The sequence below is a fragment of the Sarcophilus harrisii genome, chromosome 1, assembly GCF_902635505.1.
Source record: "Sarcophilus harrisii chromosome 1, mSarHar1.11, whole genome shotgun sequence".
Classification (NCBI taxonomy): Eukaryota; Metazoa; Chordata; class Mammalia; order Dasyuromorphia; family Dasyuridae; genus Sarcophilus; species Sarcophilus harrisii.
The window spans coordinates 672,753,404-672,897,582 of NC_045426.1; the positions used below are offsets into that span (position 1 = coordinate 672,753,404).

Here is a 144,179-nt window from a genome sequence, read left to right on the forward strand (position 1 = left end):
ATGCCCATCAGTTGGAGAATGGCTGAATAAATTGTGGTATATGAATATTATGGAACATTACTGTTCTGTAAGAAATGACCAACAGGATGATTTCAGAAAGGCCTGGAGAGACTTACACGAACTGATGCCGAGTGAAATGAGCAGGACCAGGAGATCATTATATACTTCAACAACAATACTAGATGATGACCAGTTCTGATGGACCGGGCCATCCTCAGCAACAAGATCAACCAAATCATTTCCAATGGAGCAGTAATGAACTGAACCAGCTATGCCCAGAGAAAGAACTCTGGGAGATGATTAAAAACCATTACATTGAATTCCCAATCCCTATATTTATGCCCACCTGCATTTTTGATTTCCTTCACAAGCTAATTGTACAATATTTCAGAGTCTGATTCTTTTTGTACAGCAAAATAATGTTTTGGTCATGTATATTTATTGTGTATCTAATTTATATTTTAATGTATTTAACATCTACTGGTCATCCTGCCATCTAGGGGAGGGGGTGGGGGGTAAGAGATGAAAAATTGGAACAAGAGGTTTGGCAATTGTTAATGCTGTAAAGTTACCCATGCATATAACCTGTAAATAAAAGGATATTAAATAAAAAAAAAAAAGAAAGAAAACTTTTGAGCAGGGGGTGAGCTAATGAGATGTATTTAGGAACATAAATTTGTTTGATTTATGGAAGCTGTATTAGAAAAGGAAAGGGTGGAAACAGGGAGACTCTTGAGAGAATCCAAATGAGAGGTAATTAGAGTCTGAACTAGAATAGAAATTAAATAAGTGGAGAAGAGAGGATGGAAATTAGAGATACTGTGCAGCTGAGAAGACCTGACAGTTGGTTGGAAGTGGAAGAATGATAAAGAAGTCAAGGATGAATGGGTGACCAGAAAATCATTGATATTTTCTTTTTAAAATTTTTAATTTAATTTTTAAATATTCATTTTTACTTCCCAATTCTCTCCCTTCTTCCAGTCCCTTTCTCATTCAATAAGAAGGCAAACAATATAATACCTATTATCCATATCATTTTTCCAGATATGTATTATAATCTCCCAACTCTGCAGAGAAGTTTCCAGTACTCCATCATTGAAATCTTGTTCCCATTTTTCAGAGTCCAACTTCAATTGCACTTCCTCCATGCAGCCTTCTTTTATGATCCTAGGTATAAATGAGCAGCTTCTTCTGTAAACTCCCATTGTTTTCTGTTTACCACACTTTGTTAGGTGTGCCCTATAAGACAGTTCCAGAACTGCGCTTTGCTTCATGATTCAGATATGTTAGGAAATTTCTGATTGCCTTAGAGATCTCAAAGACTAACTCTGCAGAAGGCAGACATTAAGAATGAGTCAGAGACAGATCAGGAGAGGTAAAGCAAATACTTTTCAAATTGAGGACTGGCAATTATTCTTGGAGGCAGATATGTGGAGGGAAAGTCAGCCTCTCACTCCCAAAATCTGCACTTTCAACCCTAGAACCTGCTGAGTGCACTTCCTTGGGTCAGATCAGTCTCTTCCTCATTCACTGAGCTGAGGTGTTCTATCTTGCTTCCAGCTGGTATTACTTTTCCATCATGCATTCTTCAGTTTATTCAAATATGAATAGCTTTACTGACTTTTGCTTAATGTTTTGCTTAGACAAATGGGTGTATTCAAGCTACTATTCATGATGGTATTTTACATAACCAGAATTTAGTAGGGATGGGGGAGGTAGGCTGGCTAAATTAAATTATTACCTTTCTTTTTTTTTGAAGTGCAAAATGGATAATTTTTATTACAGTGAATTTATTTTTAAAAAGCTTTTTATTTTCAAAATACATGCATAGTTTTCAACATTCACCCTTGCAAAACCTTGTGTTCCAAATTTTTTCCCTCTCTCTTCCCTCCATTTCCTTCCCTAGATAACAAGCAATCCAATATATGCTAGACATGTGCAATTCTTCTATACCTATTACAATTATCTTGCTGCATAAAAAAATCAGATCAAAAAGGGGAAAAAAAGAGAAGGAAAACAAAACGCAAGCAAACAACAAAAAAGTAAAAATATGATGTTGTGGTCCACACTCAGTTCCCACAGTCCTCTCTCTGTATGCAAATAGCTCTCTCCATCACAAGACCATTGGAACTAGCCTGAATCACCTCGCTGTTAAAAAGAGCCACGTCCATCAGAATTGATCATCATGTAATACTGCTGTTGCTATGTACAATGTTCTGGTTCTACTCACTTCACTTAGCATCAGTTCTCTCCAAGCCGCTCCAAAATCATCTTGCTGATCATTTCTTATAGAAAATAATATTCAATAATATTCATTTTCAATGACTTATTCAGCCTTTCTCTAACTGGTGGGTATCCACTCAATTTCCAGTTCTTTGCCACTACAAAAAGGGCTGCTACAAACATTTTTGCACATGGGGTCCCTTTCCCTCCTTTATGGTTTCTTTGGGATAAAGACCAAGTAGAGACACTGCTGAATCAAAATAAATAAATAAATAAAAGCAGAGTTGGATAGCTCTTTAGGCACAGTTCTAAATTGCTCTCCAGCCTGGTTGAATCAGTTCACAACTCTACCAGCAATGTATTAGTGTCCCAGTTTTCCCACATCCCCTCCAACATTCATTCTTATCTTTTCCTGTCATCTTAGCCAATCTGAGAGATGTGTAGTGGTACTTAAGATTTGTCTTAATTTGCATTTCTCTGATCAATAGTGATTTAGAGCATTTTTTCACATGGCTAGAAATGGTTTAAATTTCTTCATCTGAAAACTGTTTATATCCTTCAATCATTTATCAATTGGAGAATGGCTTGAATTCTTATAAATATGAGTCAGTTCTCTATAGATTTCAGAAATGAGGGCTTTATTAGAACCCTTAGATGTATTCCCTTTCTTTTAAGAACAATTAAGGAAAATGTTCTTTATTTTGAACGTTGTTCTCCTAGACTTACATATATACGATGTGTGATATGAACTGATGATTCTTGCTCAATCCTCTTCTTGAAGATGAACAAGAGAAGAAACAAGAGCCCAGTTTTGTTCACCATCTTATTCCTAACAAAGGTGAAAATATAGTGTCTTTTGTAGGAGGTCAGACCCCTGATCAGATGTCTTTTATGTATGACTTTTATACATCGGATAACACACATTCACAAATCTTATATTCATATTTCTCTTGTGGCCCTTTTTTATATAGTTCTGAAAGAACTAAGTTTATAGAGACATTTCGAATTAGAAGGGATTTTAGAGAGCCTTAGTCCTTCTATTTTGAAGATGTGGAAACTGAGAGCTGAAGTGCCTTGCCAGTTCACAGAGCTAAATTGTAACATGCGCAAATTCAACGTGCTTTCTACTCCACGGTGGTCTCCCTCTCTCAATCTCCCCTTCTCTTTTACAAAAAATCACGTCTTCTCCCTCCCTCTCTATTCGCTCCCTCTTCTTCCCCCCACCCGCACCCCCCATGTCCCTTCCTCCCTTAGGGGTAGGGCCCTCCTTTGTCTTTTTAGAAGGTGGAGTCTTTTGGTGAGGAAGGCCCTGGATCTTAGGTCCCTCAAGGAGTCTGGGCAGGACTAAACATCTCATTACCCAGCCCCGGGTGGAGATACAGATTCGAGAGTCCAAATGTGGAGGGATACTCAGCATGAGGATTGGTCTGCCCACAGGAAAATAGACCAATGGAATACTAGTCCCACCCCCAACCTGTCCAGAGCCCAGCCTGTCAGTTTCTTAGAGCACTGGAGAGGCCAGGTAGGTTGAAGTGAGGGGAAGGGGTAGCATGGGGCTGGGGGGATAGGAGGGCTTGGGTGGGGTGGGGTGCGGTGATAGTATATAGGATTGATGAGGGCCGGGGTGGTGGTGGTGGTGAAATCGAAGGTGAGGAGGCCATTTGAGGGGCACCGGAAATCCTCCTTCCTCCCACTCCCCATATGTTCCTTCTGGACTCCTGGAGGCAGTTGTCATGGAAACAGCCCCTTAAAAAAAGATCCCCCAGAGATTCATCCCCCCTCCTCCGTCTTTGCTCTTGCTTCTCTTCTCCTGTCCCTTTCTCTCCTCTTTCATCCCGTCTCCCTTCTGCCTGTCTCTGGTACTCTGCGTTTTCTCCCTGTCTGTCTGCCTCTTAGCTCTAGCTTAGCTTATTCTTTCTTCCCAATTCCTCTCGCCTTCATCATTCATCCCTCTTTCCTTCTTTCACCTCCTCTCTCTCCCATCTCTTAATTATTTTTATCCCCCCACCATTTTCCTTTGGCTTGTCTCTCCGCCCCCTTCTCCATCTCTTCCTCAGTCTCCTCCGCGTTTACCCGGGGCCACTGGCCCTACCCCCTCCTGCGTCGTCCCCTCGCTAGCGGGCCCAGGCTGGGGCAGGGGGCGGGGTGGGGCGGGGCTCTCCTGTGGTCTCCTCGCCCCCAGCCCCCTCCCCTTCCTTGATCTCCTCCCTCTTCTCCCCATTCCCCTCCGTCCGTCGTCCAGGCCCTACTGCCGGGTCAGGCCCTCCCACGGGGACCCAGGTGTTCCAGCTGCTCCAGGCTGAAGGTGACTGAGAGATGGGCTTGGGGGGGGGGGGGGGGAGCGCCGAGCGAGCGAAGCAGGTGGAGGGGGAGGGTTTGAGAGGCGGGGACTTCGGCGGTCGCGCTGGGCTCTTTGTCTCCATTAACTCCTTCATGGAAGCCCCCCTTCATCCCTTCCTTCCGCCAGCAGGTGTCTGGAATCAAGGTGTGTGTTTTGGGGGTGTGTGGAAGGACAATAGACAGATCTTCCCTTGTTTCCCCCCCCCCACTCCCCACCCCCCGCTCCTCTCGGCATCACACCCAGACTCAGTCGTCACTAATGGAGCTGAAGATAGGACCAAGGCGGCTCCCCCTTCCCTAAACTCTCCATCTGCTTGAATTTCCAGGGGTTCCTGATCCCTTGCCCCTTCCTCAGGCCTAGTTGGAAACTCGGTTTCCCGTAGTCTTCTCAGGGCTTGGATGTGTCGAGGCTGAACACTGAGACAGCAATAGCATTTGTACTGGGGAGGGAAAGCCTTTTTTATCCCTCACATACTAGCTGAGGAGGGGGAAGAGGAGTAGGGATCTCGAGTTTGTGAGTGGGACTGGAGAAGGATGTGACTGGGTCTCTGGAAACACTGGGTGGCTGGGGACAGGGTGCCTGGATCCCAGGTGGTGTGGCCAGAACTCTCCTGGCACTTCAGGGGTTGGTAGGCAAGATGGTGCTAATCTCTCTCTAAGCTGTGGGGGGTGGTGGAGGGGGAGGGATCCCATCTGCCATCTAATTCCCTCAGAACCTGCTGGGTGTCAAGAGGCTGGTTGCTATAGGACACACAGGAGAGCTGGGAAACGCCTACAGTGTCCCCAGCTGGTGGGGGAGGCAGGTATCTGAAGAGAATACAAAAGAAGTGTGAGGATCGTGGGGGGCTGAGAATGAGGAACTGGACAGTTGGGTGCTGGAAAAGGCAGAAGAAACAAGTGGGAGGAGGTGCTGGTAGGCCTGCAAGGCAGGCTGGGATATGTCATTCTCTATCTGTTGCAGGATGAATACTGGAGCTAAAGCTAAAACCGGGGGAAGGGGCCCCCCAGCTGCCCGCCTGCCCAGCTCCACAGTGCCAGGGTCTCTCGGGACTCCTAAAAGATCAGGGGCAGTGCCACCACGCGTCGCTGCTGAACCCAGAGCTGTGGTGAAGAGGCCTTCCGGGGAGCCAATGGGACGAGTGGCACCTGTCCCCAAAGTGGCCACAGCCCTATCTGGGCCCTCAAGAACCAGCAAGACAGGCCACAGTGTTTCTAGCACAGGTACAGGGGCCCCAGATCTTGTTTCTTGATCCCCAGCCCTAAGTCTCAAGACCTTAAACTTGTCCCTTGCTTGACTCTTTTGCTCCTGCTCTCTGACAATGGCATTGAACTCTACTCTCAGCTCCTGCTTCTACACTATAGTGCCTCCCTCTTCTATTCCTTCATTTCTCTTCTCTAAATGTCAGAGATAGTAAAGGGAGAAGAATTTGGGGGCAACAGACTGGCTGGCTCAAGCTTCCTGAGGTGCCCTCCAAGGCCCTGGTCCTAGAGGATGGCCTCCCTGATTCACTCTCTATCCCCCTCTAAAAGTGTGTTTAAGGTGTTATGGGAGGACAGAGGAGATCAGGATTGAACTGACCTGGAGCTTCTCCCTGTAGTGCCCAGGCAGCCTTTGGTGAGGAAAGCAGAACCAGCTCCAGGTGCAGGCCAAGCTTCCAGGTACGACTTCCCCGAGAATGTCCTCCTCGGGTGGGTATGACCCATTTCCAGATGGATCCACTCTAGATATGACTGAGCACTAGACATAATACCTACATGTGATCCTTTCTCTGGTGATTTCCCTCCATGACCCTTCCCCAGGTAAGACCAGCTGGCCCCTTCTTTGGTATTTCTCCTCTCTGGGCTGATCCCTTCTCCGGACCTGGCACCCACTCTCTCTATAGGACCCTTCCCCCAAACTGGTCCCACTTTATATATGGACCCTTTCCTTTCCCCAGATATGCTGGGTCCTCGGCCCTCCCCAGGTATAGCTCTTCTCAGGGGTGAGCATGTCACAGGAAACATTTATTTTACAACCTTAGATGCAAGTGGATACAACACATCAGCTTGTGTTCAGGGAAGGGGGCTTGCCCTAGAAAACTCTGGGGAACCCAAGTTAGCTCTCTCTGTATGACCTAGGCTTTCTTCTCTCACCTAAGACCAGGGCCTGAGAGCTCCAGGGTGTCCACTCCAGCCAAGCCAGTCCGCTCTGCCCCGGCGGCATCTGGAGCCAAGTCTAAGACACCTCCAGCTTCCGCCTCCACAGGGCGGAACGTTGTGGCCCCAGGAGAGGCCAGGAGAGGTAAGGGGATGGGGGACAGCAATGGCGCGGAGTCAGAGGATGGCGACACTCAGCAGTGAAGGATCCCCTTAGGGAAGGGATCTATGGGGACAGCGCACCAGGGAAGGAGGACCCTCCCCCCTCCACAGCCCATCCTAATTTGCCACTAGGTGCAGGTAAAGGGCAGGAGAGCCAAGAGACTCTCCTGGAAGTCTTTACTCTCTCCCATTTCTTCCAGATACCACTCGACCAGCTCAGGGAACGCAAAGCTCAAGGGCTGGGCTCCCTGGGTCACGGTTGGTTGGAACCTCAGAACCCGAGCCAGGGTCTCCGCGAACTCCCCTCAAATCCAGGGCCAAGTCCTCACCCCTGCCCAAAGCCACAGCCCCCAGAAGAACGCCCAAGAGCCCCGGGGACCCTGTCTCCAGCCCAGCCTCTGCGGCCAGGAGGAAGTCCAGTGAAGGCTCTTCCGGGCTTCCTTCTCGCCTCCCAGGGCCCACTCGTCGGAGCCTGGACAGCGCCTCTGCTGCCTCCTGGGCCCAGCCCTCTCTTCAGGCCCCGCCCCCGACCTGCCCAGTCCTCAGATCCAAGGGTCCCTCCTTTTCCTCCACGCCCCCTTCTAGGAGAAAAGACAAGCAGGCTTCACCCCTAGTCACACCCCCTATACAAGCTCCTCCCCTTCCATTGCCCACCCCCCCTCTACAAAACGATTCTCCGCCCACATCTCCCCAGCAGGCCACACCCGCTAAACAAGCCCCACCCTCTCCCTTAGCCACACCCACAAAACAAGCCCCACCCTCTCTAACCACATCTTCTAAACAAGCTTTTCCTTCTCCCTTGGACACATCCCCTCCACAAGTCAATTCCACGCTGTCCACATCTCCCCAGCAGGCCACACCCGCTAAACAAGCCCCACCCTCTCCCTTGGCCACACCCACAAAACAAGCCCCACCCTCTCCCTTGGTCACACCCACAAAACAAGCCCCACCCTCTCTAACCACATCTTCTAAACAAGCTCTTCCTTCTCCCTTGGACATATCCCCTCCACAAGTCAATTCCACGCCGTCCACATCTCCCCAGCAGGCCCCACCCTCTCCCTTAGCCACACCCGCTAAACAAGCCCCACCCTCTCCCTTAGCCACACCCGCTAAACAAGCCCCACCCTCTCCCTTAGCCACACCCGCTAAACAAGCCCCTCCCTCTCCCTTGCTTATACCCCCTCCTCAAGTCAATTCCACGCTGTCCACATCTCCCCAGCAGGCCCCACCCTCTCCCTTAGCCACGTCCACTAAACAAGTTCCTCCCTCTCCTTTAGCCACACTCACCAAACAAGCCCCTCCCTCTCCCTTAGCCTCACCCTCTAAACAAGCTCTTCCCTGCCCCTTGGCCACACCTCCTCCACAAACCAATTCGTCTCTGTCCACATCTCAGGGGATCTCCCCCTCTCCTTTAGCCACAGCCATTAAACAAGACCCGCCTTCTCCCTTAACCACACCCACTAAACTTGCTCCTCCCTCTCCCTTAGCCACACCTTCTCCACAAATCAATTCTGTGTCCACATCTTCCCAACAGGGCCTACCCTCTCCCTTGGCCACACCTTTCATACAAGCTCCTCCACTTTCCTTGGCTACACCCTTTCTACAAACCAATTCTCTTTCCACATCTCTCCAGCAGGTCCCATCTTCTCCTTTAGCCACATCCACTAAACAAGCCCCTCCTCCCTTAGCCACACCCTCTAAACAAGCTCCTCCCTCTCCCTTAGCTATGCCTCCACAAACCAATTCTCTTTCCACATATCCAGAGAAAGTTTCATCCTCTCCTTTAGCCACATCCACTCAAGCCCCACCCTCTCCCTTAGCCACACCCCCTAAACAAGCTCCTCTCTCTCCCTTGTCTACACCCCCCCTACAAACTAATTCTCCGTTTGCATCTCCTCAGCAGGCCCCACCCTCTCCCTTGGCCACACCCCTTCCACAAGCCAATTCCCCTCTGTCTACATCTCCCCAGCAAGATTCACCCTTTCCTCCAGCCATGAGTTCTTCCTCAGCCACATCACTTCCTCAGGCTCCTCCCTCTCTGACCACAGCCCCTCAAAAGGCCCCACTTTCTCCTTCCTTAGCCACATGCTCCCTTCAGACCTCTCCAGCTATACTTCCTCCACAGGCTGCTCCCTCTTCTCTGGCCACCCCTATCCAGGCTGCTCTCACTCCTACCAATTCCACTCTGCAGAAGTCGCTCTCTCCTTTAGCCACACCCTCAGAACAAAGAGCTGACTCTCTACTGGCCACGCCTCTTATTCAGGCTCCACCCTCCCCCTTGTCCCCACCCATTCCCCCTCGGGCCACACCTCAGGATCCATCCTTGTCATTAGCTACGCCTCCTCACCAGGCCCCTTCTCAAAAACTCTCCATTTTAGCCACACCTGCTCTACAGACCCCTCCCATTCCCTCAGACCCACCTTCCCACTTGTCCTCTCCTTTTCCTTTGGCCTCCCCCCCTCCCCAAGCTCTTCCCTTCTCTCCAGCCTCCCCCCCTCTACAGGATCTTCCCTCTCCCATAGCCACACACTCTCAACAAGCTCCATCCTTTCACTTGGTTCCGCCCTCCCCACCCTTGGTCACCCCACCTCTTCAGGCCCCTCCCTTGCACCTGGCCACACCTTCTCAGGCGCCATCTTGGGACACAGCCCCTTTGCAGCCTCTCTCTGTTCCTCTGGTCTTGCCTCCTCCTCAGACCACGCCCTCTCCTCTGGCCACGCCCCCTGTGCAGGCCCCTCCCTCTCCCCAACACATACTTTTGGTGCAAACTCCTCCCTCTCCCCTGCCCATACCTCTTGTGTCGCCCTCATCCTCTTTGCTGGTCACCGCCCCTGTGCCGGCCCAGCCCCACCTGCAGAATCCTCCTCCTGGGGAATTGTCCCTTCCAGAGTCTGTCCTGTCTTTGGGAGCCTTGGGTGGGGAGCTGTCCAGAAGCCCTTCCAGTACTCTGAGTGGCCCGGATCTTGCTGGACACAGCAGTAGTGCCACAAGTACGCCCGAGGAACTTCGAGCCTACGACAGCGGCCCTGAGATAGGGGCCCCAGCTTCGCCCCCACCCGATCCTGAGCTTGAACTTGCTGCCTGCCATCCTGCTGCCTGGAGCCGGCCAGGGGTCCCAAACAGGAGCCCCTGTACCACCACCCCTCGACTTACCCATGGGGTCCCAGGTAACCCAACTAGGGGGCAGGACAGGGGCTGGAGGAAGAGGGCAGCTCTTTGAAGAAGGGATAGGTCTCAATCTTGTTCTTCCTTGCCATAGGTGAACCACTGTCCTGGTCTCCTTTGGCAGGGCCCCCTGATGGTCTGTCCACGATCTATGAGGCAGAAGCTCCGGAAACAGCATTTGGACCCCCATGCAGAGATGCACAAGAGGAGGAGGAAGAGGATGAGCAGGCGGTGGAGAAGATGCCTTCAGCACCTCGAGGTCCCAAGCCAGCTAGAGTGGGTGAGCTGCAGCTGGGAGCATTGCAGGCCAGCGTAGTACAGCAGCTGCTGAGCCGGACGCTGCTGCTGGCTGCAGAGGGACCAGGGGGAGCCAGGCAGGGACCTGGGGGTGGCCGCCCGGCTCTAAGTGATGCCGAGCTGGGCCGGTGGGCAGAACTGCTCTCACCTCTGGATGAATCCCGGGCGAGCATCACGTCCGTCACTAGCTTCTCCCCAGATGATGTTGCCTCACCACAGGGAGACTGGACTGTAGTGGAGGTGGAGACTTTCCACTGAGAAGCTCTTGTTCCATCCCATCCAAAGGACCATTGGGCCCTCTGAACTGAAGGCCCCAGGCTGTTGATACCTGCCTTTTGCCTGGTTCCGCAGCAGGGGGAACTAGGCAGAGGGATAGTCATGAGGATGTTCTAGCTTCCTAACATCCTTCCATCTGAGTCCTGAAAGGTCTTGTCCTGACCAGCTTCTTGATTCCCATGTATTGTATGTATGTATGTTGTAGATTGCCATTGCTGGTTTGCTCCTGTGACCTCTAGCTTCTGTAGGTGGTGTGCCTGTGTGTTTTCTAAGGCCTTTTTAGTCTGTAATAAAGCTGAGACAGTGGGGTTGTAGTTGCTGTTTTAGGGGGTTGGGCAGTAGGAAACTTGGATCTGGGGACTGCCTCCAAGTCCTGCCATTTCTTCTGCTGCTGATTTTGGTGAACAGGTGGAGAACAAGGCTTTAGGGGCAGTTTTCTCCCTTCTCCCTGGGGCTCAGGACCCCCAGGGAGGTGCCAGATGATTCTTTGGGGCAGGATTCCTGCCGGGGTGGGCACTTCGGCCTCCGAGGCAAGGGCCGGCTCACCCCATGCTGCCGACAGTGAGTGAGCAGGTTGGAGCTCTGGCTGAAGGATTTTCCACATACTCCACAGAGATGGGGCTTTTCTCCTGTGGAAAGGTAGTCCCGGGTTTGGTATAAATGGGGAGCTGGGCAAGGGTCATATGGAGGGGGATGGGGTTGAGGAAGGGGGACTATCGAGGCATCCTGGTGAAAACCAGTTGTCAGAACTGGGGAGTTATGGAAGTATATTGATGGGGAATCTAGTGGGGAGATGTAGAATTCAGGTAGCTACTTGGTAGGGAAAATGAAGACAATGGAGGGTAATGAAAGGGCTGGAGGAGCCATGAGGATGTATAGGGGGCCTGGCCAAAATATCTCCGAGGAGAGGAGACTGACAATGAGCTGGGCTCCCTTCCAACTTCCCTCCTGGAGTGGAAGGGCTGTTGCCGGGTGGGAGGGGATGGGGGCGGGGCAGACCTCCTGCGGTGTCCCCCAGACCTTTCTGTGGCCAGTCCTGCAGCCGGGCTGCTGGCTCCCCTTCCCTCCCTCCAGCCCCCCTTCCTCCTCCTCTTCCCAGGCCGCACCGGTGTGGGTGAGCGTGTGCTTCTTCATGTCGGATTTCTGGTGGAAGCGCTTGGTGCAGAAGGGGCAGGGGTGGGGCCGCGTGCCCGAATGGATAATCAGGTGTGTGGACAGGGTGGAGGAGCGCCGGAAGCTCTTCCCGCACACACCGCAGGGGAACAGTCTCTCCTGGGGGCAGGACGGGAGCCGTGGAAGGAGGGACCAGGCTGGGCTTCCTCCACACCATCCCGTCCCACTCGAGGGGCAAAACACAGGGCTGGGAAGGCAGTGGAGTAGCTTCTGTCCCTCCGCCCCCCCCCCCCCAAGTCCTCCTGGGTTACCTTGAATTGGTGAGGGGGCTGTGCTGTGGGTGGTGGCAGCAGTAGCTGTGGCTGCAGGCTTGGGGCAGTAACTGCTGTCGCAGGCTGGGGCTGGGGCTGGGGGCAGTGGCCATCCCAGGAGAAGCCGGCTGGCCCCTGGAGCCCTGGGGTTAGGTCAAATGAATCCAATCACTATGAGGTGCCTAGAAGGTGACTCCTCACAATCTGAGGCCTGAGCCCTAGGCCTCCAGCTTCCACCTCCCCTAGCCCAGAGGAGCTCTTACCAAAGAGGTCAGCCTCTGCCTGGGCAGAGGACCCCAGGGAGGAGCTAGCTTCAGGGTTGGGGGACAGGGGCCTCTCAGCCCATGGACCTCCAAGGCTCCCCACAGAGAGGGCTGGGTTCTCTGGAGTAAAGCCTATACAAGAAGAACTCATCATTCTTTGAGAACTGTGAGAAAACCCAGACATTCTAGTTCCTGACTCTGCTGATGTAAGGTGTCCTGGTTCCTAAGTCACCCCCACCCCAACCCTTGCCCCAAACATATCCAAGGCTCTTAAATTCAATTTGAATTGGCCATTTCTCCTGTCCTCACTTTCTCAGCTCCGTGGCCTTTCCCTCTCTCCACAACTTGGGCACCCTAGTACCCAGATCCTCCATGAGAGCCCTGCAGAATTCCAGAGCTGGGGGATCTTCAGAAAGGACAGGCCATACTTACCAATCAACTTTTTTCTTCCAGAGGTTCTTCTGTTTCTTACTAGGAAGGATCGAGGCATCTCAGGGGCTACCCCACTGGAGATGGGCGGTAGAAGAAAGCAGAGTAGGATTGACACCTCAACCCCCTTGAGTCCTCCCACTCTGGAGGTTTTAGTTTAGATCAGCTTGGATTCTGCGTAGCTATCAGACATTCAGATGTGCCTTGGAGGATGGGAACTAATGAAAGTGAAGCAACAGGGTACCTAGGGCCATTCCATCTTCTTCTCCCTCCCCAACCCCAACATCCTGGCACCAGTTTACTCTGATTTCTAAAAGGAAAGTGGCTATCTTAGGGGCCTGTCCTATCTTTTCACTGGCCCCTCCCCATATTCCTTACACACACAACCACTACCACCATCGAACACACTAATTGAGCTCCTGCAAACTGATTTCCTTCCCAGAAGGAATGACGATCCAGGTATCTTCCCTCATCAGAACTGAGCAGGAGCCAAGGCAGCCCCTTTCCTCCCTGCTCCTGCCATACCATCCTCTCTTCTTGGGCCTCAGGGATTATGGGTTTACCTTAAGCCCCCACAAAAAGAAAGGACAGATAGCTCAACCCAAAGGTCCTGGTCATCTCATCTACACCCACAGATGACCCCCCCCCTTACCTGCCACACTTTAAAGCTAATCTTACCTCCACATCAAAGCCTAGCTTCCAGCCTTATCTCCACAAAGTCTGTCCTGACCATTCCAACCTAGCCACAGGCTCGGACCTTCCTTTTCTCTAGACTCTTTGGAATCTGCTATAAGAATCCCAGAACCTCAGAGCTAGCAGAGATGTCAGAGGCCAACTAGTCCAACCCGTACATGAGCACAAACCTATTCTACAACTTCCCTTACAAGCGTTCATCCAATCTCTAACAAGAGGCAGCCCATTCCTCTTTCAGAGCTTTCTTTGCAGCTTTCACTCCAGTTCTGCCCTCTAACGGCAAATTCTGACATCTTCAGTGTTTGTCGCCAACACCATGGTCATTTCCCTTTGTGGTTTCTGTAGTTCCATTTCACCCACCAATTAATTCTCTTTGTAGATTAATAGATTTGTGCACAGCCTTCTTAATATACGAACTGCGCCCTCCCTCCCCCCGTTATGTTCTTTTTGGACAAGATATGCTTATCCATGGCTGAGAGATTCCTGTCCCAAATCCCAGCTCCCTAAGTCTCGATGATACCTATGAGGTTGTGCTAAGAGATCTTATGTTGCTAAGAGATAATTTTGACCTCATTCTCGATCTTTTTTCCTTATAGAAAGCACTATTCTTTGTGGCACAGTGGGGAGGGGGAAACTTAATTTATTCTTTGTGGCATAGTGGGGAGGGGGAAACTCAATTTAGAACCTAGAGAACCTATGCTTTTCTGCTTCCGTGTGATTGAGCAAGTCACTTTACTTCTTAGGACCCTAATGTTTTCATCAGTTGAATGAGGGCATTGAAAGAAATGATTCCTAGTATTACTTCCAAATTTAAAATACTATTACAAACTCCATATATCTTTTTATGGTTTGTATACAGGCATTTCTTCCTTCCTCTCACATTTCTGTTTAAAAACTTTGTTGCTCAGGTTACTGAGCCCCTCATCACAGCTATTTCCCCAGTCCTGTGAGATGCCCTGATCACAAGCCCATACTAAGTCTTGGAAGACTTCTAGTACAGTTTTCTGTGGAGGACTTAAGGAAAGACATGGATAAGAATTATACAAGATGGCGAGGAGGGTTCTCATCAGATCCACTGACATAGACTTCAGGTCCATGTCATATATTAAGTGTGGGACTGGGAAAGACCCAGATTTGAAGTCTTGACTCGATGTTACCTATGAACTTTGCCAAGTCATTTCACCTGAGCCTCGATTTCCTATCTGGAAAGTGGGGATAACATCAATACTTTCTATTTCACAAGGTTGGTTGGGAGATTCAATGATAATGTGTGTATATACATACACATATGTAATATTTTGTGTATTTTTAACATTCTACAAGAATATCAATTGCTATTTTTTTTTAGAAGTCTGAACCTACTAACAGATGAATTATCCATGCCCTTAAATTCTTGTTTCCTGCCCAGGACATCAGATTTATTAGGGACGCTTACCTTTCAGCTTTCATCTGAGGGGTTCATTCATTCCTATACAAATTAGAGGTGGATTCTTATTCCCTTACCTCTTATCTGGCCTATTGCTCCAGTCTTCTAAAACAGTCTCTTTTCAGTCTCTCTCCTTGGTATTTCATCTACAGGATCCCTCTCCCTAAAGTCTAGCTCTTGTCATATCACTCACCTTTAAAGCCTGCAGTATCTCCCTATCCACAGAGGAAAAATATGAGGTCCTCCGTGATGTTCCATATTTGCCTTTCTAGCCTTATCTCACATTGCTCTTCATGACTCGTTATATCAATCACTCTACTTCCACCCCATTACCCAAGATAACAAGATTCTTACTTGCTGCCTTTAGTTTTGCAATTTCCTTCCCACCTCTCCAATTAAAATTCTACTCCTCTTCCCAAACTACTTTGTCTTACCTCCTCCTGGAATTCCCACCCTTGGTGGGCTCAACTCTACAAACTTCCTCTGCTTATTTTTCCACGTGTCTTCTCCACTCAGTTAAATTGTCTGGAAGCTACTTCCAGAGAGGAAAGGAGCCTTATTCTCCATTGCTCTCCCGGTACATCATGTTTAGTGACTTTGATGACACCTACTCACACATAAGCACCCTCCTTACCCCACCCACACATCCTCCTTCACACCCACCCACACAGAGCACTAACATAGACATCTCCCTATTGCACACACATCTCTCCACAGCCCGTTACCACTGACTCCACCTCAGCCTCCAAGGGATCTCGTCTCACAAATCCTCTGTTCATTCTTGCCAATTTCATCCCTTCCCAGTCCTTTTAAGCCAGAATTTAAAGCTACAATGAAAGCTCCATATAGCAATCCAGCAATGGGATTAGGGTGAAGTGAAGAAAGGCTTTTCTTAGTTTGGGTGCCAACTCTTCTACATTGTGTCCAATTCTTAGGATGTTTTTTTTTTTTCTTTTTTTAAAAACTCCTCCCTCCACAGCCATATTCTGCCTGAAAGAGTATTCCCTAGTATTTCAGGGAAATGAAAGCAACCCTCAGTTTCTCTTGCTCCCTTCATGCTATCTGTTGTTAAATCAAAGACTGAGGAACGGAAAGAACCCCAAGCTTCTTGTTTAAGCCATGAGGCTCAGGCCTTCCTGGTCAGTCTTTATCTCACTTTGCTTAGGTTAGTCTCTTCCAACAAACTCCACCAACCTCCCCCTCCCCCAATATCCTGCCCACCAATTCTAAGACCGTGTAAATATGCTTTATTATTTGTCTTTCCAACCTTGTGTGGAGACACATGGGTTTGTACAGGCAGTGTGAGGATGGTGGTGGGCAGAGGGGGAGGTGGAGGCCATATACTTACACCTGACAAGACATTGCAGAGCAGGCCAGATACCTGCAGAGTACCAGTCATCCTCAACTACTTCTGGTCTCAGCACAGGGGACAGAGCCAGAGGGAAGGGATGTTGTGTATGTGTGAGAGAAAAGGGATGGAGTCAAGAGTGGGAAACCTGCCCCACAGGGGCTTTCCTATGAATTAAGTATAGATCAGACTATTTGCTTCTGATATCAGCTAAGGGGCAGGGGCAATAGGGTCAGGGTCAGGAGATAGCTTTGGGAGCACCAATGTGGTGGGCTGCCCTGGAGCCATAAGCCCTCAGTGATTGGGGGAGGACCAGAGTAACAAGGTGTGAGGAGAGAGAGATGGGGCAAATCCTCCTGCAAGGACAAAGAGTAACATTTAGGGTATAGTGTGTGTTTGAGGGGAGCATGCCCCCAGAGCAGCTTAAGTAGACACTTCATGGATTTTGGCACCTAAGTTCTCAAACTCAGCAAACAGAGCCCAAAGGGGAGGAATCAGGGATGAAATGGAAGACCAGAAGTCTTATTCTTCAGTGAATATGGCACTTCATCCTCCCATGGCCACAGGCACGAATTCTACAAGCAGGTTCCTAGGGCAGGGCCTACCAAGGAAACATTCCCACTCCTCTTTGCCCAAATTCTTTCCCTTCCTAGGTGGCTTCTGCTAGGTTGGTGAACCCTCTTGGAGTGAATATGGAGGATCTAGAGGGGCACAGATGGGTGCTGAATACTGATACTGCACTGCAGGGAGAGACAAACGGGATAAGACACTCGAGTGAAAATCCTCCCTCCCCCTCAGCCTTTCCGTCTGGGATCTGGTCACCATCTGGCTGTGAGGAAGCCCGGCAGCACCTTTAATGTTGGCAAAGAAAAGAGACACCAGGAAAATCTTAGAAAGCAAAGTGCTAAGTGTAGGGGAAGACTGCTCCGTGGGGGGGATGAGCAGGCTCTGGATGGTGAGGGAGCTCCAGGGTCTGGGACTAGGATGGTCAAAAGGTGCTCTTCGCTACCTCTAGCAGTGGCTAAAGCAGTTCCTCTCTCAGCTTGGGAGCCATGTGAGGATTCCTCCTTCCCACCTGTGGCCCAAAGAAACTCTCCTCAGCCCTCCGGACACAGCAGCTTACTTATCTGGGACTAGTGACAGGTGGGTGGGCGAGATGCTGATTAGCAGATGCTTCTAAACATTCCCTTAGATATTTGCTCCCCAGACTGGGATGACTTTGGTTTTAGCAGAAAAAGGGCCTGTTCCTCCAGGGGCACTGACCCAGGTACTGTCTTGGCTGATGACAAGAAGGGAGTGGTGGAGGAGAAACAATATGGTCAGAAAATGGAATTGGCACAAGGAGGAAGAGGCAGCTGCTAATGGAAGACGCAGCGCCCAAACTGACGAGGGATCTGCCCTAACCCCGTCTCCTATTCCAAGGCCAGTTTCCCCCCTCCCCTCCACCTCAGGGGCTACAAGGGAATGGCCTTGGAAGGAAGGAGCTAGGAGTGGAGAGCTTGGACATGCCAAGGCCAAGGAGCTCCGGAGGGAAGATACCACAAAAGGCCTGGCAAACAGAGGAAGTTGGGGGGCTTGTACATTCTGTATCTTCAAGGGTGTGAGCCAGCCTTTTGTGTCAGCCTCACTGGAGGAGGAGGCCGTAGCTCAGGGGCAGCTGGTGGTCTTTTACATCACAGAAAAGAGAATCCTATTCTTGCTTTGACACTAGGCTACGGCCCTGGGACTCCTATGGCCATAACCCATCTGCCAAGACCTGGTCTCTCTTTTTTTTTTTTCTCAGGAGGGAATCTTTTGCTCTTGATTCCTTTGTCAGGTCTGCTAATGGCTGAATCTCACCCTCTCCCCAATCTCCCCCATCAACCCCCAAATGTGGAGGTACAGAACTGGCAGGCAGGGACTTGGTTAATCTGAGGCACCTCTCCAAGGATGGGGTGGGGCAGGAAAGTCTATGCGTCCTTAGTTCTCAAGTCCCTGGAGAAAACAGACTAGTCCTGGGAATGGAGACGGAGAAGAGAGCAGTTGCCTCAGAGGCCAGTCCTGATCATTGGTCCTCTACGCCCCTCCTTGCCCCAGTGCCTGTGCTGCTCTCTTGGGAGGGAACGGCAGTGCTTTCTGGTCCTGGGCAGTCGGGGATGGGGGAGGAGAACAAAACAACCCTCTTGTAGATAAATAAATAACACTGGGAACAATCAGAAACTCAGAGACCACAGAAGTGTTCCAAGGCAGAGGGGAGCCTGCGACTCCCAGAGTCTCCCAGTCCCTGCCTTAGAGAGCCCCTGAAAGGAAGGAGGATGGTGGGAGATGGGAAGGGAGCCACAGAATGGAGCTGAGTTTAAATACAGTGAATCACAGGTGCCCCTGGGAGAGGGCAGTGTAGACAACACTCAAGGTAGATGTTCTGATGCACTCTGTGGAGGGGCAGGCACACCCAGATGTGCCCCACTCCCTCTTGTCCTGGTAGGGAGGGGACAGCCCCTCCAGGAAGAACGCTGAATGGAGGTTGGGGAGAGCCTGCCCTCCTACCCCCCAAACATGAGAGGTCTGGGCCCCAGATGGGGCGGGCCAAGGAGACAGTCATTCCTCAGTTACCCAGGCTCTGGCCATAGGAAGGGGCCAGCTCATCAGCTTCGCTGTCCGTGCTGCCCTCACTGTCCTTGGCAGGGCGGTCTAGTCGGCGGAAGAACCGGGCATCCCGGGGGGAGAGAGGATACAGGGCGTCCTGCAGCGCTGCCCCCACCCCCACCCCCAGGAGCTCCTCATCGGAGGAGGGCAGAGAGTCCTCATCCAAATGACGCACCAAATGGAGGCTGTCGAATGCCAAGGGGTCCTCAAATGGGGGCGGGCCCTTCAGTAGCCGAACCTGGGAGACGAGGGGAGAGGGAGACAAGATTGAGAAGGCAGTGGACAGGAGAGATCCAAACCCATATTAGCCGGGAAGACAAGTTGTGGCCAGGATGAGATGGGAGATAAAGGGGATGCTAAAGAGGACCAAGGGGGATGAGATGGAGGAAACAAAGGAGATGATCAAGGGATTAGGAAGGGAAATAGAAAAGGGAGTGAGCAAGACCTCCTGTGTGGCAGAGGGCCACCAAGAGAGGAGAGATGGCTCTTGGGTGGAGAACACAGAGTAGGAGGAGGTAGTGGGCCACTGTGGCCCCCTCCCCCCCAGCAAGAAGGCTGTTACTGGATTTGAAGGGAAAACGAGGGGCCAGATTGGGGAAGGAGTAATGGGGATCAGGCAGAGGGCTGGTAAGGTTCCGAGGAAAAGGTCTTCCACCTTAGCCCAGCCCTGATTCACCCAGACACCAGAGCCTGAGGGGGCGGCTCTGGGGGAGGGGCAGTTACCCTGGGCTCTGATACGGAGGGGTGGCCTGTGGGAGCCTACAAGTCCCAGCATGCAGTGCGTCGCCTCGGTCCAGCTGCCAGCCTGCCCAGGGTGAGAGACTCTGCTTGGATCAAGACAAGAGTTATGGGGCAGGGAGCTCCGGCCCTGATGTGGGACCCACAAGTGGGCCTGAGACACCAAGCACAGCCGGGGAGCCCATACTTGGGAGTCCTGCTTTCTCGACTTCCCTCCTTTTTTCCTGTGGGCCTAGACCCTCTAACTCAGACAGCTGGCACCTCTCCCTGCTCTTTAGGCACTAATTTTAGCAGGACCAGGGGCTCTGTAGGAGGCCAGCTCATAGAACGGGGATCTAGAGAGAGAACAGTTGGGAGATGTTTCCTTCTCTGTCTTGCTCTGTAGTTGAAGGCCCAATCCTGTGTCTGCTCTAAAGACAGTAGGAAACTCCTGAAACAATAGTAATAAATGATGGAAGATGACTCCTTTAAGCTTTCCAAAGAGCTTTCACCTCCATTATCTCAGGTGATCCTCATATTACTTCTGGAAAGCAGAGATTTTTACTCCATTTCACAGATTAGGAAAACTAGGGTAAGGAAAGAGGAAGGGCTTATTATGTGCCCATGGTCATCAGCTGAGACCACAAACCCAGTCTTGGGCCTATTAGGCCATGGCTCCTGGGCTGGCTGTTCTCTATGTGAGTCCTGCCGTGTGCCCCCAGATAGCTAGAGCACGTGTCAGGAACGCTCATCTCAGGGATGGTCTGATGTTCTCTGGTGGGCTACAATGGCACTCTGCTCCTTTCTTAGCACAGCATTGGATAAATTTGCCAGGCAGTCCAAGGCCCTGGGAATCTCTTCTCTGGGCACATTAGCTCGTGCCCTGGCATAAAGGTAGAAGGTTTGCCAGCATGCCCAAAGAGGGAGCAGATGATTTTCCTTCTTGGAATGCCAGCCGGCTGAGGAGCGACTAAAGAAGTCACAGCCTGGCCCAGCCTAGGACTCACCTCGGCCTTGAGTTCGTCAATCTGATCCTTGAGCTCACGGATGTACTGGGAGGAGTCGGAGTGGTTGAGCTGTCCTTGGATCATACCTTCTTCTCTCTGTAAGGCAAAAACATGCCCCCTCCCAGGTAACCGAGGAGAGGAACATGGGGACAAAGACTCTCCCCCCCCCCCCCAGCTCTCTTGTGGGTGGCGCCCTCTGACCCTCACCTGAATCTCCAGCTCTGCGATCCGCTGCCTCATCTCTGCCACAGCAGCCATGCTGTCTGCCTCCCTGAGCCTTACTGCCATCACCTCCTCCTTGCTCTGGAGGGGCAAAAGCAGCAGGAAAGCACAGGGAGCTGACTCGGGGGAGGGAAAGAGGAAGGAAGAGAGGGAGAGGGGTGGGATGGGAGCCCGGCAGCCTGGGCTGGACGGCAGGCCCTGGAAGATGGGGAAAGGCTGCAGAGCACAGCTTGGGGATGGGGGCTAGAGGGTGGGGGCCCACCTTACACTCAGCCTCAGCATGCTTGCGTTTGCTCTCACTCAGTTGGGTCTGCAGGCCTTTGTTCTGAGCCACGAGGTAATGGAGTTTTTCCTGCAGGCCTGCACTCTCTGCTTCTACACGGTTCAGCAAGTTTCGATGGATCTGGTCCTAGGAGGAGGGAAGTCACCGGCAAGTGACCAAGGGCTCAGGCAGTGCAGGGGGAGCTTAGAGCCAGACAACTAGGTGACCTCTGGCCTATAACTGACAAGGTCCGGGGGTGGCACAGCCCAGTGGGGTTCATGAGGTTAGGCAGATGGATGGCCTAAGCTTGGTAGTGGGGCAGAGGAGGGTGCAGTCCAGGGAAGACACGGTCCTTGCCCATTCCTCATTGTGGGGAGGCCCTCTGACCTGTGTCTCCAGCTCCACCACTCGCTGCCGCAGCTCCCTCCCTTCAGCCAGAGCATGGGCCTCTCGCAGCCGGACGGTCATCAGTTCATCCTGTAGGTCACTAAGGGCCAGCTTCCGGGGAGACTCCTTCCATCTCCCTCCCCGGGAGAGGTGGGCCTATCCAGGAGGGAGGAAAGGGTTTTAGAGGCAGAAGAGACCTCCAAAGGGAAGATCAGCCTCCTGGAATCTCCAGTCATCTTTTCGAGTGTGAAATGGCTTTTAATCAGCTTCTTTCAAATAAGACCAGAGTCCCATCTCAGAGTCTTCTCCCTGTCCTGGGACTGTGGTCCCAGGGAGATACAAACATTTGGGAAGGCATGATGGAGGTGGCTGAACCTGAAGGTCCTCCCTACAGGAGCTCTTCAGCCCTAAGAACTGTCATTTCTATAAAGCATTTACCTTATCTCACAATAGTCCTGCAAGAGAGTTAGTGCAAAGTCCATAGTATACTTTAAATAACTATATAAATGTGAATTATTTTGGCTGCTCCAGTCCTCAAGAATCTCATCAGTGAGGGGGCTTGCTCCTCCAGCTCACACCTTGCTACACAGCTTTATGATAATGAAGAGCTGAATTGCATCCAGAGGAGGGTGCTAAAAGGATGGTTGGACTGGAGATGATGCCATTGTTGGATCAGTTGAAGGAACTGAGATGCTGACTTGGAGAAGAGAAGTCATACAGGAGACACAACAGTGATCTTCAGTTATCTAAGGGGATGTCACCAGGGAAGAGGAATTGAATGTATTCTCCTCTATCCTAGAGGACGGATAGCAATGGAAGGAATATGATATAAGGAAAAACTTTCTAACAGAGTTGTCTATAAAGTGAAAGGGCTGCTTGTCTTGTTACTCGGTTTTACTTTTTCATCCAGCAAACACTTAGTAAATGTCCATTATGGACAAGGCGCTGTCTGAGGTTTTAGGAGTTTAAAGATAAAAGCAAAATTCTCCTTGCTCCCAAGAAACAGCATCCTGTGAGGGTGAATGGGTTCCCCATCCCAAGAATCCTTAGCTTGGAAGATGGCTGATTACTTGGAGAGGTTAGAGTTTCACAGTGCACAAGGGATTCCTGTTCATGCAAGGACTGACAAGATGACCACTGTGGTTCTGTGGTTCAACAGACACACAATTTGCAACCAAGTCTCCCCCCCAACTTTTTCTCTAACTAGCTAGATCCTGCAAGGGACTGCTCAGATGATACAGTCTTCAAGAAGCCTTCATCCTCCAGAAGAGCACTGGAAGAAGACTAATAGAGCTTGCAAGCCTTGTTAGCCTCAAGAAAACCAAAGTTCAAGAGAGGAAATGGTTTTGCCCACAACACAAGGAAGTGACAGAGACAGCACTTGAAGTCTTGGTTTTAAACTGCCAGTCCAGGACTGTGCAGTGCATCAAAGAGTGAGAGGGAAAGCCCTCCAGGGAAGCCTGGATTCACCTGCCAGCTGTCTGTGAGCTCCTGAACCTGCAATTTCAGCTCCCGAAGGGAGGCCACGGCCTCACTCTCCCGAAGTTTTAGGCCTTTTAGTTCTTCCTGTAGCCGGGCCACATTGTTCTCATCAGGAAGCGAGTTGTTCCTCTAGGAAGAGCAGAAGAGAGAACAGAGTCTGTGAAGGGAATCAAGCTTTTGTCCCCTTGCCCTCCTATTCCCTCCCTTTGGGGCCCCAGGGCTTGGTACCTGAAGAGAGCAGTAGGTGATCTTATCTAGCAGGGTCTAGCAGTTTCCTCGTCCTCACTACCAGGCTTGGTACCTTTGCTTCTCAAAGAGTTGTTTACCCGTCTTCTTCACTGCCAGGACCATACCTTTCCTAATCCCCACTAAGGCAAGAACCCATTGGTCCTTGTTTTCTAGAGGAAACAAATAATATTCCTGACTTCCATTCTTCACTCTTATAGCTAGGCTGGTGAATGGAGCCCTAGGACCTCTAGACTTCTGGGAAAGTCTGGCTTCCTAGGGCAAAACTACTGAAGAACTAGGAGGAGAGCCCCTTTGTGACTCAAAGTTTCCACTTTCCAGGCTTTCAGACTCCAGTCTAAGTTACTGTGATGAAAAATTGAAAAACGAAGTCAGATACATGAAGGGAAGGAGACAGAAGGAGGCAGTGAGGGAGAGATGATGTCGTAAAGAGGGCGGCAGAAAGAGAAGACCAGATCTCTCCTACCTTATAACCTTTCTGGAAAGATGCAAGTCTGTAGGCTTATCCCACTGTTGGCAACCCTCTGGATCTGATACCTAACCCTTCCCTCAGCCCCTATCAAATACTTAGAAGATGCAGGGATTATAAATTCCTCGAGCTTCTAGACAAGTCATATTGTCCCTCCAGATATAAGAGTCTCTACACAGCTTGGATCAATGAAATTCTTCCGAGCTCCCCTGAAAAGTAGGCTCTTCAATTGGGTGGAGCCATAACCAATATTATTTGCACAGTGCTTTACAGTGTATAGATCTGACCATGTCTTCTCTATTCAGTCAGTTTCAGTGGCTCTATGCAGCACCTCTAGATTCAATCAAAAATTCAGTTTGGATTTACAACTCCTTCATAATCTGATCCCTTCCTACCTTTCTGGTCTTTTTATGCCCTACTTCCCTCCATGTGCCCTACAAACCAGTGACACTGGGGCTTCATTTTTGCTATTCAAACAAGACACTCCCTCCATCTCTTCTGGACATTTTCTCCAGTTGGTCCCCATGCCTAGAATTCTCTTCCTCCTCATCTCTGCTTGGTGACTTCTTTGAAGTCCCAGCTATAATCCCACCCTCTACAAGAAACTTTCCCAATCCCCTTAATGCTATTACCTTCTCTCTTTTGATTATCTTCCAATTTATCCTGCCTGTGTCTTCTATGTACAAAGCTGTTAGTGGATTGTTTCCCCGCCATTAGACTGAGCTCTGAGGGCAACCTTTGCATCCTCAGTTCTTAGAAGATGCTAAATAAGTGCCTGTTGACAAAGTGCTTTTCCCACAATAACTTCATGAGGCATTTCAGTGGTGGAAACAAACAGGTTTAGGAAAGCCTCAACATGCCCAAGGTTACAAGCAAGTGATTGAACAAGACTTAGAAAGATCTCCTCACTTCAGGGTCAAATCTCTTTCCATTACCCTAGACAGCAAGAGTTTCCTCCAGAGAAGGAAATTCTTATGTTCAACTTAAATCTTCTACTTTGCAAATTACAAACCAAATCCTTTTTTCCTTGTCCAGATCTTAATAACAGTGGGGAACAGCTAGTCTCTACCCTTTTGTCAGAAGCCTTCTCTGGGTGCAGGGAACCCTAAAACATTAATAAATTACTAAGTAATAAATTACTTTTTATTGATTCTCAAATACCCTCTGACAAACTGGGATCCCTGAATATGCCTCATGGTCAGAAAGGCCTACATCTGGACACAGCACCCATCAGTCTGATTGAAACTGAGAATGATACATCAGATCACTGGACGAATGGCTATGGGCAGGATTCCAAAAACACTATTTTTAGAGTCTTAAGAGAAGGGCCCCAGCTTTTGGTGAGGGTGGGGAATAGGATGGTGGGGAGGTAGGATATCTCTAAGATTTTCCTTCCAAATGAACAGGGCACCTCTTAAGGGCTTTTTAGCAACTAGAGTTGGAGACCAAGGCAATGATCTAGGCAAACAGGGACTGATTTAATGTAGAGGCTGTGTAAAGATAAACTGATCTCTGAAATCTCCATTTTGTAGAGTGGAGTCAATATGAAACTAGCTGGGGTAGGAGCCACGAATTCGGGCTCCCTGCTTCTCTGCTGTCTGTGCTAGATAGGAAAACATCTCTAATGAGATACTCTCAGAAGCTGGGGCTGGAGTACAGAATTTTTGAAGTTGGCCCTACTGTTGTAAATACTACTCAAACTAGGCAGAGCAGAGTCAACTTTTGTGACCCACATTGCCCTTCACCTTCTTGAATGGCTGGCATATTCCAAACAGTGGTTGCCATATTCTCTTGGATTACTGAAGAGTTTGCACAAGACACTCTCAGGGGGTGTGTTCCCTACAAAGTTCTTTTCTATCTGAATGGAAGCCCTGAAATGAAAGCTGTGCCAAATCTGCTGCACAGTTCCCAGGAAGTAAGGATACAGAAAGAAAAGCAGTCTTAGAGACCAATCTGGCCCATGAAAAAATTATAATGATCAAATGACATTTATATAGCATTTTAAGGTATTCAGAGTACTTGGCACACATGGAGTCTCAATACAACTCTGTGAGGAAAGTCTTAGAGGGATTATTATCCTTATTACATCTTTGAAGCAAGTAAAGTGACCTGCACAGTCATCTGGTGAGTGTCAGCATGGTATCTGAACCCAGAAATGATGACAAGTGCAGCACTTGCTTTGATCCGTCACAGGGCAATTTCTAAGACAGCTCCGTTTCCTTAGTTGGAAGTGAATGCCTCTCTGACCTATCCCTACAGCAGAATTTCTGTCCTGCAGTCAGAGGATGCCCAGGGACACCCCACGTGTCTCTCCTCTCTCCATGTTGTGGACACAGAGAGTGACCGTAGTCCTGAGGCTGGCTTTGAGGTGGGACTCACAAGCACTGGCCTCATTTTGATGTTCTGTGTGTGTCTCGTGGACATACACATATGGTTTCTGTGTCCACAAGTTTCTGTGTATGTATGTGTACAGGTAGTTGGGATAGGGGAGGAGAAGGGAAGGAAAATGTGTCACTTGCCTCTGTCCCAAGCCAAGCTGATCTTGCTAACTTCCCAGCAGTAATGCAGAACACTTTTAAAAACTCTTTTTGTACACCTATCTAGAGAGATGAGCTTATGTAGGAATCAGGACATTTCACTTTTCCTTAGCTTTCCCTTTAAAATACTTTCAGTGATTTACAAGATCAGAGTGATAAAATCTTAAGCAGCAAAATTCTTTGATTCTGTGTGTAATAGGGCTGAGTTTGGATGGATAGATTATGTAGCTACATACTTTCTTTAAGTCCTTGTTAGAGTCTCTCCTTCTGCAAGAAACTCTTTCTAGTCCTGTTTAATTTTGATGGCTTCCTTCTGAGACTAGCCCTAATTTATCCTGTATATATCTTGTTTGTACATAGTTGTTGGGATGCCATCTCCCCTAACTGACTGGGAATTTCTTGAGATCAGGGAATGTCTTGCTTTTCTTTGAATCTCCAAAATTTAACATAGAGCCTAAAACATTGTAGGTGTTTCATAAGTGCTTGTCGACTGACTGATGACAAGTGCTTGGAGATCTTCAGATAACTTTGTGGAAGACAGTCCCAATGCCTTGTAGACTGTTCCTGTGGGCTGGTAATATGGTTCTTTAACCACCACAAATCCTCTGGTCTCTAGGCCTGAAGGCAAAATTAGATATTTGGTTTCTGGGTCATGTGCCCCGATTCTTCCACTTCAGGACTGAAAATAAGATCCAGGTATCTAGCCTTTCTCTCTTGAGCCCCCACCTCAGAGTTGGAAATAAGACCTGGGCACCAGCCTTCCATCCAGAACCTATCTCCCCAGTTCAGGGCATAGAATGGGGATTCAGACATCTGTTTTCTCTCATCTGTGCCAATTCCCTGCCTCAGGTCTGAGAAAAGGACTCAACTATCTGACCTCTCCATCTTCATACCCAGACACTCTAACTCCTGGCCCTTTCCTTTATTCCCCCTCATTACTTGGGTAGTGGTTCTCAGGGCTCTCGAGTGGCCCCTCTTCTTGCACTTAGATGCAGGAAGGAAATGGTGGGGGAGAGGCACGTGGAGATGTTGGTAGGAGAGCTCTGAGCTCATGTCTTTGAAGGTACCACAGACAACACCTTCACCAAGGTTTGCACAGTAGGACTGACCGCAGCGGAGAGGAAAGCCAGAATGATAAACAAGGTGGTGGTGGTTGGGGGAAGCACAATATAGGAAAATCCAGAGGTTCACTTTGAAGCCACAGAAGCTTATTATTTGGGCAGGTGAGTTTCTATCTCATTCCATCCTATCCCATCTCCTCCCCAGACTGACATTTTTGTTTGCTAGTTCCAAGGCACCCTTCTTCCTCAGAGGCCCCACCTTCTCCATGTCCAGGACTTTGTCCTGCATCTCTCGGAGGGCACTCAGGGTCTCTGTTTCACGCATTCGAGATTGCTCTAGTTCTGTCTCCAGATGGGCCACAAACTCTTCTGTTAAGCGAGGATTATCCTGCAGGAGACAAAGGTCAATGGGATAAGATATAAACCAGATGTAAGTTACATCCTAGAGGTGTGGAGAGATGAGGGAGACAAAGAGTTCTGCTGTTCTCTGCCTTGGTCAGCCCATATCTGCAGTGCTGGGTTCAATTCTGGGTATCACTTTTTTTTTTTTAAAGATAACACAAGATTTAGTAGCTTCTTCATTAAAGGATTGAAGCATTTGAAATATGATATTCCAGAGAGCAATGGAGTTAGGGTTACAGCCAAGAATCAACTACCCAGCAAAACTAAGTATAATCATTCATGGGAAAACTGGACTTTCAGTGAAATAGAGGATTTTCTTTTTTTTCTTTTCTATTATTATTATTATAGCTTTTTATTGACAAAACATATGCATGGGTAATTTTTCAACATTGACCCTTGCAAACACTTTTGTTCCAACTTTTCCCCTCCTTCCCTCCACCTCCTCCCCTAGATGGCAGGCAGTCTGGGTATCACTTTTAAGGAGAGATGCAAACAAACAAGAGTATGTAGAAAGAACGTTGGCCGAAATAATGAGGATATTGAATACTGGGCCATATGAAGAACGGTTGAATAAAACTGGGGATATCAGCCTGGAGGAGATAAGGTTTAGGAAAGGGCATGAGAGCTGTCTTCAAATACATAAGGGTGATCACAGGGAAGAAGAACAGAATTTGTTCCTCTTGACCCCAAAAGGCAGGAGTAGGAACAATAGGCAGAAGATGCAGACTGGGAACTTTTTGGCTCAAGAGAAAATTTCCTAATGCTTAAGGCTATCTTGAAGCTGCCTTGGGAGCTTTCTTTGGGTGAGCATGAAATGGAAGCTGATTCATTTCTTGTAGGGGCTAGTGCTCAAGTACATACAGGTTGTTCCCTAAAGTCCCTTCCATGTCAGAGGTCTTCAGGATTCTAGTTTTCAATCACGTCTCCTTTCAAAGTCACTAGGCTCTTCCTAGAACCAGTTAGTCCACCTTGAAACACAGATTTGATCATGCAATGCTAGTTATAACTTTTCTTTTCTCTTTTTTTCCCCCCACAAATGGTAGTTTTATTTAGGGGAAGAGGTTACAGACAAAATGGTGAGATACAACAGACACCAGGAATGGTAAATATGAAATAAGAGTTAGGAGAGCATAAAAAGGAGTTTTATGGAAAAGGCAAGTTCCCTAGAGAAAGGAAACATCCCATGAGATTGGGGCATGCCCTTAATTGGCAGGCTAAACCCTGAAAGGGATTTAGCACCCTAAAAGTGACTATAACTTCTGAACTCATGCCACTACCTTCTGTAGTCAGTTTCACTATAGTCTTTTCCAGAGACTAAAAAGGGAAAATGAAGCATTTGGTGGGAAGTACAGAATTATCATCACCTGGAGGAATAAGAAGAAGCAAAATACAATCCTTGCTCTCAGGAAGCTTATAATCTAAATGGGGAGATGACTGTCTGTATATATGCACATACACACACAGACATAAAATTTATACAAAACAAACATATAGGATAAATAGCAAATAATTAACAAGAGAGAAAACATTGGAACTGAGAGATTACAGGAGGTTTCCTGTATAAGGTGGGATTTTACTTGGACTTAAACCAATTAATGGGTAGTTATGAATAGAAGTGTTAAATATACACATCCCATAACCTGGGCATTATCTCTGAGCTCCCAGCCATCAAACACTGTCACAAGAAAAGAGCACCGAGACTTTGGAAGCAAGGATCCTTGGGTTCTCATTCTGGCTACACCCCAAATGGGCTGTGACCTCAGTAAAATAATTACCACTCTGAGTTTCAGTCTCATCTGTAAAATAAGATGTTGGACTAAATGCTTTCTTCCAGTTCTAACAGTCTGGGTTTGCTGAAGTCTTACTCTGAGAAACCGGGCCTGGGGATGGGCAAAGCTTAAGAAAAGTATCTGGGGTGAATGCATCTGGTCTCTATTTGGATATCTTTGGTGGTTACCCATGCCAAAAGGTCCTCATTCCGACATTCAAAAGTCCTTCATCATTTGTTCCAACACACTTGTCTAGCCTTATTTCATACTACTTTTTCCTTTCCCAACCAAACTGAACAAGCCTTCATTTGCCATTGTCCTCCTTCCTTTTACACTCTGTGTTTTTGCTGCCATTATTGCCCATGCCTAGAATTCTCCCTCTTCTTCTCACATCTACATCTCTTAAAATTCCTTCCTTCCTTCAAGGTTCAATTCAGATATTACTTTCTCTATGAAGCCTTTCCTGATCTTCCAATTAAAAGTCATCTTTCTCTCTTCAAATTTTTCATTGCATTTTTCCTGGACTTCTCCTTTGCACTTCTCTCTCTCTCTCTCTCTTGTATCAGGGTGATTTTTATATTTGCCTCCTGGAAGAAAGGCTGTATACCATCTATCTTTGAATTCTGAGGGATGAGCACGCACAACAATATAAGGAAATAAGAGCACCTGATCTGGTAAAATCCATTTATGTTGAGCCCTGCATTCAGCATTTAGATAAGTGCTTATCGGGGAATGGGCATCTCTTATTCACCAGTTAGTCCATGACATGTCAAAGAAAAAAATGTACATAGCATTAAACATTTTAATCTATGGTGAGGCTCAGTTTCCCAAGTTTAGAGAATAGTTCTTCAATAGCAGTGAATAAAGGGAGTGAATAGAGGACAGAAGTTAAGACTGTTAAGGTTTGTGGTCCTGGCTAAGCACTCTATATCCAACCAAGTATGAGATCTACTTAAATAAACAACAGTTTTCTAGATACGGTCTTGGGATCAAAAGTGACCTCTAAGGATCCTCATTCCAGGTGAGGCCTTGTGGTATCATAGTTATTCTCAACATTTCCTTCTCTTCTCTCCTCCTCCTACCTCAACTCTTTTATCCAGATTCTTGATTCCTGAAGTCCCAAATAGAATGGTCTGGAGGAGAAATCTACCACATAAGATAGAGGTCCTCTGTGGAAAATATGAGGGGAAATACCACATATTTGTGATATTTGTGGTATTGTGGTATCTGTGGAGGGGTTAGCAAGCTGTATTTGTGAAAAGAATACCCACACTAAGTTGACTACACATCTTTTAAAGTATTCTATTAGGAAGAGGAAAGTGGTATAGAGGACAGAGAGCTGGGTCTGGAGTCATAAAGATATGAATTCAAACTTAACCTTAGGCATTTATTAGCCATGAGACCCAGGGGCAAGTCATCTAATGCCACTGCCTCAATTTCCTTAATAAAAGCACTTACCACCCATAATTGTTGAAGACCTTATGAGATAATATTTGTCAACTTTAAAGTGCTATATAAATGCTGGCTATTATTATAATTATTGCTATTGGTACTGTTATTATTAAAACTGGGAAAGAAACTGGGTTTTGAGTCACTGCTATCTTGGTTTAGATTTAAAAGATAAAAACTTTCACTAAAAAAGAAAAGTTAAATCCTTTATCTTTCAAGAAAAGAGAGAAATTGTGAGTTCTAGAGAAACATGGAGAATCGTAGAAAATGAAGTCTCTTTTGACATAGAGATCAGGCTTTGCTCTCAGTGAGTATGTAGTAAGTCAGTACTCTGGAAAAAGAAGAATGATTTTTCAAGGATACAACCAGGGAAAAACACTCAAAGGAAGTTTCCAATAGTATGGGAAATAGAGTAGAAACATTTCTCAGCAGAGAAACTGAAATGTTAAAAGTTTCTATTTGTCAGAATTATGACCCAGTTCCTTGTGATCTTAAATCATTACAAAATTCAAACTCTGAACAATGAAAATGATTTCATCTCTTAAGCTTTTTTTCATACAACTATTATGAAAGGAAATTCAATATGTGAAAAGTATCTGAGTGACAAATCAAGAGACAGAAAAAGCCATTGATTAAAAAGGAATGTTTTACATTTATGGTTTTACTTAAGTGTTAAGGAAGCCTCTTTGAGGCAGGGGAAGAAAGACTAGCCAGTAAATGCAGCCCCTGTTCACTGGTCAAAGAGTTTCTCCAAGCACTGGCAGGTGCTGGAATCTGGAATCTGGAATCAAAGGACTCCTGATGGTCCAATGAAATGAGAGTTGAAGATAAGAAGGAGATGATTAGAGGATGATTAGAGGATGAAGGGGAAGATAATCAAGTATTTATTCATTTTCCCTACCCTCTTCCATTTTCCTAGGCAAGATCACCCCTCAGGGAGAATAAAAATATATTTATCTATTCATACCAATGTTTTAGATGAAGTGAAATCTGGAAAAGACTTTAGCTTAAAAAGGCCAAGATCCTTCACTGCATCCAGGGCCATCTCTAGTCATCTTGATTTATATCTGGCCACTAGATCCAGATAGCTCCAGAGGAAAGTGTAAGGTTGGTAACTTTGCACAACCCTTCCTTCCTCAAATCCAACTCATTTGCAAGTCATGACATCACCTTCCTTGAATCATGGTCCTCTTTAAGAACAAGGACAAACCATAACACTATCAATATTTGTACATCTGGAGAAGGAAATGGCAAATCACAACAATTGCCAAGAAAACTCCAAATGGGATCATGATGTGTTAGACACTATCAGACATTACTGAAGAATAACAGTTACAAAAAACCTATAAATCTGGACCATTTCATTGTCCAGAGTAGACAGGCCTATGTGGTATATCACATTAGAGGTCTCTGCGAAAATGGGATAGCATGAGGGTACTAGGCAACTTTTGGTAGACTAGGGCATTGAAAGGGGATGAGGGACAAAGTCTAAAGGCAGAATAAACCTAAGTGGTAATGAAGACAACTGAACAAAACACCTTTATTTATGAGGTACAACCTGATATACCAGATAAAGAATTCTCCAAGCACAACTTAATAACTATGAGACTACAGACAAATCAGAAACTTGGAGAAGCTTGATTTCCTCTTATATAAAAGGAGGAATAACAATACCTGCTATAGGGTTGCAGCGAGAATCAAATAATCATACACTCATACACACACACACACACACACTCTCTCTCTCTCTCTCTCTCTCTCTTTCTTTCTTTCTCATTCCCCACCCTTTCTCTCTTTCTCCTATTCCATCCCTATCCTCTTTATCTTTTTTTGTTTCTCCTTTCTGAAATTTCCCTCAGTTATTAGTTCCAATGATCTCCCTTTAAAATCTAATTTAACCCTTCTCCTCACATCTTCTGCTGCCTTAAATGACCTTAGAGGTCATCTAGTATTCCCCCATTTCCCCAATTGTATTGATGAAAAAGTTGAGACCCAGATAGATTCAAGTGAATTGTCTTGAGCCCTTTATGTTTCCCATCTCCTACCAATCTCTATTTCCAGGTCAAATCATCCTTGTTCCTAATTTAGCCTTTACTTATGAACATTCCTTTTCAGATGTTTTGTCTGGCCAGTGTACAGAGCAGCCCTCAGGCCTTTCCTGCTTATATTGGACCCTGATTCATGCTAAGTACTATAGAATAGAAGACAACAGGGTGCTCCTAACCTGCTACATTTTTACTGCAGGGTGAAAAAAAGCTAACAGATTTCTCCAACAGGGTGTCCTGTTAGCTCCAGAGTGAAGGCAGACATAACCACAAAATGGAGTGGGGGCAGGGTGGGGTGGGGATGGAGGAGCCGTTGCACTGCTGCTTCTGCAGCTGTTGACAGTTGATCAGATAAGAAACAAGTCTGAGGCTGGGGACCTGGACAGATGCTTCCCTGTGCCTATGGGGGACTCCAAGAAAGTTCCCTGAACTGAACAGGTTATAGTGGTGATGACTACTTTTCTTCCTAGGAGGCAGAGGCCCTAGACTCACCACAGATATCCTGTTTAAAAGACCCTACTTTTAATCTCAGTGGCTACTAAGGACAGAGGAGCCAAGAACACAAAGACTGGATATATAATTTTAATTAGCCTGGTCTAGTTGACCTAGATAATCTCTGACACACCTTTCAACTCAGATTCTAAAACTCTAGCCCTCTATGATTATGCATCTCCCAGAGCCCTAATTTTGTCCATCTCTCTGACCTGGCTGCCTCCATTTAAAGCTCTTCACAACTCTGCCTCTTCCTATCTTAATAGTCTTATCTTTTACTCCCTTCCATGTGCTCCCAAATCAGCCACAAAGACCTTCTTATACTCCTTAACATGATGGCATCTCCCAACTCCAAGCCTTCTCCTGGAACATTCTGCACCATCCTCTCTGCCTCATGGCGTCCCTGGCTTCCTTTAAAACTCATTTCAAATGTTACTTTCTGCTGAAGGCCTTGAATGATCCTCCCACCTCCACCCCCTCCCTTCTACTAGTAATTTCCCTCTGAGATTACCTTTTGTCTATTCTGTATGTACTGAGTGCATACATGGTTGTTTCACTTTGTCTTTCCCATTAGAATGCAAGCTCCTTGAGGGAAAGGGATTGCATTTTGGCCTTTCTTTGTATCTCCAGTGCTTACATATTATCTGGCACATAGTAATTGCTTAATAAATGTTTGATGACTGACAATTATCCACATCTATTCCTCAAAGGATCTTGCATCTTGGGAGAACCATATATTTCTGTCCTCCATCTCTGTCTCAGGCCTTTGCATATAGTGGCGAAGCATGCAGATCCATGCTCAGGTCTCATTTTATCCAAAGGTATGGCCATGAAGAGTCCTAAAATGATGTTCCTGGCCTGATGGGGAGAAAAGCTGAAACTGATTTTGTCTCCATCCAGGAGAATATTTCATTTGCTCTTGGCTCATAAAGAACCAAAGAACAGCTCTTTCCTAAGGCCAAAGATCCTGGGGTGCAAACCCTGGGGAAATGCATCTTCTCTCTAGTGAAAGCCATCGGTACCCTGCCAGGCAAGTCCAGCTCTTCTCTATGCTCCCTATGAGTAGGTTACTCAAATCAAATCAAATCAAATAGCAAATGAAATAACATGTAAAGTACTTGAGAAACCTTAAAGTGCTATTATCAGCTGTCATTAACTATTATTAGCTATTATTATGTAGCTGCTCCTTAGGAAAGGGGACTTAGAAACTAAAGTTTCAGTCCTTTCTCTTTCTCTGCCTTTCTTCATCTCTGTCTCTGTCATTCTCACATCCACATCCACACACACAGACCCACACAGACACATAAAAACACACATACAAAGTGGGGTCCTCAATATTTAGATGAGCTGGGGTGGATCTCTTATACCTACAATGGTGGAACCCATCTATATTTGCTAATTTTTTGTGTATCTTCTCCATGTACTCCAATAAATTCTCTACAGGGGATTAACCTAACAACTTGGGGGAGGGAGTGTCCTCCTTTGAGTCTCTTGCCATTTCATGGATTCCAATGGAGCAGGGAAACTAGTCATTATAGGATGATTTCAAATTGGAAGGGATTTCAGAAATTACATAGTCCAACCTCTCCATTTTAGATGAGGAAAGGAAGGTCCTGCTCTATTTAAGGAAATTACCCAAGGTCACATAGGCATTAAGTGGAAGAGCTGGGACTTCTGACTTCAAACCCAGTACTCTTTCCACTGCATCACACTGCCTTAGCTACCTTTCACTGTTGCCATATGCCTAGTCTCTTCCTTTTCTAGTCACACATCTCTCGACTGTAATCTATTAGCCTGTTTTGCCTATGCAAAACGTTATTAGTACATCATTAGTAATATGTTAGCCTACTTATCTCCACTATGCACCATTTTATTGCCATTGGTTGATGTTCAACTTCAATTCTTTGGAGACTAGAGAGTTCCATGATTCACGGCCCCATAGCGGCAGCAGAGGAATAAAAACGTTACAACGATGGGCCTTTGTTTCAGGGAGAAGCTTTGAACCATTATGAACACTGTACATTTTTCCAGAGGCATTCCAGATTGCTCCCCTCCTGTTGTCCAAATCTGGACCATTTATGGTTCATCCACAGAATTTGTCCAAGACAAATGTATTGATGGGTTAGCTCTCTGGATTGTCCACATAATTTTATATCATAGCCTGAACCATGGGCATTCTTCATCTACTTGAATTTTTCCTATATGGATCGAGCTGAAAACTCAAGTGACTGTGGCTTTCACTGAGGAAGCTCCCAAATATTTGGGAGTTTAATGAAATTAAAACAGTGTCATCTGCAACAAGAACATCTGGAGATTCTAATCAAATATAATGAACCACTTTTCCAAATGAACTCTGTGCTGGCTGTTGATAATGATTTCAAACACATTGGTGATTATGTTGCCTTATTTCATCCATCATTTGACATTAATCATCAGAAGTTTGAACAAAGTTCTAAAACCTGTTACATCTTTCAAGGAAGCTTGAATTAATTTGACACATGCACGGGAGCTACATTGTTGGAAGTGGAACCTTTGAGGTAACATTTTGTTGTACCAAATCAAACACTAAATTTTTTCAATTGTCAATTCTTGGTCATTTTCACTGTGTGTGTATGTGGGCACATTTGCTCAGTGATCACTTAAGTCAGCTATAAAGATGAAGCCTAGAAAATGTCATTGGTGGAAATCAAACTGCTCCCTTCTCAACTCTTCAAGAATTCTCTCAATGCTTTTGTAGATTTTTCTCCTATAGTTTTGTAGAACTGGTAACACAGGTGGAGTTAGCCACTATTTTCTCAGATGCCTTTTTTTGAGATAATATCCAATATTCTTTCCAATATTCTTATATCTATCCTTTTAGATAACTTGGGGATCAGGCTCTCAACACCTTCCAAACTGTGTTACCTTCTTCAGATACTCTTTGTATACAACACCAGTCTAGCTGTTCTCTCTCTTTCTGCCTTTTGTTTCTGGTGTCATTTCTGTTTCCTCATGTAGTAATTCAAGTAATTTAGGCACTGAAATATCAGTAAGTCAAATATAGCTTTACTACCATTAAAAAAGACTTAATAATAAAAATCTTAACAGATTTCTCCCCAATTTTCCCCATTCATTTTCTTCTTTTAAATTTCATTTAAATGTTTTCAGTATGATTGATTTCATTCAACTTTTTACCAAGCTTTCTGAAAACATGCCTTTCTTTTCACTGCATCTTCTTGTTTTGTGAAACAATATTACTCACAATTATTTCATCATCTTCCTCTGTATGAATTTATGAATGAGGTTAGATTTTTAAGTAGCCACTTCTCTGAGGCATAACCTTTCTTTGTTTGGCAAAAATATTAAGGTTTGCTGGCGGAAGAAACTTCTGGGAGGGAATTTGAGGGAACCTTTTGCTCCCCTTATTACTGTAGTAACTGATTTATATCAGTTAAACTTCTAAAGGAAATAGTGACAGCCAGTGTTGATGTCTGTTCTTTAATTTACTTTTCATTTTTCCATATCAATAGCCTATTTAGCAAAGTCAGATTAGACTTGACTCAATTATGTAATTTCTTCGGGTTTTTTTTTTTTCTTTCTTCTAACATGATGCTGATTTTGACCTGCTCTCTAATAAATTAATGGTCTGGCTGTACACACAGCTGACATGGGAATGGCTCCCACTTGTTTTTTTCTATCTGTTAAAATATAAACAATTCCATTTTTTGTGATGTTATCTGACACTTAGCATGTTCAGTATTTCCTGGCTCTCTTCTCAAAGAATATATTTGTGACATACTTTTATATGACTTCTGAATTATAATCCTTTGGCTGCTTTCATTTCTCATTTTCAAATATGCTTTCCAACACTTTTTCCCCCTATCTTCTCCATGCTCACTTTAACACTAAAATTATAAAGTATTAAAATACATGAAAATTAATTGAAAGGAAGCTCTTTTTTCTATTTCATCAATATCTTTACTATACATAAACTATAATTATTTTAATATCCTTTTGCAAATGTATATCTTGAATATAACATAGGGGATCAAATATCTCATGAAACGATGTTTCTTGTTAGTTTCATATGCATAGTAACTAACCTTTTTATTTGCCTATGGAGAGCCTATGAGCAGTCCTAACTGCCACTTTCTTTGTCTTTTGGATTCATTTTTTGCAAAAAAGTTAAAATTGAATTGATTCACTTAACCACTTAACTGTTAACTGTTAATATTATATGATACTATTATTTGGCATCTTCTCTCCTTTATACCACTTTGTCACGAAAATAGAAGGAGGCCACTTGGAACTGAGGGACATTTTAAATTTTTTCTTTGTTTCATGGATTGTCATGGCAAAAGGATTCATTACTGAGTGGCTAATCTGATGATAATAAGCCTCTCTGAACTTAGCCAGGTTGGCCCTTAGAAATTAGACAGTTGGTATTGAATGGCTTTCCAGAATGAGTAGAACTTTTCAGGCTGACACAGTCTTTGAATTAATGAATGAAAAATCATTTTTAAAAGTACTTTATCTGTCCAAAGCACTGTACTAATAAAGGAGATAATAAACAGAAAAGCTCATCTTCATTTATATTCTAATGGGGAAAAAAGAAATATAGAAAGTTCCAGCTACAAGTCAAATGGAAAGGACCCATGGTTCTTAGGGTGATGAGAAAGCAGATAAAATCATCTAATTTTGATGTAGAACCATTTGACAATGCCAAGAACTTTGGGGGTGAAACCTTCTGGTATGCAGAGGTTGTGAGTATTGAGGGGAGAGCAGGGACAGTGAATCTGTTTCCCAGATGATGACTGAGGGGGCTAAGGTGGGAAGAAGCAGAATCAGTGGTCTGGGGTCTCTTGTCTTTGGTTACTGTTTTCTTTTCTCAGGGATGGCTGTAGAGCTGGCCTATTCCTAAGGCTCTTGGGTTCAGGGTCCTGGGCTCTCTTCACTGGAGTCTGAGGTTCAACATGCTTGGAACATGCTGCCCCTTCTCTTCCCAGGGTGCTTCCTTGGGGCAGTTGTCAATAGCTGATGAGGATGGCTGGCCTCTGCTCCACAGAAATCACTTCCCCAGTAACCTTGGTAACATAGGGTTACCTCCATGTTGCTATAGGATTTGGGGGGGTTAAGAAGATAATTCTTGTGTGTGCTGTTCAGCTCACTATGAAAAAAATCTCCGTCATATAGCCCCTTGGATGCAAAAGGGTTTCCAAGAGTTCATTTGGGGATGATCATACTTTGCCTCATGTAGACTCAGGAAGGTTTCCTTGAGTTCGGGGGGAGGGAGAGAAAATCTAGTCAATTGTTGGCCATTTGTATGTGTGTGGGATGATAGCTTAGACTAGAGTTCCATGGCCTGTTAGCCCAGGTACAGGTTCCTTGCTAATAAGCTTATTGATAGCTAGCTAGCAAAGGCCAGAATTTATATCATGCTTCACAAATATTGTCATCTGCTCTTTTACTACAGCTTTAGGAGGTAGGCGCTACAACAATGCCCATTTTATAGGTGAGGAAGCTGAAGCAGACAGAGGTTAAAGGACTTGTCAGAGATCACACAGCCAGGAAGGGTCTGAGATGGGACTTGAACTGAGGTTTTCCTGATGCTAGGCTCAACACTATCCACTGAGTCACACAACCTGGGATGCTCATATGGAATGACCCCTGAAGAGCATCCAGGCGCACCTGTTCTCCATTGGAACTTGCTGTAGGGTCAGAGCACAGCTCTCAGGGGTGTCCAGGGGTGTTCAGGTGACTCTAAGACAAGTGTCCTCAGCTAAGTCAGTGTCTGTCCCCACTCTCCTCCCAGCTGCTCCAGCCCCCAATTCCTTTCACAAGGCTCAGGCCAAGCCTCTCATCTCAGAGAAGCAGAAATGGAGCCTGAGGGTAGAGGAGTGACTTGCCCAATCAACACAAGCATTTTGCTTTGTGAGGTTTGAAAAGGACTCTCTTAGAACAATTCCGTGAGGGGTGGAGTCAGCTCTTGTGAGCCTTATTTGACTAATGAGCAAACTGAGGCTGACAGAGGTACAGAGACTTGTTCGGTCCCATAGATAATAAGAGGCTGCAGATTTATGATGCTTTGCAGTTTGCAGGTGCTTGTATGTATGAGGATGCCGTCATCATCCCCATTCTGTGGATGAGGAAATTGAGGATGAGTTTGCCTGGTGCCCAGGATTACACAGCTAGTGAATATCTGAGTTAGGATTTGAATCTGGTCTTTGCTGACACCTACATCTCATTTTTGCATGCTTAGTTTCCACGTTATCCTAGACTTCATTAAGTCTAGGAACTCCTTAAAAGAAGGGATCGTCTTATGCCCATTTTGTCCCTTTGGAGTTCCCAGCCCTTAGCTCAATGCTTGGCCCACAGTTGGTACTTAATCAACGCTGTTGTCTGCCTGCCTGACCAAGCCCCTGCCTCCATGCACCTAGTAACTGGCAGATTGGGGATTTGAGCCCAAGCTATCTGACACCAAATTCAATATTTTTTCTCCTAGACTAGGATTCCTAACTCTGTGGTACTTCTGGATGACTTGTCTCAGGGTTTTCTTCCTGGATCTCTCTTCTTTTGGTGTATTAGGCTCAGACAGTCTAAATCTGTCACCCGTTCATGTTTGCAGAGCACAAACACCTTCGGGAGGCCAGCTTGCTAGGCTAAGTACCAGCATCCTCTTTGGCCCCTTTTCCTCCCTGCCCGGTATGGCACTCAGGACTTACCTGCTGCTCCTGGAGCTGCCGGATGGTGCTCTGAGCCTTTTGGAGGTTCTCAGTGGCTGAGCTGCACTGCTGCTTCACCACAGCTAACTCCCTTTTGATGACATAGTTCTCCTCGGCCTCTTGGGCTCTGGTGACCTGCCCCTAAAGGAGAAGGGACGACCAGTTATAGGGGGATTCTTCATGCTTCTGCCTCCCAGGCTCCCCCCTCCCAACTCTTGGTCCCCACCCCATGCCACACAAAGATGGAGTCTGGGTTCCAAGGGGACACGTGAGACAAAAGGCGTGCTGGACATGGCAGAGTGGTTAGGCTTCATGGTCAGGTGCTGGAAGATGGTGAAGGAAAAAAAAAAGAGAAGGAGAAAAGGTAGTGATTAAAAGCTTTGTGAGAAAGGAAAAAGTAAAGCATCAAACTGTCAGGAGTAGGAAAGAAGATGAGCCAAGTTTGCCAGGAACCCAGGATCCCGATAGCCTAACCTGACACTAAGGGTACTTCTATTGTTCCTTCAGATTCAAGGTCCTCTCAGGGACCTCAATGTACCCAGGGTTAAAAAATAAAGCAGCGTTTGGTAGCCTAATTGCTCTACTGACAGATGCTCCAAAGGACAGCAGACCTGTCCTGTTCCTGTTTAACTCTGTAACAGGAAGAATGCTGTTTTCCTGGGTCTTTGGGAGAATACAGGGAACTAAAGACTCAGTAAAGCAGCAGCAAAGCACTGCTGGTTTGTGGCAAGGCTTCTTATAGGGGTGCTACAAGAATCACATGAAATAATGCATGGGAAAGCACTTAAGCCACAGAGTATCAAAGTTGGAAGGGACTTAAAGATAGTTTAGTTCACCTTTCTCATTTTATAGATGATAAAACATAGATGGCATAGAGACTGGGTGACTAGGTTCATAAGGGTTAACCAGAGTAGATGTTTTCCAGGTTCACACAGCAGACCACGATTTTTCTTTTCTTTTTTTTAAAAGGCCACAACAAGTCATTATAAAGACTAGTGGGGTATGGAGAGGTTGTAGTCTGCATCAATATGAGGCTGAAACCACAGTTTTAGAAGTAGTAAGGAGGCAATGAAGTGTTTGCTAAATCCATCAAGACAACTAAGGCCTCAAGACATCTCAGGGACATAAACCAAGAGCTCAGTGACTTGCCCAAAATCACAAAGCAATTCAGTGAGCTGAGACTGGCACTGAGGTCTGAAGCAAGATCCAAAGCTCTTTCTACTATCCTAAATTGCCTTGATAATTCAATTTCACAGACATTTATTATGCATCTAAGTGCAAAGATTCTAAAGGGGTCACAAAATGAAGATATACTCCTAGTTTTTAAGGAAATTAAAATCTAGCAACAAATGAAGATACAGAGAAACTGGTCTAGAACTTTGGCTTCCAGGATTCTAGAATGCATAGAAATTATGTCAGATATGAGGTCAGTCACTTTCCTGCCCCAGTCTGGATCATCATTTCTTCCCTTATGTCTTGTATGGCAAATAAATGAATGTTTTAAGGGTTTAGAAATAGGAATGGGGGCAGCAGGTGAAGAAGCAGCTAGCAAGCCAAATCCATATATTTTATTGAATCCCTAGCTCTTGGGCAATTTACCTTATATGATAAAATTTATCCAAGATAACCTATTGAAGGAAACAAAAACATACTTCAAGAATGTTTTCTTGAAGACATTTTTTAATTGGATGGATGGGAAATTAAACTAGATAATTTCCAAAGGTCTGTTTTAAAGATTCCACTATTCTATAAGTCTATTATATGACCACAATGCTGCCATCCCCATAAAAAACAAAAACAAATGTGGACTTTTCCCACCCAAGCTCAATGTAGAACGTTTCTGGAAAAGATGGTTCAGTGAAACAGGTAGGTGAGTTAGATTAGAAGCCAAGCATTGGCATAAGATGCATTTCATATTTGTGTTGGGAGGACAAAGAGAAGATTGAAAAAACAGCGTGGTGGTTCAGGTATACACACACACACACACACACACACACACACACACACACATACACAGACATACACTCTTATCCTTCAGAGAAATCTTCTTTCTCTATCTCTCTCCTCCTTCCTATCCCATACACACTGCAATAAGGGAAAACCATCCTCTCTCCCTAGATACACATACTCACAATCACTACAGGAAAACTCTGAAAAATGCATCATCATGCATCCAATAATTCCACAAATGGCTACTTGTTTAGAGGTAGAGAGAAACTTATTACATGCACTGTGTGAAACCCACTTCTTCCCCCTATCCTTTATACAGGAACATTCCCCACCTCTTCCCCAAAGAGCAGCCCACATACACACAAGTTCAAGAAACAACTGCAACCACTGGAGAGGTAGGCATTGGCAGAAAAAGCATGGAGTGCAGATGGAAATCAGAGATGGGGAGGAAGAAAAAAAAAAAGTACTGTACCTGGATTAACCTATCAGCCAGAGCAGCACTCTCCTACCGAAACCCACAGGGAGGAGATCCCGAAAAGGGGAAGAGGTAGAGCAGAAGGGATGGGATATGGGGAAGGGGAGAGAAGAAAAACACGACAATAACCAGCAGTTACTAGCACAGTAGACTAGAGCTACAAGCAAGGTAGAAAGAACAGGCTGAGGGCCAGAGGCCACAGACAGGAATCCAGAAGACAGTCAAGGCCAATACTGCTTCAATCCCACAGAAATATACATGGGCTAATGATTGGGGAAGGGGAGAAGTGGTACCTGGAGCATTTGATGAAGTAGAAATAGTAGGCTATACTACTTTCCGGCCCAATCCCATCCCCTTCTTTTCCAGCATTATCATCTGTTCACAAATCAGTTTAAGAGGTTCTCTTAAACAGTTGCTATAGTAACAGAGGGAATTTTTTATTCTCTACATCAGTTTTTTTTTTTTTTTACTTTTAAAAAATATATTTGAGAGTTTTACTTTTTTTTTGTTCTCATGTATATATTTTTTAAAAAATCCTCACATATTACGACATATTTCTGGGCTATGTGACAAAGAAAACAGAATTTTAATGAAGTTGTTTGTCCCTAGCAAAATGACCAAAGAGGGAAAAGGTTTTCAGTTGTGTCCAGAGTAAGCCTGGGATGCAGGCTAAGAGAGAAAAGAAGATCATAGACCTATGTCTCCCTTCCACTATAGAGCCTCTCCTCCACCTTCCCTTTTAATGCCATCGAAGCTATGGAATTTGTCCCTCTGCTAGTAGCACCAAAGGGGCAGTAATACAGTTTAAATAAGCATTTATTCGATTGTCAAAGTTACATTGCTGGGCATATTGTCACCTAGTATGTGGCAATACAATTAAAACTAGCTATATCCCAAATTTAATTAAGATAGATGTTTTAGCATCATTCAGGGAAGCATTATTTCTGTGTGTGTGTGTGTGTGTGTTTATCTATGTTTAACTTTCTAGAACTATGTCTCTCTATATAGAGATTATGGCATTTACAGTAACAGTTACGGCATAAGCTACCCAAAGAGTTAATTACAATGCCACTCAAGCATCGTGAAATTATATCACAGTCTCATTTTATATTCCATTACAAATCATACCATCACTGACACTAAAAGATAGTAGGAACGCTGTCACAAACCAACATGAAGTGCTGCCCACAGGACATGGTTACTCAGACCCTAGGCCTTGGTCTTGCAGGACGAATGACAATATTCAGTTCAGGTTAATAACTGTCCACTCCACCACAAAGGTGGTCTCTGCAATGCAATAATAAAAGGAAATGGGATTCTCCAGGAATGGAACTGGGCAACCAGCCTCCAGACAGTTCAAAATGGGGAGGGTTCAGGTAAGTTAGGATGCCAGGTGAAGCTTTTGAGGACTGGGCTCCCTCTGGAAAAGAGAGTGCTCCTAGAAGCAGATAGGGATGCCCCTCACCTTCTCTAGTGTCTCAATCCGCTGCTTCAGGAGCCGGTTCTCTGTCCGTAGCCTCTATATGCCAAGAGAGGGATAAAAGAGAACATGTTAGAGTGGATCTCTTCTCCCAATCTCACCTTAATTTTCCTGTGGTTAATTTAAGTCATCATCTCATCCTCTTGTCCTGAATTTTGCATCTCCTTTTAAGTGCCTGACCTTAGATTTCAGTCAAAGATAATACTGGTCTAGTCCAAGGATTTTCGACCTTTCTGTGTGTCCTAGACCCCTTTAGCAGCCTGATTGGAGAAGCCTTTGGACTGCTCCTCAGAATGTTTTTAAATGAACAAAATTAAATATATAAGCTTATAAAAGAAACTAATTATATGGAAATATATTTATTAAAAGTTTTGGTTCCCCCCACACACACACACACACACATACTTCTAAATAGGCTCTTGGACTTCATATAAAGAAATCCCACATAACTTAAAAATATGTAATTAAATATAATTATTATAAATAAATATAGTTAAAATGGCTAAGTTTTTTTTTTTTCTGAAAAAACTTTCATTCAGGTTTGGTTTAGTTCAGAGATCAATCAAAAGAACACTCTTCATCTTTGTTATTCATATAAGCTGTCATCCGTTACTTAGATTGTATACCCTCCTCTTCCTTCAAGGCTTCTATGTTACCTGCTCTATGACACTGTTGCTGATTTCCTCAGTTGTCAGTCTCTCTCACTCTTCATTTTTCCTTGTATATTTGTCTGATACATGTTATAGTCTTCCAGAAGAATGGAAGAGCAGCTACTTGAAGGCAAATGACTCTATCCACTCCCTTAGATCTCCAGGGATTACAATTAATAATTGTAGATTGAATTTTTTATTTTACACTAAAATTCACAAAATTGACCCTTTCCTCACTCTTTCTGGGGTAGATGTCAAGGAGTTAATTGTACAATTAGGAGAATTTTAGGACTAAAAGGATCCCAAGAGACCATTATCTTGGTCTCTTGCCCAAAGCCCCATAGCTCAACCAGACTGCTTGACTCATCCTATTGCATTTTGCATTATACCAGTCTAGAGCCTTGAGTTTTAGATCCCTGTTCGTAGGTGTTCTAGTCCCAGTAGTGCCTTTCCATCCCCATTGGGAAGAGCCTAATGGAATAGAAAGAGCACCTTTTTCTTGAACTATCTGCCAATCACAAACTCTTCTTTTTTTTTTTAAAGTCACAAAAGAATTTTTTCATGCCAAAGTTGACGGACTAGTCTTCAAAGGAAGTCTAACAAATTAGAAATAGTTTGGGAGGGCTATATATATTGAAAATTTGGGGACTTAGGTAGCAATCTACAAGTACAACACTTTTGTGGTCTATTCAGAGTCTCATTATTTCAGAGACACATGAAGAACTTAGAAAAAGAATCAAGACCAACCTCAAGATAAAAAAGGATGGGTTATAAGACAAAAGAACTGAATTATTATCAATTCACAACCTTGTATCCTAATAGAAAGCTACATTGGCATTGATAAACCCAAACTAGGAATAATAAAATGTCATTTCTACTTGGCATGAAAATATATACCCACATCAACATATTAGTAAATATACTTTCCCATTCCCACTTTGCTCACTGAGATAAATATGTATTTACTGTGTAGACAAGGGAGGCAGGCCTTAACTTGAAAAGGGTTGCAGATAGGATTAAAAGGCTACCATCTATGACCCCCAAACAGTGTCCTCCCTCAGTAGGTTTACAATCCAGGACAAGTCCCACTTGTGGACCTTTGTCACAAGAAGAGAGCCTCAAAGGAGAAAGGAAGTCATAAGCTGGGAAGGTAAGAGAGGGGAAGGAGTCTGATTCTTCCTTTGCACCTAAGAGATAAAAGCAAAGATGTATAATGGTATAGACAGTAGACCTGGGATCAGTAATTCTGGCTTAATCCTTTACTGGCCAGGTGATTTTGAGCAAGTGACTTTTACTTCCATGCCTCAGTTTTCTCATCTGTAAAAGGGGGAATAATAAATATATCTATCAATTTGTTACACTTTTGAAGCACTTTCACACATAAATGCTCTCATTTGAGCCTCAAGGTATGCTTAAATTAGGTAGGGCAGGCCTCATCTCCATTTTACAGATGAGGAAAACTAAGGCTCATCTACAATAAATGATTTGATCAAAGACATGATTATTGAATACAAGGACACACACTATGTAAATCAGTTTTTTTGATTCCTAGTTCAGAGATTTTTCTTTTTAATTACCTATACCCCAAGGATTTTTATGTGGGCTAGAAAACTATCATATATGTTAGTGATTTTTAAAAGAATTTAAAAAGTGTTTTACAAATTCAAGTTATTACTATTGGTGATGGAACTGGAGTAGCTTTGTAAAGAATGAATGTATAATATATAAATGAGTGTGTTAAGATTCTTACAAGGTACTAAGACAGTGGAATTGATAGAGACAATAATTATCTAATTTAGCATGGTACTTAACAGTTCTTTAGTTCACTAATGTGAATATATATACAAAATGATGTATATATTTTCTTCCTTTTGGTAGAGAGGGACCATAAATGCAGAATGACATATATGGACAGATTCAGTTACTATGTTAGTCAGTTCTGTTGTAAGAGGTTGATGTTTGTGGCTCTTGTTACCAAAGAGAACTATGTGAAAGGAGACAGAGAAAAGAGGGTTAAGTGATTTGTCTAGGGACACAAAGCGAATGTATGAGGCCAGATTTGTATTCAGGAAAATAAGTCTTACTGACTTCAGATTTGGCACCTGCTCCACTTCCACTGCCCCATATCCTTTGCTTCAATTCAATTATGAATTATCAGGAGAAAGTGGAGAAGCTAACAACTCAAACCAAGAATAGTCAGAAAATTCTTAACATGTTATACCATCATTTAACATCCTATTGACAATTCTGTACAGTTTTGTTATCCATACCTGAAGTCTACAGATTATTACCAATTGTTAGTTAATTGTTGTTAGCCATTTACAAGAACTTTTCATTCTTAAAACCTATAAAAGTAAAAACTTATCTTATCTTCCTTTTTATCCTCCTTCTATCCTGTTCCTTTTATTTCTATTTTTCTCCTGCTATCCGTCTACTAGTTATCTTCCATCCCCCAATCATGGGTCAAATGAATCCCTTATAGAGAATTCAGATAATTAGCAATGATCATTCAGAGGCATCTAAGAAGCCACAGTGGACAAAAAGCTGGGCCTAATGTCAGAATAGATATGATTTCAAATCTGTCCTCAAGGAATTATTGCTAAGTCTTAGCTAGTCACTTTACTTCTGCTGTTTCCTCAACTCTAAAAGGGAGCAATAATAGTACTTCTTGGCTCATTATGAGAACCAAATCATACAATAGTCCTTTCTTTCTCTAAAATATAATGTTCTCAGTGAGCAGGTTTCTTGAGAGGCTTCTGGAGGCAGCCTTCATTTCAGTTCAGTGTAATCACCCCAAATGTAGCCAGGAGTTAAAGTCCAAATCTTTTATTGTCTCCTTCCTTGGGCCCGGTTAGCTTTCTTAGAGACCTATCTCTCTCCTTGGTTCCAAGAGCTCCTGCTGCTAGTCCTTTGCTCCTGCCAGCTTCAGCCTCCAGCCAGCACAAAGGTGGAAGATGGAATGAATCTGTCTCCGCTTCCAAGAGTGGGCTTGTGTCTTAGTGGGCTTGTCCTTTAGTGGGATCCTCCTTATAATATGCTCTCTTAAAGGTGTGAATCTTTTGGAACTCTAGTAAGTATTAAGTACATTAGTGAACTAGAGAACTGTTAAGTACCATGCTAAATTAGATAATTATTGTCTCTATCAATTCTACTGCCTTAGTACCTTGTAAGAATCTTAACATCTCCTACTTCCTTTTGAAATGTGTAAACAAATCAATGTATAAACTTTGAGAATATATATGTATATATATATTTTTACATTTATGTATGTAAATGTGTATGTACATGCATATACATATGTGGGTCTATCTACCTATTACAGCTAGTAAAAATCACCCACACCTTCCTTGGCAGCTACAAAGCTGGGATTTAAATCTGTAGTGTCCAAAGGGACATCTACCTAGAAAGCAGATTCCAAGACCTGTCTCTACTCTGCTAGAAAAAAAGTGGTTTGAGGAAAGTGAGTGGGCCTTAAATGTCTGCAACTGATGAAGGGTATTGCTGAGGAGTTGTTTTACAGACAGCTGACTAAGTGAGTAAACCGGAGAAGCTTTGCTTCATTACAAATGTTTTCTCAGGTGAAAACTTGGTTTTGATTCTCAGTTTTAAAAATCATTCCTTTTTCATTATTTCGTTATATGCCTTCATAATTTTTGATCTCTCTGTACCTTTTCATAGATGGAAGACACTGTAAGAACTGTTTGCTTAGCCTCTGCTTTTGCTCGAGGCAAAGGAAAGGACTTGTTTTGAAAGCTACAACTGGGCAGTTGGTCAAATATGACTTAGCAAAACATCATGTAAAAAAAGATTATTATATGAAGAAAAAACAATTAACAATTATATAATACTTTAGGGTTTACAAAGTGCTCTCATAAAATCCTTCCAAGAAATTGGTCAAGGAAGTTGTAAAGTATTCTCCATTTTATAGATGAGAAATCTAAGGCTCAGGGAGATGACTCTGTGACCATCCTCCTTTCCCTAATGCTTACTCCTTCCCAAATGTGAAGGATGGTGTGAATGAGGGCTGAGTTAGATCATTTTGAAAAGGCTCAAACAATCCATCTACCTGTTGTTAAGCAGAGTTTATTCCACCATTCCAAATAATATGGAGTCCTATTATGATCTCAGGAGATTTCAAAGCCTCCCTTCGTCACCAATTCTTGCTCATGGTTAAAATGACCTTTCTGCTTCAGTTTAGACTTATGTCCTGTTCACAAAATCCCAGAGATGAAAGAGACCTCAAAGGTCATCTCACCTATTCCCTTAACCTAATATTATTGAAATACAGTATATTTCAGTCATGTTGGACTCTTCATGCCTCATGTGGGAGGTTTTTTTTTCCTTTTTCCTTCTGTCATCTTTTTGTTTTCTGGGCAGAGATGCTGGAGTGGTTTGTCATTTCCTTCTAAAGTTCATTTTACAGATGAGGAAACTGAGGCAGACAGGGCTAAGTGACCTGCCCAGGGTCTCACAGCTTGGAAGGATCTCAGGTCAGCTTTGAATCAGGTCTTCCTGACCCTTGCCTGGGGCTCTACCCATCTGATGGCCTGACCCTTAGCCCAGGAGGAAACTCTTTTCTCCAGATGACAGGCCCCTCTTTGTATCTCCAGCACTGTGTTGGCACATGGGCTCTTAATAGAGAATGAACAAATGAAAGGTGAAGCCACAGCACAGAGAGCTGGGTTCAGCCCTGTTCTGGCCATTTACAAGCAGAGAAGCCTTAGGCAGTCACTGCTTCTCCCAGACTCCTTGAATCCAGCTGGGTGGGCTCCTTGCCCATCTCAAGGCCAGCCGAACCAGTTGAGCCATTTCTCCCTGGGGTCCTCAGTTTCCCCTTTTCCCAACAGGGAGAAGGTCACCTCATGACTTCCTATGTCAGGTGGGGTGAGAGGGTCAAGGAGAGAACATGGGGAGACACCCTGCAAGAGCCCTATAGCGCAGCCTCCTGCTCCGACTGGCACACTAGTGGAAGCCCCAGTGAGCAGAGCATTGTGACCAGCGGTCCTGACCCAGATTTGGAAGACACTGGCATATCTCTGGGGGAAAGCCTCTGGGTCAGCAGTCTCTCCTCCAGGGCCAGCGGGTTTCCTGACCTAAGCCCAGCCTGCTACTTGGTGACTTCCCTCCACTGATCCTTGGCTTGCACTCTGGAGCCAAGCAGAACCCGTCCAAAGTCATCATGCACATGAAAGCTCTTCAGCAACATGAAAACAACTGCCCCATTTCCCTCCTGACCTCTACACTCATTCCGTCCCTTCAGATGATTTTGGCGGGGGCTAGACTCTAGGTCATTCCTTGGCATTAGCTGGGCCTCCCTCTGGAGAGACTCCTCCCAATGGGGGCCGGCATCTCCCCTGCCCCGGATCCGTGCTTTATCCTTCCTCGATCTCCCCTCCCTATAAGAGAGGCCTGCCAGGACTCTGCCTAAGCCCCACTGGGCTCCAGAGACTTCTGACCCTGAAGTATGTTGGCGGTCCACATCTGAGCACAGCTGCTAAGTCATGGTCTACACAAGATACTGACACATCACCAAGAGGAAGGATGGCGAGCAAGCTCAGCCAGTGCCAGAAATACTTCTAACTCTAGGCACTCTTTTCTCTCCTCCCAAGGTGTGCTAATCACATGACTGTGATTGATCCCCAAAACAAAGAAGAATCAATGCGGTCAGTGGGGAGGGGCACTGTTAGATAAAGCTCAATTTGGGGTGAAAAGAAATAATCCTAGGAGTTAAGAACTTACTTTGATCTCTATCTGCTCCTCCATCTCTTTGTTTTTGATGGCAGCATATTCCTTCTCCAACCTATAATGAAGGGCAACTCCAGTTCAGTTCTAGTCAAGTGGCACCTCATTTCTTTCTGAGAAGCTCCTGGCCCACCCCAACTGCTCCCCAAGGATTGAGAGTCCCACACACTGACCTTTTCATCTTCTTGGGATTGTACTTGACCTGGTAGGCCTTGAGAATCAGCTTGTCAGGACAGCTATCAAACTGATGGGGTATCACCTTTTGGAAGTACTGTGGAGACACACCCAGTCACAGCTACCCCTCCCACCATGGAACCCTTCAGGATCCCTTTTGAGTCACCAGTCACCCCCCAACTCCTATCAATGCCTCCTATTTCCCTAGAGCAAGGAGTCTGCAATTTCAGCCTTTGGGCAGCTAAGAATAGCTTTTACATCTTTTTTTTAAACACAATAAAATTTTATTACAAACATAAAAGTCATTCTTTACTTGCTGGGACCACACAAAAACAAGTTACTACTCTAGAGGATTAATGGCAGATATCATCCTAATACTCCCCCTTTCCAGTTCCCCACATCTAAGGTGATCACTCTATCTAGTATTACCTGGATCAGGGCTCTGATTTAAGACACAATACAGATGAATCTTTCCTTCAAGAGATCAAGATCCATAAAGAACCCAAACAAATGATTGTCTAAGTTTGACAAGGAAAACAAATATAGGAGAAAGAATAAGGCTAGTCAGATTATACAAGGTTCCTATACCTCTCTCAAGTTTTCTTCAAATCTTAGGCCAAAATTTCCAAAATTTCACTAGGAGGACAAAGCAAATGGAGCGGGGGATGGAGGGAGGGAATAATGTAGGTGGATTGAGGAAAAAGGCTTTCACAGACACAAAAAGGAAGGCAAGAAGATAAGGCAAAAGGCTGGAGGTACCAAAGGATGGTATTGCACATACTATAGGCGCTCAAATGTCTAATTCAATTGAAGTGAAATTAAGCAAAGTAGAAATTTGAGATAGCACAGCCTTTGAAAAAAGCCTTGAAGCAAAGAGGAAGGGGCCTCATTTTAAAGAAGACTAGAATAAGGTGGGATTTGAGAAGGGGAAGCTTCCTCCCTCAGAGTCATCTAGTCTACTTTGAAAAGTCAGGGCACTGAAACCAAGAATCTTGGGGCCCAATCCAGCCCCCAACAAAGGGTTAAATGTTAGAAATAGCCCAGTACAGCTTAGGGTAGGCTGGCAACAGGAGGTGGGGGGGGGGGGGGGAGGAGGGGATTCAAGGAGATTGGCTCCTGATTTTCCACCACAAGCTGGCCTCTCTGGAGGAATACAACAGATCCCCCTGTGTCTGTGGACACAACTGCTGCCTTTGTGTATTCTTCCCTGAAACACCAGCTGGGAAACATTGCGGGGGGAGGGGGAATGAGAGATGGAAAATCACCCTCTTCCCCCAATAAAACTCTGTCCCAGGATTGTTTATTCTCTTCCTCCTGGATCTGACCTATTGGCTAGGCCATCCCAGACAGAAACCATGCCCAATGCCATGTCTATTTGATTATTCTAATATATCGTAAAGCACATTCTGCAGCATGTGGCTTAAGGGAACCCAAGCTGGAGGCAGACGACAGAACAATGTGTTCTACCCTCCTTTTCTATGCCCTCTGCATTCCCTTCTTGCCCTGTATGCCAAGAATGGTCTGACTAGCAAATTCACTTTCTCTTGCTCCTCCTTCAGATCCTTGTTCCTACCTCTGTCAAGAAGGCCTCTGAAGCCTTCAGATTTCTAGTTATATAAAAAAGGGGGGGAAGTAGGAAGCTTAGGGATGGATCCCAAGTCAGGTTCCTGCCTCATTTTAATAAATTTCTTAGGTATAAAATGTGTATCTCATCTGCAGAAGGCTCATAATCTTTCCCTCCTCCCACTCACTTGTGACATGCCCTCCATGTCCAGCTGCATCAGCTCCATCTGGTTCACCTGCAGCAGGGCCAGACCCACCCGGAACACAATTTCCAGTCCCTGCAATGGGAAAAAGTTGCCTGTTTTTACAATGAGGACCAGAGATGAAGGATCCACCTATTTCTAACCTCTCAATCCTAAATCTCTGCTATATTTGAAATGTCAACTAGGTGGAAGCAAGATAGGGGGTGGGGAAAAAGATGGTTCTAAGTTGGAAGAAGACAAGAAAAAGGAGTCAAAGATGGCAAGTATATCAAAGTTAAAGAAACCCAAGGCAAAAAGAGAAAATCGTGAATTAGTTAGCAAAGAAATTAAGCAAACCAGGCTGTTATTTTAGGGCCTACTGACACTGATCTGACTTCTCCCTTTCACCCAGTCCCACTGAACCTTAGCCCTCACCTCGTACATAAAGATGTCGAAGACTCGGGTGGCAATTGGCAAAGGAAAGGTTGTGAGGAAGAGTGTGAGGAACCAGGATGAAGCATACATGGAAGTATGGAAGCTCTGAGATCGAAAGTGAATGTTCAAGTCTGGAAGCTGCTCCTGCCAGAAAATAAAGAAGACACAGTGTTTCCCCAAGACAGAACTCTGATACAACCTACCCTGGCTTCAAATAGAGCTCAACCATCAGCTTTGGTGAAAATGTGTTCTAGCTATCTTCACTACAGAGGAAAGCTCATGTTCTAGTTAGTATCCAACTTCTTTAGGCTTCTCCATCAGTTCTTATTCTTTCTACCTAAAATCCTTTGGGAACCTCAATTTCATGTACCTTTTCCTGATGTTTTATGTTTAAATTTCCCCTTCTCTTCCCAAGATCTTTCCTTCCTTTCCTTTACATGATATATATGGGTCCTCTTGTCCCATTCCTTCCCTTAACCATAGATTTTCAGGAAATTAGATGTCTAAGAAGGAAAACTAAGGCATGGAGTAAGGCATGTAGAAATTGTATGGGTCCTTCAGGGTAGTTCTGATGGAGCTGGAAATAGAATCCAGTTGAGTGCTCCAATCATCTGTCCCTTCTGTCCTCCCTACTTGCCTCCTTTCCTCCTTGCATACTTTCTTCCAGAACTCAAAGCTTTCTGACTCCTGGGTTAACACCAAATTATACATTCAGCTTAGCACTTCTTGGCTAAATGACCTAAAAATCATGACATTCCTGAGAGAGAATTTTTCATAGAGAAGAAAATGGAAATCAACTTCAAAGGTCAGATATAACTGGACCACAGAAATCTCAGGCTCTGGGGTGTTCAGCTACCTGAAACAACAGAATCTTTCTATTTTCTCAGGAGCAGCTCTAACGCCAGTCCTTGGAAGGGTAAAAGTAAGAAAGACTATGCAAAGGCCTTCCCTTCTCTTTGTCACCTTATTCTCCTCAGTCCTATAGAATCTAATAGGCCCCTTCACCTTCATCTGGTTTCTTGAATGGGCCAACTTACACAGCTCTGTCTAGCAGCCATAAGCAGTGTGGGGGCTGCTATTTATAAACAAAGACGTCTGCCGGCTTGTCTTTAATAAGCAGAGGCGGGTAAACATTTTTCCCTGTTACACATAGAAGATAGAATGGAAGCAGGGAATGAGGACCATCTGAGGTCTGGGCCAGTATCTCCCTCTCTCTCTTTCACTGGCTTTCTGTTTCTTTCTTTCTCTTCACATGTTTTAACCTTGTTTTCTAAAGATACAGAATAAAGAAACATCACTAGACATTTTCTTAATCAACTTCCCTTTCAAAAAGACTTTGGAAATCAAGGTTGGGCAAAGTTAGAATCCCTCCTAAAAGAGGAAGAAGAAAAAGCTCAAAGCAATAGAGAGGGGTATACTTCTCAGTAAGGTACCTCCTCAAAGTAACTTACTTCAGAAAAGCTGTTTTTTACAGTATATTGCCAAGAAGAGGAGATAATGTTAAGGATGTAGAAAAAATTAGTTCTGAACACCAAACCTTATGATAGGTTTAGGATAACATTTCTCAGTAAAATAAATGAATTTTTGCCACCAAAGGGCTGAAGCATTGTTTTTCTTGCAACTTGACAGAAGGAGGAATAGAGGAGGAAAAGGGAGACAGAATAGAGAAAGTGCAGTTAACTTGTAGGTAAGGTTTCTTTTTATGATGAAGCCAGGCCACACAATCTGACATGGATAATTTAGAATTTCAAGTACTTCTTCTTCATATTAAATTCTATAGTCTTAAAGAACTTCCAGAAACAAGGACAGGAAGTCCTAAGAGCCAGGAAAGCAGGGAAAGCTTCAGTTCCTCCTGGATTTTCATCAGTCTGACTCTCATATCTGGCTCTTCTTCATGGGATACCAGGGTAGGTTGTTCTTGGGTTGGTGAAGGATTCAGCTAAAAGAGCTCGAGGTAACCATCCAAACATCAGAATCAGGGATTTGACCTTTAGCAAAAGATAAATTACCTCAACTTATACCCCAGACCTCACCTGTAACATGTACTCAAACTGGTATATACAGAGCCCTAGCTCAGCCATGCTGGGCTTAAAAAGTTCCCGTAGACGATATTCCTGCATCAACCGCACAAATACACAGAACGCCTCCTCCTCAGGCATCTGGGATAAAAAGGACAAAGACACTGTTAAACAGGTTCCAGAAAAGATTATAGGTCTCTCATGAATAAGGATGATGTCCCATACTTGTCATAATCTGCATAGGGATAGAGAAGAGTTCTAGGTGATATCCCCTGTGACTAGTCAGGCTATGTACTGAGTAACCAAAAGGGAGATATGGGACTATGACTTCCTATGTTTTTCCTTCCAAATTTCAGAGTATTTATTTTTTTTCCACCTTTTTCGTTCCCTGTCCTACTGCTAGCCCATCTTTCTCACCTAGAAGAGTTTCCCATGGCCCAATGGTGCTGATGTTTCCTTCAGATCCTTCCCTCAATACAGCCTCCAAAATGCCCATCCTAAGTTACCTTCAAGCCCCTGGAAGAGGATGAAGAAAGAATGATGGCTATTGGGTATTCCTGCCCTCTGTCCTTCCCCTAGATTGCACAAGTCAGAAAATTCTCACACAGGGACCAGCTCAGTGCTACATTGTGTCCCAACCCACTACTGATGTGCAGCCTGTGTTTCCATCAAAGAATGTAGCCGTGGTCAACTAGGGAAGCTCTGTGGGCCCACCACACCATCAGGGCTATAAGCCTTGGTGTAACACAAAGCTCCCACCACTGACCCCAGGGAAGCCAAACACCTGACTAGAAAGACCCCAGAAGTGCCTGGGGTGAGAGCCCCCAACAAGGCTCAGAGGGGAGAGCAGAGCCATCCCTGCTGGGGGCATGGAGCCAGGCCACTCACCTGCATCAGGAGCAGGCCGACGATGAAGGCGCTGCCCTGACAGTAGCCCACCTCTCGGTCGACTAGGGAGTAGGCCTAGGAGAGAAGAGCAGAACGATAACTCGCCCTGGCCAGGTGCTCAGTGAAGTGCAGAGGTCAGCCTGGGCTCAAAAAAATCAGGACAGGGAGAGAGGGACCCCATGAGGCCTCTGGATATTTCTGGGAAGAAAGGGTGCCCAAGGAGACGGGACAGTCGGCGCCCTTTACCTTCATGACGTTGAAGAGGACCTCCTGGCCCAGACTGTCCTGCCCCTTGAAGAACTCATGCTCGGGGTAGGTCCGGGCGATGTCCCGGCGGATCAGTTTCTCACAAGGAGACGACATTTTGAGTAGTTCAGAGTACTGGTTCTTCACTGGCATGTCGGTGGCACTGCAGAGAAGCTGCCACACAATGGCACGGAAGTGGTGAGGGATGCCTTTCCGGATCAGCTCCTGGGGAGCAGAGGACCCAAGGTGATGGGACAGGCCGCCACGGGATCTTTGGTCCTCTCTCGGGTTAGCAAGGGAAAGGCACTTCAGGCTCAGAAGCTCAGGTTGGAAACAGTGGGGTATGGAGGGGGAAAAACCTCAAATAGGCAAAAAGTCATTCTGGGTTAGGGTCCCCACTAACTTTTCCCTGCTCCACTTAATACCACAGATCACAATGCCAGATTTTTTTCTTCTGGACTGCACAACAACCTTATCAAGGTAGGGAGCTCTTGTAAGGCCCTTCTTCCATCCCTACAAGGCAGCACTTTCTCCACAGTGCTTATCACAAAGCGGGTCCTTAATCGCAGGAGGGACTGAGTGTCCTGGGACACTGAAAGGAGAGTTGCTTTGCCCAGGGTCAAAAAGCCAGCATATGGCAGAGGTGCAATGTGACTCCAGGTATCCCCAAATCTGAGGCTCATTCTCTGTCCACTAAGCCAGGCTGTTTCTCCTAAAACAAGGCTTTTTGCATGTGTGACTTCCCCAACCACAGAGTAGACTCTAAATTCTCAAAAGACTCAATCAAGACCTCTCATGATCTGACCCTAGCCTATCATTCTAGGTTTATCTCTTACTAGAATCACAGAGTTTCAGCACCAGAAGGGCCCTCATAGGTCATCTAGCAAACCCTTATTCATGGATGAAGCCACTGTACAAGGTCATCCAATTTCTGCTCATATTACTTCCAGTGGGAAGGTGGGGCAACTCTAGTTGATGGAAAATTCTCACATTAAGCTAATTTTTTTTTTTTTTTTGGCCTTCTCCCCCACTGATCTTAGATTTGCTCACTAAACAAGTTTTATCCTCCTTTCAGGAGAGTTCTTCAAATATATAAATACCTTTGTCAATACCTCTCCACCAAACAGTCTCTTCTAAAAGCTAGGTTCTTCACTAGATCCTTACATAAATACAATTTTAAGCATTCTCACCTTTCTGGCTACTTTCCTTGACTTGAAAAGCTGTCACGTGGAAGAGGGATTAGGCTTGTTCTGCTTGGTCCAAGAGGACAGAACTAGGAACAATGGGTGGAAGTTACTAAATTACTGTCAAGAAAACCTTCCTAATGATCTTGGCTGTCCAGAAGTGGAATGGGCTGCCTCAGTAGCTAGTAGGCTACCCTTCAAACAGAGGCAAGTGGCCCACTGTCTATTTTGGAGACTCTTTTGGGTATGAGTTGTATTAGATGGCCACTAGGGTCTCTTCTAACTTGGAAATTCTGATTCTAATGTTTTAGACATCATGTTTTCAGTCACTTAAATTGTGGTATTCAAAACTAAAAACAATAATTTAGAAGTGGATTATCATTTCCTTTGTTTTAGATCTTGTATTTCTATTAATGTAGCTTCAGATTGCATTAGTCTTTTGTACCTTATGCCACACTGCTATATTCTAGATACTGAACTTGCAGTTAACTAAAAACACCCAAGTCTTTTTCACATGAACTGATATTCATAAATCTTGTACTTGAACAAATGATTTTTGGAAAAAAAATACAACACCTAAGTATAGGACTTAATTATTCCTAATGAATTTTATTTTGTTATTTGACTCACAGAATTATGATCAGGCAAGACTTTTCTGATCCTCATTCTGTTAGCCCAGATATTAGGTTTTTCTTTCTTTCTTCATGTCATATGCAAATCTGGTAAGCATGCTATCTATGACTTCAACTAAGCTGCTGATAAAAATATAGACCAGAACAAGGTAGAGGGCAGAGCCTTGTGGCATACCATTAATGATATCTCCCTCCAGATTGATATTGAATGAATATTTTTTAACTATGTAAGGGACTACTCCTACAGAAATCAGGGACTACTCCTAATTTCTGATTCATCCCTCCTGATTTCTCTGCAGTTGTATATACTGTTGACCATCCTCAACTTTTGGATGGATCTTCAGGATAATACTTTCTCCCGATTCTCCTTCTATTTGCCTCAGCAGTCCTTTATAATCTCTTTTTTGCTAGTTCTGCATCCATTCAATGCCCCTTAATTGTGGGGATACTCCAAGGCTTTGTCCTGGGACCTCTCCTACTTTCTGTACTTTCTCAACAACCTTTTCAGCTCTTAAGAGTTTAATTATCAATTCCATGCAGATAACTCAGATCTATATATTCAGAATAGTCCCAGTTACTTTCCCGAACTCTTACAATACAAACTGCTGAATGAACATTTCAAACTGAATACTACAGAAATACCCTTTTCCCTTTAAAAATGTTTTGAATTTTTATTCTGAACTTAACAAATCCCAAACAAAATGAGTATTTCTATAAACATAATCATGTAAACATACAATAAAAATATATAAATATAATAAAATTTATATAAAATAAAATATATAAATACAATATAAACAAATATAATAAAGAGTACTCCAGGAGACTGCAGATCTCCATGGTGTATAGTTTGTTTTTCTTTTAAGTATATAATACATTTTGTAGCTTTCAAAGCTGCCCTGTCTATGCTTACTTTTGGGTTTCTCTCTGTTCTCTGAATTAAAAAAACAAAACAAAACAAACAAAAACATACTTCAGTAGGTTTCTTTTCTTTTTTCCTAACCCTTCCCTTTTTTCCCTTATCCTCCCATGTTTACCTCATACTGATAAAGAAAAATTATAGTAACAAATATGCACAGTCAGCAAAACAAATTCCTATGCTGACTATCAAGATACTTATTTTATTCTGCAGCTTGAGTTCATCTTCTCTTTATCTCAGAGATGTATGACATAATTTATCCTCAGTCCTCTAGAATTATAATTCACAGCTATTTCAAACTCAACAGAACCAAAATAGAAGTGATTGTTTTCCCCACAAACTTTCTCTTCTATTGAATAGCTATCATTTTTTCAGTCTCCCAGACTTACAACCTTCACTCATCATTTTCTGTCATTTCTAATATCCAATCAGTTGCCAAATCTTATTATTTCTGCTTTAATAGCATCTTTTAAATCCGACTCCTTCTCTCTACTCACAATTACCTCTATGATTCAGGCCATCATTATTCTTCACATGAATTGTTGTATGGGCCTCCTCACTCTTCCTACCTTATGGCTCCGCATTCCAATTTGTCCTCCACACAACTGACAAAATGATTTTCCTTAAATGTACATGTGACCATATTATATTAAACTTAAACTCAAACTCCAGTGGCTCCTAATACAAAATTAAATATAAGTTCTTCTGAATTTTAAATCCTTTTACAAGTTGACTCCAACTATTCATTCTGGGATTATTATGTATTATTACTATTTCTCCTCCTATTTCTATGGTGTAATCAAATTGGTCTTCTCTCTCCCTTCAAACACGGCACTCCATTTTCTATCTTTCTTCATGCCTTTGTACCCCAAAGCCAGGAATGCAATTCTATCTTCCTTATCCCTCATAAAATTGAAGCCAATTTTGATTCCCTCAATTGCTAGTGGCCTCCCTCCCTAACTACTGTGTATTTATTTTGTATTTTTTCTCCATTATTTATATACAAACATATTATCTCCTGTAATAGAATATTATTTCTTTGGAAGGATCATTTCATTTTTTTTTTTTTTTTTTGGTCTTTGTATTGTTGGTACCTAGCACAGTTCTTGGTACACAGTACATACTTAATAAATTCCTGTTAGTTAATTTGTCACTCTAATAATACTCTCAAAAAAGTAGTAAGGATACTGTGTTATGATTTATTCTTAGTTTTTGGTTCTTAGTACTTAGAGCTTAGTGGTCATGAAACTGCTACTAAGAATCTTATTCTCATCAGAATTGACTCAAAGAGGGAATGACACACATATTCAATATGGGTATAGATATCTATCTTATCTTGAAGGAAAGTAGGGTGGAAAGGGAATAAGAAAAGAGAAAAGGGTGATATAAGGGAGGGCATATTGGGGGAGGGGATGGTCACAATCAAAATGCTTTTAAAGAGGGACAGGATGAAGAAGAGAGAACAGAATAAATAAGGAGATACAGTTAGCAAAAGTAATTGTGAAAATAATTTTGAAGCAAGTTTCTCTGATGAAGGCCTCATTTCTCAAACATATCAGGAACTAAGTCAAATTTATAAAAAAAAACAAAAACCAAAAAAAACAAGCGCTGTTTCCCAATAGATAAATGATCAAAAGATATTAATAATTTTCAGAACTAATCAAACTACTTAGTCATATGAAAAAATGTTCTAATACCCTACTGACTGGAGAAAAGCATTCTGAGGTACTATCTCATACTTATTAGATTGGTTAATGGGCCAAAAGGGGAAAATGACGTTGGAGAGAATGTGGACAAAAATGAGACAGTAATGTATTTTTGTTGGAATTGTGAACTGATGCAGCCATTCTGTAAAGCAGTTTGGAACTATACCCTTTGACCTAAAAATACCACCACTAGGTGGCATCCCAAAAGAGATTAAAAGATGTGCATAAAAATATTTATAGTAGCTCTTTTCTCAAGGAAAAGACTTAGAAATTGAGGGGATGCCCATCATTTGGGGAATGGCTCAATAAATTGTGTGATTATGATGCAATACTATTATTCCATGGGAAATGATGAGTAGGATGCTCTCAAAAAAATCTGAAAAGTCCTCATGAGCTCATGTAAAATAGAGTGTATTGTACAAAAAATAATAGCAATGTTGTAGAATGATCATCTGCAAATGATTTTACTATTCCTAGTAATATAGTGATCCAAGACTACTCTAAAGGACTTATAATGAAAAGTGCTATCCATACCCGGAGAGAGAAATGATTCTGAGTACAGATTGTGCATACTTTTTATTTTTACTTTATTTTTCTTAAGGATTTTCTTTTTTACTTTTATAGAAATGTTTTGCATGACTTCACATGTGCCTTCTGGGAGAAGAGGAAGGAAGAGAATCTGGAACTCAAAGTTTTAAGAACAAATATTAAAAATTGTTTTACATGTAACTGGAAAAAATAAAATAGCAATTAAAAAAAAAAAAACTTCCACTAAATAACATTATGGAATTTGTCTGGTCTTGATGTTATGTTGATTTTTTTATAGTTTGTGGAATCTTCTCCTTTCCTCTTAAAAATGGTACGGTGATGTCTTTTTTTTTTTTTTTTTTTTAATTATACTCAACTCTAAACCTAACTTTAACTCTAACTCTAACCCTAACCCAACTAAACTGCCAAATATTCAAACTCTACTGCACAGAATGTGATTCCATTGGGCTGGCCACCTTGTTCTAATGCTATATGTATTCTTGTCAAAAAGACTATTTCATGGAGAACTCACATGGGATAAGCACTCACAAGTGGTCAGAAAAAGTGATATAAGGACACTTTCAAATTTAAGATTTAGATTGATTGTAAATCATGGATTCTGGCCTTGGACAACCTAGCATGGTATGCCCTCATTAGAGAAAATGCTGTGCTCTATGAGCAAAGCAGAATTGAATTAGCTCAAAAGAAATACAAGATGTGCAAAGTTAAAAAAAAATTTTTTTTTAAAGATGAGCAAAGTTAGAGAATCCACTCCAAATGTTCATACTTGTGTCCAATTGTGGCAGAGCATTCCAAGCTCATATTAGTCTGATCAGCCATAGTCAGATCCATAGTTGGACATTTTGCCCTTCTTAAAGAACAAAGGACAACAACCAACCAAAATAACTAAATTAAAAAAAAACAAAAAACAAGCGGGTAACATTTCCCCATCTCTAGTTTTATAGTCTTCTCTTCCATTTTCTCCAAGTCCAGTTTCTTAGAGATAACAATAAATAATTGATTCCTTTCTTTTTTAAACACTTGGAATAATTCTTCTTGATCTAGAGGCTTGGCCTTGTTTATAAAATCACAGATTCTTAGAACTGGAAGGTACCTCAATGGTCATCCAGCCTCACAGGAACCTGAATAAGTGCCTCCTTTGAAACATCCCCAAGTGATCCGTCTCTGTTTGAAAACCTCCAAAGAGAATAAAACTGTTTCTTTTGACTTTATCAGATATTTCTCTTGTGTACCGGTAATAAATGAATTAAAAATGATTTGTGGGGGGAAAAACCAGCAGAGAGGAGAAATCCACAATTTTCTAAAGTAGTCCATTCCACTTTTGAAAAATTCTAATTTTAAGAATTTTTTCCTCATGTTGAATCTAAATCTGCCCTTGAGCAGCTCCTTCCTAATCCTTCAAGGAAAACAAGTCTAATTTCTTTTCCACATGACAGTTCCTCAAATACTTAAGAACCACTATCTGTCCCCTTCCCTGCCCCTACATCTGTTCCTATGCCTGGTTTCCAATCCCGCCCCCCCCAACCCCAGGATCCTGCTCCTGTGATTTCTAGCATTAGAATCTCTAGTTGCTATCTCATGAACTTCTTACTGATCTTCCCTCCGCCCCCAATTCCTTTATGACCATGTTAATCTTAATCTTCTCAATCAGATGACGATTCCTTTATAATGAAGGAGAGAAAACAATCCAGAATTTTTAAAGTGTTAAGTAGTTTCAGTTTTTTCTTATCATTCATTAACACTGCACTATCCTTCCTAAACAGTAGGCTTCTGAGGAAAGTTTTTTTTTTTTTAAAAACATAATTCTGCCATGCTTCTGTGTTCTTTTGTTCCATGCCCTTTATTCCATCTTCTTCAGCACTCCAGTGTACTCCAGTGCTCTTTCCTTCCCCTCCTCCCCAACTTTCATACCTGACACCTTTTCTTCTCCAGGTTAACCATCCCCTATCAAGTTATTACAAGGATATTCCCCTTTGAATCTGAGAGAGATATCTAGGAAGCTCTATCAGACTATTTCCACCCTCATTCTCTTTAAATGATCCCCTTTTCTTTCTTATTGGAAATATTAATAATCATATTCTCAGAATTTCATTCTATTCTATTCACTCTAGAATTACCTTCCCTTTTAAGAAACTCTGGTTTCCATAATATAGCTATTTTCTCCCTGATCTTTTTGAAATCTGCTCTCCCTTTTGAAATCTCTCTCTCTAGTCTAGTCAGTGTTCTAGTACTTCTGCTTTGTGAGCAGTTTCTTCCTGGTGGTTAAAAATCAGGTTCAGAGTATAGTACTTTTTCCCTGCCTATTGAGAAAAGAAACTCTTAATAAGGATAAATTTACCAGATGCTCTGCTTTTAAAATAATGAATCTTCTATAGAATTACAGAGTTAGAAAAGGCCTTCAAAGGTCATCTAGTCCAACACTTTTCTGAATAAGAATCTAACAACTTGCTGGACAAGTATTCAACCTTTGCTTTAAATCCTCATTATTTTATGAACAACCTTACTTGGTTTTTTTTTTTTTAATTAAAGCTTTTTATTTTCAAAACATATGCAGAGATAATTTTCAGCATTCACCCTTGTAAAACTTAATATTCTAAAGTTTTTATTCTAAATATTCTAAAGCTATTAACTTTAAATTCTAAAAATTTATATTTTTCCCTCCCTTCCCCCCACCCTCTCCCCTAGAAAGCAAGTAATCTAATATTGAACAACCTTACTTGTTAGGAAGTTTTTCCTTGCATCAAATTTAAATCTCTCTGCTACTTCTCCCCATTGTTTTTAGATCCTTCTCTTTTGGGGCTGAAGAGAACAAGCCAATTTACCTTCTGCAGCCTTTTGAATAGTTCTCTGAATACTTCGAGATTGTAACCATGTCACCCCTAGGCTATGCATCCCCAGCTCTCTCAATTGATTCTCATGTGACACAATGAGGTCTTTTACCATCCTATTTGCTTTCCTCTGGATACTCTCCAGCTTATCATGCCCTTCTTCACATGTGGTATCCAGAAGTTAATACAACACTTTACTGTAGTCCAGCCAAGGCTAACTACAGTGCAATGATGACCTCCCACACTTTGGCTTTCTTAATAAAGCCTTGTTTAGCATTAGATTTGGGATTTTTTGGTGTGTTATTGGTTGACATAATTCTTCACTCACACTGAATTTGTAATTCATTAAAGATCCCACATCTTTTTCAGATGATCTACTTTTTCATCTTGTATGTATGAAGTTGATTTTTTTTTTCAGCTCTGGTATAAGACTTTACACTCTGGCCTAATATTCTAGCTTATCAGATGTTTTGGGATCCTGACTGCTATACAATATACAAATGAGTTATCCCTCATAGCATTCTGTTTTCTGGAAATTGGATATGCATATTAAGTATGGTTTTATCCAAGTTAATGATAAGAATGTTATTTGGCACTAGGCCAAGCACAGATCCCTGTAAAATTCACTGGGATCTCCTATTAAGTTGACATTAAATTACTAGTAACTATTTCCTGGGTCTGGCCCAAGTCAAATTCACTAATTATTTAAATAATTTCATCTCCACTTGAATATGACAAATTTTATCAAATGTTTTGCTAAAATCAAAACAAAGAAAATATTCATAGCAGCACTTTTTGTGGTAGCAAAAATGTGGAAAATTGAATGCCCATCAATTAGGGAATGAATGACTGAATGGATTGTGATATATGACAGCAATAAAATACTATCATGCTATAAGAATTATGAATATGAAGAATTCAATGAAACAAAGGAATATTTGTATGAATTGATGTAGTGTGAAGTAAACCGATCAAGAGATCAGTGCACACCATAATACAACAATGAAAATTAAAACAACATTAAAAGGCTGACAGATTAATTAGATACTGATTAATTGCAACAACTGATATTGGCCTCAGAGAAAAGATGATGAAACATATCCCTCTTCTCTGGAATGTTGACCATTATATATATTATAAACAAAAATGATATGCCAAGTGATTTTGCTTAACAGTTTTCCTTTGTTTTGGGGGGAGGTTCAATATGAAATCGTCATATCAATCTATGTATATATGTATGTATCTATGCATATATCTATGTAATTATGTATACATATGCTTTACAAACATAAATGTGTACATGTACACGTGTATATAACTATATATCCATGTATACACATACAGTGTATATGCAGTATATGTACATATACATGTATGTAAAATATACACTATTTATAAATATATCCTGCTTATAGAGCTTAATTGGGTTATTTTCAGAAAGCTAGTTTGACTCTTTGGCCCTCAGTTTTCTCATGTACAATGAAGGGGTCAGATTAGATAACAATCAAGGTCATCCCAATTTTAAATCTATGATTCTATTATGGAATATTACTGTTCTGTAAGAAATGACCAACAGGATGATTTCAGAAAGGCCTGGAGAGACTTACACGAACTGATGCTGAGTGAAATGAGCAGGACCAGGAGATCATTATATACTTCAACAACAATACTATATGATGACCAGTTCTGATGGACCAGGCCATCCTCAGCAACGAGATCAACCAAATCATTTCCAACGGAGCAGTAATGAACTGAACCAGCTACGCCCAGAGAAAGAACTCTGGCAGATGATTAAAAACCATTACATTGAATTCCCAATCCCTATATTTATGCCCACCTGCATTTTTGATTTCCTTCACAGGCTAATTGTACAATATTTCAGAGTCTGATTCTTTTTGTACAGCAAAATAACGTTTTGGTCATGTATACTTATTGTGTATCTAATTTATATTTTAATATATTTAACATCTACTGGTCATCCTGCCATCTAGGGGAGGGGGTGGGGGGGTAAGAGGTGAAAAATTGGAACAAGAGGTTTGGCAATTGTTAATGCTGTAAAGTTACCCATGCATATATCCTGTAAATAAAAGGCTATTAAATAAAAAAAAAAATCTATGATTCTATGATCCTATGACCTATAATTGATAAAATCATGATTGTTCTTTGTGATCACTATATTCTCGTTCTAAATGTTCACTAATATTCCTTTAATATTATATTTTATAATCTTGTCAGGACTCAAAAGTCAAGCTCAGTGGCCTCTAGGGAAAGTTCCCTGGCAATTGAAGCGATATCTCCTTTTTGAAAATTGGGAAAATTGCCCTTCTCTAATCCATTTGAATTCTCCCCATTGTTTTAAAGATCACAGATATTTGCTCAACAATCATATCTACCAATTCTTTGAGTATTTGGGTATGTAGTTCATCTGAGTCTGATGACTTAATGAATTAAACTCAAAGACAGTTTGTAGTATAGTCTCTCCCCTCCCTCACTTTCTCTCTTTCTCTCTCTCTACCTCCCTCCCTCTCTCTCTCTGTCTCCTTGTCTCTCTCTCTCTCTGTCTCCTTGTCTCTCTCTCTCTCTCTCTCTGTCTCTCTGTCTCTCTCTGTCTCCCTGTCTCTCTCTCTCTCTCTGTCTCTGTCTGTCTCCCTGTCTCTCTTCCTCCCTCTCTCTCTACAAATATATATATGTATATATATGTATGATATATATTATAGAATAGTCTAAAAAGCACTTATTAAGCACCGCTGTACACATTAAATACCCTACTATACACAAAGTAATGTGTTAACTCCTAGGAATAGGAAAACAAAACAAAAAAGCTCTTACCCTCAAGAAGCTTATATCCTACTGAAGTTTGAAGGAAGCCAAAGGATTCAAAGATGTGGATTCTAAGATTGTAAACAAGGATTATGTTCTAAGCAGGGGATAAACATCTGTAAAAGCATAGTGATAGAAGATGGAATGACACAAAAAGAGAAGTTTAGTGGAAAGGTGGGTTTAAGACTTCCAGTTGGGAAATATTCACTAGGTAGCTGGTGATATGGAATGTTCAGGAAAATCATTAAGAGTTAGACATACAAATCTAGGATAACTGAAGTCACAGAACCTGATGAAAGCACAAGAAGTTGTAAAGAGAAATGAAAGAGGGCCCAGGACAGAGACCTGAAATATCGATGGTTAGACACTGAGACAGGGACAATAATCCAGCAAAGCACAGTGAGAGGGAGGAAAACCAGGAGTAGAGAGAGTCACAAAAACTTAGAAGGGAGAAAGAATCTAAGAGGAAAGGAAAGTCTTACATTCTGGTAGACAATGTTAGAGAGGTAAAGAAGGATGGGGACTTTTAAAAAAAGGACATTAGTTTCTGTGATGAAGAGATTGTTGTAATCTTGGAAATAGCAGTTTTAGGTAAAAGATGAAATTGGAAGGAACTTTGCAAGGAATTAAGAAATAAGTGAGAAGAGAAAATTGAATCACCAAGTGTAAAGCAGCTTATCACAATGTAAAGAGTTGGGTTCAAGTCCCCACTGACATGACAGTTGTGTGATCCTGGCTAAGCTGTTTAACCAAGTCCTCTCAGGGCTCTGGATACCTTCCTTAAGGCTAGAAGTTACTGAGAGGGCATTAACCTACATTGGTAGATGGAGTTTTCTCACCTGGGTTTTGCTTATATCAATGAAATTGGATCACATGCCCCTTTTGCTCACCCCTTGGAATGGAATTGGACAATAGAAGGATTAAGAGATGTGGGGTTAATGACTTGAGAAGATAGAGGAGTCACATAATAGCTTTTCAAGGATAGGGGAGACATGAGAATATTTGTCAGCAGTAGGGAGGGGGGAAAGATTGAAGATTATGAAACAAAGGAAATTGATAATCACTTATTTCTCCTACCTTTTCTCTTTCCCCAACAGCTCTCTACTATGTTTCTAAACCTCTGGCAGTTCTAAGCCCCAGAATCTCAGAGCTGAAGGGGATCTCATAGGGCAGTTAGTCCAAACCATACCTATAGAAAAGGTATGTGTATACTTTTTCTGTGTATAATATCCTTGCCAAAAAGTCACTGAGCTTTGGCTCAAGGAGCTCCCAGATTTCCAAGGCAGCCCATTCTCCATTCTCCATGTACAGTGCCGTACTAGAAGATGTTTCCTTTGATCTGAACACATGTTCTTCCACTGCTACATTCTAGTTATGTATCTTTAGTTCAGTTGCTTTTCGGTCATGTCAGACTCTTCATGATTTTGGGGATTTTCTTGGCAAAGGTATTGGAGTAATTTGCCATTTCTTTCTTCAGTTTAAGAGATAAAAGAAATTGAGGTAAACAGAGTTAAATTTAGACTTGTTCCTGATCACATAGGATTTGAACTCAGGTTTTCCTGATTCTAGGCCTGGTGCTCTAACCACTATTTCATCTAGTTGTCCTAGTTATGTATCTATTAAAATATAAAGAGTAGCCACATTCCGTTTATCACAGAATTTTTTCCAGTGCCTAGTACAGTTAAACAGAATAGGCACTTAATAAGTTTGTAGTGAATAAATGAAAGTCTCTCCCAAGCCCCTAAGTCTTGAGAATTCTTATGAAGTCATATTTATATATTTGTGTTTAAATGTCAAGTTCATGTTATGTATTATCCATATCCTATTGATATGCAAATATCTGAAGTTGTAAGCACTATCTGATTATCTCTTAAGAATAAATAAGATGCCTGCATCCTTATTTACAGGTATTCTTTATAGTGCCTAGCTTTCAATTATTTCTATTAATTCTTCTCTTTCTGCCTCTAATTAATTTAATGCCCTCTTGATCAGCTTACCAAGCATGTTTTTCCCAGTTTTCATAATATGGCCTCCATCTTCAGGCAAGCATCCATCATTCTGATATTGTGAGTCATGAAGCAGGTAAGCAAATCTTATTTTTTGATTCTATCTACATAAACAGCTGTTCACTTTCAGTATCTTCCTTTCCAAAAAGCTCCATCATTTGATTGAAAGTAGTGATTAAAATCTTACTCATGGCTCCTCAAAACCTTTATTTTACTGCTCAGGATTTCCCAGTCTCTACAGATGTTTCGTGGCAGCATAATTCATCCTCACACAAATCATTATGGGAATTTGCTGATAAATTCAATGAGTTTCACAAAAATTTTAGGTCCTGAATACACCATACACTTCTCTTAAATACCTATGTCTTATTACTTTCCTGTGCATAATCACTTTCCTGACTACCAAACAAGGTTATGATACATCGTCTCCTTTGATGCCCAGTAAATTCTTTCCTCACACATCCTGGAACCCATAAGATTTAAATTTAGGACTTCCTGACTCCACTACTAGAGCTCTATCTACTTAGTCACCTAGCTAACTTGACTTAGCATCTTTCCCCCCAGACCTTTTCTGAACTTCCCTATTTCTATCTAGGGCACTAAGCTAAGTTGACAAGTTAACTATTCTTCAACTCACCTGAGTTTGCAGCAAGCTCGATATTGTTTTTGCTGTAGTGTATAAATGCAGCTGGCTGATTAGGCATTTATAGATTCCCTTGCCTTATTCTTACAGGGTCAGATAAAAAAGACAAATTCCTTTCATTTGCCTTTACATTTGCCTTCACAATCTTACTGTAGTTTGCCTGTTTGAATACATTCTTCCTCTACATAAACTAGGAAACTATGTAGTAAAATTCTGGCTTATTTGCTATTCCCAGAAAACAAACTTCTATTTCCTTCCTCCAAGCCTTTATGTAAACTTCTCCATACCAGCAATGCTCTCCCTCTCAATTGTACCTCTTTAAACCTCTAATTTCCTTTAAGGCTCAGTTCACATGTCACCTACTCAAAGCGCTTCCTGATCTCCCCAATTACTAACCTCTCTCCTCCTGACCAATCTTGCTTTGCATGTACTTATTTGTGTACATCTCATATCCCCCAAGTAGAATGAGAACCCATTTTTTTTAACTTCATATTCCTAGTGTCTAGGCCATCATGTCCAACTTCTTTATTTTACAAAGGAACAAAATGGGGTAGAAATAAGTGAAATGATTTGCTCGGATCCCACTGCTAGTTATGTATCTGAGTCTTCTCTCTGGCTAGATATATATCTCAGACAGGACTCAAAACTTGCTTTTCTGACTTCAGTTCTAGTGTATGACACTCCCATTGCTTTTTGTTGTTGTTGTTGTTGTTGTTTTAAATATACCAATATTTAACAAGCTATGTATGTGTCTAACAATGCTGTATCTACATTGAATGGTTGCATAAGGTTTGGGAAAAAACTGACTTTTTTTTAGACAGCAAAATGACAAGGGTCTACTGCTACAGTTTATAGTATATTAGCATCTTTTTTAAAAACTAGGAAACTATTCTACTGCTCTTTACAGCTTTATTTTCAGTTATAAAAAAAATTCCCTTCATATTATCTCATATGCTAGACTTTGGAGATCCCAATCCCACTAGTCAGATAAGTCATCTCACAAATATCTTATCAATGGAACCATGATCTTTAGATTAGAAAATGTAACTATTTTAGATGATAAAGAATGGCCAAGCAAAATGACTTAGATGGATGGGATTGGTAGGACTACATAGAGACAAATGTACTTGAGTAAATAACAGCAGAAAAACCTGACTGAACAGTCTATAAAACATTTGGTGGGGGTAGGGAGGGGAGTGGGAAGGAGAGGACATAAAGGAACCAAACCCATTATTAATAGGAGTTAAGGATGATGAGGTTAAGCCTATGTCATTAACTTGTAAAATTACAATGCAAGGAAAGGAGAAAAACAGGTAATTTGTAACTAGTAAGCTAGTTCTAGATTTTCCTTGGTACAGGTCACATTCTACTAAGAATTTGGATTGCAAAAACACATTGAGTGACTTTCCTAATCACTTGCTATTACACCCTATGTGACACTTGCTACTGAGTTCTTGGCATCAAAATACAGGGAACAAAATTTTGGTCCAGAGGCAAAATGGTGATCACTGCCAGCTACCAAAACTCTAGTGATCCAATGAAACTCAGTGTGTCTTCTGTTATTCCTTAAGTAAGCTTCAGATGAGGAGACTTAAGGGAGTCCATGAACTTGTCCCCTTAATATTTCTATAACTATATTTTGATGTAACTGGTCTCCTTCATTGTTTTATGCATCTAAAAACAATGTTTTGATAATAATGCATAAAACAAAACAAAACAAAAAAGATAATAATGCATTATACCAACATAAATATTAACAAGCCTAAGATCCAATTAATATATTCTCTTTGATGCAAGGCTCCTGCTACCCTACTAGAACCTTCCAGTGAAACAAACTGACTTTGTCATTCTCCTATGAACACAGTAGGTACATTTTGACTGTTTTTGTTCACAGTGTCTGACTTTCACCTTGAATGTCCTTCTTCACTTCTTCTTAATATAAGTTCTACACAATCTTCCAGATTCAAATGTAGCTTTTTCTTCTAATGCCCCAGCCAAGAGAAATCTCTCCCTCTGAACCCCATGACAGTTCAGACTGCTCATTTGGCATTTAAAAGCTATTTTCTTTCTTTTCCTTGTCCTGTGATCTCATCAGTGTAGGGAACTCTTGGTGAAGAAATCCCTCCCAATGCATACTAGCACCTAATTATAGACCTAAGACAATTGTTTGGGGTCAAGGAGAATTTAAATGCCTTGCCCAGGGTCCCATGGGTAATATGAATTATAGGCAGGCCTTGAACTCAGATCAACGTTGCCTCTGAGTCCAATTCTCAGTCCATACTGCCTCTCATAGCCTCATTAGGAAGTTATATTTAATTCAAAAGTAATAGAAAGCCATTGCAATGTACTGAATACCAAGGTGAGGAATGAGCAGTGCTTTAGGAAAATAACTTTCCAAACTATACAGAGAATGGATTATCTAATTAGAAAGCTAATGAGGCTATGAGAGACAGTGTCGGGTAGGGGTCATGGATCTCTAAAGGGAAGAGCACTATTAGCTAGGAAAGGCTTTATAGACTTCCTGCCTCAAGTTTCTCTACTCCAATCCATCCTCTGTATATCTGCCAAAGAAATTTTCCTAAAGCACATCACTATTTAATGTACCACAATGGCTTCCTACTACTTCTGTATCCTTTGTTTAGCTCTTTATAACCTTGCCTCTTGCTATCTTTTAACACATTATTACTACTCTACAAAAATGCTACGATCTAGTCATAAATAGCTTATTTGCTATTCTTCACAAAACACTCCATCTCTTGTTAAGGTTCCTTTGCACTGGCTATCCCCATGCTAGAATGATTCCCCTCATCACCTCTGACTCTTAGACCATCCCTGGCTTCCTTTAAGACACAGATCCTGCAGAAAGTATTTTTAAATCCTCTCAGATGCTAATTCCTTCTCCTCTAAGATTATTTTTTATCTACTCTGAATTTATCCTGTATGTACTGATTTACATAAAATTTAAAGTCTTTGAAGGCAGGGACTATTTTTGCTTCCTTTTTCTGGATGCTGAGTGTTTAGCACTGTGCCTGAAACAAAGCAGGTGCTTAATAAATACTTGTTTATTGCTATTTTCATTATTAATTTATCTTTATGGTATATATCCTACCTCCTTAACAATGGAAATTCTATAGGAATTATGTCTCATTTATTTCTCAGAGTGTTTAATAGAGTTTCCTGCAAATAGTGGCCGACAGTGTTTACTGGTGCCAACAATTATCATGAAGAAAAGTGCCGTTATAACCAGTGCAATAAATAAAAAACCAATGCATCCTTCTTCACCCCTCACCCCCACCTCTGGTCTGATGGACTCTGCCCTGCCACTGTAGAGTTGGAAGAAATGCTCATGTTGCTTCCCAGGAGCCCTACCTTGAGCAACTTTTCTTTTTTGCGTCGCCACTCCTCCCATTCATTAACAATTCGGCCCCAGAGAATCCAAGTGTCCTCTTCCAGGTGGCTAAGGTTGGAAGAGGCCGAGGAGCTGGAGACCAAGGAAGAGCCGCTGTTTCGCCGAGAACCATTCATGGAACGCATCGACTTGGAGTCAGCCTCCAGAAGCCTGGGTGGGAAGGAGGGCAAAACAGAAACAATCATCAATGCAGACCTGGCTGATTCCTCTCTCTGTCCCAGACACTGCATACCACATTCCTGGCAGTGGGCCTTGGGCCACAATATGAGTCTTTTGGTCTCTACCCTTTGCCTGGGTAGGCCCATATATGTAACTCAATGACAATGGAGTTTTAGGGGCCCTGTTCAACAGATGAGGAGTAAAGACTGGTGCGAGAATCAGTAACTACTGCAAAAACAGGATTTACAGACCCTTAACAACAGGCCAGTTCAACCCCAAATCACCTAGTTCTAATTCCTAGTTCTAATGCTCATATTCATATTTCTACACAATTTTCCCTCATTTCAGGACTTTCTGCCTCCTCAATTCAATTCTTGAATTCTCCCTTTCTTCAGATGTCTCTCTTGGATAATTAGTTTGTAAAGACCAAGAAATGGATCCATGCAGGTCTCTGTGTAATTTCTAATATAACATTATGTACAGTTTGACTCTTTAAGAAATACTTCAAGGCTGGTAAAAATGACAGCCCTCTTTCCAGGCCTTCCTTAGGAAGCAAATGTCCTTTTTCTTCACTCACCGATTCTGTTCCTCTAGTTTAGCTAATAACTCCAGTTCATCTGGGCTGAGGTTCTCAGAATCTGAGGTGGGGGAACAGGCAGGGCCTGAAAGGGCCTCATGGGAAGAGGAGTCAGGGCTGAGGGCTGGGCTCGCCATGCCGGGAAGGCTCAGGATCTCAGGGATGTTCATCAGAAATGATTAGGGATGGAGGAAATTGAAGGGGAAAAGAAAAGGTTCACCAGAGGCCCAAATGAGGGAGGTTATAACTCCATCTATGGCATGAGAGAAACACAAGTTAGTTATACAAAATACTGACCACACAGTGCATTCAATAAATATTTGATATTCTCCCCTGCCTTCTTCCATTTGGTCTATACCAAAAAGAGTTTACCAATGACTTCTTTTAAGCCTCACACAATTAACATTATTTTCCTTTATTTATTGACCAATTAACCAATTCTATCAAGTCCACCCCATCTGCTTTGCCTTCTAGCCAAACCTACAAAATCATCCAGCATCCTTCTAATTTTCAGAACTTGACTCCTTTACATGCTCTATCACTGAAGGAGGAAAGATCAGAATGGATCCTTAGAGAATAAGGAAGGTACCCATATGACACACAAGATCATAAATTCTAAGTGAACAATAGGCAACAAAACTTGATTTTTAAATATTCAAATTGTATTCAAGTATTAAATACAACTCAATAGCATTCAAGAAACAGATATTCCCCAAGCCTTAACAATACCCCACAGTATTCTATACCAACAGTATTCTATAGTATTTAGCCAGAGTCCCACAATACACAACAATGCTCCAGAATGCTGAAAGAATTCAGGCACAGTGCCTAAAGAATATGGGCTGTTAATGCTATGGATGTTACTGTTTCTGCATTCCTTTCTGATCACCCCTGTCCCTCTCACAATCCTCTCCCACCATCCTGCCCTCCAAACTGAGCATCTGATAGTTCTCATCTCATTTACTAGAGTGTGCTATTGGCATGGACAGAGGCAATTACCACTCATCATTAATTATGTGGCTGTTTGTTAATGGGCCAAAAAGTCAGTTTTTCCTAGCAGGGAGCCCAGGATTGATCAAAGCACTGGCAATTTGTCCTCTTGGTTATATGGGCCAAAGTCAGAAGGCTTCTGATCTCATTCCCCCACCCTACCTCCATATCCAATGGAAATCTTGGGTCCTGGCCTTGGCAATCCTGATGAGCATCAAGGCTCTCACTTACTTAATACCTCAGGAGCCCCATCTAACTACCTTTGAAGACGCTGCCTTTTCACCTCTTGCTAGGAAGTATAGATAGAATGGTCAAAATAAACTTTTTACCATATATAACGCATATGTAACACAAGGGACCAAGAGTCAAGATATGGGGGAGGAGGGGCTCAGCATGTCTGGTGCTGTTCAGGTAAACAAGATCTGTCTCTTTTCAATAGATAGGCCTAGGCATCAAAGCTTTAGAATATATAGCCAGATCCCACAAATCAGATACAATTCTGAAAATGAATTGATATTATGGCTCCTGCTTAGCCACATTCACCATGACTGAGCAGATGGTACCCTTGTCCAATTCAGAAAGGGGGAATTGCTGAGCACTATGGAGATAGACATAAAAGCCTAGACTCCCGATTCCTTCTTCATGCTTTTGCCCTTTTCTGTGGCAAGAAAAGGAATTGGTCACACTTAGATGTATAAAACATGCTGAAGCCTCACCAATTCCCATTCGCCTTATAAGAAACTCAAGGAATTTCCTTTTATTCTCCCTATAGCCTCCAGATGCCATAAACAATCTGTGGAACAGTTCCCTTATCAATTTTTACACAAAGTAAATTATCTCTGGAAATGCCCCTCGTCCATACCCTCCTTCCAGCTGACAGTCCCATGCAACTGGGTCAACCTTCCTATTCTATGTACATCTTTGCCAGTTTACTGAACCTCCCATCTCAGAAACAACTTACCAATGAGTCCAAGGGAGGTGTTTTGATTCAGTGAAGATGACTTCAGCCTAACTGGGGGTTAATCATTCTTAAGATTCTGACAACGCAGTCCACTCAAGCGCTTCCTGAGAGAGTCAAAGTCTGCAGCTGGGGCTGGAAGGAATTGAATTGTGAACAGAAAATGCTGAGTCTAAAGGATTCACCCAAGAATTTGGAGGGAAGGGAGGAAAGAAGAGAGGGCAAAATTAGTGCACAAGGGAGATTTCCAAACTAACTGGAATTATGGGATCACAGTAATTACTGCCTAAATTTGTCTGAGAAGCTCAAAGCATACAACAGACCACATGTGGCTGGTAGAGAAAGAATTAGGACTCTTCTGCTCTTTTTATTCTCTTTTAAACAAGGAGGACCATTGAGAATGAAAAGGTGAAATGAATAGGGAGAGAAGAAGAATTGTTTCAAATACTCTTAATATCAATTCTAGGCAGAAAATCTAGGAGTGCTGATTCCTTATTTCTCTCTCCCACTCTATTACATCAAATAAGGTGAGGGGATAGCCTGGACTTGGGTTTCCAAAACAAAACGAGACTAGGAACCAGCCAGGTATTTCTCACATGAATGAACAGTTTTTGCAGGGAGTCAAAGTTATTAAGCAACATCAGTTTGAAATTTGCAAACTTAAGGAGAAGATGTTCATTAGACTAGCATGAAATTTACTTCTCATCACTTCCTATAAAGTCCTTGCTGCTTCTGACCCCTTAGCAATCTTTTATTCTGCTTGAGCATAATGCCTAGGCATTGGAGAAGTTTACATCCTAGCCCCATCCTGAAATGATATTGAAACATTCTCACTCAGAAATACTTTAGGATAGAATTTGGGCTGCTGGTTCTTTGGCTAGATATTTCATATAAGATTTCATCCTTCTTCAAAATGAAACCTCCTTTTCAGAAATATAACCATTGTTTTCCAGATCTTTGTATACTAACATAGCAAGGAGAGTTCTCCCTACCAAGGAGCAAGGAATCAAAATTTTCCAGCCTTCAGAAACATTTAAATTCACACTCTCCAGTTTCTCCATCCTCCACTTGAATTCCCTGCCTCTCTCCCTATCCTAGACCATGTTCCTGATCTCCCACTTATATCTATATAACAGGTGATTAGCTCCTTAAAACCACAGATTCCTTCCTGGTTCAAAAACATCAAAAGCAACCACATTCTCTATTTTGTCTAATATAGCTATTGGCTATAGACCATCAGTCATTTTCTGGATTAAATTGGCTTAAATCTAGAAAGAATAGTTTAATAATCCCAATAAAATGTGAAGCTTTTTTCCCCTCTCTGGGCACTGCTTTTCCTAAGAAACAAAAACAAAAGTTTTCCAGTCCTCAGGACAGCAAAACTGGAGGCTCTCCTCGCACTTAAATATAGTCATTTCAGAATTCACTTACTGGTCAACAGGAATATTGTAACAGTATAACAATGGAAACCTTCCATTCGATTAACATAACCTATTTCTATCAACTTAATTGTGCTGCTGTTACCGTCCTTTATCTATTCAACTCCTATCCCTCTCACACTTTTTGGGAAAGGTGTAAAAATTTCCTTTGGACTTCCAGGCCAAAGCCCAGGCTCTGTTTCTACAGCTTCTGACTCCTCTCATCCTCAGAGAATAGAAAGTTTATAAATCACCTAATCTGAGCCTTCATTTCACAGATGGGGAAATGTATCCAGAGAGGAGAACATAATGATTAAAGTAATTTTTGATGTTTGGCACAACTCTGGTAGGCAGGTACTTGAGGGATAATAATCCCCATTTTACAAATAATCAAATTCACTTCAGGGAAGTGAAGTGACTTGCTGGTATGCCAATCAAACATCTATTGTCAGAGGTAGAAGATTTCCCCTGACTTCAAATCTAGTATAATTCCGAATATATCACAGCATTTCTTGGGAAAGAATTTGTCCAAGGTTACAAGGCAAGAAAGTGACAGAGCTGGCACTTAAATCTATTTGAGTTGGCACTGAAAATTGCTCTTTCTCATCTTAGTCAGGCCTCTCAATGTCCAGTGGATGTTCCTTGTTTGATGATAGCTGCTAGGTCACAGTAAGTTATTACTTTATTTATTATAACTATTAGTAATAATAGTAATAACAGAACCAACATATCTAAGGTCCTGGTGCTTAAAGAGGACTGTCATTATTAGAGTATTCCATCTGACTTGAAAAGTAGATTTCAACCCACATCTTGCAGGTTTTCAGTCTTTGTGTCCAGATCGCTGTTGGCTAGATTAATTAATTCTCTGTCACTTCAGTTTCTTTCTGAGCATGAGAGAAAGAATGAACTTGTTAAGCCATGACAGAAACAGGGTGATGATGCAATGGTATCTAGTGAGGGTTCTTGGGTCCCTAAAAGTCCAGAACCAAGAAGCAGAAAGAAGAGATGATATTCCTTTTCATTTTTATGGTTTGGTTAGAAGTGGAATTAAAAGAGAGGTTTTCCTTTCTGACTTGTATAGCTCTTAGGATTCAATCTACACATCAAAACAGAATCCCTCATATATCATGAGTCTAATAAAAAAGCAAAGGCAATGTGGTGTTCCAGAGTAAATATAAGATTTAGAATTTAGAAGACCTGGTTTCAAACCCTGCTTTGCTTGGACTTGGAGCCTCAATTTCCTAATTTGTAAAAAAAAATAAGTGGAATTTCTCCCAGCTCTAAACCCTACGATCCTATGACACATTTTTGCCTCAGGAAAACCTAAAATGGTCCTATTCACAAAGTAAACACCCTTTCCCCACCCTCCCCCACCTTCTATGGACCGTTTTTTAAATTTGGTGTCATCTTGAAAATAATCCAAAATATTTGCACTTTATTGAGGGAATTTCAAATCCTGTTTCCAGGAGATAATCTTTCTCAGTGATACATTCATGTTTTTAACTCATAACAATCTTTGTGATATCCTGAGCTCCCAGTGACTGGAGTTCTCTCCCAATTCTGCCTATGAAGTTCAAGTATCAAGCATTCTACTGATCTTAGCTCCCTTCTTCATACAGTGAAAAATAAAATACCCTGGAAGGCTGTTGTGCTTTCAAGAAAGCAAATGGAGAATCATGCTTTCTTAAGCACTTCACAGGCATGATTCTAGTTCTGGATTTCTTTGCATTTTCACAAAGGACAGATTGATCTAATCCCTCAGTTACCTCTTATTCTCGCCAGTTCCATTTCAGGCCAGATTTCTGATCAGCCACAAAGGGTTAACTAAGGAGAACACTCCTGTCCCATTTAAGTATAGCAGCAACACAAGCTTCATAAGGTTCTTTTTTAGTTATCTAGCCATACACCATGTGGGGTAAGTTCAGTGATGGAATTGAAATGGTCCTCCTTCCAAACTTCTACTGATTTCTTCTACACTGAACATAGGTAACCTAGAAAGAGGAAGGGACAATACATTCTCACTTTTTTTTTTTAACTTCTATTACCTGGTGTCCAAAATGGTTCAGAGGATCATATAGATTATATTGGAAATGACCTTAAAATCACTGAGCCAAGTCTCTCATTTTATAGATGAGGAAAGTAAAACTTGGAAAAGTTAAAAATGACTTTTGTATAGCTAGTTGGTAGCAGAGCTGAGATGATTTGAACTCGGGCCCTCTCATTACAAATTCAGCTTTCTACTGCACCATGGGAAGCATAGAGAAAAGGGAACAGTAAATATTTGTTAGATTGAACTGAAATTAGAGCAGAGCTCAGCCCTGGAAATTCTCGATAATTTTTTTCTTCCATTTTTTTGGTAGAGAAACTGAGGTAGTTAAAGGGGAAGCATTTGCTTAGAAATATACAGAAAGTCATTAGCTTAGTCAACCAAAGAGCCTCAGATTCCTTCCTCTGTTGGTGCTTTACAGCGGTTTCCATAAGAAAGAACACAAATCTGTTTCCTAGTCTGAAGGGTATGACCAAGACTCTAATAGTTTGTCATTTTCCTATCTGCCCCTGTCTCCCTTCTCCATGCTACCCCACCAGTTCTATATGGCTGAGTTGTCTCTCTATATCAGCTTTCTATGCCAGCTGCTAACCCACATGGAATTCCTCCCAAACCGCCTCACAGCTATCCATCCACAGAAACTCATGGAAGCCCACAGGTCAACCCAACTGCTTTGGCACTGTCCTCTTGTCAGAAAGCAGAAACTGGGATAGAGGCAAGATGACAGATAATTAATGCCACCTGGAAAGATGGAAACAGATAGCTTCAGACAGAACAGTAAGCTTTCTTCTGCTAAATCTCAGTTCATTTCAGAAGCAAGAGAAAAATGAAGTGACCTATTCACTAATTTTTTAGCCAAGCCTTTTTAGCACATTTTTCTTTCTAAAAAAAATTCCTTAACAAAGAAATGCCTGCTCTTGGCAGACTCACCCAATCCCACTGTGCCCCAAATGCCACAACCTATTGAAGATATTTCATTCTGACAGAACAATCCAATGGAAGGTGAGAGACTAGATCTGTGCTATCAAGGTGCAGCCCCAATTAACAGCCATAGAAAGGGTGAGCAGACTAATGCCGTCTGAAGGTCGGCATCATCAGATGGAGTCAGGATGCCACCCAACCAGTCCGGTCAGCCCTTAAGACTAGCACCTCCCGTACCTCCCGCAGCTGAGCAGCCCGAGTGAGTGAGCTGGTTAGGTGATGCAAATCGGGAGGTAGGTATTGGAGGGGGAATACGCTGATGCTCAGATTCTCGGAATTGGGAGGGAGCTGGGATATGCATTGGACCCCTGGATAAAACTCTGCTGCAACATTCCCAATGATCCACCCTTCTTGCCTGGTGAAATTGGTTTAACAAGTCCCCTCTGCTTCTTGCTGCTGGACCTTCTCCTTTTCCCAAGTTTTTTCTCAGTTCTCCCCCACCTGTCCGGGTCACAGTGTCCTGTCACACCCCTTGTCCTAGGGTCAGCCTGGAAAGTCACGGGTCTAACTCCGCCATGGCAGAGGACTTCAGGCGACTTACACTTCTCTGGGGAGGAGCAGAGGGACTCCGCAGAGGAGGACCTTGATATCATAGGATTTCAGGGAGCACCCTTTATAGAAGAGAAAGGTTGCCTTACTTGGCCAAGGACACACAGGTGGTTCAAGATGCCTCGTGCTGAAAGCAGGGGTGGGAGAAGTTTGGGGAGGAGGGAGAGCTCCCCGTGCTCTTTGGCAAGGGGAAGAAGGCTGCCCAGGGCAGCCTCCCTCCCACCGCAGAGTTAGCCTCTGGGTTTCTCCCCAGCCCTCCGCCCCACCCCCCCGCAGGGCCGGAAGCCGCGCCGGCTCGCCGGGATGGATGTCAGGGGCCACACTTCGGGATCCGGGGCCCCCAATCTTCGCGCTTGGGGAGGAGAAGCGGGAGGGCTTGGGGGCAACTTCCCAGAGCCTGCCCCTTCCCCTTCCGCATTTTGCAGGAGGGAGAAAGCGGGGTGGGGTGGGGATGGAGAGAGAGAAAATCCCTGGGTTGGGGGGCGGGGGGGGGCGGCTAGAGGACACGGGTTCGAATCCCAATCTGTCCCTGGCTCGCTACGTGACCTTGGACTAGCCCCTTCTTCTTTCTGGAGCTCAGTTTCCCCACCTGTCAGACGAACACCACGCTCTGCGAGGCCCTAGATGGGATGGGGCCCGATGGAGGCGGAGGGCAGGAAGGCTGGAATGGAGAGCACAGAGAAAGAGGGAGGGGTCCCGGCCCCTCTACCGGCCGGGCGGGGAGGGGGGCTGGGCCGGGGGCCAGAGGCGGTCCCGCAGGTGCATCGTCGGCGCGGAGCCGCGGCCCGGGGCGGCCCGGGGCGGCCCGGGGCGGCCGGGGCGGGGATGCTTGCTCCGAGGAGGCTCCCTAAGGAGACGCCCGCCCGCCTGCCGGCTCCCGGGAACAGCGAGGCACGGGCCCTACCTGCGCCGCCGCCGCCGCCGCCGCCGCCGCCATGGTCTAGTCCTCCTGCTCCCCCTCCTCCTCTGCCGCCGCCGCCGCCTTCTGTTCTCCGGCTCCCGCTCGGGCTCGGGCTCGGGCCGCCGCCCCCTTCCTCCCTCCCACCCGCCCCCCGACTCGTCCCGGCCCCCTCAGCCGCCCCCCGGGACCGCAGCCGCCGCCGGCACTGCCGCTGCCATTTCACCTCACTGACAGGAGCCTTTGCCCCGCCCTACGCCCCAAAGATGACCCAATCCGAGAGCCCCAAGCTGCTCAACACCGGCCCCACTGGTAAGAGTGACTGGCAGAAGAGCCAACCAGGGGATACTCCGCGTTTACGTAAAAAACATTACCGCCCCTTCAAAAAGAAGCGAATGAGAAGAAGGAAAATGTAAAAGACAGGTATTCTTGCCTATGAAGATTCGGAGAGCAAATGAACGGCATCTAGACTGACCAATAGTAAGGAAAGAGCAAAGGAGAGGGTGTGTCCTCAAGGAGAGGCGGAGGCGCTGCGGAGGAGGCTCCGCCTGCGAGCTGTCTTTTAGTCCTGTGACTTGGGCACCTGAAATAGCCATCAATCTAGTCCAACCTCGAACCCCACCAAGGGGTCTGATAGGTGCAACCAGCAAAAGACAGACAGCTAAATTAGCCAATGCGACGTCAAGGAGGAGGGGCGCTGTGACACCCGGCTGCCTGGGTCTCACAGCAAAGAGACAACATTTGGATTTGGAACCGCAGCTCCTACATTCAGTTCTTAATCTTCCTAGGGCCTGGATTCAAATCCTAATTCTCAGTGTATTGGTTTTCAAATTTTTTTTTTTTTTTTTTTGGTTTTCAAATTCCTCTTCTGTAAAATGAGGAGGCTGGATTACCGAAGGGACTCCAGTCACGTGATTCTCCGGACTCTGGCACACAGTAGGGGCTTTGTTCCCTCGCGTCCGCCTCTGAGACCCCATACTTTGAGCTTTTCGTGGCAGAGTTGCTGGCATGGTTTGCCATTTCCTCCTCCAGCTCATTTTACAAAAAGCACACAGTAGGGGCTTTGTTCCCTCGGGTCTGCCCCTGAGACCCCATACTTTGAGGTTTTCGTGGCAGAGTTGCTGGCATGGTTTGCCATTTCCTTCTCCAGCTCATTTTACAAAAGCACACAGTGGGCTTTGTTCCCTCACGTCCGCCCTGGACCCCATACTTTGAGCTTTCGTGGCAGATTGCTGGCATGGTTTGCCATTTCCTCCTCCAGCTCATTTACAAAAAGCACACAGTAGGGCTTTGTTCCCTAACGTCCGCCCCTGAGACCCCATTACTTTGAGGTTTTGTGCAGAGTTGCTGGCATGGTTGCCATTTCCTCCTCCAGCTCATTTTACAAAAGCACACAGTAGGGGCTTTGTTCCCTCAGGTCTGCCTCTGAGACCCCATACTTTGAGGTTTTGTGGCAGAGTTGCGGCATGGTTTGCCATTTCCTCCTCCAGCTCATTTTACAAAGCACACAGTAGGGGCTTTGTTCCCTCACGTCCCCTGAGACCCCATACTTGAGCTTTCGTGGCAGAGTTGCTGGCATGGTTTGCCATTTCCTCCTCCAGCTCATTTTACAAAAGACACAGTAGGGCTTTGTTCCCTCACGTCGCCCCTGAGACCCCATACTTTGAGCTTTACGTGGCAGAGTTGCTGGCATGGTTTGCCATTTCCTCCTCCAGCTCATTTTAAAAAGCACACAGTGGGGCTTTGTTCCTCGCGTCCCCCTGAGACCCCATACTTTGAGGTTTTTGTGGCAGAGTTGCTGGCATGGTTTGCCATTTCCTCCTCCAGCTCATTTTACAAAAAGCACACAGTAGGGGCTTTGTTCCCTCGGGTCTGCCTCTGAGACCCCATACTTTGAGGTTTTTGTGGCAGAGTTGCTGGCATGGTTTGCCATTTCCTCCTCCAGCTCATTTTACAAAAAGCACACAGTAGGGGCTTTGTTCCCTCGCGTCCGCCCCTGAGACCCCATACTTTGAGCTTTTCGTGGCAGAGTTGCTGGCATGGTTTGCCATTTCCTCCTCCAGCTCATTTTACAAAAAGCACACAGTAGGGGCTTTGTTCCCTCGGGTCTGCCTCTGAGACCCCATACTTTGAGGTTTTTGTGGCAGAGTTGCTGGCATGGTTTGCCATTTCCTTCTCCAGCTCATTTTACAAAAAGGGACACTGAGGCAGAGAGAAGTGGTTTCTCCAGGGTCACACAACTAGTAAGCACCGGAGGTCAGATTCGAACCAGTAACACGAGTCTTCCTGATTCCAAGCCCAGCGCTCTATCCGCTGCACGCAGTCGCTGTCTAGGATCATCAGTGCTGAGAGCAAGGACTAAGTGTCTCTCCAGAGCCAAGTGCCATCATGTCATAGGTGCTTAATAGATGGTTTTGCCTGCCCGCCTGGCTGACAGAGAGCTCCTGGAAGCTGGGATGTAGAGATCCTACACGCAGAAATGCCCGTGTCTTGTTTACCCCACCGCGGTTCCACGGGAGGCTGTTGCTGCTCAAAACCTTTGCACAGAAGTCACGAGTCAAAGTCAGGAAGATGAGTTGTTTTTGCTAGATCTGCAAAGTGAGGAAGGACGTGTCCTCTTTGAATAAGGGCATTTCCTCCCTGGAAATGTCTTCTACCAGAATAATCCAGTAGTTCCAGTGAAAGAAAGCAAGACGTTGGATTCTAGGACCCCAAAGAAGCAGCGTTGTGGTGTATTGGAAAGAGCAAAGGATTTAGTTAGAGACGGAATCTTGGGTTCCAATCTTGCCTCTATCTTTCCCTCTATGTCAAGTCATTTTCATGGGCTTCAATTTTATCCTGTTTATAAAATAAGAATTCTGGACTAAGTCAGAGCTTCTTAACCCGCTTTGGGTCCTGATTCCCTTTTTGGCACACTGATCAAGCCCATAGACCCCTCCTCAGCAAAATTTCTTAAAATATATAAAGTAAAATATATAAGATGACAAAAGAAACCTGTTATTCTGAAAAGATGTTCTAAAAATATTGTTGAGGTTTTTTTTTTAAAGTTTATAGATTCCAGGTTAATCATCTTGAGGACTAAACTGAAAGTTCCTTCTGACTATGAATTCTATGATATTTTTATTTTTTTATTTGTCTTTTTATTCATTTGCCTCTTTTTAAAAACATTCTCTGTTTATGGAAAATATTAATTTATGGGTTCTGGGTTAAGGAGGAAATTAAAAGTTTCTTCTGACTGTGAATTCTAGAATATTTTTACTTTTTATTTGTCTCTATTCATTTACTTTTTTTTTTTTAAACGTTCTGTGTTTATGTAAAAACATTAGTTTATGGGTTGTAGGTAAAGGACTCATTCTCAGAAGGAACTTTTAGTTTAATCCTGGAGGACTATGGATTCTAGATTAAGGATCTCAAGGACTAAAATCAATGTTCCTTCTGATTGTGAATTCTATAATATTTCATATTTTGTCTTTATTTTTATTAATTTGCTTCTTTTTTAACATTCATTTTTATAAGATTTTGAGTTCCAAATTTTTCTCCCTCCCTCCTTTTCACCCTACCCAAGACTGCAAGCAATCTGATATAGATTATACATGTGCAATCATGTAAAACATATTTCCACATGCCATGTTATGAAAGAAGAAACAGAACAAAAGGAGAAACCTCTGTAAAATTTTTATCAGACCACTGCTCACAAAGATCTCTCCCCCTCTAAATACATTACATATTTTTCTAATTTTTAATTTTCATTCATTTATTCAACAGACATTTAAGCACTTAACTTGGGCAGAGCCCTGAGCTGGGTGCTGAGTCAGACACAAAGTTTATAGAATAATCAGTCCTCGTGCACCAATTGATCCAAGAAGGGTAATAAGAAATGAAAACTGATCACTTTAATTACAGGACAGCATTAGAGCCTTGGGTAGAAATTGCAAAGAAGTTGCAAAATTAAGTAAGGAAAACCTTTGTATCCTCCAGAGAATCTGCCTCGACCTTTTATCTCTTCTCATTTTCCAAGGAAATGATTCACTAACAGAGAAAGCCTAGCAGAGCAAATTCTAAGATTCTGATATAGAAAAAGACTATCCTTTCTCTTCCCCCCATGATCTGGGACCACTCTTTTCAGTGACAAAACAGGAGCAAGCATGACAGACTAAAAAAAGCAGCCTCTGCACGTTGGCATCCTTTTTACTCATTATTTTCTCTAGTTGTCTCTGCTGGAGAATGAGCTGGCAAGGGGTGGTCTCAACAATGAGCTTAATCAGTTTGCCAGAGAAGCTGAGGGCCAACAAGGACATATCCTTCAGAATTGACTCGAGTCTTGCTACTTTACCAGCAAACTGGTGAATCAGAGGGTATTTCTTTGTTTTTCTCTTCTCTTTAGGAGATGGCAGGATGGACACCCTTCTGCCCCTTTCTTTTCTTTTCTTTAAGAGCTGTGAGTAAGAAGACCTCAGGAGAGAACGATCACATCAGGGAAAATTGTTTATGCATGTTTGAAGTAGCAAGAAATTGATCCATCCATTCTGTGCATACCTTTTATGCCAATGATACCACTACTAGTTATATACTGCAAAGAGACCAGCATAAGACAGAATATGTACAAAGATATTTGTTGTAGCAAAGGATTGAAAACAAATGGAGTGCTCATCAATTGATCAAATTATGGCATGTAGATTTCACTTTTGCAGCAGCTCTTGTTGATTTCACCTTATCAATACCTTTTGTTGATTTCACTTTTGCAGCATTTGTTATGGATTTCACCTTTGCAGCAGGGTTTAATTCAATTTTTAAAAATGATGTGACCATTACATATTGAGTGTTTTAAATTATGAGTGCTAGGAAAATGATCCTAAGAATTAATAAACCCAGGGGTAAGCATTTAATTTTTTTTCTTTTTTCTTATCAAAATCAGAGTTAGGTATATATAGTCACAGTGAGGAGGAATGTGGATAAGCTAGCATCGACTAACCTAGTCAACAAAATTGGATAGCTCGCAAAAGGAGTGAATGACAGCCTTATGGAAATGCAACCATTGGCAACAACATCATCATTATGTATGCTCCCACCATGAAGAACACTGATGGAGTCAAAGAAAAATTTTATGAGGACCTGGAAAGCCTTAACATCCATGTGCTAAATGAGGACAAGCTTGTAATTCTAGGTGACTTTAATACCAGAGTCGGTACAGACTATCAAACATGGCAGGGAATCCTTGGGAGGAAAGGAGTGGGAAACAGCACCAGACTTGTGCATCTGATTACCTTCTTATTATCACCAACCTGATCTTCTGTTTACCTAAACACAACATCATGAGGAAAGGAGACATATAGGATATGAAAGTAATGAAGGCAATATGTGACATCTCCAAGTTAAACATTCACATTCATCTAAAGCAGCAGCCCCATAACAAGACGACTACCAGAAGACAGATTAACAGATTAGAATGTTTTTCTGAGAGTGAACAATTCATTGCTAACTTGGAGGGAAAGCTGAGCCAACATATGGTTGGAGCAGGAAAAAAAAAGTGGGGAGCTTTCAGAGATTTAGCGTACAGCACTTCAGTGCTTTACTCATCTGAGCCAGAACACTTACAAGCATCAAGGTTGGTTTGATGAAAATTACGGGGAAATTCAGAAACTGCTAAACAAAAAAATCCGGGGAACTCCATAGGGTTTACCAGCAGCATATTCTTGCGCCGCTAAAAAGACAATGTTCAACTCCATTAAAAGTAAAGTATAAGGGGAAGCTAGGTGGTGCAATAGATAGAGCATCAGCGCTGAAGTCAAGAGAACCGGGGTTCAAATTTGAATCAGAAACTTAACACTCCTGGCTGTGTGACTCTGGGCAAGTCACTTAACCCCAATCGCCTCAGGGAAAAATAAAAAGTAAAATACAAATAAAGCTTAGAAAGGTTTAGAATTTGGAACTCAATAAGAAGACAAATGGAATTCAGTTTTAATCTGATAGTAACAATCCAAAGAGTTTTTATGATGTTCTGAAGGCTATTTATGCTATGATGCAACTCAATTACTCAGCACTGATGGTGTCACATTGATTAATGCTAAGAAATGTGAGATGCACAAATTTAGAGACATCTTTACTCCATATGTTCATGTGTAGTGTTTGTGCCCAACCTGTGGTAAAATATTGGTGTTGTCAACTACAGTTGGACACACTGTGCCTTGATTCCCCCATAGTGTTATTTTGGTTCTCTTTGAGCATGAAGAACAGCAACCAACAAAAAAATTGAAAGTTTGTTTTATCCTTTTAGCAAAAGGAAGCCACTGAAGACCTTTCATCAGGAGAGTGACATGGTTATGCCTCAGGAATATTATTTTGAAAGTTATATAAAGGATCGATTGAGCAGAGGAGAGACAAAAGGCAAAAAATAAAATAGAAGACTATTAAATTCAATGTGAGGGTGAGAGAAAAGGGAAAATCAAAACTAGATCTAAGGTTTTGAGCCTGGCTGACCGAGAGCAACAACAACAAGAAATAAGGAAAAGGAACATGTTTAATGGGGAAGATGTTAATTTCCTTTGGGGATATGTTGGCGGAACACAAAGGTGGAAATGTCTTATAACTGGTAGAAGATACAGGTCTGCAGCTCAAGGGGGAGATTAGGACTACAGTTATAGATTTGAAAATCATTAGCCTGAAGGTGGTAATTGAAGCCAGAGATTAAATTAAATTAATAGTCAACAGGCATTTATCAAGGGCTAACTATGTGCCAGTTTTGGAGAGTGGGGGAAAGTGTTGAGGACTGAGGGGAAACCTATTTTTCATTAGGAGAAGGAGGAGGGAAAATCTTCCAAGGAGACCTAGAAATAGCAGACTGGTAGAAGCAGAACCATGAGAGAGAGATATTACAGAAGTCAAAGTTTCAGGAATATTTTCAGGATAAAGAAGTGGTCAAACCATGTCAGATGCTGCAAAAATACTAAAAAAGGATAAAAACTGAGAAGAGGTCATTGGATTGAGTAATTAAGCTTCAATTATTAAGGTATCACTGGAGATAACCTTGGAGGAAGCAGTTTCTGTTGGTGGTGATTATAGAAGTCAGATTGGAATAGGGTGAGGAGTGAATGAGTAGTGGGCAAATAGTATCAACTTTCTCTAGAAATTTGGCAAGGAAGGGGAGGCATACTTTAGGACAACAGAGTGAAGGGATGGCAGGGATAATGGAAGGATTTGACTTTAAAATGAGAACATCTGAAAATATTTATAGGAAGCAGAGAGGAAGCCAATAAAAAAGGGAGAAACTGAAGGTGAATGATTATGGCAGTATCCCTTGGAAAAAATGATAGAGGGGGAAATTAAAGGTTTAGGTGGAGAAGTTAGCTTACCTCATCCCCTGAGACCAAAGGAAAAGGAGGTAGAAAGATTTTGAGAGATGACAGGCTGACAAGGAAGCAGTCTTCTGCTGAGAAGGGGTGGCAGATAGTGATGATAGTAGAATTTGGCATTTGAGGAGAAAGGAGAAGTTTGGGGGACAGGTGAATAAAATCATTTCCATGCAGTGGTAAGGATCTAATGAAGTAAGACAACATGATTTTGGAGTGTTCTGTCAGTAATTCCTGTCATATCCGTACAGTGATGGCTTGCAAAGTAGAACAGAGAAGGCAGATGGTGGAAGACACTCAGGATGAAGAATTACCAGAACAGAAGAAACAGAAGGATGAGTGAGAATTTCGAGTTGAGGGTAGATGATAGTGCCTAGTTGGCACTATGGGGTCAAGACATAAAAAGGAGGGAAGGGAGGCTAGAACAAGGTTAGTTATTTAGGAACTAGAGGAATAGGGAAAGTGTAAGTAAGAGATCACAAGTTGTAATGAGAACAAAGATAATGTTTCTTTAGGAGTTCATTTATAATTTATTCAATTTCTTTTTTCTAAGGCTTTTCTGAGCACTACTTTTCCTGTGTGTGTGTGTGTGTGTGTGTGTGTGTTTTAATTTTTATTTTTCCAAATACATTCAAAGCTAGTTTTCAACATTCACCTTCACAAAACCTTGTGTTCCAGATTTCTCTCTGGCTCCTTCACCCTCCCTCCTCCCTAAGACAGCAAGTAATCCAATATAGATTAAACATGTGAAATTCTTCTAAACATATTTCCACATTTATCATGCTGTGAAAGAAAAATCAGATCAAAAGGGAGGAAAATGGGAAAGAAAAAACCAAGCAACAAACAACAATAAGTCAAAATACTATGTTTTGATCCACATTCAGTCTCCATAGTTTGCTCTCTGAATGTTGATGACACTTTCCATCACAAGTTTATTGGAATTGACTTGAATCATGGTATTGTTGAAAAGAGCCAAGTCCATCACAGTTGATCATGACATACTCTTGTTGTTACTGTGTACAGTGTTCTCTGGATTCTGCTCATTTCATTTAGCATTAGTTCATGTAAGTCTTTGCAGGCTTTTCTGAAATCATCATTTCTTATAGAACAATAATATACCATTGAAATAACTTATTCAGCCATTCCCAACTGATGGGCATCCACTCAATTTCCAGTTCCTTACCTGGGCACTTTTCTAAAGAAACAAACAAAAAAGTCTTCTAATCCTTGGGATGGCAAAATAGGAAGCTTTCCTTTGACATAAACACAGTCATTTCAAAATTCAGTTATTGAATATTTGGTAGTTTAAATTACTTCTTATTCTGTTAATATGGACATTTTACATTTGTATAGTCACCCAATTCATCTAAGGTATCGATTTTATTCACAAATAATTGAATAAAATGTTTTCTAATAATTTCCTTTATTTCTTCTTCATTTGTTGTGACTTCCTTTTTTTTTTCATTTTTGATATTGGTAATTTGATCTTCCTTAAATCAGACTAGCCAGTGATTTATTTATTTTATTAATTTAAAAAACTCATAGTTTTATTGATCAATTCAGTTATTTTTATTTCAATTTTGTTGATTACTTTTCAAATTTGTCCTTATTGGAATCATTTCAATTATGTCTGACACTTGAAGTTTTCTTGGCAAAGATAATGGAGTGGTTTATTGTTTTCTTCACTGGCTCACTTTATAGAACTGAGGCAAACAGGTTAAGTGACTTACTCAATTCACACCATTAAAGTGTCTGAGGCTGTATTTGAATTCAGGTTCTTCTAACTCTAGGACCAGAACTCTTACCTGTTGTACTACCAAGCTGCTCCATCCTTCAATTTTACATTTTTCAGTTTTGAGAGTGGTAGAATTAGGCAACATCTCACACCCTATACCAAGATAAAGTCAAGATGGATTCAGGATTTAGAATAAAGGGTGATGCTATAAGCAAATTAGGAGAGCAAGAGATAGTTTACTTATCAGATCTTTGAAGAAGAGAGGAATTTATGAGCAAATAAGAACTAAGGAACATTATGAAATGGGAAATGGATAATTTTGATTGCATTAAATTAAAAAGGGTTTGCGCAAACAAAACCAATGCAGCCAAGATTAGAAAGGAAGCAAAAAGTTAAGGGGAAAATTTTATAACCAGTGTTTCTGATAAAGGCTTCATTTCTAAAATATATAAAGAACCGAGTCAAATTTATAAGAATACAAGTCATAATTCTTTTTCATCAATGGGGTGATTTAAGGCAATTCCAATAAACTTGTGATGGAAAGTGCCATTCAGATCCAGACTGAATGCTTATATTGAAGCATACTATTTTCACCTATTTATTTTGTTTGTTTTTTTATTTCTCATGACTTTTTCCTTTTGTTCTCATTTTTCTTTCACAACAACGACTTATGTGAAAATATGTTTAATATGTTATACATATATAACCTATATCAGATTGCTTGTTGTCTTGGGGAGGTGGGAGATAAGGAAAAGAAAGAGAAAAATTTGGAACTCAAAGTTTTATAAAAATGAATGTTGAAAATTGTCTAATTGGAAAAATAAAATACTGTTGGGGGGAAACAAAACATTTTTCAATTTGGCTTTTAGTTGGAGTTTTTTGATTTCTTGGATTTTTTTCTAGTCTTTTTAATTGCATAAATAAGTTACTGATATGTTTGGGGTTTTTTTTTGAGGAAATGATTTGCAGGGGTTCTCAAACTCTGGCCCATGGGCCAGATGTGGCAGCTGAGGACGATTATCCCCCTCACCCAGGGCTATGAAGTTTCTTTATTTAAAGGCCCAAAAGACAAAGTTTTTGTTTTTACTATAGTCCAACTCTCCAACAGTCTGAGGGACAGTGAACTGGTCCCCTATTTTAAAAGTTTGAGGACCCCAGTAGAGAATATCATTTATCCTAAGTATGCGTAGTTTGAATCCCAAAAGTTTTGGTATCTTGTCTTATTATTGTCATTTTCTTTGATAAAAGTATCAGTTTCCATGACTTAGTTTGAATTCTTTTTAAGTTTGAATCATTTCTTCAAAGACTCTTAATTGATTATAACTAAGTTTATTGTGGCCAATAAGGGATTTGTTTAATATTACTATTTTTCTGCATGAGCTAGTACATGGCAAATTTTTGTAAAGATGACAAATACACTTGAGAAACAATTCTACTCCTTTCACAATCAATAAACTACAAGCCTTACAATAATCAATCTTACAATAAGTGTCACAGCTAACATCTAAAATTCCATTCATGCCATTAACTTCATTCTTGTTTTATCTTTTTGTTTGACTTGTCTATGTTTGAATTGATATACATTGAGGCCCCCAATTATTATATAGTTTTTCTGTCCATTTCTCCCTGTTATTCAATTAACTTTTCCTTTAAGTATTTAGATATTTTGACATTAAGTTCATATATATTATTATCATTCTACCTTCTATGGTGTCTTTAATCATACTATAGTTTTTCTTTTTATCTTTTAATCGTGTGTGTGTGTGTGTGTGTGTGTGTGTGTATTACTGCTGCCTTATACGAAATTATGGTGGCTATTGATTGTTGTTTTTGGCTCAGCTAAGACACTTTAAGTTCTATTTTAATTTCTTATTTTAAAGCTATGTAAATCTTCATCTTTCATGTTTCTGAATGATATCTGATTGAGTTCTGCTTTCTGGTCCACTCCACAGAGGGCACTGGTTCTGGAGTCAATTAAACTTGGGTTCAAATCCTGACTCAGATATTTGCCATTTGATAGTAAGAAAGTCTTTACCCTCTATTTTGTTTCAGTTTTCCTCATTTGTAAAATGATATATTTGGACTTGATGGCTTATAAGGTCATTTCCAGCTCTTAATGAATGATCCTGTGATTAAATGCTTTCATTCACATTTATAGTTAAGATTGTTAATTTTTGATATTTCTCTCCATTCTATCCCCTTGTACTTTTTCTCTTTTTGCCTCATTCTCCCCTTCTTTACAAAGAAGATACCAGCTGTGAAAAAGAAGTGTGGTTGATTATAATGATATTGGTATGCTCTATTTTTGATTCACTGCTTATTCTCTCTTCCTTCTCCCAGACCCTGATCCCTGAGTTTTATCATTTTTTCCCCCTTTTTTCCTTCCCTTCACAATTGGCTCTCCATAGTTGAAGTTTGGTTTGTTCATGCTTTCTCCCTCTCAGGTACAACACTTAATCTTACAATCCTATCCTCTTTCTATCCCCACCAGCTTTCCTCTTGGATTTAATATTTTTTTCTTTTTTCTTTACTTTATATTCTTATTAAAGTAAAATTTTTTAAAAGTAATTTATTTGTAAATAATCAATTTGTTAAAAGGGATAATTAGACACCTGGAACGGTGATTTCAATTGTTATACTTGATTCAATATTGAAAAAGTGATCTGTTTAACCAACTCGGGAGGACTGTGCAAATCAATGAGGTGTTTATGGATGCTCCTTTGGAACAGATCCCAAGTCTTTGAGCCTTCACCAACAGTTTTTGTTGTTGTTGTTGTGACACAAAATGTTTTAGTGAGCATATATAAACAGGCTTCTTCACTTTCAAATTCTTTTCTTTGGCTCCTCTAATCAGGTTAGCACATGCTTTCTGAAGTGATTTAAGATTGTGGTTTATGAAGATAATTCTAATCTGGCAAATGACCATTTTAGGTGAAACATATGTTTTGCTGGTGTCTTAGGATGTTTTAAGATTTAAAAAATATGATATTTGAAAACATTAAAGTACTACATTAATAGTAATTTCTTGGGTCACCATATTGCACTACTGATTCTTATTGACCTTGCATTTCACTAAAACCCCAAGCTTTTCTTCAGATGAAGCACTATCTAGCAATGTCTACTCCATCATCAACAATATAAGTTGGCTAGATGGTACAATGAATAGAGCCCTGAGCCTGGAGTCAGGAAGATCTGAGTTGAAATCTGGCTTTACTTGTTGGATGTGTGACCTTGCTTAATTCACTTAATCTAATTCACTTAATTGATGTCTGTCTCAGTTTCTTCAATTGTAAAATGGGAATTATCACAGCACCCATCTCCCAGCTTGTTGTGATGATCAAATGAAATAATATTTGAAAAATGTCTAGCATATGGCAGGCACTTTGCAAATGCTAGCTGTCATGATCATGATCATCATCAAATTAAATTTTTGAACCCGAGGTTATTCATCATTGTTAAATTTAATCTTATTAGATGTGGCCATTATTCCTACTTGTCAAAATTTGAAAGAGGGGAAATGGAGAGGAAAAAGAAGAGGGAGAGAAAAGGGAGAGGGAGAGGGAAAGAGAGAGAGAGAAAGAAAAGGAGGGAGGGGAGGAGAAGGAGAAAATACAGAGAGAGAGAGCGAGAGAGAGAGAGAGAGACAGACAGACAGACAGAGAGAAAGAGAGACAGAGAGACAGAGAGACAGAGAGAGACAGAGAGACAGAAACACAGAGACAGAGACAGAGAGACAGAGAGAAGAGACAGAGAGACACACAGAGAGAGATAGTTTGTCCTCCAGGGCAATTTGAGATGGAAAATAATCACTCCTCTCAGGGACTCCCTGGTTTGAAAAGAAGACAGGGCTCTTTAAACAATCCACTATATGGAGGGGAAAGAGAAAATCTTTTATTGTCCTTTCTCCGTGCCAGACCCGGCTTAGGCAATAGGTTTCAGCTTAACACTGCTGCCTCTTCTCACAGATCCAGTTGTCGTTGAGGTTGTTACAAGGGGCATCATTCCATCGACCCGTATAAAGTATCATGATGCAGTTTTCATTCCTTCTCGAATCATTTGGCTCCCCTATATTCCAGTAGCTGTAGGGGTAGAAATAGGAGGTCCCACAATGAAGGTAATAGAAGACATCATCTTCCAGACTTACACCAAGGCAAAAGCCGCTACTGTCCTGAAGTTCTAGTAAATAATACACCTGCTGGTGCTTCTAGATTTGAGGACCTTACACATTTAGGAGGGAATGATAGAAGAGAAAGAGATGAGCAAAAATCCATCCGCCCTTGTTGTCTCCAGTTCCCAAGGGATGTCTGGAATGCCCCATTAAGAATTACAGTCTCTCTCTCTCCCTTTCCCGCTTTCTCTCTCTCCTCTCCTTTTCCCTCTTTCTTCTGTCTCTGTCACTGTCTCTTGTCTATCTCTCTCCCTTTCTCTGTCTCTCTGCCTCTCTGCCTCTCTCTGTATCTCTTTCTCTCCCTTTCCTTCTCTCTCTCTCTCTCTCTCTCTCTCTCTCTCTCTCTCTCTCTTTCTCTGAATCTGTCTCTCTCTCCCCTTTTTCTTCTCTCTGTCTCTGTCTGTCTCTCTGTCTCTGAATCTGTCTCTCTCTCCTTCTCTCCCTCCCTCTTTTCTTCCCTCCCCTCTCTCTCTATCTTTCTGTCTCTCTCTGTCTCTTTCATTCTCTTTGACTCTCTGATTCAGTCTGTCTTTTCTTAGAGAAGGGAACTCAAAACGCTGACATGATTCCAACCTATACAGTTGTCATCTTTTCAATATCCTTAAAAAGAGTTGGGCTGGAATCAGTGATCATATTTTACATAATTGTTAACCATTGAATAATGTGAATACTAATGGATGCAACTTCACAGATTCATTATTTGTATTAACTGAAACTTACCTGTTTCTTAGCCCTTCTACTCTGGAAAAGTTCCACTATTAGGAAGTTTTCTTTTAAACTAGAACGTGCTCCCCTTTTCCCTTTAAGCCTAATTCTGTTCTTTGGGACCAAACAAAAATAAGTCCAACTTCTCTTCCATATGACAGCTCTCTAAATACTTGAATTTAGTTCTCTTGTCCCTCCCCTTGCCCCAGTTTTTATGCTTTCTAGTTTCTTCACCATCACAAAATCACTGAATCTCAAAGTTGGACGAGACCTCAGAGACCATCTAGGAGAGCTATCATTAGGAATTCACTGCTTCTCTTTCTATACAAGCTCACAAACTGTCCCTTCAATAATGTATGTTAGATGTATACTTATTGTGTATCTAAGTTATACTTTAATATATTTAACATCTACTGGTCATCCTGCCATCTAGGGGAGGGGGTGGGGGGGTAAGAGGTGAAAAATTGGAACAAGAGGTTTGGCAATTGTTAATGCTGTAAAGTTACCCATGTATAAATCCTGTAAATAAAAGGCTATTAAATAAAAAAATAATAATAATGTATGTTAGAATTTTGCCAGAAATCAAAGTCAAGTTCATCAGTTCATAATCTGAAGACTCCACCTTCTTTCCTTAAAAAAAAATCAGGACAATTGCTCCTCCTCAGTCCTAAGGCAATTCTCCCACTCTTGATTATTTTTTTCAGAGATCCCTAGAATGTAACTTGGAACAGATCTTAGAAGTAATCTGAGTTGACCAATATTTCTTAGTGATAATGAAAGAAAAGCCTAGGAAAAGGAAGGGATTTTCACAGAAGGGGTGAAGGGCAGAACCCAAATTCAAATTCTGATAGTTTTAATACTAAATTCACATCTTATCCACTATACCAAGTCACTGCTAAGAGCCAACATGATGGCCATTCTTTTAGCACCTTGGAGAGGTCAATTGTTTAAACCCTTTGACTTGAATAAACTATCATATTCTAGTGGCCCTCCCAGCTCTGACCTCCTGGGTTCTAAGGGCCCTCCCAGCCCTGACCTCCTGGGTTCTAAGGACCCTCCCAGCTGTGACATTCCATGTTCTAAGGACCCTTCTACCTCCAACACTGTGCTATAAAGCTCCTTCAAACACTGACATTCTATGTTCTAGGGGCCCTTTTAACTCTGACATTCTATGTTCTAAGGCCCTCCCAGCTCTGACATCTTGTATTCTAAGGTCCATCCCAGCTTTGTTGTTCTGTGCTCTAACCTCTTTTAGCTCTAATATTCAACATTCTGTGTTCTAAAGTCTCAGTGTTAGTGCTGACATACCCCATGGTATGTTCTAAGGTCCATCTCAGCTCTTCTTGTCAATACTCTTAAGACAGGACTTCTTAAACTTTTTCTACTTGAGACCCCTTTTCACCTGAAAAAATTTTTACATGACCCTAGGTATAGGCGGATAGACAATTAGTATACAAACCAAACATTTACTGAGAGTAGATCATAATTTCATGACCCCCACATTCAGTTACAAGACCCCATATAAGGATTCTGATTCACAGTTTAAGAAGCTCAGCTCCAAGACATGTCAAGCTTTGATATGCTAATTTATATTTTAAGTGTCCTCCAACTTGGATTTTTTAAATTCGATTTTCTAAATAAGATAGTTTTGGCCTATCTAATGGGGTTTTGAGACTCAGCACAATGATTTGCACTTGTGCATGAGCATGTGCTTTGAGAGTTTTGCCTTGTTTCATAAGGAAGATATTTACCTGAAAGTGAGTTTGCTACCATCAACCCACGTGTACCCATTAACCCTTCCTCTGGTGCGAGTTGCTGTGAGTCCAATCCAGTAACCCAAGCCTCTGGTGTTCTGGGTCAAGAAGGTCTTAATAAGGAATAAGAGTTGTTAATGGAATCATGATCCCCACCCTTCACAGGACACATATCTCCCCCATTCACACTGGTGGCTATTCTAGGAACTGGCACTCCCCATTGGATAAGGGGCTGTCTGGGGCAGGAGACAGTCCTTCCCAACTCCTCAAGTTAGGAGCTGGGAGAGCAGGTATCATCCCTCTCCCTTCAAATTAAGGACATCCTGAGAGCAAGGGATGGGTCTTACTTTCCCCCAGGACACAGGTACCCCAAGGTTCCATGTCTCCCTCCCCCCCTGCCCCATCCATAGATTCCCCAGGTCCATGTTATTCCTCTCAAAGATGGGTCATGGGGAAAGTCTCCCCAAGCACTTGTTACTTCCCAGGCTTCTACCTGTTCTTCAAGGTTGTTCACAATAACCAGGTGTGCCTGTTCCTGGGCACATTTCTGCTGTGACTGGTCCCAGTGAGTTTTGTTGGTGGAGAAAAAGTAGCAAGAACCCTCAAAGGCCAGCCAGGAATCAGGGCATGGGGAGCAGGAGCCTGGGAATGGGGTTTAGAGTTTGCTGCAGGCCAGAGCAGACCTCCTCTCTATTCTGGCTTAAGAAAAGGGTCTCTCTTCCTATGCTGTATCCCAGCACCCATCCCCAGGATAAAATCAAGGAGGGATCATGGACGACAAACCTTGAGCAACCGTGGACCTTGGTCTTCTGTGGGTCTCACACTAAACCTTGTAGCTAAAGTCAGGCTCTGTAAATCTGGTACCTTACCAGGACTCTGAACATGCTGAGAGAGCAGTGGTCAGGATGGAGAGGTACCACCCATGGGGCAGCCGTGGTAGGTGGGAGTGATGGGGGATGCTGGATGGCAGCCTGGATGTCCTTGGATCCAGGAGAAGCAACTATCTGAGCAAGTAGTGGACAGCTAAGCCTAAGATCAGGTCACTCTGAGGGCCTCTGGCTTCTATTTTCTCAGCTTCCTTCAGATTGAGCCACCTAACCCACAATCAAGCATCTCTCTGACTGAATCAACTCACTGTTCCCTCTTCTCACAGCAGCCACAGCCCGGAACATTTCACTGCGAATGTCTTGTCGGTCCTTCCCAGCCTCTGCCAGGGCCTGAGTCACTGGGAGAAGAAGAGTAGGAAAAAAGGAGTATGTCCAGCAGAATGAGTCAAGATATTTGGCAAGCATTATGGAGGGTTTCTGGGAGGGCTGATTGTGAGAGCAGCCAGTGAGATTGTTAGGAAGATGCTGGGGGGGGGGGGGTTATTATGGGAATGCTTGGCAGGATCAGTGTTGGATTGTCCGAGAGGCTTGGTATAGGGCCATACAGCAGGGGTAATATGGAAAGGTCCAGCAGGGATGGACCAAAGTGTGGGGTGGCACTCAGGAATAACCTTGGTTTTGAGAGGTATCCAAGGCTTCTGTTTCTGTGGGGAGTACTTACTCTGGGTGCTGAGCTCATTATGCTTGCTTTCGAGCTTGAGAAGTCGATTATGGGAATCACCCACTTTATTCTCCAATTTTCCCAAGCTAGTCCACAGGGCAGAGCCTGGGAACAGGAGAGGGATTTGGGCCCAGTGAGCCAGAGCTCCTCTCTCCCCAGGTCCCCAGCTCTCTCTTTGCACCTCCCCAATCAATCCTTCTTAGCTTTCACCCTCAGACCCTCTCTGTTCCTTCTCACCATTTTTTCTGGCAGCTGTTAAGTCCTTGTTTATCTGCCCCACATCCTTTGTCAACATAGAAGCTGAAAAGATTCCCCCATGGTTTCTTAGTGGTGCAGATTCATGGGATTGTACCCCACCCAATCATAGTTCCAGGGACAACTGGACCAGGTTACCCCAAGAATCCTGCCCCACCTACCATTGGTTCTTACTTCCTCTTTTAGTTGCTTCAGCTCCTGCGATGTCTTTGAGCCTGGGGACACATATGTATACAAATACATACAAAACATGCATTCACACATACACACATACAGGATCCCCACTTATTGTGGGGCTATATTATTGTGAGTTATCGAGGTCAGTGGGGGGCTGAGAAATAAGTAGGGGAATGAAGACAGATAATCAGGAGGAATGAGGGAAGGGGACCTGCCGTATTGAAGCTTGATTAAGTTGCTCTCCCTTGTCTTCCCCACCCCCTGCCCCACACTCTGAAGCCCACCTGATATCTAGCTTCCCTCCCTCCTTTCTCCTTACCCTTGACCAGTGACACAATGAGGAGAATCGACAACAGTAGAATCACAGCTAGCAGCAAGGAGACAGATTTCGAGGGCAGATCTTGGGGAAACAGTTTCTTCCACCAGCCTGAAGGAAACCAGGAGACGAGGGCCCTAAAGTTATCTTTACAGGAATACTAAGATACAAGCCAAAATCAACCAGAGCAGATCCAAGACCACCTGGATCCCATCTCCGGAGTAGGGAGAGAGGGGTTGGGAAAACCTTAGTCTTAGAGATAAGGGGATAGGATTTGGTGGTAACCCTCATTTTTGTTCTTTTCTCTTTCAGGCCGTGGGCCTCTCCTGTGGAGCTTTTGGAGATGGATAAAACAAAAGAAAAAGGAGAGCACCTGTAATTCCTAATATCCTGCCCTCCAGTCCAATGTAGCCCCTGGAAGAAAGGGCCCCTTGCTTGGTACCTGTGCCCCGGGAGATCCAAGCTAGCTGGGACTTGTCTACAGCAGGATGGTCTTGGTCGTCTTCCCATTTTTGATAGCTTATGGAGTTCATAGTGAGGATGTAGACTGGGCCACCCAAAGGGGAGAAATGAGCCTGTTCCATACAATCCTCACATGCGTCACATTTATTAGACCCTCCCTTCCCTTTCAGATTACCACCCAGATTCTTGATGTCAAGTCAGCAAGTAAAGAAACTCTGGCCACCTCCTCCTTTCTGCTCTTCCTTTTCCAGCCTGTCCCTTCTAAGAATGAGCCAGTAAGGACCATACCTTCCGAGATATAAGGCTTTCTCCCTGGGAACCAGATCCAGACACATCCCTGAGATCTCTCCATCTCTGTCAGGACCTCCCTTTCCCCTCATTTCTACAAAGTCCTAACATCACAGACTTGGATCTGGAAGGGATCTTAATGACCTTCCTCCTCACTGCACAGATGCAAAAAGGTGCAGTTACTTGTCCATGCAAGTTAGTCAGTGGCAAAAGTGGGATTGGGACCCAGGTCTTTTGCCTTCCAATCCAGTCCTCAGGTATGTATAGATTTCCATTTAGCCCCTCTGTGGTCCTCTCCTGCTTGGGCTCTGCACGAAACCTCCTTCTGTGGAGGAAGTACTTCTGATATCTAGTTCCGTTTTAGTCAAGGAACTGGCTAAGATAATTTTGGCACTGTTTTCATATCCCCAACTTCTTCCTTCCCTTCTCTTACTAACAATCTACACACGTCAAGAATCATAGAGTTGGATGGAGCTGGAAGGAATCTCAGTTTTCTTCCTTTTCTTTCTTTTGCTGTTTTGTAAGCTGTGTATCATCTGGTGAGTTGCCAGCAGGACTATATATATAGTGAGCTAGATACAAGTTAGATATGAGAGTCCCTTCTGGCTCTGCTATCCATTAACCAGGATGGTAAAAAGACTAGAAATCAAGTCACATGAGAATAAAAATTGAACTATATTTGTCCTGGGAAGTGAAAACTTGAAAGGGACATGATTGCTGTCAATGTATTTTGAGGCTATCATAAGAAAGAAAGATGAAACTCGTTCTATATTTTTACTAGAGAAGAAAATAAGGAGCAGATGGGAGTGGGGATGAGTGAGTGGGGGGATGATACAGAGAGAAACTTAGGTTTCATACAATGTAAATCTTCCTATTAATCAATCAATCAATATTGATTAAATGACTACTATATTCCAGTCATTGTGAAGAGCTATTCATAACAGTGGGAATTATCTAAGAGGGGAATGGAGATAGTGAGTTTCTCCTTCATGAGTGGTCTTTAAGCAGAGCCTGGCTGCCCATTTATTGCCCATTATTGAAGATTCTGCTTTAGTATTGGTCAGATTGCATGCTCTGTGGTATCCCTTCTAAATCTGGGATTTGGTATAAGGCTTTTTGTCCCACTGGGACTCAAAATCCCCTAGGGTAGGAAAGACAAACCTTTCTGCTCCTCATTCTCTGATTTCCTAGATTTGGAGCTTTTAAATACTGCCTCAGACCTTCAATCATGTCAGTCACTCGACAAGAATTTATTAAGCACTTATTCTGTGCCAGACACTGTGCTAAAAGGTGGGATACAAATATAGGCAAAAAGAAAGACAAAGACAAATCATTAAACCCTTCAGAGTCATCTGTAAGATGGGGATGATAAGATTCCTCTTACCTGGAGTCACAAAAAAAAATAAAGTTAAAAATTATGTTTCAGCTTGCATTCAGATACCTTCAGTTCTTTCTCTGGGTATGAATAGCATTTTTCAACATAAGTCCTTCAGAGTTGTCTTGGATCATTGTACTGCTGAGAATAGTTGGATCCTTCACAGTTGATCATCTTATAATATTGCTGTTACTTTGTACACAGTAAATTTCACTTTGCATCAGCTCATGGAAATCTTTCCAAATTTTTCTGAGAGTATCCTACTCATTTCTTATAGCACAATAGTCTCCCATCATAATTACATACCACAATTTCTGCAACCATTCCCCAAATGATGGCTATCCCCTCAATTTCCAGTTTTGTCCCCAGAAAAGAGCTGCTATAGATATTTTTTGTAATATAGGTTCTTTTCTCTTTTGCTTTTTAAAAATCTCTTTTGGTATACAGATCTAGTAGTGGTATTGCTAGGACAAAGATTTCATAGTCCTTTGGGTATAGTTCCAAATTGTTCTACGAAATGGTTGAATCAGTTCACAATTCTACCAACAGTGCATTAATGTCTCATTTTCCCCATATCCCTTCTAACATTTGTCATTTTCTTTTTCTGTCCTATTAGCCAATCAATAAGTGGTAGGACTTCAGAATTGCTTTTACTTCCTGATTGTTTCTTAAAATAAAATCCACTTCCCTGCAAGTTCTTCCCATTGCTCTTATTTCTGCTAAGAAATCTAAAATCTTCCAATTAATCTCATTACATGCTCTGAACTTGCCCCCACACTCCCATCCAAGAATCCTTCAGCTTTTCCTTGTAGCTACTCATTTTTCCAACATCCCTTTCCCAAACTGAGCCTTTTCATCCTCCACCTTTCTGGATCCAGAGAGGTTCACCTCAGAGCCTCAACTGGTTGTAACTGGGATCTGAGGAAAATAAGTGGACAGCAGGTGAGACTATACTAGTAGAGAAGGGAAAAGTTTATCTGCTTTCCAGATCCCGATGTCATTATGAAAACATGGAGGTGCCTATTCAGCACAAAGGGAGTGGAGAAAATTGATGAAAAAGCTTTGTTTCTGGTAAGTTTGTGAGTCACCATGGGGTAGTTAACTCCATTTTCTAAAAAGGCAAAGTCATGGATTTCACATATTCTGACTCAATCTAAACTAGGAAAGTGGATGTGAGTCCCACAAGAGGGAAAGACTAGAGGTCTGGGATGGGACTCAAGTAGCCTTGTTTCTAGCTCCAGAACTGTTCCCAAACCAAGGAAGATGTGGGACATGCTTGATAAGCACTGAATTTACCTCACTGACTCCTGACCATTTCAAGAGAGAGCTAGGAAGTTTCCTCTACCTGTGATGGTATTCCTCAGGAACCATTAAAATAAATATTCTCCTGTGATATCATCCTGGATTTTAGCAGTCCACATGTAACATCTACATGATTATAGGGGAAAAGACTGGAGGAAATAGGACTGTGCATAGACTATCAGACTTTGGACAGGACAGTTTAAGTGGACCAGTATATTATACCAAGAGTTCAAGATCCCCAGACTGTATGCTAAGTAGCCAGTGGTTCTCAGTGTTGAATTTACACAGTGGATAGATACTATAAAAAGTTCGATTGCTTAAGAAAAAAAGAGATCAGAGCCCTTATCTACCCAACAGTATTGATCAGTTTTACTACAGACTTCATAGCATTTAAGGAGAACTTGCCGCTTCATAGCCTCTGATGGAAAAAGTAATTGAAGACATCCCATGGAAGTATTAATGTATCTGATAACCTCAATATCTTTAGAAAAACTCTGAAGGAGCATGAAGAGAGGGTGATGAAAGCATTAGATTGGCTGGTGGAGGCTGTTCTGAAATTAATGGCTAACAAGTACCTGTTTAATGTGTGGGTCACACATAATAGAGCAGCCAAAAGTGAACAGCAAGTCAGAGAATATAGAAGTTCTCCTCAACTGGACATGGCTTTTCTTTTTTCTTTTTTTTATTAAAGCTTTTTATTTTCAAAACATATGCATGGATAATTTTTCAACATTGATCCTTGCATAGCCTTGTATTCCAAATTTTCCCTTCCTTCCTCCCACCCCCTCCCCTAGATGGCAAGTAATCCAATATATATTATACATGTTAAAAATATGTCAAATCTAATATATGTTAACATATTTGTACAATTATCTTTTGCACAAGAGAGATCAGATCAAAAAGGAAAGAAAATGAATATGAAAACAAAATGCAAACGAACAACAAAAAGAGTGAGAATATTATGTTGTCATCCACACTCAGTTCCCACAGTCCTCTCTCTGAGTGTAGGTGGCTCTCTTCATCACGAGATCATTAAAACTGGCCTTAATCATCTCATTGTTAGAAAGAGTCGAGTCCATCAGAATTGATCATCATATAATATTGTTGTTGCCGTGCACAATGATTTTCTGATTCTGCTCACTTCACTCAGCATCAGTTCATGTAGGTCTCTCCAGGTCTCTCTAAAATCATCCTACTGATTATTTTTTATAGAGCAATAATATTCCATAACATTCATATACATAACTTATTCAGCCATTCTCCAACAGATGGGCATCCACTCAGTTTCCAGTTTCTTCTGACCATGGTTTTTCAAAGACTTGATGGCAATTATTAAGAAAATTTAAGCACCAATCACAAAATGATCTCACTTGTGGATTATTGAAGAGATTGGAAACAGACAGACAAGAAACATAATTTTAACCTGAACACATGTAAATCTTTTAGAGACTGTTAAGACTAAAAAAGAAGAAGAAAGATTTGTTTAACATATGCCATTTGAACATTTGGTCATACATATACCAATCTTTACCTATACAGATCTAAGCAATCTCTTGATGTTACATAAAAATGCTAACCATTGGAGCAGTCTTGTAATGAGAAAATTGTGGTCATAAGAACCACTTGCATTTTCTAATAGAGGATATACTAATAGTGAAATTAAACAAAATGGAATTCTTGACATTTAAATGGGCCATCATTAAGAAATTAAGACAATGTATATACAGCTAAATTTCAAGTATGATTGTGTGATAATCCATGAAAATATGTGTTGTTCAGCTGAGATCTAAAGAGCCCTAATTACAACTCTTACTCTTATTGCTGAGCTGACTCCTCAGAGTATGGATACATCTCACTCTCAGGATTCCCCAAGGGACAAGGAGTATCTCTAATGCCATTGGCTTGATTCCCCCACCAATGTGCTTTTTCCCTAAGACAATCAATGGAGAATCTTTCTAATCATCTTAAATAACCTTTTGAAAGAGATATTTTCTAAGATGCAATAATAACAGTTGTTACAAAACATCTCCCCTGTCTACTCTACTGAACTGAGTCCAGAGGAAAGAGAACTCATGCTTAGAGAGCCCATATGATAAAGAGGTGACTCCCAACTGTTGATTTTTGCAAAAAACAAAAATTTCTCCCATTTGTAGGATGCAAAGAAATTTTCTGTAGGTATGATGTAGTTTCTTTCCTGGGTTCTTTTATAGAGCCATGAATCCAGTCTGTCTTTTGGTCTTAATGTAGATATTGCCACCATTCAGTTCATGTGTCTGAAGAAAAACTGAAACAAGATCATTCAAACCCTTTAAAGTTCACAAGTCAAGTATATAAATGGGGAAGAAATCTGTCCAAGGCCAAAATCAATATCACCACTACCCTCCACTCACCCCGCCACCCTCCCACATAATGGTTGCACTTCAGGGATGTACTAGACAACCAATTTGCTCCAATTTCTGAAATTCAATCCCTCCTCAACTTAAATAATAATTCAGCAAGGTTTCCTCAGCTTATCTGAACAGGATTCTTGCTCAATGTTATTCCAGTTCAGAAGGTCTTTTAACACTCAATCTAAGCTCTAATCATGATTGATTGATTGATTGCATCACAATATCAATTAAATTATCATAGCTAAAATGAGACAGAATAGTCTTAGTTCCACATTTACATATTGTTTGACCAGCATCAAGTTGCCAGAGTAATGAAGCAGTAGTAACCAGCTGTGAATTCAATAAATAGTATCATCCAAAAAAAAATGAATGTGAGTGTAGATGCTCTGATCCAGGCCCAGACACCTCAAATGGATGAATGAATTTTTAAAATGTCAACTAGTTACAATGAAGTCCTTAATCTGATGAATTCATGGCAATACCATGAGAAGGAGTGAAATCTATTTGTATACCAGGGATCTTCAACATACCCAGATGGAAGTAAAACTTAGGGTTTGAGACTTCACTAGACTTCCTATCAGCAATGTATTCATACCCTGTTTCATGAAATTAATCCTCTCTTCTTCAATTATCTTTGGTGACTAAAGACAGAGCAAATGTATGATGAAAGTCTTTTACATCAGATAAAATTCAAGAAACAAGGAAGCAAATTTAAATAGCTCAAGTCCTATTCTCTAGAAAACATCTTACTGCTAAAATGATGAAAAAAGTTGGGATATTGCAACAGTGTTGTACCACACTCTAACCAATTCAATTTGTCATCATTCCATTCATGATCCCAGAAAGAAGATGGTACTATCCAAGGCATAATGTTCTATGGTTATAAAGGCATTGCATTATGATTTTTCACATAAAGCTCAAGACACAACCTTACAACTAGATACAAAAAAATTTTTTTACTGTTTTTTTTATGGTCCAAGATGACAGTAAATATTACTAAAATGTGTAAGATCTATGCTCGTTGTATTCAGAGGATATTATCGCCATTTTGTGACCCAATTGTGTATACAATTATCAGTAAATCTTTGAAACTTGTGTATACTAATTTTTTGTCGCTAGAACAGTGATTCTCATTTTGTGCCTTATAAAACCCCTCAAGGTTTGCAAGGAAAATCTAAGCAATTCATGCTAAAAATACTTTAATGACACTTTCATCAGAAAATAATTGACCAATTATGTTACAAATATATTTCTCCTCTGTGACAATAAGTATGGGTATATTTGAAGCATTAGAAATTGTTTCTTCAATAATTTGAAATCATAAGGAACATGGACACAATTTTGGTATTTATAGAGTAATTACATCAAACTCTGGCCACTTCTGACCAGCTCATTTTCTTCTTCTTTGAGGAGATCATGGTGTAATAAAGCAGAACTATATCCCGAGAAAAGGATAGAGGGAAAAGAAGGGCTCAGCCCATGGATATTTTCTTCTTCCCCAGGAATATTTCATGGCATTTTATGGCACAAATACAGCCTTTTAAGGATACTATTCCACATTTGTCCCAGAGAGAATTTAGGACAATGGATATCTGATAGCTGAGATAGAGTGCCATCTAGTAGACAACTCAAATATTGTCCAGTACTTCCTCACTGAATTGTCCCTACAGTGACAGCCTGTCTTCATGTAGGTTTGAGCCATACGAACCGATCTAGACTGATTACACAGATACCATGTGACAAAAAATAATTCTTAAACTCTTCAAAAATAGAACAGGTCTCAGAAGTCTCCCTTTCATTCGAGGTGACTTGATGGGTGACTACTTATGACATGGTATAGGAGAATTGTATTCAGATAAGGTTTGGAATAAATATTGACTAAGGTTTCTTTTTACTCTGAGGTTCATTTATTCTGATATTCTAAATCTGGGGCAATAAATGTAGAAGTACCAGGGAGGTGAGGATGAGCAGGTGAGCACAACCATCATACCCAGGGCTGCAAGCACTGTGGACATGGAACCTGGACACTGCATATGCCACAAATATGCTGGAACACATCAGAGTGAGCCCAAGGAGCTTGGAAAAGAGTCCATATTGAGCATGTATGTAGAACTCCAATGAACAAGAAGGAACCAACTCATGGATACTGTTTGTTGTGTCATTTTCCGGTCGTGTCCACCTCTTTTTGACCCCATTTGGGCTTTTCTTGGCTAAGATATTGGAGCACTTGGATCTTTCCTTCTCTAGCTCATTTTACAAATGAGGAAACTGAGGCAAACAGAGTAAAATGACTTACTTAGCATCACACAGCTAGTGTCTGGGGCCAGATTGGAATTCACAAAGTTGAGCCTTCTGACAATAAGTTCAGGGTTTTATCCACTGTACCATCTAGCTGCTCCCTAGCAGCATGTCCAAATTATAACAAATTATAATTTTTAAATATAAAATCAGAGCTAAATCCTCAAGAAGATCCATGGAAATAAAGAGAGCATTATATAATAATAATAATAATAATAATAATAATAATAATAATAATAATAATAATGGCTTATCTTTATGGGAGAAAGAACAAGAATATTTGGGCTTAGACGATGAGGAATAGAAACAGAGGATTTATAGGTAAAAGACACTTAGAAATTATCTAGTCCAATTGCTTTAATTTATATTAGTATACAAAGGCTTAGAAAGGGAAAAGAACTTTCCCAGATTATATAAGCAATAAGTAGTAGAGATAGGATTTAAACCCAAAGTCTCAATTCAATATGTGCTCAACAAACTCCTAGTACTCTAGATTCCGATTACCTCTTTTTAGCATTTCAAGTCCTTTACAACCTGGCTTTAACTGACCTTTCCAGACTTATTATAATTATTCCCTTTTACATACTTTCCAATCAAACTGACTTCATCACTTCTTGTTGTTCCTGGATTGTTCTCCCTTCTTACCTCTACCCACCAGAACCTTGGACTCCACATTGGGGCACCTTGAATCTGACAGGTTAATGTTTGCCCCATCTTGCCAGGCCCCAAGCCTCCAAGACACTGCCTGATGGTTTCCATACCATGGGATACACAAATATCCCAGTTCATTTCTAGAACCTCTTTATGTGTTGTATCCCCCATTAAAATGTAAGTTTCCTGAGAGCAGGACATGTCTTGTTTGCCTTGTTTCCCATCGCCTAGCTCAGTACCTGAATAATTGCTCTTCCTGTTCTCTCTGTCTCTGTCTCTCTCTGTATATGTCTATGTGTTTCTGTTTCGTTATCTCTCTGTTTCTCTATTTCTCTCTCTCTCTTTCTCTAAAAAGATTGTTACAAGATAAAATGAGTTAATATTTGGAATTCTCATAGCATAGTTCTTGACACACAGTGGGCACTATTATTGCTATTATATTTTTACTATTATTATTGAGACTAAATCAGTTTGTATAAACTTGTTTCACTTCCCAAAAAACCCTTAAAATTACATGAATTCCAGGATACAAGCTGGAATAAACAAAATAATCTGTAACTAAAAGCAGTGCTTCCTATGTAGAAAAAAATAAAAGACAAAAATGCAAACAAAACTTTTTTCCAGAATGAGAAGGCAAAATCCACTTCTGAAATGGAAACTGACCATAAGGGGAAAATTTGCTGGAGACTTTTTAAAGTCAAATACACTCACTTGTGAAGGGCTATTTTCTTTATTTCATCTTCATCTTTTAAAGATTTCTATAGCATAAGAAATCAAGAAGATAGCTAGCCACAAGATTCACCATTTAAAAAAATTTGTCTGGGGGAAAAAAATTCTCCATCTAATTTCTCATTGGAAAAAAAAATTTCTTAGCATACAAGCTTTAAACCAGGTGCTTTGTAGAAAACAATTTCTATTTAAACTCATTTCAGGCCAACAAAAGTATATTTAAAAAAAAAAACAAATCCTAAAACAATGGGCCTTATAGAATTGAAGGCTGGAGCTTTTAGTGGCCATCCAAGGTAATGTGGGTAAAAAGAGCTATATTCAACTAGCCCATTCAGAAAACAAGGGGCTGCTCTCCTGGCCAAAAACAAAGAGGGGAAAAAGGGAGAAACGTCCAAGTCTTTTAAGAAAAACTATATAACACCCCACAATTTATTGCAAAAATAAGTACCAGAAATTCTATCCATATAGACAGAGCTGCCACATGAAATAAGGCTTCTTAATGTGGTTTGCATGGAAACCAGAAGAGATACATCTCTAGAGCCTCTTCCTTCCACTTTCCTTCAAATGAGATTTTAATTTCTGCCTAGAGGGGAAATAGGAGATTGGGGCCAGTCTGATCTCCTCAGAGACAGGAGGTACCAGGCTAGAATTATATATATATATTTTTTTTTCTTATAGAGGATATCATTTTTAGACTCAAGTTAAAATCTTGATCTCTGTTCCTTCATGGAATATTCCAAATTGTGCATCCAAGACTTGACTCTGTTCCCATCAAATATTGTATTCTTCAAACAAATCCATTTTTCCAAATTGATAGCAAAACAAAAGTCCAAGAATGTATAAATATGAGAATGTATACTAGAAATACAAGAGAGGAATTCTCCCATTGAAAATGAACTCAGCTAAACCAAGAACATGATACTTAATAGTAGAACCCCTAACTTAATTTCAATTCTGCAGCGTCTATTCTTTTTTCTGGTGCTAAGAAATTCAGGAAATTTTGAGCATAAAAATCCAAGTTATCCCTGCCCTCAATGAACTATGTTAGTAAATGATAGTCAGCAATTGCTGTGGCTGAAAAGTATTTCATTCTATAAGCACTCCAGTAATGATTCTTTCCAAAGTTAGCTTTCCAGGCTTTGGAGGCCAAACAAATAGAATTTTTCTGAGCCCCTTCATAAATCACTTTTGTCTTTATAGGATCTATCAGGACTTTGGGTTGATCTGTTATCAAGAACATCCCAAGAGATCATAAGCATATTATTTGGTGGGTGAATATAACCATTCTATTCATACTTAAAAATTGTACAAAGTGCTTTCCTTTCAACCAATGTGTGAAGGAAAGGATGATGGTAAGTTGTTTCAGAGTTATGAAAATTACAAGTACCCACATGCGACACAAACACATATGACACATGGTTTAAGGAAATACCTGTACGATGGTATTTACATGAAACATTGGCTAATAAATAGTGTTACCTAAGTAACACTAAAATTTGAATGAATCTTCACGTTTGAACTGACCACTAGAAGGCACTGCATTGGAATATTCTCTTCCAGTTTGTCATTGGCTATTAAAAAAAAAAAAAAGACTAAACATTCCTTAGTAGAGATTTCAGTAATTAGAATTGTTAAGTCTTTCAAAACTGTTCATCTTTACAATATTGAATTTACCATATACAGTAAAAATATTCTTCTGATTCTGATCATTTCACTCCATCATTTCATATAAGTCCCCCTAGATTTCTCTGAATCCATCCTTTTTTGTCATTTTTATGGAATAATATTACATATCATAATTTGTTCAACTAATTGACAGTCATCTCCTTTGTCTCCAATTCTTTAGTCTCCAATTCCAACAAAAAATACTGATGATTCATACACATACCTAGATTTATATCTATCTAAACTTAGGGGGTCTTTTCCTTTCTTTTATAGTCTTAGGTATTTTTTACATACTTATGATTCTGACAGATAAAAAGTTTGCAGAGTTTAGTGACTTTTGGAACATGGTCTCAGTTTGCTTTACAAAATAGTAGGATAAAGGACCCAGCAAGGGGTGTAGTGCAGGCACTGAGAGCCTTTGATTTGTTGCTGCTACTTTGATATGGCCCCTTTTTTGTTGCCAGGGTGAGGGATTGGAAGTTGTACTGTTTAGTAGACATTTGTGAGCCTGACCTGCAGCCAGAAGGTCAGCTGAAGGTGAACTGTTGTGAGCCAAGAAACTAGTACAGACCTATGCCATTTTAAGTTAACAGCCCCATCTACCAAGGCTATTTTAAATCAAAACATTATGGTTCAAATGATGAAGTATTTTGAGTTGAAATTAAGCATTTCCATCCCAGACCCCAGGTGGATTGGCTTCAAACCCATATGTGACATCATTGAGCAAGAGAATATAAGAATTGCTCCATAGATTGGAATATGAGGCTTCCAAGACCTCCCTGAATCCACTTGAAGGCTGTTTTATTCTGGGGAATCAATGAAAACATTTGCAGTAAATAATTATCTGATTCCTCAAGCTCTAAATGGTTGATCCATTGTAACAATTGTGGAACCCTTCCTAAGACAGCTGTTAAGATTACATTTGTACTGTGGAAAGAATTTAGAAAAACTTTATCTTTTCCAATTTTTGTAAAAAATAGTTTGTATAATATTGGAATTAATTGTACTTTGAATTTTGTAATTCACTTATAAATCCATCTGTTCCTGGGTTTTTTCCATCTTTGAGAGTTAATTTATGGCCTACCTAATTTATAGCTTGCTCAATTTATTTTTCTAAAATTGGTTTATTTAAATTATCTATTTCTTTCATTAATGAGTCTTTATTTTTATAAGTATGTAGCCATCTCCACTAAGATTTTATTTCCTTTATTTCATCTCCATCTTTTATGGATTTCCATTTTTTGTTTTTGAAGAGAGGAAAAGTGATATCAGTTATAGTTCTGTACACAAGTCTATTGTGCAGCAGCAATTACTGCCATTCTCCTAAAAGTAATGTTAAATGCCTTCTTTGGAATTGATCTTCAGTTCATTAGGTTTTGCTTAGCTAGGATCACTTCTTAGAGACTATATCTCATATTTGTTCTCACTGTTATTGTTCGGTCATTTTTTTCAGTTGAGTCCAACTCTTTGTGACTCCATTTGGGGTTTCCTTAGCAAAGATACTGGAGTGATTTGCCATTTTCTTCTCTTGCTCATTTTATAGATGAGAATTGAGGCAAAAAGGGTAAAGTAATTTGCCCAGGGTCACACAGTTAGTAAGTGTCTGAGCCCTTATTTGAACTTAGGAAAATAAGTCTTCCTAACTCTGAGCCTGGCATTCTACCCACTGCATCACCTACCTGCTTTTTTATCCAATAGATGCCCATTCATTCAATGGCAACTGAAGCAATGAGGATAGGTTCAAAGAAACAGTAGAAATGTTATGTCTTATATACACTGAGAGCAGAAATGTTATTGTTCTAAAGGCAACCAAGCCTAAAAAACAGGATAACTCATTAATACCTGGAGCCTTAGCTCCAGGTGAGAGGGAATTTCAGATGCTCAGTAGCATTTCAGTTTGATTATGGCTCAGGCCCCTAGTTATGACAGATTAATTCACCTGCTTTTTGGAGTACTAGAGCATCAGCATTCACATTAATCTCCCCTGACCAATAGTGTACACCGTACTCGTAGCTGAATTATTATCCACAGCAGGCAGCATCCAACTTGACACTGGGCAATAGTCAATAAACTAACCTCTTATTTTGTGCCAGGCACTGTGAATTTAAATGAACAGGAATACAAATAAGGAAAAGAAAGAGTCCCTCTCCTAAAGGAGCTTATATTTTAATGGTAGAAGATCAGCTAGAAAGGAGTGGGAGAGAAAAAAGTACCTAAGGAAGAACATGGTGGTGAAGTATGGAAAGTAAGGATAACCAGAAGGGGAATCTGGCCTGAAAGTATATCCAAAGTTGAGTCTTCTGGAAGGAACTCATTAAGTGGAAAGGGGGCCAGCATAGTGAAAGAAAGAGAAGGCACTTTGAGAAGTTCCAGCATGAAAAAGCAGTTGAGTCATGTTAAGAAAATCTCATCTAAGACTACTTTCAGTTTCTGGTATTGCATTTCCTGGAAGTCTTTCTTTCTTCATAGAGTCCTCTTACTAATCCCTGTGGGTACATATCTTTGGTGGATTCATAGGGTGGGTTCATTTCTTAAGTCCATTTCCTGTCCAAGATAATTGTTGATAAGTCATTCAAAGTTTGCTCACAGGGATCAGTCTAATAGTCTAAAAGGCTTGAGTTTGAATCTTTTCTCAGACACTTACTAGCCTTGTGATCTTGGCAAGTTCTCTCATCTGTGAAATGGGAGTAATAATAGCGCCTCCCTTCCAAGGTTGTTGTGAAGATCAAATTTTATATATATATATATATATATATATATATACACACATACACACACACACACATATATATATATATATATATAATATATACTTAGCACAATGCCTAATGTATAATAGATCAGTGCTTATTTCCCTCCCCCTTCCCTCCCAAGTCAGTGCTTTTATTTTTCCTGAGTTAGTGCCCACTTAGTGATCCATCCTTGACAGAAGCTCTGCCCAGATGGCTCTTGTCAAATGATAGCTTCTTCTATCTAATCCAACATTTTCATGAGTTTTTCCTCATACTCTTTGGCATTTTTTTCAATTTTAAACATCAAATTGACATGCTTTTCTTTTCATTACATCTATCACTTGCCAGGGACTCTCCCATCCCCACAACCCAATAGAATCCTCCATTAAACAAATAAGGGTCATCAAACAAAGTAAATGAACAAAATGGCCAGGTCTACAAACATATACCTCGCTCTGCTGAGAGGTGAGAAAGTTGTATTTCCACAGTGGGTAAGATCATCCAGGTATAACACCACTTTTATGTAGTTCCATGTCTGCAGTCACCAATAAAATGTAGCAGGTGCCAAGTGGGAAGGGGATATGGGAGAGGGGGAGAGATGATTTGAATCATATGCTTAAACTGGTAAGTATCCAACTGAGCAGATGAAAAGTATCTTCTATCTTTTTTCCTATAAAGAATCCAATGGTGTCTGCTGTGTTGATTTAATATACAGAACTTCTGGCTGCCTAGCAGACATTTGAATTCATGACACAGAAATTAAAATCTGAGATACTAGGATATATTCATATTAGTTCATTTGATCATTATGCTGAGCCTGAGTCTGTGAAGGAAATAGTCAGGATTACTGCTCTCGTTTTACAGATGCCTTTGATCTGTTTAGAATATTTCTCCTTCTCTAAGCATATACAATCTATCCATCAAATCCATTTCTTCCAAAAAGCCTGTCCTGATTAATTCAGGCCACAGCTAATTTTGAATTCCATATAATTCCAGATTACATAATTTTGGATTTAATGATATATCATTCTGTATTCTTTAATAATTGTTCCATGTGCTAGTCTCCTCTTTTGGCCCGATCATCCTTTTCTCTATTTCATTCACAGAGTAATGGGGTTGAATGTGGGCCCTAAAAGTTATCATTGTTTTTTTGTTGTTTCTTAATGGAATAAAGGAATAAAGAATACCATAGAAACATGCTCTTTCTAATGAACAGATCTGACGATGTTACTCTCCTACTCAAAACCTTCAGGAGTTCCCTATCTCTTCAGCCTGGTGTTGCAAGACCTCTGTAACATTGCTCTAATCTCCTTGTAACTAGGGGCTCAACAGAAGTGCTTTTCCTCTTTTCTGCTAAACCTACATCTGACTCATCACTGAGAGTCTTGATACATCAAAGCAATGGAGTTTCCCCTTATGACTAGTGAGCAGTCATTAATTTTGTTTTAATTGGTTCAAGGGACCATTAAAAAATCAGTGCCTCTACCCTTCTTCTCTTCTCTTCCTTTGACCCTCAAGATAGTATTACATAATTACTGAACTTCCCAGAGTCAAGGTGATCTTATTCTTTTACTTTGGTTACCATGAAAGAAAAAATCAGAGCCTATACCCTATCAAGGTAAATATAATCCTAATTGTTTTTTCCCTGATTTTAGATGAATGAATAATCCATCTAAAGATGGACATGTTGGATTTTAGTAGTCACCTTATTAATTAGAGAGGTCTAGAGATTCCAGGTCTGTTGGTCAGAGCTGTCCAAAAACAGAGTGAGCAATCCTTAACTCTAGTCATCATTGGAAATGGCCATTGGCTGGAGGATAAACTCAATCCTTGGACAAACTTGTCAAAAGATAGCTGCCTTGAGGGGAAAAGAAGAATTGAGGTAAAATGCAGAATGCCTCTTCAGTCACTACTAAAATAATTTATGTCCTTGGAACTTGGCTGCTTTTATTCTCACTCTACCCCCCCCTTCTCCAGTAGCCCAAGGAGGGTTAAGAAGTTGATTTCCTCTGCCATTGACTCACACCCCCATTGGTATGCTACCGTCCTTTTTCAGGGGCTCAGTGACTAGCACCCCCCTATTAATATCAAATTAGCTTTTTTCTTCTGGATTATTTACTTCAATGTGTATTCAAGAACAAAAATTTTCCTCAACACCTGAGAAGGCTAATTCTCCCCCTATACTATTTCAGTCTTGGAGAGAAAAAGGAGCTTTGGTTCACAATTTAGCTCAGTTTCTAATAGCATTTGCCAAGTTCAATCCAAACCCCAGCTGGGCTGACTTACCTAAACTTTTGCTCTTCAGGTCATTGCTTTCATTGTGTGCCTATATTCCTTGACTCTTGAATCCCCATCACACAAGCTCTAGGCTAGACTGGAAACTCCAGTTCCTATAACAGGAATGGAAAAGAATGAATGAAACAGTCAAAACTCAGATCTATTTTTTGGATCTACATAAGTAGGAAGGAAGTAGGTGGTCCTTAGAAGCTTCCCTTTTATTGCATAGTATGAGTAAGAAGTCTTTCACCTTCAGATATAAATGTAGGGGGGAAAAACCAAAACCATTCAAAAAAGCAGTTTCATAAATGCAAACTAGCTAGTTATGATGTTATTAAGGAATCTGTCTTCTCTGGACCTATGTTTTCAGACCAAACTGGATTCAATTCTAAAGAGTCCAGTCACCTAGAAGGGAAGGGATGAAATCCAGCTATACAACTGAAGGAAAAAGGATGCTACTCTCAATAACAAGATTTGTTGTTTAATTTTTCAGTCGTGTCTGACTCTTCATGGTCCCATTTGGTTTAGGGGATCATTTGGGATTTTCTTAGGAAGGATACTGGAACAGTTTGCCATTTTCTTTTCCAGGTCACTTTATGGATGAAAAAATTGAGGCAAATAGGGTAAAGTGACTTGCGCAGGATCACACAGATGGTAAGAGTCTAAGACTAGATTTGAACTCAGGAAAATTAATCTTCCTGACTCCAGGCCTGGCACTCTGGGCACTATGGCATAGGTACATAGATGGAAATCCAATATAAATATATCCATGTGGATACATTGACATAGATACAAAGGGAGACACTGTCAGGGAAAAGGAGAATGAGAGAAATCTCTTCCTCCTTCCATAACAGGTGAAGTCAGGAGTGAATTATTCATTGATTGCTGGATTCTGCCTCTGTAGTTTCCAACTCTTAAATTAAATCTTTTAAAAATTACCTAGAGGTATGGTCCATAATTATCTATCCAAAATATTGCCTCTTTCTGAATCAGCATTTTTAATATCTAACAAAGAAATTACTTGATTTAAAAATCTTATTACTATATTAAAACCTCGTAATTTGTGATTATATTCTGTGACTACATTAGCCAAGTTGGGGAAGAATCAAAGCCCATACTCTTACATAATTAATCACACATTACCTTTAAAATCTCTATTTTGTTAACATGTGATTCTGTGTAGAAGATTCTCATGTTTCACCTTTTAATTTCTTCTCTGATTTTACTTTGCCATTTATTTATTTATTTTTTTTTTGGTAATTTGAGTTCCCCTTTCTCTTTTTTATTAGGTTAAGTGAAGATTTTGATTTTGTCAGTCTATTTAAAAAACAAGCTTTTAGCTTTATTGATTATTCTGATAATCAATAAGATTTTCTTTTTGTGTTTGTTTTGATTTTTGCACATTTGCTCATTTTTTTAGATTCTAATTGTAAGTTCAGTTAATTGTGTCATTTTCTATTTTGTTAATGCATATTTTTCAGAGGCATGATTTTCTTCCTCTGTGGACTGCTTTAATTACTTTCTAGAAATTTTGTTGTATAATAATTTTGCTGTTTCTAGGATCCTATGAGTTTTTTTTTCTTTGACCTTATTTGAGAGCCATTACTAAGTCTCCATTTAAATTTCTATCTTTTGCTTATGTTCCTTGTACTAATTATAATTTTACTTCATTATGGCTATAAAGTTTATATTTGGCATTTCTAATATTCTCCATTTATTTATATTAATTCTCTGTGCCCTCACACAGTCTATTTTGTACTTGTATTGTGCTGAACAATATGCATATTCTTTAATGTTCCCATTCAGAAGATAATACAAGTTTTTCCAAATTTAATTAATCCATTTTTTTCAGTTCTGCATTTTCCTTTTGATTTTTCTGTATGATATATTCTCAAAAATAGTCTCATTATTATTTATTATACTAGTATAATATTGTCTTTTTGCAAGTTAGTTAACTTTACCTTTATGAATTTAGAGACTATGACATTTAGTACTCATACATTTAGTAGTGATGTCATTATATTGATTATAGCACCTTTAATAATAATGTAGTTTCCCTATTTATCTCTCTTAACACTGATTTTTTTTCTAACAGCATAACTTTATCTTGCTTTTGTAAAACCTATTTTTATGAAAATGAATAACATTCTTCCACTCTTTCCATTAGAACAATTCATATTTAAGATTAAATGGAGATAATAGCATTAATTAGCAGTTTACTTCCATTTATTTCTTTTTCTATTAATTTAATAGCATTAAATCAATACTCTGTCACTAAGATTAATTTTACTTATATTAATTGATACTTTATTTCCATTACCTTTACCCACTCCTATTTACCTATTTATCCTGAGTTAATTACTGACTACAGCATTTAATCACAGATGATCCTGGATGCTACCCAGTTCTCAAATCCCCATTATAGTTGAATTTAAATTGTTCATTTCTCACAATTTGTTTTTATATACCTTTTTATTTACTTCAATTCTTCTTTGGTTTTGCCATTCACCTAAGCTTGTGATTCAAAACTTTGACTTCTTTCCTAATTCTAATTCTCTCTCCACCAGTCTCTATATTTAACTAGCACTCATTTGTGGTATCCCTTTAAAGAAGTTTTCCTTTTCTCTCCTCCTAATTTCCCTCCCCTTCTAATTTATTCTGAATTCTATTCTTCAGTTCATGACTACATCTTACACTTTATTTATTCTCTAAGCCTTATTCATGATAGTAGAATTTCTAGAGTGCTGTATTCAAATGCTACCCTCTATCTTATTTTTGTGTTGTTCCATTGATCTTGCACAGTCCTTTTTTTTCCTTTGATTCATGCTTAAAACTAATAGTTCATGAAAAAAGCTTGGTCAAATGGAAGTAGTGTAGTAGTCACCATGAGATTATTCATTAATGACACCTTTCTTTTCTCCTGAAGAAGCAAGTTTCCCCAACCTTGTAATACCTTTGCTTGTCCTTCCCCTTCCTTGTTTTTACCTTATTATTCCGCAGCCCAAATTCTTATTGAGAGACTAAAGATATAACTATCAATTCTCTGCTCCACTAAGCACTGTGCAGAAGTATATCTCCAGCTCCTACTTCCCACCCCCATTTGCTCAACTCTTTCCTCTGTCATCCCTCCAGTAAAAGATATTGATTCACATATAGAAAATCATGGGATTTATTCCAAAATTAATTCAGCTCTTTCTCCTTTTTTTCTGATTCTTTAAGTTTCTCTTAATTGAATATTTATCTTTATTGATATACCTGTCATGTTCAGGCATTGTACAAGGCACTGGAAATAGAAAGACAAAAATAAAATATTCCATGCCTTCAAGGAACTTATAATACTACTGAGAGAAAAAATATATAGATCCCATCCAGAAAAGACAGTACTGCTTCAGGATAGCCTCCTAGGGAGACCAGCAATGGTCAAAGACCTGCTGAGTCTACAAGGTTTTGAGAAAGTACTTGAGAATGGCAATCAGAGATGTCGACCAGTGTAGTATAACAGCATCCAGACCAAGACTGTTCCAAGCAGTGGGGCTCTGAAGCGATTAATTCTATAAGCGGAGATATAGAGGGCCTTGAATATCCAGGGGTCCAAACATCACACATTCATGAAGAATGAATGCTAGGCAGTAAAAGACAGCTCAAGTATCCAGGTGGCCGAGTGCAATGCATTGGGAAAACAAAGCATGAGAGGAACCAGGTCCTGACACAGTCCCAGTTCAGAAACTAAAACAGGAAAAATAAAAGAATTTTAAAAACTGCAACCAGTCTAAAATATTTCTTTCAAATTTAACTTCTTAGTGCCTATAAGCAGAGAACTAAAAGAAAAAAAAATTTTTCCCACAAGAACTACAGGAATATTTAGGTGAAAAGAAGCAAGAGGGGGGAAATGAAATGGAAGCACCTGAAGAAATAACTGGGAGTAAAATAAATAGTTTAGAAGAGAAATTGGTAAACCTTCCCCAAGAAGAGGAGTCCCATGAAACCTGAATAGATTGTGCAAAAATCAATACTCTATGAGATAGCAAGAAATAATAGCACAAAATCAAAGGATTAAAAAAATAGAAGAAAATGTGAGATATGATATATTTTTTAAAAACTGCTCCAGTAAATGGATTTTAGAGATATTATGTGGGAATAATTCATCTCCCTGAAAACCATGATTTTTTAAAAAAATGTTTGGAATCTATTTCAAGAAATCATAAGTTGCAACTGGACAATTCTGTTCAAAGCAGAGGGCAAAATATAGATTGTAATGATTACTTCCAGAAATGAACACCAAAAGGAAAAGTTCCAAGAATGTCATACATAATCCAGAGCTCATTCAGGGGAAAATGCTCTATTTAGAAAGAGTTATTCAAGTAATAAGATCTAATGTCAAGATCATTTAAGATCTGGGGCTTCTACTGAAAATGAGAGGAGATCTTAGAATACAAGATTCCAAAAGTCAAATAATGTAGGCTTACAATTTAAAAAAACTTACCCTATAGATCTGGGTGTATTTTTTTTAATCTTTATTTTCCCCAGTTATATGTAAAATAACTTTTTTTGGTTATACATATACATTCTTTTTTTTTACATTTTCCTTATGAATTGTGTGTTGAGAGAGAAAAAATGAGAATGAAAAGAAAAACTACAAAAGAAAAAAAAAACAGAAGAAAAAGAAAAAAGTTAACATAGCATGTATTGATTTACATTCAGTAACCGTAGGTCTTTCTCTGGATAGGAATGGTGTTTTCTATCCAGAGTTTATTGGAATTGTCTTAGATCACCGAACCACTGAGAAAAATGAAGTCTGTCTTAGTTGATTATCACACAATCCTGCTGTTGTTGTATACAATGCATTCCTGGTTCTGCTTGTTTAGCTCAGCATCAGTTCATGCAAATCTTTCCATATCTTTCTAAAATTAGCTTGTTCATTTTTTATACAGTAATAATATTCCATTGCCATCATATAACAAAACTTATTTAGCTAGTCCCCAGTTGATGGGAAACTACTCATTTTCCAATTTTTTTTGCCATCACAAAAAGAGCTGCTACAAACATTTTTGCACGTGTAGGTCATTTTCCCTCTTTTAAGATTTCTTTGGGATACAGACCCAATAATGTTTTTGCTGAATCAAAAGGTATGCATAGTTTTATAGCCCTTTGGGCATAATTCTAAATTGCCCTCCAGAATGGTTAGATCATTTCACAACTCTACCAACAATGCATTAGTGTCCCAGTTTCCCACATCCCCTCCAACATTTATCAATATTCCTGTCATCTTAGTCAATCTAAGAGGTGTGAGGTGATACCTCAGAGTTGTTTTAATTTGCATTTCTCTAATCCATGGTAATTTAGAGCATTTTTCATATGACTATAAATGGCTTTAATTTTATCATCTGAAAAATTTTCTGTTCATATATTTTGACCATTTATCAATTGGGGAATGACTTGTAGTCTTATAAATTTGACACAATCGAGCGTATATTCTTGTGGAGAGAAATGGACTTTTAATGAAATAGAATCTTTTCAAGTATTCCTGATGACAAGACAAGAGCTGAGTAGCAATTTTGAAATACAAGTGCAAAATCCAGAGAAGTCAAGAAAGATAAATTTATTTGAGCCATTGGAAGAAGTTATGGGATAACCATTGTAATAAAGATATAAAAAGTATCACTTTAGTGTCTTCTAGGGGCATTGAAGGCATTAAATAATGAAAACAGAGGTCCTGAAGATGGGATATGGGAATTGATTCTGTTTGGATGATTGAAAAAAGGGAAGCATAAGGAGAAATACACTAGCATACAAAGAAAGGAGTAGAACTTACTACTTCTCATAACTGGAATGTATGACAACAGAATGCAAACGTGGGGGAAAGGATGGGAAAGAGGGCATCAGATGAACCTCAGTTTACCTGAAAAGGATAAGAAATTGAATGCACAATTCCAACTCAACAGGGAAACAAATAGGGATAGAGATAGATTGAGAGAAAATATACATCTAAGCAGGAAACAGTCACAAGCAAAACAAACTTCTTGATCCTGAAGTGAGGGTTCCAATGGGTAAAAAGGGGAGCAGCTAAATGATACAATGAATAGAGTATTGGACCCTAAGTCAGGAGGATCTGAATTTAAATCTGGGTTCAGATACTTAACACTTACTAGCTGTGTGATCCTGGTCAAGTCACTTAATCCCAATTGTCTCACATTTTTTTAAAAAATAGGTAAAAAGAAAAGGAAATAACTAGAATCTAAAAGGGTTCCTTGGATTACCTCTTACATAACTGGGAAGAAGCTGGATAATATCGTAGTATGCAAATGTAATGAAGTATTATTATGACACAGAAATAGCAAGAGACAATTCAGAGAATCCTGAAACTGCAGAGTAAATTGAGCAGGAGCAGCAGAATAATTTATATAAAAGCAGTAGCATTATAAAGAAAAACAGCTTGGAATGATATAGGCACTCTGCTCAGAGCACTGGTCAGATGTTTCTTCAGAGGACCTATGATGAAACATGATCCCCACCTTCTGACAGAAAGGTGATGAGGTTCAGAGACATGCTGTTTGGGCCTGGCCACTGAGGCATTTTCTTTGATTGATGATGTTTATTTGCCTAGAGTTAATTTTTTTCTCTTGAAAGGTAAAAGGAAGGGCTAATGCCAGGAAAAAAAAAGCCTATTGTAACATTTTTTTAACACACAGAAGAGAACAGAAAGAAGTTTAGAAGGGAGCATAGATAAGTAAGACAGTTTTGAAAGTAACATGTAGAATTTGTGTGTGTATATATATATATATATATATATATATATATGTATGTATGTGTTTACATATGCACATTATTTCTATTTGTATGCCCTTCTTTAAAAAACAAACAGTGCTGAGGAAGTATATTTAAAACCTCTTTCTAGTTCAACTGAAAATATTTTCCTCAGCCTAAACCTTTCCAGGTTTCTTGCTTAAGGAAAGTAGGAAGAACAAAAACTAAGGCCTATCCTAGGGGAAAGGAAGAACAGAAAGAAACATTTACTATATAAATGTGCTAGGCACTGTGCCTTTAAGTGATTTACAAGTATTATATCATTGAATCTTTGTAACAATCCTGTAGGGGTAAGTTGTAATATTCTTCTCTAAAATGTAATCTTCTCTGAGAGCAGATTTCTTGTGGGACTTCTGGGAGCAGCCTTCGTTTCAGTTCAGAGTGATCACCCCAAATGCAGCCAGGAGTTAAAGTCCAAATCCTTTATTTTCTCTTTCTAAGTATTGTCTCCTTCCTTGGGCCCGGTTAGCTTTCTTAGAGGTCTATCTCTCTCTCTTCTTGGTTCCAAGAGCTCTTGCTGCTAGTCCTTTACCTGTCAGCTTCTGCCCCTAGCTCCCTCCAAATGTCTCCAGCCAGCACAAAGGTGAAAGAAGGAATGACTCTGAATGTCCTGGACTGAATCCTGGCTGAGGCTCCTAGCTTCTATATGCTCTCTTAAAGGTGTGAATCTTGTAGAACTCTAATAAGTACTAAGTACTTATTATTAGTGAACTAGAGAACTGTTAAGCACCATGCTAAATTAGATAACTGACTTAGCACCTTGTAAGAATCCTAACAGTAAGTAGATGTTGTCATGACTTTCTACTTTATAGTTAAGGAAATTGAGGCAACAGAGTAAATGACTTTCCAAGAGTCAGCTAAAAAGTGTCTGAGGACAGATGTGAACTCAGATTTCTCTAATTCCAGGTCCTGTGATCTATCCACTTAGCTACCTCAATGGATTATGGAAAATGGAATATTTGTGATAATCAAACTTAGCTCTCATCTAAATAAGATGAGGTTTCTCCCAACTCACTTCAAGAGATTGGAGCCCTAATAAGTGTAAACTGTTTGCATTTTTGTTTTTCTTCCTGGATTATTTTTACCTTCTGAATCCAATTCTCCCTGTGCAACAAGAGAACTGTTCGGTTCTGCACACATATATTGTATCTAGGATATACTGTGACATATTTAACATGTATAGGACTGCTTGCCATCTAGAGGAGGGGATGGAGGGAGGGAAGGAAAAAATCGGAACAGAAGTGAGTACAAGAGATAATGTTGTAAAAAATTACCCATGCATATGTACTGTCAATAAAAAGTTATAATTATTTTTTAAAAAAAGAGATTGGAGCCCTTTGTCACCCAAAAACAATTTTCTCTTTTACATTTAAAATTTAGATTTTGGTCTCAAGATGAAGACTCTTTTTTAATACTTGAGTGATTAAATTTATAAAGAGCCTATATTACTGATTTCAAACGCTTTCCTTAGCTTACAGACAATAAAGACAATAAAAGGGTAAAGACAAGTCAAGCTTCCTATCCCTAATACGTATTCCCTATAGAGTTTCCCATTTCTTCCCAGAATTCCTGGTACCCTCCTCACCAAGATTCAGGATCTGAGGTTGACTAGAAGTCATCCTCTCACCCTTAGGTGAGAAGTTAAATTGATTTGGCTCACTTGGTCCTGGAAGGAACTGAGTAGTGACTTATTTTGGAATTTAACCCTAAGTGATATTTCAATATATTGTGATCTTGTTCAAGACTCTTATAAAGGTTTCTTCACATTGTCTAGGGATAGAGAGTCATATTGGAAGGCAGTTTAGACATCTCCAGGCTAGATAAGTTTGAATCTAGAATAATATTAAATTAAATAATATTTATGGCAGACATGCCTAAAATGCAAAGTACAATATTAATATATTTTTCTTTGGCAGTATGAAGTAGAGATTCCTAGTTTCATATAGAATCTATTTTTTGCATCCTGCTGTGTGTATGGAAATGTTCTTGATGGGGGTGGAACGGAAGGAAATATTTAAGTTCAGAATAAAAAAAAGAAAGAGAACATTTGAATAAGACAAATCTTGAACTAGAACAAGTCTTTCTGACTTCAAAGACTGGGAACAAAAAAATAATTTAGGGATCATAAGTTTCTTGGAAAGGAGAGAAACAGGCATTTATTAAGTGTTTACTATGTGCCAGGCACTGTGTTTCAAATACTTCATTTGACTTTCACAATAACTTCCTAAAAATTATCTCTTTGACAACCACTCCCTTATTGATCTTATCTACTTCCATGGGTCCAATAATTTCCCCACAATTGACTCCCAGATGCATTAAAAATCATTTCTCTTGATTCCAGTTCTATTTCTCCAACTGCCCACTTGTCCCTTTCTCCCCATTCTTGTCTAGGTTCAGGTTAACATAGCATAATCTAATTGTTCTCCTTGCTTATAGTCTCTTGATTTAAACAATCATCAAGCATTTATTAAGAACTTACTGATTATCCTTTATTTTCTTATCGTTTTGTTATGGCTTCACTTTGTTCATTTGCAATTTATTTGATTTTCTTTTTAATCTGTTTAGCTGACTGGTCATCCTGCCATCTGGGGGAGAGGGTGGGGGTTAAGAGGTGAAAAATTGGAACAAAAGGTTTGGCAGTTGTTAATGCTGTAAAGTTACCCATGCATATAACCTGTAAATAAAAGGCTATTAAATTTAAAAAAAAATCTGTTTAGCTGAAGGTCTGTTAATTTTATTAATATTTTCAAAGAACCAGCTTTAATTCCTGTTTATTATTTCTATGGGATTTTTTATTTCCTATTTGTCTATTTTCTCTAATTTTCAACATCTTTTGGGGAGTTATTTTAGGTCTACTTATTTGTTGGCCTTTAAATTTAAAAAAAATACATATTCAGTATATTAATTTCTCTTTCTATTTTGTCTATGTATTTTTCTAAGTACAGAATTTTTGTTCCTTCTAAAGACTGTTTCAGCAGAAAGTTTGGTATGTTGTTTCATATTTTCTTTTGCATAGTTATTAATTGTTTCTACAATATGTTCTTTGGCCCACTCATCTTTAATTTTCCAATTGGATTGTATATCTTTTGGTTATGAGCCTTCAAACAATGACATTTTTTCTCATTATGGTTTAGAAAGGATGTATTTAGAAAGGATTCACTTCTAAATTGTTCTTCACTTCTGTGTATTTTACATTCCTGATCTGTTATTCTTTTGTTTCTCTGGTGAAGGTTGTCATCACAGATTCTAGTTTTTCTGTTCTACACATTATTTTTGCTGTGTAGGCCATAAACTCTGCTCTCATCACTCTCATTTCTCTTTTGATCCACTCAGGATCAGCATGTTCTGGTTTCATATTTTTCTCATATTCTATAGTCTTCTGTCTCATCAGTATTGGATCTTTTTCTTTGTGTTGCAATATTTTTCATAGATGCTTGAATTCATTTACTAGATCCAGAGGCAATATTTCCTCCTGTTGTGAATGTTTTCTGTTCAAGGTCCTTGAGCTTTCTTCTTAAGATTTTTTTTTTTTTGGTAATTTCAGTATTTTTTTTGACTCTCTGACTTTCTCCCTTCTGATGATGGTGGCTTCTTTGAGAACTGGATCTCAAAATATCCCAGCATCCTCGAACATTGGGCAATTCATAGTTGACCAGTCTAAGTCTCTGACTCAAATGTGATTTTTGGCTAGATTGAATTGGCCTTAGTTAGATGATGAGTTCTTTCCCTTAGGCTTGGTAAAGTACTATCCACATTCATACACACATACACACAGAGAGAGAAAGAAAGAAACAGAGACAGCAGAGACAAGTACAGAGAGATAGAGATAGAGAGAGATAAAGAGAAAAAGAGAGAGATAATGAGAAAGAGAGAGAGAGAGAAAGGAGGGAAAAAGGGAGGGAGGGAGAGAAAAAAGGGAGGGATGGAAGAAGAGAAAGAAAGGGAGGGAGGGAGGAAGAAAAAGAAAAGCAGGATGGGAGGAAAGGAGGGAAGGAGAGAGAAAAGAACATGGAGAGGAAGGAAGAAAGAAAATGTCCTGTCCTGAACCCTCTGTTTTTCAGTTCCTTAACACCAGCAGTATCCTCACGCTGGAGCTATGGGATAGTCTAGTCATGTTGGCTAAATCATTAGTCTAGCAAACTTCTAAAATCTGCATTGGTCCTAAGAGGGAGAGGAAACTAGGGTGTGTGGTTTGGTTTTATTCTAAGCCTATTAGTTCAATCTTGTTGAAAGTAATGTGGGATGAGAGAGAAGGCTGCTAAGTGAGCTCAGGGAGAAGTGAACATCAGTTTCTAGGTTTAAGTTCCTTTTTTTTTTTTTTTTTAAGAATATTTTGGATTCTAGGTATCCTAGACCATGGAGACAAATGAAACTGTATCTTTGGTGCATGATTACTGTTTTGAGAAGGTTCGAGACTGTATGGGTATCAGAGAAAAGACCATCTCTCACATGTCATTATTTCTCTTGGTGTTCTTTTCTGATAATAAGTGAATGAGTATCTGGAGATTGAATGCAGTAGACTTCTGGATCAAAGGGTATGCAAGACTATGTGATGATCAACTGTGATGTACTTCTCTCTTTTCAAAAATGAGGTGATTCAAGGCAATTCCAATAGCCTTGTGATGGAGAAAGTCATCTGCATCCAGATAAAGAACCAGGGAGAGTGAATATGGATCACAGCATAGTATTTTCACTATTTTGTTGGTGGTGGTGATTTTTTTTTTTACTTTTGATCTGATTTTTCTTGCACAACATGACAAATATAGAAATATGTTTAAAAGAATTGCACATATTGAATCTATATCAGATTGCTTACTGTCTTGGAGCGAAGGAGACAATTTGGAACACAAAATTTTATAAAATGAATATTGAAAACTATTTTTACATGTATTTGGAAAAATAAAATACTATTTTAAAAAAATTAGCCCAACTGATCATTGGGAGTGATGGGAGTCATCTTATATATCCCAACCAGAAATGAGCTTGATGGTGACCCCATGAGGGGAGAAGAGGACTTCAGGACCAGGGGTCTTGGGGTACTCCTTGACCCAATATTTTCCTTATGTGTGTGCCTCAGTCACTTTGTGCTTCAAATCTGAGCCCTCTCTCCTAAAGGATCAGGTCAGCAGTGGAACAAAACAACTCTATTTGGGGAGATTTTTTTTTAAAATAACTTCTGCCTTTGCTAAGCTTTCTCAGTAAACATCCTTTTATTTAAAAAATTAATTGATATCCCTGGGATCTCAGACTACCTTCCTAAAAATAAAAACTTATCCCTAGCAATTTTGTTTAATTGTTTGATTTTTTTCTAAGAAGGGAAGAAGTTGAGAATATGAAACATTACCAAAGCTAAACAATTTAAAAGGACTATTTAAAGTATGTATCGGAATGAGTTCTTTTTTCTTTATTCATTTTTAACTTAAATACAGAAAGACAAAAAATTTTTTTTTCCATATACACAACAGAATATAAGAAGAAGATTCAGTTTAAAACCATGAAATGTTTTGGATAATTTTGCATGTGTCTTTTCATGGAGGTGGGAGGAGGAAGGGAGAGACATTTTTGCACGTATGGGTTCTTTTCCCTTTTTTATGATTTCTTTGGGATACAGACCCAGTAGTGGCACTGCTGGATCACTGCTGGATCAAAAGGTATGCACAGTTTTATTGCCCTTTAGGCATAATTGCAAATTACTTTCCAGACTGGTTAGATTAATTCACAACTCTACCAACAATGCATTAGAGTCCCAGTTTTCCCACATCCCCTCCAACATTTATCATCATCTTTTCCTGTGATCTTAGCCAATCTGATAGGTGTATAGTGGTACCTCAGAGTTGTTTTAATTTGCATTTCTCCAATCAACAGTGATTTAGAGTATTTTTTTATATGAGTATAAATGGCTTTAATTTCTTCATCTAAAAATTTTCTGTTCATATCCTTTGACTACTTATCAATTGGGGAAATAATGTGTATTCTTATATATTTGACTCAGATCTTAATATATTTTAAAAATGAGGCCTTTATCAGAAAAACTGGCTGTAAAAATGTTTCCCAGCTTTCTTCTTTCCTTCCAATCTTGGCTACATTCATTTTGTTTGTGCAAAACCTTTTTAATTTAATGTAATCAAAGTTATCCATTTTGCATTTCATAATGTTCTCTAGTTCTCCTTTGACCATAAATTCTCCCTTTTCCAAAGATCTGAAAGGTAAACTATCTCTTGCTATCCTAATTTGCTTATATTATCACCCTTTACACCTAAATCATGCATCCATTTTGACCTTATTTTGGTATGGGATATGAGATGTAGGTCTATGCTGAATTTCTGACATATTATTTTCCAGTGTTTCTAGCAATTTTTGTTAAATAATGAGTTCTTATCCCAGAAGCTGTAGTCTTTGGCGTTATCAAACATTAGATTAGTATAGTCATTGATTATTGTGTCATGTATATCTAATCTATTCCACTGATCCACCCTTCTGTTTCTTAGCCAGTAGTAGATGGTTTTGATGAATGCTGTTTTATTATAGAGTTTTAGGTCTGGTATTAGGATGCTAAGTCACTGTCCTTTGCATTTTTTTTTCATTAGTTCCCTCTATATTTTTGACCTTTTCTTTTTCCAGATGAATTTTGTTATGTTTTCTAGCTCTATAAAATAATTTATGGCAGTTTGATTGTTAATTTGAATTACTGAACAGGTAGACTAATTCAGGTAGAATTGCCATTTTAGTATGTTAGTTCAGCATACCTGTGAGCAATTGATATTTTTCCAATTATTTCGATTTGACTTTATTTGTGTAGGAAGTGCTTTGTAATTGTGTTCATATAATTCCTGAATTTGTCTTGGCAGGTAAATACTCAAATATTTTATTTTATCTACAGTTATTTTAAATGGAATTTCTCTTTCTATCTCTTGCTGCTGGGTTTCATTTAGTAATATGGGAATAATAATGATTTGTGTGGGTTTATTTTATATACTGAAACTTTGCTAAAGCTTTAATTTTAATTTCAGGTAGATTTTTGTTGATTCTCTAAATATACCATCATATCATTTGTAAAGAGTGATAGTTTTATCTTCTCATTGCCTATTCTAAGTCCTTTTTTTTTTCTTTTCTTATTGCTAAAGTCAATATTCTAGTACAATATTGAATAATAGTGGTGATAATGGGCATCCTTATTTCACCCCGATCTTATTGGAAATGTGTTTAGCTTCTCTCCATCACAGATAATGCTTGCTAATGGTTTTAGATAGATACTGCTTATCATTAAAAAAAAAACCCTCCATTTATTCCTATACTTTCTAATATTTTTAATAAGAATGGATGCTATATTTTGTCAAAAGCTTTTTCTGCATCTATTGAGATTATCATATGAGTTCTGTTAGTTTTGTTTTTGATAGGACAAATTATGCCAATAGTTTCCCTGATTTGAATCAGTCCTGATATATATCCCACTTGGTCATAGTGTATTATCCTATGGATAAATTGTTGTAATTTCTTTGTTAATATTTTACTTAAATGTTTTGCTTCAATATTCATTATGCACATTGGTCTATAATTTTCTTTCTTTGTTTTGACTCTTCCTGGTTTAGATATCAGCACCATGTTTGTGTCATGGAAGAAATTTGGCCGGACTCCTTCTTTGCCTATTTTTCCAAATAGTTTACATAGTATTGGAATTAATTGTTTTTTAAATTTTTGTTAGAATTCCCTTGTAATTCCATCTGGCCCTGGAGATTTTTGCTTAGAAATTCATTAATGGTTTGTCCAATTTATTTTTCTAAAATGGGGTTATTTAAATTATTTATTTCCTCTTCAATTAATCTGCGCAATCAATTTTTGTTATTGATAAGTTCACTCTTGTTATTGGTAAGTTCCCTCTTGTTATTGATAAGTTTATTTTTTTCACTTTTGAAGCTAGTAATTTGGTTTTTTCTTTCCTTTTTCTAATCAAATTAACCAAGGTTTATCTATTTTATTGGATTTTTTCATAAAACCAACTCAGTTCTATTGATTAGTTCAATGATTTCTTGCTTTTCCTTCAATTGTATTAATCTCTCCTTTGATTTTCAGAATTTCTAATTCGGTATTTAATTGGAGATTTTTAAAGAAAGGAAAAGAAGTCCTGACCTCTAAGGAGGTCAGAATCTAGTAAGGGAGATAATGTTAAAACAATGACATATAAACAATATATAGACGATAATTTTAGAAGGAAGACAATCATAATTAAAGGGGATCTGAGAGAGGCTAAGGTGGGATTTTAGCTGGGATTTGAAGGAAGACAGAGATGAAGGACAGAATTCCATATATGGAGGACAGCCAGCGAAAATGCCTGAGTTTGGAGAAGGAATGTCACTTGCAAGTACCAGCAAGGAGCCAGTGTCACCGGAACATAGAATATATGATGGAAAGGTTGGTGGTATAAAATGAAGAAGCTAGGAAAGACAGCTAGATGAGGCAGTAGAGCATTGGCCCTGGAGTCAGGATGCCCTGAAATCAAATCTATCCTCAGATATTTACTAGTTGTGTGATCCTGAGCAAGTCATTTAGCCCTTATTTCTTCCAAAAGGAAAAGATGGAGGCAGGCAAGGACCAATTGGGAAGGGTTTTGAACATCATACAGTGTTTTACATTTGACCCTGGAAGTAATAGAGATTTACTGACGTATATGGACTAAAGGGATGATATGGTCAGATCTGCCCTTTTAAAAAGTTCATTTTGACAGCTGAATGGAGAATGTATTGAAGTGAGGAGAGATTTGAGGCAGGAAAACCATACAGTCAAGTTCCTATTTGTCTTACTTTCCACTGGTACAGAGTTCAGATGCTCCTGAAAGAAGAAGCTTGTTGATCTAGAATAGTGTTTTTTCTCTCTCTCCCTTCTTCTCTGTTTGTCCTTTTCCTTTTTAGTCTCTCTCCCTCTCTTTCTCCCTCTCTGTCTTTGTCTCTGGCTCTCTCCCTCTCTTTCTTTCTTTTCTCTCTCTCTTTTTGTCTCTTTGTCTCTCTGTCTTTCTTTTCTCTTTCTCTTTTTCATTGTTTCTCTTTGTTTCTCTATATCTCTATCTCTATCTCTCTATTTCTGTCTCTGTCTCTCTGTTTCTATCTCTTTGTGTCTTTGTGTCTCTATCTGTCTTTGTCCTCTCTCTCTCTCTCTCTGTCCCTCTGTTCTATGTCTCTTTGTGTCTCTCTTTGTCTCTCTCTCTCTTTCTCTCCCCATTTGTGCGTGTCTTTCTTCCTATGTGTGTCTTTCCTCCTCTCCTCTCCTTTACTCTCTTTTTTTCTCTTTACTTAGGTCATTTAAACCAACCCAAAATCCTTTCTATAAAATCCCCTATAAATAATCATCCAGCTTTGTTGAAAATTTTCCATTTACGGGAATCTGAAAATGAAGATATTAATATTTGCACAACTCCTTCTTGGGGTTGTTATGAAGAAGGTGCTTTGTAAACCTTGAAAATGTACAATGTTAGAGTGGGAGGGGCTGAAGCCAGCTGTGCAGCCCATGATGGAGAGGAAGTGAGAAAGGAAGAAAAGAGGAAACTTGGCATGTGGTTGACCACAAAGCATACCACAAGCTAGTCTTGGAAGAGGCAGTAGCCAGGACCACAGGTTCATATCAACATTCAGGACAATCCAGGATCCAAGTCTTATCTGGAAGGACTTCTCAAAAAAGTCATGTGACCCTTCTCTTCTTAAACTTAATTCTTATTGGGTACAACTAAAACAATGATGGAAAGAAAGAATTAAATACAATTCAGAACGCTTAAGGCACTATGCTGGGGATACAAAGATGGAACCAAATTTTAACTATCCTCAAGAAGTTGATGGATATTATAGTAGAGGCAGATTCAGCATCATTTGGATAATAAGATAGGAGTGTTCTAGGTGGTAGGGGAACTAATTGAAGACTTCATGGTTCTGTCGAAATTATACTCAGCCATACCAAACTCATCCCTTGCTTTATGCAACTTACAGAAAAGTTGGATGCCACTTAACTCTTTGGTGCACATGGATTAGAAATCCCATGGCTGTACTTTCTCCACGCATCACCAGAGGGCACTTGCCTACAAGCTCTTAAAATACTTTCCTTCTCTGAGGTTTTTTTAAGTTGCAAGGGGTGGGAAAGTAAGGCATTGCAGCCAGGCTTGATCTAATATTGATTGATCTGGAGGGATGAGAGTAAAATACCATTATGAAATGTTAAAATGATGGAAACTTTCCTTTGTTTCATCTTGGCCATTTATCCAGGAGATTATCTTCAATGCAACCAATTCAATATTTCACAGCATTCCACAATCAATTCACATCGTATCCACACACATATTTTTATTATACAACGAAGATGAATAAGATCCTGTTTCACAAAGTGCTTAGCCAACTCATCAGTCTTCGCTACCTACCCTGCCAGTCCTGCCAAAACTTTTCTGAAACATAATTCCGCCACCCAATCCTGTTCCATTTTCTACAGGTAGTTAAAAGATTGGGGCAAGAGTCTTGGATTTGGGACTTTTCAAAGTTTGGGGTTTTCAATCAACTCAGTTGAGGAATATTATGAGAAGAAAGAATTAATTGTCTCTCCTCACTATTATTATTACATCAGTGTGAGCACAATGGTCACGTACTTTGTGGCAAGTATAGCCCACCGAACACACATCAATGTCTGAAAGGTTCTTACTTGCAGAAATTGTTTCCTTTCTTTGCACCCTCAATTATTTTGTCAAAGGGTCTCACATACAATAGGTTAAATACTTCTTGATTGATTTCTTCTCCAGTACCCTAAAAGTCATGGAAGACAATTTTTTCAAGAGCAAAGAAAATGGAAACTTGACGAAATATAAGCCTTCATATATTCCCAATTTTTCCTAGGGTCTCATTAACTCCAGTTTTATTTTGGGTCCTGCATTTTTGGATCATTAAATGGTTATTGTGTTCAGAAAGGTACATATTATCAAAATTAATGTTTGGTTATAAGAATTATATGCAGAAAAAATGTATTTTCAATGATAATTAGTGAAAGATTAGTTTTTTATTGGTTGCTATTTCCCATATAGTTCAAGTATAAATGTAGAAACATCTGCATTTTTAACCTTTGCACCATTTTCTAAGAATGTTGACTCACCCTACCCTTCCCCATTGGAGGACTGAATGTGTTATGTTTTTACCTTATGCAGGGCACTATGCTAAGTACTGGGGATACAAAAAGAGCATTTTCTATCCCCAACAGTTTATATTGTAAGGTGGGAGACAACATTCAAACAACTATACACACATACACATATATATATATGCACTCATACATACACAAGATATATACAATATAACAAGAAGGTAAGCTTGGGGTGGGGTAAGAAGGACTGAGAACAGCCTCCTGAAGAGAACTGCAGATTTGGACTGAATCTTGGAGAAAACCAGGGAAGAGACTAGGAATGAGAGATGAGGAGAAAGAACATTCCAAGCATGGGGAAGAATAGAAATAGGACTACACTCTCAGTTTCTTTCTGGCCATATATGGTCCCAAGGAGCACTTCTTATGTTTGTTCTACATTTGTTGTATGTTTGTATCTTTTCCCCTACTGGTGATGTAGTAATTTGTGGGAGAAGTTGCCCTTATGTCTATTGGTGATGGGGGGAACTCACACTGAATTCTTGAGGACCTTTAGTTTGGAGATGCCTTGGAATCTTGAAAGAAACTCTCCTTCCTCCTCAAACCCATCTATGTGTACAAATAAGTATTTATTTGTAAGTATAATATATAATAAGTAAGTATAATTTGTAAGTATAATATATATATATATATAATTTGTAAGTATAATATATAATAAGTATTTGTAATTATAAGTATTAGGGAATGAATTGGGCCCTGCCAGGTCAGAATTATCCAAGGTTATTGTTATGGGCCAAGGATTCTTACAAGGTGTTAAGTCAGTTGAATTGATAAGACAATGGTTATCTAGTTTGCATGATGCTTAATAGTCCCTAGTTCAATATATGTACTTAGTACTTAATATAGTTCCACAAGATTCACACTTATGATAATGTAATTATAGTAGAGTATGTAACAGCCAGCAAAGACTGGATGAGATTCATTCCATCTTCAGTCAGGCTCCCAGTGGGTCTCCTGGGGGGCGAGAGGCTCGGAGACAGAGAGACAGAGAAGACCAGTGAACTTGAGGCTGAAGCACAAGCCCTTGGACTCAGATCCATTCCATCTTCATCAGCCTCTTGGTGGCCGGCCTGGCCCCCTACACTTTCCCCACTGAAACCAGACTCCAAAAGGCCTCTAAGAAAGCTGGCCGGGCCCCAGGCAAGGAAAGTAGATTGTGAAGGAGATAATAAAGGATTTGGACTTTAACCCCTGGCTATTCTTGTGGTGATTAATCTGCTAAAAGGAAGGCTGCTCCAAGACCTCCCGAAAACCAAACAAGAACACTACAGGTTATAAGTGTAGGTTGTAGGTGTGTGTGTGTTTTGATGTTGGGGAGAGGAAGAAGGAGTGAGTGGGGGAGCTTGATACCTCATCTGAGGCACAGGCCAGCTTTTGCCAAGTTGGGGGGAATGGGTAGAACTGGGGACAGGGCGCCAACTCCAGTGTGGGAAAAGGAAGGATTGCTCACTAAAAGGCTAATATTCAGTTTTGGGAATGAGGGATAACCTAACAATGATGATGACCTCTAAGGGTTGGAATAATGCACTCAGCAGCAAGAACAACTGGATCTGTGAGAAGGAAGCTTTCTCTTGTCTAAAACTCTGAGGTGGTCCAGGGATTGGGGAGGGATGAGAGTGGTAATGGTAGTGACTACATCTGGATAGGAGAAGAATAGAGACCAGGACTCCTGGGTCTGAACCTAGGCTATTCTGCCCTGACCACCCCCTCCACTCTTGTATCTCATTTTATCCTGTTGTGAATCCTGGCCCTCATTTTTTGTCATGAAGGTTAAAGTTCCCTGCAATTTCCCTAAATAAATCTTTCCCCTACACTATCTCCTATACTAATCTCCCTGTCTTTGATTGTCACCTCTATCTTGCTGACTCCCGGGTCTACATCTCTTATATACTTGCTTCCTTATTTTCTGACCATTTGTCTGTGGCTGACTATTCATCACTTCCTGAAGATTTTGCTTCAATAAAATAAATGATTTTCCTCCCATCTTGTATATATTTTTGTAAAGGTTTCCCAATGTAGAGCATCTGGTACATAATTCTTCCCTAATAAATGCTTGTTGATTAATTGTGTTGGGGGAATTATAATGAAAATGGGCTGGAAAAAGCATTGGATTTGGAATCAGGAGCCTGTGTTTGAATCCAGACTCTGATACATAGTAGATGTGTGATGCTATGGTTCTCAGTTTCTTAATCAGTAAAATGGAAATAGTAATACTTGCACTATCTACCTCTGTAGGTTGATTGTGAAGAAAATATTTTCTTGGTTGCTCTCTATTTCAATCTATTGAAACTCACAAGGTCATAGCCATCTCTAATCGAGTTAGAAGGAATGGTAAAGGTAAAAGCTTAATACTTGGTACTCAGCAAGGGCCATCTTACAAAATCACATTCCCTCATCCAAAAGTAATAAGGAAAAGGAAAAAGACAAAGAAAAGCAAGCTTCTCTTCTCAGAAAGAATGCTTAATTCCTATAACAATCCCATAGCACATGAGTGATTTGGGCCATTCCTTTGATAGTTAATGTTTGATAATAAAAACAAAATGAGTCTCTTATAGTTCATTCAACAATTAACAATAACAAAACAACTTATACTTAGCCATGGCAGAAAAAAATAACAATCCATCAGCTAATTAGTCAATAAATATTTATGAAGTATCTCTTAAGTATCAAGCCCTTGAGGATTACAAAGGAGCCTTCAAATAGCTCACAAGCTAATGTTTAGGTACTGAGCACTTCTTGAGACAATGCAGCTTCCTGGCCCATAATAACCCACCAATTAAGCTTCAATGGGACCTTGTAGCTACTTTGTACTTGGGTGATGAGGAAGTGATGTCAACAGTTTAAGCCTTTAGAGACCTGAGCCAAGCAAGTCTGGAAGAAAGTTTATAGCTTTTTAAGGAAAATGTAGCCCAGCTTTCATGAGAGGAGGAATTATGATATTGTTGTACTACAATATGAAACTCTTTCCACAGAGATTAAGAACCTGAGATTGACTGGAAAGCATCCCCTTACCTTTCACCATTATGTCAAAAACCAACATGTTTTAAATAAAAATTCTTCCATGATGACTTAACTGGAGTGTGGACAACATTTCCTAAGTAGGGAATACCGAAATTTTTCAATGGGTCTATATACTGTAAGCAATCCTTTTCAGGTTCAGGCAAATTTCCTCTGAGTCTTTATTCCAAAGGACACCACAAATGTCCCCCAATGGATCTTCGCCATTACAAGACTTCTACTAGATTCCCAAACTCATCCAATGAGAAGACTAGTAGATGCAATTTGAGACACTAGAAAAACAAAGTCAAAAATCCTTAAACAAATGTGAGGTGATAAAAATGAAGGATTAATCAATCACTAACAATGGATTCCTCAGGAATTTTACACCAATGGACTTGGATCTCACAATAAGACCATCTTTAAGTGGTACTTAAATGCAAAAGAAGAGCCTTGAATGCCACGTAGATGCTAGCATTTTAGTGGTACAAAGTCTCATATTAGTGTCAATATCAGCACTTATCCAGGATTCAGTATCTACAAATCTGTATTCAGTATCCATATCTACAAATTTTCGTCAGTACATAATCATGTAATTAATCAACAAATACAAAGTCTACAAAAATTATCTCAAAAATAACTGATTTTTAAAGGAAACAAATCAAAAAGGGGGGAAATGATTTGTAGTGACAGCCTAAAAAAGAGATAAAAACATGTGACAGTTTGTCTAAGATGGATCCTGAAAACTATCATATCCAGTAATTAATAATATCCCAGGTGAAGAATCTTTCCCAGTGGGGTTCTCACAAATGTAAAGTTTCCAGTTTTTTTCCAGGTGAGGTTCTACATGAAGGATTCTCTGGCTTACTCTTCCAGAGAAAAACTTGTCACATCTCCCCCCTCAGGGTTCTAGATGCATGGGATGTAGAAGACCCTTACCCAAAATGACTACTCAAAGATCACCCAAAATAGAAAGCAGAAAGGTTGTTTATCAAATCTCTGGAGGATGAGCTGTCCCATCACGAGATAAGGGAAAGAGAAAGCTCTTGGTAGGAGAGTTAAAGAAGTAGTAAAGATACACAGCTTTTATACAAGAGAAATAATATACTTCTCACAAGTAAGAGAGCTTTGAGAAGGGAAGGGGAAGACATCTAATTTGTTGTTGCTATCCAGAGAGATTGGAATGGAAGGTTTCTGTTTCCCTGAAATCACCTGATTTCTGGGAAACAGAAAATCAGGCCTTTAGGCCTCAGATATAGCTGGCCAAGGCTCAAGTACATATGGGCCTGCACAGAATCAAGCAGACAGTGGTCAAGCTAATAGACTAAATATTGATAAATGTCAAATACTGATAAATGTCATCAGCTCAGGTTAAGTAAATATGTTTATAGCTGGCCAAAGCTCAAGTACATATGGGACTGCACCTAGTATACAGGTCATAGGGGAAACACAGAAATAATGAAAATAAAATACAGAAAAGGAATTCACATATTCCTGTAAGTTCTTCACCTTATCTCTCTATTCCACACATAGGGATACCCCTAAGGGACAATGCTATGGCTTTCTCTAATGCTATTGAATAGAGCTCCTTTGCCAAAATATTAGCTGCTAGCAATGAACCAACTGATGACCAATTAACTAATTAACAGCAATGAATTTTTACAAAGTGAGATGTACTGTGAAGATAAAGCCAAAACAGAAATCACACTCTTCCCCAGATTACCTCATCTCCTAGAAAGAGTGGGCTCAGAGTTAACAGGATTTCTGCATAGCATTCACTCCACCATGTTCATTTCCAAATGTGCCATTATTCTTAGATGAGTCCTCATCAGGATGAGTCCATAATTAGCTCATTAGGGGGTTGGGTCCCTCAGGATATTCCATTGGACTATGTCTTTCTAATCATAAAATCTTACATGGATTCCAGCAGCAGAGGACTATGTGTTTTTTTTTTCTTTTTTTCTGAAGACCAGACTGATTTGGTATGGGAAGGAGGAGAGATCCCTTCTGCTTGGAGATGCAGGTCCAAATGCAAAAGAATTCCCTAACCCCGAAATTAGCGGCTAAAAGGAAGGCTTTATTTTTCACTAAGAAGCTCTCTTAGCAGACAAATCTCTTAATGAGGACATTTGCAAAGAATGTGTTAATAGAAACCTATTTTATAATCAAGTCTTGGGGCTGGGGGCAGTTTGAACTGATTATCTGACCAAGATCTCCCAATTGAATGAAATCACTTTGAAGGGTTTTTTCCAGAATTTGGAATTTTCTGTAATTGGGATCTAGCTACCCCAAAGAGATAAATGGGGGGGGGGGTAATTTGCCCATTGAATGAGCTGCTTGTCTTAGAAAAAGGCCCATCTGGAAAATATGTCCCCTCCCAGACTCTCTGGAGTCAGAGACCCCTAATCTCCCTTCTTTTACAGCTTAAAAGGGACACAGTTTCAGAGTTCACTCCTGTCAAGACCAACTCATTGGAGTAGCTATGGGTGAACATATATTTTGAACCACTGTTAACCCCAAAGATAATTTACTAAGGTATTGAACTGTTGTAAAACACACCAGTTAAGGAAGTAGCGACACTGAAGACTGATCTGTTGGTCATTCATTGATTGCAGGGAGTGGCGTATGAAGAAAAGGTGGACCCCACAACAGGAATCTCATTATAAAGCTTCCCTGAGAAGTGGATGTCTCAGTTAGAGTTCTGAAAAGGGGAAGAGTAAATGATGAACTCTAGATAGCTGAATGACATGAGATGTTACTCAGCTACTCTGTGGTTGTGGGAGATGACATAGTTGGGTGCACCTGGTGCACTCAGAGTAGCAAGAGTAGAAACAGAATTTAAGGAAACTCCAAAGGGATGTAGGCTAGTACTAGAGACAGTCCCTCAGTGCAGGAGTGCTGAATTGTGCCTGTATTGGCCCATGCTAGGGCTCAGGTGGAGCTCTCTAAAGTTTTGCTGAGTGTGGTCTGGGCAACAGCAGAGTTCAATTCAATAAGCACTGGTCAGGGCAGCAGCTAAGTGTGCAATAGGTAAGCAGCTGGCCTTGAAATCGGGATGAGGGACAGCTAAATGGCAGAGTGAATAGAACAGTAGGAGCTGAGCTCAAATCCAACCTCAGAAACTTAACACTTGTTAGTATATGACCCTGGACAAGTCACTTTACCCCAATTTCCTCACCCCCCCCCAAAAAAAAAAGTAAATCAAAATCAGGATGAGCTGGATTTAGATCTCACCTTAGACACATTATCTGGGTGGCTTCACCTCTGTCAGTCTCATTCTCTGTGAAGAGGAACAACGGTGCAAATTTCACTGGGCTCTTGGGAGGATCAATTGAGATAAATATCTATGAAGTGTTTTGCCTTCATTATAAAATACTGTATAAATGAAAGCTATTCTTTATTAAGCAACTCTTACACCCCAGACACAGAAACAAAACAGACCCCATCCTTAAGGATGGGGTGAGAAGAATAATGCTGAGAGAAACAAGCAGAACCAGGAATACATTGGATGGAATAATAGCAGGAATATGCAATGATCAACTATGAAAGACTTTGTTCTTTTCGGTGGTTCAATGATCCAAAGCAATTTTGGACAGAAATAATAATAATAATTATTATTATTCCTCCTCCTTCTCTCTCTCTCTCTCATTTATCTCTTTGTTTCTGTCTCTCAATCTGTCTTTCTCTCTCTCCTTCTCCCTTCTTTCCTCTCTCTTCCTTCCTCTCTCCTTCCCTTCTTATCCTTCCCTTCCTCTCTTTCTCCCCACTTCTGTCACTCCCTCCCTTCCCCAATTTGAGATTTATAGCAGTCCTTGCTTCCTCATTCTAATATAGATAAGCAGGAAAGTGGGAGAGATTCTTACTCGGGCTATTTGGTGCTTTTGATTGGACATCCAATTCTGCCTCAGCAATCAATCAAAAATTATTGATGAGGTTTGGCACAGGGCAGAGAGTTGTGGGAACCCCTTCTGGTCGATGCAGGTCCTTTGTAAAAAGAATTTATGAACTCAGAAAGTTAAAACTGGCAAAAAGAAGTTTATTGGCACTAAGAAGTCAGCTTTTGCTAGGAGGCTAACTTCCTCAGTGGCAAAGTCCTGACAGAAAAGTAAAGGTCTAGCAGAGAAGTCCTGGCAGAGAGATATAGAGGGATTAATGCTGAGAAAAGGGTGTCTTCTCAGCAGGCAGGAGGTCCTCACAGGCAGCTATGCCAAGGAGAGGTCCCTTAGCCTGGCATGTTCCTGCTTTGGGCCTCTGCAAAGTCCTATTAGGTAAATGGAGGCTGAGACTGAGAGGAGAATGCCTTCTCAGCGGGCAGGGTCCTAGAAGCAGAGCAAGCTGCTTTGGACCTTCTACCAGGTCCTGACAGAGAAGTAGGTGAGAGAGATAAAGAGGGGTTAACACGGAAAAGAGAATATCTTCTCAGTGAGCAGGGGGTCCACTATGCCAAGGGGAAGGGGGAGAGAGAGAGGAGAGAGAGAGAGGAGAGAGAGAGAGGAGAGAGAGAGAGGGAGGGAGAGAGACAAAGAGAAAAACAGACAAAGAGAGAGAGAGACAGAGAAAGAGAGAGGAGAGAGAAACAGAGGAGAGTGAGACAGACAAAGAGAGAGAGGAGAGAGAGTCAGAGAGAGGAGAGAGAGACAGAGACAAAGAGAGAAAGAGACAAAGAGAGAGAGACAGAGAGAGAGAGAGAAAGAGAGGAGAGACAGAGAGAGAGAAAGAGTTGGGGGGGGGGGTTCCTTGGCCTGGCCTAGTCCTGCTTTTAGGTCCTCTACAAAGAAATGAGCCCCAAAGTTCCACTTTTAAAAGAGATTTGAGACTGAAATTTCAATTGAATGAGATTACTGCCCCCAGGCCTAGATTTCCAGTAGAATAGGACCACTTAAGGGAGTGGTCTGGAGCCAATCTTCCGCTAAATGAGACTAATTAAATTTGAGCTAAGTAGGCTGATCCTGACCTCAACTAATCCCACCAAAATAACAGAATGAAACCACTTTATCTTGATTCCCTGAGGCAGGCCTCTTCCAGGAGAGTTCAAAGAGAGTTTCTCAAGTGTTTACCCCAAAGTCAGGACAGTTTCAGGGTTCCCCCCCTCATCATTTCTAGCTAATCTGAAGCAGTGTTTATTCTCTGAATTAAAAATTAGGGTTCCTCCATTCTACATCATCAGGAATGTCTAGAAACAGACTCCCTTAACATATGTGTCCTCTGGGTTAATCTTTCATTGGCCAGCCCCCTGTTAGAGTATTTTAACACCTGATTAATCCTTCATTTTCTAGACTAGTAGTTCTCAGTTGTTTTTTTGTTTGTTTTGTAAAATCCCTTTGAACAACAAGAAATGTGGTTATGGGACTACATAACAGTAATTTATACTATTTGCAATATACTTTTAATTTGTTCATTAAATATTTATGATAACTACAATGGTGACTTTTGTATAAAAACTCCAAATTAACATTTATATCATATAATTTAAAAATATTAAATTTTGTTCTACCTAAACATATGAAAACTAACATAAAATCATAAAACTAATTATAAAATTAGAAGTTGGTGCAATGGATAGAGCACAGGACCTGCAGTCAGGAAGGCTTGAATTCAAATTCAACCTCAGATACTGTGTGACCGACCCTGGGCAATTCACTTAATCCTAATTTGCCTCAATTCCCTTACCTCTAAAATGATCTGGAGAAGTAAATGACAAACTACTTCAGTACCTTTGCCAAGGAAATCCCCAATGGGGTCACAAAAAGTTGGAAATGACTGAAATGACAACAATAATAAAAATACGATAAATGATTATAAATATTTTATATGGGATATACTATAAGAATTAAAAAAAATAATCTAGGAGGACCTCATATACTTTGTATTATCTGGAAGACTTCCTATTAATTTATTCTATATATTTTGTTGAATATAATAACATTTTAATTAATGTTACAACTTAGTGTTTAGCATTACGTTAGAGTTGTATATAAACCAATTTTGATGTTGAACTTTTTCTTTTAAACAAAAGCTTACTATACCATATTTGGCTCAACATAGACAAACAGTCTTAAGTAAGGTTTTCCATCAAATTTGTTTCTGTATTTTGATCTAAAAACAAGAAAAAATAAAACTGCTTGTTCAAACAAAAATGTGGTAGAAGATGGCAGAACATTATAAGCTCTCTTGCTGCAAGATGAAAATTCATTTTTTATTTTTAGCCACTTAAACAGTGAAAATGAATAGCTAATTATGACATAAACCATTTACTTTTGTAATGACTAATGCCAAGTTCTATATTAAATGAAAAATGTACTTAAAATTCAATTGCATATATTGTTTCATTTTTAACAATGTTTATATATAACTTAACCTTTATAAGGAAAGGATCTCTTCAAGTATGATTCATTATCTTTCCCTCTAAACCCTTCCCACTTCTTACCTTCCCTATTACTGTAGAGGGTAACACTAACTTCCCAGCCCCTCTGGGTCCCAATTCAAGAGATATTACCTGTATTCCTCATTATCTCTCACCACCTATATCTAAAATGTTGCCAGGGCTCGTCAACTTCATCTTTTTAGCATCTTCTAAGTATACCTTCTTCTCTCCTCTGATACTGTCTCCTACCTTTGGTGCAGTTCCTCATCACCTAACACCTATCAATAGGATCCTCTTGGGGAAAACTGTATGCATCAAATCTCTCCCCCTTCAATTCATTCTTCATTCAGCCACCAAGGCAATTTACCTAAAGAACAGGTCCAATCATGTCACCCTATTCAACAAAATCCAGTAGTTTCTTATCATTTCCTGGATCAAATGCAAAACACTTAGGCACTCAAAGCCCTTCATAATTTGGTCCTCTCCTATGTTTCCAGTGTTCTAATACTTTATTCTCTATCACACACTCTTTGATCCTGTGACCTAGCTCCTCTTCCACAAACAAGACAATCCATCTGTGGGCTTTGAGCATTCTCTTTGGCTGTCTTCCCTGCTTGGAATGCTCTCCCTCCTTATCTCTACTTACTCACCTCCCTGGTTTCTTTTAATTCCCAAGTAAAATTCCACTTTCTACAGAAAACCTTTCTCAACCCCTCTTAATTCAAGCACTTTTTCCCTTTTTATTATCTCCTAGTTATCTTGTATATAGCTTGTTTGGACAGGTAGGTAGTACCAGTACCAGGTCTGGAATCAAGAAGACTCATCTTCCTGAATTCAGTCCAGACACTTACTACCAGTGTGAACCTGGACAAGTCACTTAAAACTATTTGCCTCCCTTTTCTCATCTGTAAAATGAGCTGAAGAAATCACAAACTATTCCAGGACCTTTACCAAGAAAATCTCAAATGGGATCATGGAGAGTTGAACAGGATTGAAACAACTGGAAAACAATAATGTCAAAATAGCTTATTTGTATAAATTTATTTGCTTATGGTGTCTCCCTCAGATTGTAAGCCCTCGAATATAGGGATTGACTTTTGCCTTTTTTGTACCTCAGCACTTTAGCAGAGTGCCTAGAACATAGAAGGCACTTAATAAATGTCTATTGACTGACATCCTTTTCTTTGTAAATCTCTCTCTTCCTTAAATTTCTCCCTTCCTCTCACCCCTCCTCCACCCACTGAGAAGGCAAACAATATGCCAATTATACATGCAAAATCATGCAAAACATATTTCTATTTTAGCCATGTCACAAAAAGACAAGACAAATAAAATGACAAAATTATACTTCAATCTGCACTCAAAAGTTCATCAGCTCTCTCTCGATGGAGGTGGATATTTCTTTTAAAATCATGACTCCTTTGGAATTGTCTTGGATCATTGTATTGAACAAAGTAGCCAAGTCTTTCACAATTGATCATTATGACGCTGATGTTACTTTGCACAATGATTTTTTTGATTATGCTCACTTTACTTTGCATCAGTTCATG

The 144,179-nt window shown here is 40.8% G+C and overlaps 4 protein-coding genes across 14 annotated transcripts; 1 reads left to right on the forward strand and 3 right to left on the reverse strand.

Moving 5' to 3' along the window:
- Positions 1–3,643: 3,643 nt before the first annotated feature.
- Positions 3,644–10,905, forward strand: PRR36 (proline rich 36). 4 transcript variants are annotated; one of them, XM_031948328.1, is made up of 6 exons: positions 3,644–3,745; positions 5,525–5,784; positions 6,162–6,222; positions 6,702–6,844; positions 7,062–10,028; positions 10,121–10,905. In XM_031948328.1, exons 2-6 carry the CDS (start codon positions 5,526–5,528, stop codon positions 10,579–10,581), a joined length of 3,891 nt encoding a protein of 1,296 aa, XP_031804188.1. In that variant the 5' UTR covers positions 3,644–3,745; position 5,525; the 3' UTR covers positions 10,582–10,905. The 4 variants fall into 4 exon arrangements, with proteins under 4 accessions (XP_031804188.1, XP_031804189.1, XP_031804190.1 ...); XM_031948329.1 differs by lacking the exon at positions 3,644–3,745 and adding an exon at positions 3,770–4,528; XM_031948330.1 differs by lacking the exon at positions 3,644–3,745 and having other exon boundaries at positions 4,554–5,784; positions 10,151–10,905.
- LOC111719248 (zinc finger protein 836-like) lies at positions 10,672–15,926 on the reverse strand. Its single transcript, XM_023496918.2, has 5 exons — positions 12,719–15,926; positions 12,287–12,418; positions 12,024–12,166; positions 11,706–11,871; positions 10,672–11,228 (listed from the first exon to the last, which is right to left on the reverse strand). Exons 1-5 carry the CDS (start codon positions 12,774–12,776, stop codon positions 11,023–11,025), a joined length of 705 nt encoding a protein of 234 aa, XP_023352686.1. The 5' UTR covers positions 12,777–15,926; the 3' UTR covers positions 10,672–11,022.
- A 1,830-nt stretch (positions 15,927–17,756) lies between these two features.
- Positions 17,757–80,809, reverse strand: EVI5L (ecotropic viral integration site 5 like). 8 transcript variants are annotated; one of them, XM_031948337.1, is made up of 22 exons: positions 78,423–80,808; positions 75,242–75,373; positions 73,291–73,543; positions 72,515–72,704; positions 55,859–56,083; positions 55,613–55,687; positions 54,740–54,865; positions 52,707–52,850; positions 52,278–52,367; positions 50,526–50,623; positions 50,350–50,410; positions 43,946–43,999; positions 42,478–42,510; positions 40,056–40,196; positions 27,457–27,585; positions 22,873–23,013; positions 21,403–21,558; positions 21,016–21,162; positions 20,739–20,834; positions 20,532–20,627; positions 19,531–19,612; positions 18,893–19,045 (listed from the first exon to the last, which is right to left on the reverse strand). In XM_031948337.1, the coding sequence occupies exons 3-22, from the start codon at positions 73,458–73,460 to the stop codon at positions 19,014–19,016; spliced, it is 2,286 nt and encodes a 761-aa protein (XP_031804197.1). In that variant the 5' UTR covers positions 73,461–73,543; positions 75,242–75,373; positions 78,423–80,808; the 3' UTR covers positions 18,893–19,013. The 8 variants fall into 8 exon arrangements, with proteins under 8 accessions (XP_031804195.1, XP_031804194.1, XP_012397753.1 ...); XM_031948336.1 differs by having other exon boundaries at positions 18,953–19,045; positions 19,531–19,631; XM_031948332.1 differs by lacking the exon at positions 19,531–19,612 and having other exon boundaries at positions 18,767–19,045.
- A 13,171-nt stretch (positions 80,810–93,980) lies between these two features.
- Positions 93,981–100,289, reverse strand: CLEC4G (C-type lectin domain family 4 member G). The gene is made up of 9 exons (XM_003760902.4): positions 99,578–100,289; positions 99,139–99,246; positions 98,804–98,857; positions 98,625–98,687; positions 98,388–98,492; positions 97,975–98,064; positions 97,333–97,481; positions 96,837–96,952; positions 93,981–94,291 (listed from the first exon to the last, which is right to left on the reverse strand). The coding sequence occupies exons 1-9, from the start codon at positions 99,717–99,719 to the stop codon at positions 94,153–94,155; spliced, it is 966 nt and encodes a 321-aa protein (XP_003760950.3). The 5' UTR covers positions 99,720–100,289; the 3' UTR covers positions 93,981–94,152.
- Between the last annotated feature and the right edge of the window lie 43,890 nt (positions 100,290–144,179).

Coding starts and splice junctions, on each gene's coding strand:
- PRR36 (XM_031948327.1), top strand. CDS start 5,502: ATGTCATTCTCTATCTGTTGCAGGATGAATACTGGAGCTAAAGCTAAA. Junction 6,223..6,701: donor GGTGCAGGCCAAGCTTCCAG/GTACGACTTCCC, acceptor CTCTCACCTAAG/ACCAGGGCCTGAGAGCTCCA. Junction 10,029..10,120: donor ACTTACCCATGGGGTCCCAG/GTAACCCAACTA, acceptor TCCTTGCCATAG/GTGAACCACTGTCCTGGTCT.
- LOC111719248 (XM_023496918.2), bottom strand. CDS start 12,776: ATGCCTCGATCCTTCCTAGTAAGAAACAGAAGAACCTCTGGAAGAAAA. Junction 12,419..12,718: donor TGGAAGAAAAAAGTTGATTG/GTAAGTATGGCC, acceptor CTTCTTGTATAG/GCTTTACTCCAGAGAACCCA. Junction 11,872..12,023: donor AGCCCCCTCACCAATTCAAG/GTAACCCAGGAG, acceptor TCCTGCCCCCAG/GAGAGACTGTTCCCCTGCGG.
- EVI5L (XM_031948333.1), bottom strand. CDS start 73,460: ATGAACATCCCTGAGATCCTGAGCCTTCCCGGCATGGCGAGCCCAGCC. Junction 42,511..43,945: donor GGATTGAGACACTAGAGAAG/GTGAGGGGCATC, acceptor GGGTTTCGGTAG/GAGAGTGCTGCTCTGGCTGA. Junction 19,046..20,531: donor TTGACGAACTCAAGGCCGAG/GTGAGTCCTAGG, acceptor CTCGTCTCCCAG/GTTCGGCTACTGAAGGGCCC.
- CLEC4G (XM_003760902.4), bottom strand. CDS start 99,719: ATGGAACAGGCTCATTTCTCCCCTTTGGGTGGCCCAGTCTACATCCTC. Junction 98,858..99,138: donor CATTGTGTCACTGGTCAAGG/GTAAGGAGAAAG, acceptor ATGTGTCCCCAG/GCTCAAAGACATCGCAGGAG. Junction 98,065..98,387: donor TAATGAGCTCAGCACCCAGA/GTAAGTACTCCC, acceptor TTCTTCTCCCAG/TGACTCAGGCCCTGGCAGAG.